A 143,425-nucleotide genomic window follows, 5' to 3' on the forward strand; every position below is an offset into this window, starting at 1 on the left:
GCTAAATTCTACTCAGTCATCTGCCAAATAGTGTCAATGATTGATCAGAATGAGTCTGTTAATGTTTCTGTGAACAATCAATTCCTAGACTTTATTTACATTGCAGTGCGGTGCAACTTTCTAGATATTTGCTTATTTTTTACTGGCTGCTGTGTGGTCTGAAAAGCTATTTGGCATGTACTGTATTTCCTTTTGACTGCTAAATATGTTGTAACTCAGTACTTTGGGAGGGGATTCTTTCTTCTTCTGTACTGTCAAACAGCAATGGCTAGATATTAAAATCAAGATGTCTAAATAGTTACATCTAATAGTCTTTATTTAATCTTACATTTTGTATTATTATAGTATTACCTTTTTTGGTAATTTGCCTTCACATCTGATTAACATTAAGGACAAGCAAATGTCTCAAAATAAAATGCTGTTGTGTGCTGTTGAACTTCCAAAGCTCATAACCAAATAAAAGAACATAACACATGCCTCAGCATTTTCAAGATCCTAAGAATTTATTACATGGGATAACTGGGTTTACTCATTCACCTTGGTAAAACCGATGCACACACATCACTCATTGCAAAAGCAATAAGGGCAACAAAATTGCAGATTACAAGGAAATGAAACGTATTTAATTAGCTTTTGTTGGTCTACAATAATGTCAGCATCAAACAATGAGTAAAAATTCTAATGACATTCACAGGGTAAACTGATTTGATACTAAGTAAATTTAAATTACACTACAATGGACGATCATTTATTTCACACACAACTAAATTCTCAACACAAATTACGGTAACTGTGGAAAATTACCAGAACTGTAAAACTGATAGGACTTGGAGCCAACATCCTGAAGCATCTTCACAAAATCTGAATTAATTAAAATACTGTTGACTCTCAGTTGTGGAATCAGTAGTAAATGCTCATACCTTCTGTGCTTTTTACTGAGGAACTAAAAGCAGCTTGTTAATCAATGATACATCCTTTTCAACTCATCTTCAGGTGCTTTAATTGTTTGCCTAAAAAGTATGATAGCTTGGGGTACTTAACAGAGAAACATAAATGAGAATATACTATAATATGACAGACACCAGGAAGTCCTTAATTCAACCACACAAAACTGTAGCTCACATATTTTTCATAAAATGTCTCCCTCATCTGACCTCTTCTCAAACTATCAGGTCAATACCAACATCTGTATTTAGTATTCATAACAGTAATGTGAATAGTAAATGAAAATGCATTTCCTTGTTTGAAATGCATAAATTATATTTGCCCAAATAACAAAAGCAGACGTTGAAACCCTTCTAATAATGGCCACTTGACTGTTTTGAATAATATTTGACCCTTCTCAATGTTATTCAAAACTCAGGAGTGTTAAATGAAAAGTGACAAACAATACATGTTTAACTACCATGACAACAATGAACACTTCAGTAACTAAGACATGGGTTATGTAAATGATTTGTACATTATTTTGCCAAAGAGCATACCATGGGTCAATCGTTAAGGCAGTTTATGAGTCATAACATCAGAGGGGGTGGTTGATGGATTTTGAAAACAATCCCCACATCTCTCTCTTTGGCTGTTTCAATGAGACATGCACTCGCTGATGTACATAGAAGGCCAAATACACTTATTTCAGTGGACGGCAGAGAACAACTTTATTAAGTAACATACATTTTGAATTTGTATATATTTTATATATTTTTAGTACTTTTTCTCCCCAATTAGTAGTTACAGTCTTGTCCCATCGCTGCAACTCCCGTAAGGACTCAGGAGGCGAAAGGTCGAGAGCCATGCATCCTCCGAAACAAGACCCTGCCAAGCCGGACTGCTCGCTTAACCCGGAAGCCAGCCGCACCGTACAACTGACGATGGAAGTCAGCGTGCATGCGCCTGGCCGGCTGCGACACAGCCTGGTATCGAACCCGGGTCTGTAGTGACGCCTCTAGCACTGTGATGAAGTGCCTTAGACATTTGCGCCACTCGGGAGGCCCTTAAGTAACATACTTAAAGTATAATCTAACTATGTAGAGGTAGAGCAGGGTTAATGAAGTGTGGGAGTTCCGGGGGGATAAACACTGCGACATATTGTCAAACTTGACAGACAGTTCTTTACAAAAGCCACAAACCTGAATGTGAATAATGACAGAAGATAATCCTAGTCACAGACTGACACAGCAGGTCTAAATCATTGTTGTGAATAACATGAACATGAAACCCAATGCGGAGGGCTCCGTATAGCTCCACATTGACATAATTGGTTGACGCTAGGTGGGGGCGGGAGGTCCTGTATATACACAAACTCACTTCCTTCATAACAGCTCTGCTCTACTCCTCTAAGCGCAAAAAGTATAAATGCCCTGACTTCTGCAGTGGCCGTATTGCAATAAATGCAGTATGGCCACTGCAGACGTCGCATTGACCACGCAGATGCTTTTAGTAGTACATTAGTACTGTAGTAGTAGCTAGATGTCTGGTCAATAACCTGATGAGAATGGTTGCTATGTTTGTATTCGTATAGTACAATTGATGTCCCTACAACCCTTGTTTCACTTCCACATCATTAGCTCCATTTTGTCTTTCATTGTCCATTTTGCTGCAGCCTCTCCAATCGCTGTAGCAGGGCATTCCCAAAGGCTTCTCTGTAGCCTGGGCTGAGGGTATCCAGCAGTGAATAAATGGTCTCAAAGTATTGGGTGCTCAAGCTCTCATCCACCTGGTCAAAGACGTAGCCAACCACCTGTAAGGTAAAATAGAGAGTGGTCAATCATATACCAGTAGGCCTACACAGAATAACAGCTGAACAGCACAAATGAAATAATGGCACAAATTAAATAGTGTTGATATCCCTCACCCTTAGTCCAGCTTCATTGAGCTCAAGGCAATAACGATTGCCCTCTCTTGTTTCCACGTTGATGTAGGCCACAGCCAAAGCACTGTCCAAATTTGAGGACACATACATTTCAGCCACGGCGAATAACACATCGTTGACCACTGCCTCTGCTTCCAACCTCATGTCCTTCACATGATCAATACAGTCTTCATCAAATAAGGAGACAGGCGAGTCCTCTGGTTGGTAGTCTATCTCCATCTTCTTCACCAGACACACACAAAAACACCAGACACAACTGTGAGGTTAAAGGTGCAATCAGAAAATGAAGTATAGTAGCTAAATGCTAGCTAAGTACAACTGTTTTAACTACAAGTGTTATCATACAATAATAAATGTGTTTTCGTGGTCATCGGATACATTGTAAACTAAGATGTAAAGCTTCAAACGAACGTTCCTCGCACTATATCCAAGGAGGTAGATGATACAAGCAAGTTCCACCATCATGGAATCCACCTAACGTTAGCTCAAGGGTTTACTTTTTTGGTGGGTGGGCCCAGTCTGTGATTTTTAACAAACATTAGTAGGGCTTTAAAGGCTGGTGTGTTGTGATTGTTTTGAATTCATTCATGAATAATGTGAAAACTTTTGTGATGAGTTAGAGTATGACTAGCGCTAGTATCCAATAACATAGTTATTACTGTTTACCACTTATCATTCAGTGACAAGACAGTCCACCATCATCACCATGTTAGCTTGCTAGCTAGCTTACGGCCAATAGCAGCCAATATCCGTGGCTATGGGTTCTCTTTGTAGTAGGAATTGTTTTGACAATGACATAAACAGAATCATGAATATATGTAAACTTCAACAGTACCAGGAAATATTGTCATTTTTGTCAAATTAGTTTTTCTAGCTGCGTTACTCACCTCCTCCGTGGTTGTTTTTAAGGTACTTCCGGGTGATCAACAAAGATTTCTGTCATGAAGATTTCAATTTCTATTGCTTTATCAGCATGACGTAACAATGTAGATATTTCCAAAGAGTACTTTGGAAATTATTCATTAACAATATCAATAACAAAATCATTTAAAATAATAATAATCAAGATTGTCACAAACAGGACAATCAGTAACGACAGAGCGTAGCAGTGGTGTAAAGAGGGGGTGGGGGCAATGCAAATAGTCTGGGTAGTAACGACTATCAAAATATTCTGATCAATGCCAGTTGTTCTGTTTTAACACCACCGTAGTTAAACATTGTGATAACACCTTCTCTTTCAACATTGCAATTATTCAGAAGTCATGCGAAAAAGTTCAAGTAGAATGGCTTGTGGATGAAAAGGCTTTGCTAGAAGCATATGCGCAGTAAACACTTTTAGTTGATTTACGCAGAAGGGGGGTGGAGTTTGAATGTGTACTTCCGTCTGTCTTTTTACGTACAGCGGAACGTGGAAAGCGTCAACGTTGCGGAGTCATGAAATTGTTTGTAAACAATTCATACAGAACGTGAGAAATTAAAGCTATTCTGTGATTAAATTGCTACATAGAACCCATTATATGACATGTAACATACTGCCTTACCATGTCAGTTGAGCTATATTCAAGATGTTAATGAGGTTCATGCTAGCTCGGTGCTAACTAATAAACAATCCCAGACGAGAAACAATAAATCGATGCTGTGGGGATTTAATTTTATAGCCATTGACATACCCTCCAAGCTTGTCGTACTAACTACATCCTTGATATCAAACTGTAAGATTATTTTGGGGCTAGCAGTATTGTCAAACCATTAACAGAAACCTAGATGTCGGATTTTTTCAGTTAGCGGTATGGACAGGATTATCAAGTGAGCAGACACCCGGCGTTAGCAAGCAATGACGTGATGCCAGAGACAGTTTTGGCTAGCTAGCTGATAATGCCACCCATTCGGTTTAGATTTTAGCCCGAATCTTAGAATTAAGGGTGAGGGTGGTGTACCTAACATGCAGCTACTAACAGTAATGCTGTCTACCTCTCCTAGGAGTGACAATAATATTGCTACTATACATGGTAACTTACTGGTACTGAATAACTTGTCATCTAGTGTGGTGATCAAATGTATAGTTGAGAGTTTCAATGTTATGTTCCATCTCATTGGCAGGTACAGCAAACTGAAGTTGAAATTATTGCCACATATCTCCTCCCTGTGTGTAAAGGATGTTTTCCTGTCTTTTGGAAGTCTTCAGAATGACAAGACTGATACTGCCAATGCTAAATTATTTGAAGAGAAATATATAGTTATCCAACATCCTTTTTCTCCATACAACATATTTGTTGAATACTGAATTCAACAGCCATTTGGAAGCCACCACAATTAATCAGACCAACATGCCGTGGCCATTTTCTGAATCTATAAAGAAGCGGGCATGCAGATACCTTTTGCATCGGTATTTGGGCAATTTCCTACAAGAGAAGCTGAGCTTAGATCAGCTAAGTTTAGACCTCTATCAAGGAACTGGATCACTGGCACAAGTGCCATTGGACAAGTGGGTAAATTCAACCTTTTATGTAGCTAAGCAAATATTAATACCGGTAATGGGATTTGTATTGACATACATACTGACAGTGTACCTTTGCCTGAGAGCTTTTTCTCCCCCCTCAGTCTTTAAATGAGGTCCTTGAGTCAGTGGATGCCCCCTTCGAGGTAATAGAGGGCTTCATCCAGACCATCTCTCTGACCGTACCATGGGCGTCCCTGCTGCAGGAGAACTGTGCCCTGGAGGTCAAGGGGTTGGAGATGGTGTTCAGACCCAGACCACGTATGGGTGAGGGGACACCTCAATCACCTCCATCTCTGTTTGTCTCTTCATCATCATCATTGCATTATGGCTGCTACTTGTGCACACACAGCTAACTAGCTAGCGATTCCACATCGACTACAGATAAATAAACCATGTTGACAATGTTGACCCTTGTGTGCCACTAGCCTCATGTATGGAACCCATGTATTGGTCCAGCTTCATGAAGAGCAGCATGCAGCTTGCCAAAGAGTGTCTGAGCCAGAGACTAACAGATGACTTGGGGGAGAGCTTCCAGCCATAGGAGGGATTGGAGAAGTTTGCAGAGACCATAGAGATGGGTGTGGTAGATCATTACCATACAACAACACTTGAGTGGGCTTTCTTTCCAAGCATCAGAGGATTGATAACAATGTCTTCTTTGTCATTTCTTTAGTTCTGAGAAGGGTCAAGGTTACTTTTTTGGACACTGTTATCAGAATCGAACATTTTCCAGAAAATTCCAAAACAGGAATCAGTCTTGAGTTGCGCATCAACAAGTAAGTTGAGGTTACAAGTAGGGAACTACTTGCACATTTATCTTGAAGTAGTGCCCAATACCTTTAACTTAGGTATTTCTGATTTTATTTAGCATTTTCAATACATTTACACTACATGAGCTCTTACATCCTTATCTGTGTTGTGTTGTTCAGGATTGTTTACTGTGATGAGACTGGTGAGAGCTTCAGCGTAAATGTGCACCAACTCACCACATTTGCACATAAAAACTTGCAGCTGGAGGGAGTCACCGTCTTCTGGGACGAGTTCTCAAAGGCGGCCAGAGCCGGCTTCAAGTCCTCACCCACCCCAACAGTGAGTACATTAAAATAATCCTCTGTGTAGTTTGGAAGCATAGAGAACATATACTAACGCACCCCCTTTTTGCACCCCCCCAGGAGACAGAGGCCAAGCTATCCCCCAGCTGGAACACTAGAATCATCTGTGAGCCACACCCCCAGTTCACAGAGCCTGTTTCCTCAGCAACACTCTTTAAACCCATGCAGATTGGTCACCTTAGTGGCAGAATTGAACTGTCCCGTGTCCTGAAACAGAACCAAACCATGCCTGGAGCAAAGGTTAGTACAGCATCCTCACATGATTGAAATGGCACAGCAACTGTGAAACTTGGACACACTGAAATGCACAAAATGTCTATTATCTTGGGTCTTTACAACAGTATTTTTGTTTTTCAGTTGGATGTTGATGGACAGATAAGCAAAATGATCGTGCTGCTATCTCCACGGCAAGTTCACCTACTCTTGGACATGTTTGGAGTTTTTTCAGGCTCAGGTTGGTTTAATTATGGTAATTGAATGATGATATCTTAAAAGGAGCCACGTCAGACGTTGGTGAGTGAAACACTAAAATCGTCTGCTTTTGTGTGCGAAGCTGGGCCGGATTGGGGGAAGGACAAGAGGAACCGTCCCATGCAGCAGGAGGATGAGTATCGGCTCCATATGGAGCTAAATCGCTGCCTGAAGAAGGAGTCCGACCCTGACCTCTTCGTGAGCCAGACCACCAGAACTGTGTCCAGCCGAGGTTCGGATGAACTGTTACCCGCACCTACTATGTTTAATAACCTGGTGATTTGGATTGAGCTTTTTGTTTTTGTAGGCCCATATCTTGATATCATTAACAATTGTTTGATCTAGCTTCTTTGTTGTTGGCACAGAGGATGTCTTCTTCTCCATGACTGACATGGACATGTCTCATAGCCTGTCATCCCTCCCTTCCCTGGGGGAACCTCCCACTGTGGACTTGGACCTGTCACTCAACAGTAACTACTCCCCCTCCCTAGGAGAGTCTACTGGCAATACCACGGTATGCCTCATAACCTAACCTAATGGTATGGGGATTGTAACATAGAGGACAAAAGAACAAAGAAATGTACTAAGATCCTCTGGAACGATTACCTGGACGTGCCCAGACAGAAGGAGAAGCAGTCCCAGGAAAGCCCATTCCTGACACGGGACTCACCACTCCAACACAAACTGCTGAGACAGACCTGTAATACTGCATTCACACAGGCAGCCCAATTGTGATGTTTTTTTTCACTAATTGCTGTTCTGACCAATCAGATCAGCTCTGAAAAAGAGCTGATGTGAAAGATCTGATGTGATTGGTCAAAAGAAAAATCGGTGGAAAAAAGATCAGAATTGGGCTGCCTGTGTGAACGCAGCCTAAGAACCAGCATCATGCACTCTCACTCACTACCATTTAGAATAAATTGAGCAGACAAATAAACATTATTTTTTAAAGGAAGAAAGCTGTTTGAGTCAGTATTCCTATTCAGTTCTTAAGACAGTAACTTCTTAATCTAACATTGTTTGATGCCGGAGAAAACAGAAATGTCATGGTAGTGTTTATGTTTACAAGTCATTAATTCACACATTTTGTCCTGTGTGTCAGCCCACCCAACCAAAGCCCACAGTGATCAGTCCAGGCCAGAGCTGGTCTTCAGGCTGACACTGGGGAACCTGGCTGTATGTGTTCTCCACATTGACCCCCTGCCGGATGCTGCCCCCAGCCCCGTCCCTCATGGCTGCTGACTTCTTTAGGATGGTCTGTTCTCACCAGCTCCCTGCAGACGGATTCATCCAGTTTAGGGCAGCTTTTGATGAAGCCTGCCCCTACGACCACCTCGGGTGATCTTATTGACATTGTCTGTTAATATTTTTGAATCTCCTTTACCCCCTTAGTAACTTGACTGATTCAACCCCATTTTGCATATGTCAAATCAAATTTTATTAGTCACATGCGCCGAATACAACCGGTGTAGACCTTAGTGAAATGCTTACTTACGAGCCCCTAACCAACAATGCAGTTAAAAAAACAAAAACATTTAAGAATAAGAGATAAAAGTAACAAGTAATTAAAGAGCAGCAGTGAAATAACAATAGCGAGACTATATACAGGGGGGGGGGGGTACCGGTACAGAGTCAATGTGCGGGGGCACCGGTTATTTGAGGTAGTGTGTACATGTAGGTAGAGTTATTAAAGTGACTATGCATAGATGACAACAGAGCGTAGCAGTGGTGTAAAGAGGGGGTGGGGGCAATGCAAATAGTCTGGGTAGCCATTTGACTAGATGTTCAGGAGTCTTATGGCTTGGGGGTAGAAGCTGTTTAGAAGCCTCTTGGACCTAGACTTGGCGCTCCGGTACCGCTTGCCGTGCAGTAGCAGAGAGAACAGTCTATGACTAGGGTGGCTGGAGTCGTTGATCATTTTTAGGGCCTTCCCCTGACACCGCCTGGTATAGAGGTCCTGGATGGCAAGAAGCTTGGCCCCAGTGATGTACTGGGCCGTTCGCACTACCCTCTGTAGTGCCTTGCGGTCGGAGGCCGAGCAGTTGCCATACCAGGTGGTGATGCAGCCCGTCAGGATGCTCTCGATGGTGCAGCCGTAAAACCTTCTGAGGATCTGAGGACCCATGCCAAATCTTTTCAGTCTCCTGAGGGGGAATAGATATTTTGTTGTACCCTCTTCACGACTGTCTTGGTGTGCTTGGACCATGTTAGTTTGTTGGTGATGTGGACACCAAGGAACTTCAAGCAATTTTTTGGGCCTTTCTTTTGATTTTCCCATGATGTCAAGCAAAGAGGCACTGAGTTTGAAGGTAGGCCTTGAAATACATCCACAGGTACACCTCTAATTGACTCAAATTATGTCAATTAGCCTATCAGAAGCTTCTAAAGCCATGACATCATCTTCTGGAATTTTCCAAGCTGTTTAAAGGCACAGTCAACTTAGTGTATGTAAACTTCTGACACACTGGAATTGTGATACAGTGAAATAATCTGACTGTAAACAATTGTTGGAAAAATGACTTGTGCCATGCACAAAGTAGATGTCCTAACCGACTTGCCAAAACTATAGTTTGTTAACAAGAAAGTTGTGGAGTGGTAGAAAAACGAGTTTTAATGACTCCAACCTAAGTGTATGTAAACTTCCGACTTCAACTGTATTTCCTCACTGTTGGTCTGGGTTTCCTCTGCAGGAGTTCCTGATTGCAGTGGGAATGAAAGGGGCCACACTCCAGCACCGAGTGGTTCCCCCCAAACTGGGCTGGTATGACCAGGTAAACTCAACACCTGTTAATCCAAGGTGTTGTTTGTGTACAGTTCAATGCCACAACTTATCTTAATCATATCTTAAGCATCCCTTTGAACAGATGAACCATACTCCTGACTGATCAGTGTTTCTTGGTTGTGTGTAACAGATCGTAGACTTCCTGAATGTGTCTGATGAGCCTGTGTTGGGTTACACCCCCCCCTGCCTCAGTCACCACCCTTCATCTCCACCTGTGGAGCTGCTCACTAGATTACAGGTGCTGTTGACTGACTACAATGCATTCGGAAAGTATTCAGAACCCTTGACTTTTTCCTAATTTTGTTACATTACAGCCATATTTTCTTCCTCAATCTACATAGAGTACCCCATAATGACAAAGCGAAAGTAAAAAAAAGTTGTAAATATATTAAAAATAAAAAGCAGAAATACTTTATTTATATAAGTATTCAGACACTTTGCTTTAAGACTCGAAATTGAGCTCAGGTGCATCCTGTTTCCATTTATCATCCTTGAGATGTTTCTACAACTTGATTGGAGTTCACCTGTGGTAAATTCAATTGATTGGACATGGTTTGAGAAGGCACACACCTGTCTATATAAGGTCCCACAGTTGACAGTGCATGTCAGAGCAAAAACCAAGCCACGAGGTCGAAGGAATTGTCCGCAGAGTTCCAATACAGGATTGTGTCGAGGCACAACTCTGGGGAATGGTACCAAAACATTTCTGCAGCATTGAATGTCCCCAACAACACAGTGGCCTCCGTCATTTTTAAATGTGAGAAGTTTGGAACCACCAAGACTCTTCCAAGAGCTGGCCGCCGGGCCGAACTACGCAATCGGGGGAAAAGGGCCTTGGTCAGGGAAGTGACCAAGAACCCGATGGTCACTCTGACGGAGCTCCAGAGCACAGAGCTTCCTCTGTGGAAATGGTATTACTTTCCAGAAGGACAACCATCTCTGCAGCATTCCACCAATCAGGCCTTTCTCTTCAGTAAAAAGCACATGACAGCCCGCTTGAGTTTGCCAAAAGTCACCTAAAGGACTCTCAGACCATGAGAAACAAGATTCTCTGGTCTGATGAAACCAAGATTAAACCCTTTGGCCTGAATGCCAAGCGTCACGTCTGGAGGAAACCAGGCACCATCCCTACGGTGAAGGATGGTGGTGGCAGCATCATGCTGTGGGGATGTTTGTCAGTGTTAGGGACTGGGACACTAGTCAGGATCGAGGGATAGATGAATGGAGCAAAGTACAGACAGATCCTTAATGAAAACCTGCTCCAGAACACCTTCCAACAGGACAACGACCCTACGCACACAGCCAAGACAATGCAGGAGTGGCTTCGGGACAAGTTTCTGAATGTCCTTGAGTGGCCCAGCCAGAGCCCAGACTTGAACCTGATCGAACATCTCTGGAGAGACCTGAAAATATTTGTGCAGCGACGCTCCCCATCCGATCTGCAGAGAAGAATGGGAGAGACTGCCCAAATACAGGTGTGCCAAGCTTGTAGTGTCATACCCAAGAAGACGAGGCTATAATCACTGCCAAAGGTGCTTCAACAAAGTACTGAGTAAAGGGTCTGAATCCTTATGTAAATGTCATATTTCAGTTTAATATTTCTAATAAATTTGCTAATATTTAAAACAAACCTGTTTTTGCTTTGTCGCTATGGGGTATTGTGTGTAGATTGAGGGGGGAAACTATTTAATTATTTTCAGAATAAGGCTGCAATGTAACAAAATGTGGAAGAAGTCAAGTGGTCTGAAATACTTACCGAATGTACTGTATGTCACGTTCATGACTTAACTCATCTGTATTTTCTATGTATTCAGTGTTTGTATTTTAACATGCTATATTCCCTCTGCAGACCCCTGTATCTCCCACTCAGGTCTCTGATGGTAGTGGAGACATTCAGCATCTCCAGCAGTCTCCTTAGACCACTCATCCTCCTCTCTCAGGTACTGTTGCAGCACTGGTCATGTCATTGAAATAAAATCAGCAGTGGCGTATCACTGGATGTTTCTGTATTTTGTGTTGTTTCTAGGATCATTTTGGATGAAGCAGCTTTGTTCCTCTCTGACAAGAGCAATGCCGTCTCTGTAAATCTATTGCGAGGTGAGACGATTTCTGTTACATTTTCAATTTGATTGTCAAAGATCCTTTAGACGCTCTGACCAGTAACCCATGTGCGTTATCGCCCAGACTGTGCAGGTGGTAGACATGGGAACATTAGAGCTGAGGAGCACTGCGGTCAAACCTGGAGTGGACAGAGAATTGGTAAGAGCTGACAAACTCTGTTGATCTATGATAAACCTATTTCCAACAACAAGACGTCACCGTTGAGCCATTCTTCTCACTGTGTCTTTTGACAGACTGAGCCCAGATTTGAGCTGCGCTGTTCCAGTGATGTCATCCACATCAGAATGTGTTCAGACTCCTGTGCTGCTCTGATGAACCTCATCCAGTACGTGGCCAGCTATGGAGACCTACTGCCCCCTCCTGGGCCAGAGGCCAAGCGCACCAGCTCCAAACAGAGCGCAAAGGTCAGCTTTTATACCCCTCAGATACATTTATGACTCATCATAGCCTTGAGTGATGAGCAGTGAATGGTCAGTGGAGAATTTGTTGTATCTGTATATTGTGAGGCACATTTGACACAACAAAGCCATTACAATTACAGTATATCAAACTCTTTTGAGAGAGTAGAACAGTCTGAACTGTGATTCTAAATACTGTAGTGAGGATATGGACTCTGCTGTCTGCTGAGTTAAAATGTTGTTTATGTCTGGCCAGCCGGAGGCTCCAAGCCGGCCCCCTTCCCAGGCTCCTCTTCTCCCTGAGGCTGAGCAGCAGATGCTGCAGGACCTGATGAGTGAGGCCATGGAGGCAGACAGTCAGCACACCCTGGCACTGCAGCGCAACGGTGAGACTATATACAACCACAACTATTTAACATTCACTTAATGTATAGAAGTTAATTTGACTAGACTCAACTGGTCCCACTCCCTCCTCAACCGCTACAGGAATACACGAGGAGCAGAATCAGGACCTCGACCCGTCTCGCTCTGACCTCTTCCTTTTCCCGGACGAGAGCGGGAATCTGCCGCAGGAGCCGAGCCCCATGTACCTCACGTCCACTCCCCCCTCATCACCGCTGCCCCTAACCTGGCCATAGAGAACGACGACTTCTTTATTCTAGAGACCCCGGGCTCCAGAACAGACGTAAGAGTACGCATCTTATACAGTTACTTACTCAGCATGTTGGATAACTAGTACATTTAGTCTGTCTATTGCATTGGTGTGAAAGGTGTGTTTATTGCCTCAGGATCGGGACGAGGAGCCAGTGGTGAATAAGTTGATCCCAGACTCCATTGAGATCAAAGACAACCACTTTGGCCAGCCCCTGGACAGCAGGGACTCCAGCAGGGGAGCCCTGAAGTTCCCCGTCCCAGAGGTGCGCTACCTCATCAGGGAGATCTCTGTCATCTGGCACCTCTACGGAGGGAAGGACTTTGGGAGCGCCACATTCACCTCCTCTCCTGCTAGAAGTCGGGGGTGAGTGTGTTTGTGCATTGGACTGTTCAACTGTTCTTTATTACAACAACAATACTAGGAGATGTGATTGAACTGAAATTGTGTCAAATGACAAGATGGAAAAAGAAAAAAGGATGTAGAGTAATGGTGAAAAGGTGCAACAGATGATCAAGTGTCCTCTGTTAATGTTTGGGTTATGTTGAAGGTGTACCCCACACAGCTCCCCCTCCCAGACCCCAGTCAGACAGAGCAGGGGTGGAGGACGGGGCAGGAACCTTGACGCCCTGATGGAGATCCAGCTCAGCAAGGTAAGAGGACTTCACAAGCCCTCTCCTGTAACAATACAACATGTAGGCTATGTATGCCAAATGGGATGATAAGTGCATCCTTTAGTATGAAGCTAGAGTTGAGGACCTCTTGCTCTTTTCCCAGGTGCGGTTCCAGCATGAAGTCTACCCCCAGGCCTCAGTGGCCTCAGCCTAAGTCCCGGCAGGTGTTCATCATCCAGGACCTGGAGATCAGAGACAGACTGGCCCCCTCCCAGATGAACAAGTTCCTGTACCTCTACTCCAGCAAGGAGATGCCCCGCACTGCCCACTCCAACATGGTGAGAGACATTATGCATATAGAGAGAATGATTGGCTATGAAAAGCCAACTGACATTTACTCCTGAGGTGCTGACCTGTTGCACCCTCGACAACCACTGTGATTATTATTATTTGACCCTGCTGGTCATCTATGAACATTTGAACATCTTGACCATGTTCTGTTATAATCTCCACCCGGCACAGCCAGAAGAGGACCCCTCATAGCCTGGAACCTCTCTAGGTTTCTTCCTAGGTTCTGGCCTTTTTCCTAGCCACCGTGCTTCTACACCTGCATTGATTGCTGTTTGGGGTGTTAGGCTGGGTTTCTGTACAGCACTTTGTGACATCAGCTGATGTAAGAAGGGCTTTATAAATACATTTGATTGATGTAGAGTAATGTCCATGTGATTGTGGTCACATTAAAGACATGATAGTGGTTAAGGCATGTATGTTTATGCTGAATGTGTTCTCTGTGGTTCTCTGTAGCTCAGTTGGTAGAGCATGGCTACAGCAACGCCAGGATAGTGGGTTTTAATCCCAGAACCACTCATACTTTAAAATGTATGCACACTTGACTAAGTCACTTTGGATAAAAACGTTTGCTAAATATTATATATTTTTGTTTGTTTTCTTGCAGCTAACAGTTCGGGCTCTGCATATGTGTCCAGAGACAGGTCAAGCACCCCTGGAATGCTCTCTGCGAGTCTCACACATGCCCCTTCGTCTCAACATCGACCAGGTGAGCCAGAGATAAACATGCTGGTTTTATCCAGTTAATCATACCTCTTTCTGAGGTTTCCAAAAGATTTCAAGCCATAGAAATGTAATGCTTTCATATGGTCTCATTTAACACATTTTCAGTTATACTATTGATCCCTTTGAAATTACCCCTGGCTTTTTTATTTTCTTGTAGGATGCATTGTTTTTCTTGAAAGACTTCTTTTCCAACCTTGCTGCTGAAGTTGAGATATTTTCTCCACCTGATCAAGAAGGTAAAATATCCTTGGCTAGAGGCTTGTACATTATGAACAATGTAGCATATTGAGTAGATTTTAATCATAGGTTATTTCATGATTTGTATCCGAGCAAAATGTTGACCCTCAATGATGCATTTGTTGGTCTGCAGCCCTGTGCGTTTCAATGAAGAAGCCATCTGCCCCAGAGGTGTCCTGCAGCTTCACTAAGCATGGAGGTGGGAGCCAGGACTCGGCGCCCATCATCTCTGTGCCTGCCCAGAGCCGCATCAACGGCCTCACCTTATCCAGTAACAGCGACACTGGGGAAGCTGAGGCTGCCACTGCATCATCCTTCACTGACCAGCCCATCTTCTTCAGGTAGGTGTCCCTTACTCTGTAGAGGTGGACAGGCACCTGATGTCATTTGGGTTAAGGCATAACTTATCTTCATCTTACTATATGTGTTCTACACACAAATAATTAAGTGTTTGAGTTTTGCTAGCAAATTATGAAATATTTGTTTGATTTCCCTCAGAGTTTTGGTTTACCTCTGAAGTTCCTATTCGTCTGGATTACCATGGAAAACACGTTTCAATGGAGCAAGTATGTTGTTTTAACAATCTCTAAAAACATACTGTATACAAACACATTCAGTTTTGTAATCAGGGATTCCAGTGTTGACAGACTTGACAACTGGTGTTGTGCAGCCAACATACTGTGCAATATTTTGGTTAACAAGCGCCGATGATGTACAGTAGCTCCATTTATGAAGAATGTGCATTTCTTACTCTCACAGTAGTACATGCTCATGTTTCTTGCACTGCTCCTCTGTTTCTGGGAACATTTGCTGGGATTGTGATTGGGTTGACACAGTTGAATTGCTCCGAGCTGAAACTAAGGAGATTATACTACAGACAAGGGTAGGTTTAATCAGTACAGTCCCTTCATATTCGTATGATTTGTTATGACAGGACATACCAACACTTAATTGGGTTATTCCTGGTGTTAAATGATGACACACAATCCATTGTCTAGTATAAAGAATACAGTATGCAGAAACCATAAGAACATTCTTGGTTTTCTTCCAGACTGTTGAGAGTGGATAAGCTCTTTTCCTATGCAATAAATGAGTGGCTGAATGACATCAAAAAGAACCAGCTGCCAGGACTGTTGGGTGGCGTGGGACCTATCCACTCGCTGGTACAGTTGGGTAAGTAGGACATGTGTAAGTTGATAAACTGGTGTTGAAGCACTGTAATGTATTTACCTATTAATCAGACAGTATTTTTCCTGTTCCTGAAATTACTAACTGTTTTTTGTAAGAAGATTCTGTCTAAGCCTCTCAGAACCACACAATATATTATGACTAAGGTCATGCTTGTTTTGGCCAATTGGTCCACAATGGAAATGAGTCTAAGCTTTTGGTTCAACCTAAAGACTATTGTTATACATACACTGAGTGTACAAAACATTAGGAACACCTTCCTGATATTGAGTTGCACCCCCTTTTCCCCTCAGAACAGCCTCAATTTGTTGAGGCATGGACTCTACAAGGTGTTGAAAGTGTTCCACAGGGATGCTGGCCCATGTTGACTCCAATGCTTTCCACAGTTGTCAAGTTGGCTGGTAGCGGATCTCCACTCCGACTTGCTTGTTCTGTCTCATCCCACAGCTCAATTGGATTGAGATCTGATGACTGGGTAGGCCACTGCAGTAAGCTGAATTCACTGTCATGTTCGTGGAACCATTCCTTGACAATCCTAGCATTGTGGCATGGGGCAGTATCCTTCTGAAAAAAATATATTCGCAGGTGGATACACTGCTACCATGAAGGGATGCACCTGATTGGCAATGATGTTCAGATATCCTGTGGCATTCAAACATTGCTCCACTTTTATCAAGGGGCCCAATGTGTGCCATGAAAACAAACCTCACACATCACACCAGCCTGCAATGTTCATTCTCCATACCCTAGTCCTCCCATTAGTGTGAAACAGCAGGAACCAGGATTCATCAGACCAGGCAATGTTTTTCCAATTATCCAGTGTCCAGTGTTTTCGTTCCTTAGCCCACTGCAACTACAGTTTCTTGTTTTTTTGCTGAAAGAAGTGAAACTAAGGTCGTCGGCTGCCATACCCCATTCGTGTCAAGGTATGATGAGTTGTGCATTCTTTTATGGGTCTTTGGGCACCAATGTTGTACTGGCCTGTCAGTTGACTAACTGTAGCCCATCAGTTGCTCTGCACAATTCGTGGGAGTCTCCTTTGTCCTCTTTTGTCAATGACCCATTTTCGACCACTGGTCGAATGTTTTGTACACTCAGTGTATATCGGAGTGTGTTAATGTGTATCTTAATAAACCAAAGTCAAATCAGAAATCCTGATCTAATCTGCCTTTTTTGCATTAACCAAATAATAACACACTTTTCCTTTTCCTCCTCGTGTTCAGTCCAGGGATTTAGGGACCTGGTGTGGCTCCCAATAGAGCAGTACCGGAAGCATGGTCGGGTTGTACGGGGATTGCAGCGTGGTACTGCCTCCTTTGGAACCTCCACAGCTATGGCTGCTCTGGAACTTACCAATCGCATGGTGCGGACTATCCAAGTAAAGAAAACTCACCCCAGTCCAGAAATACATGTATAGGTTGTAAAATGTCCTGCATCTCTTTTCAACTTCTGTGTTACAAGTTTATCCGGCTCCATGTAATGCAAAACAATTTGTTTGATTTGTGCTCTTCAGGCAGCAGCAGAAACAGCCTATGACATGGTATCTCCAGGATCCGATGAGAGGAAGACAAAGAGAATAACACGGTTCTCTCATTACAGATTGTCTCATCAGCCAGTTGATCTCCGGGAAGGTGTAGCCAAAGCTTACAGTGTTGTAAAAGAGGTAACTTGCATGATGCTAACATTTTGCATCTCATCTGCTTGTAGTGCTGCTTAGTGTTACACACTACAAGATTGAATACAGGATGAAGTTACCTGTCAGGACTGTAATAAATCATGCTCAATATTCGTGTTCCCCACAGGGAATCACAGACACTGCTCTGACCATCTATGACACGGCCATACGTGAGCACGAGCAGCGTGGGTTGACCGGGGCAGTGGATGGGGTCCTTCGACAGCTCCCCCCATCTGTGGTCAAGCCTATCGTCATGGCCACCGAGGCCACCTCCAACGTGCTGGGGGGCATGAGGAACCAGATTCACCCAGATGCACGCCAGGAAGAATCCCAGAAATGGCGGCAAGGGGAGGAGTGATGGCCGACGGCTTTCCAATTACTGAACTGATAGTTGTTCAGAATCAGAGGGCCGTGTATTTTCCTTCAAAGAAAACACTCCCTCAACTGTTGCAAGGCCCACTGAGTATTACAAGCTGGAAGGATCTGGCTCTGCAGATGTAATTATTTTGAGGTAAAATGGAGTGTCACTGAAAAGTCAGCGCTGGTGTAAATGAAACACAATTAGACTTGTGGCGGTTAGAGCTAGTGTGAATCAGCTTGTGTTACCTTTTATATCACATTTTCTCTTGCAGTGCCTTCATGGTAATATTATACTGTTGTACTACCATATGTTAGACAGAGGGACTCGTAGGAGCAGCTAGTGTGCAGAGTCAGAGGTCACTGTGCCATACTGTAGATCATAATTGATTACCTTGGCTATAGGATAGGACTGGCTTTTTTTGAATGTTGAGAATCTTTCCATAATGGTAACAGTAGTGCATCATATCCTAACATGGGACAGAGATGAGGAGTGGTGTCAGAAAGAGATGAGTACAGCACGTCTGTAGTTTGTCATATTCAACATTCGCTTATGTTAATTTGTGTCAAATAACACTAATATCTCAACGAGATGCTGTAAGCTATTGAAGTGTATGTCCCCTAACATTTTGTACAGTGTACCATGTATATGTGTGGGCTTCATAACTAACTATTCTATGTAACATTTCTTGCAGACAGAATCCTAAAAGACATTCTCAGTATTGTGTAATGTGTTGTGGTTAAAATATATAGATCTGCATTTTCAGTTACAGTAAAATGGGGGTGTTAGACTTTTTGCTGATTATGGCTGTTTAGTGACTCTGAAATACATTATACGAGCATTGCACTGTTCTGTGGCACAATTGTCTATGAAGCAATTTTTTGGGGGTCATGTTTAAATTGACATTTTATAAATGTAAAATTGAGAAGCAGTCTGTGTAATATAGATGGACACATTTCACATAATTGTCACTATACTTTTCCCTAAATCCGCTTGTGCTGTCTGCTACTTAGTCTTAAATATCATGCCCATGTTTGCAATATTGTTTGTAGGCATCAGGGGAGGCAACAAAAAAAAGGACACACCCACAGGTTGGTTACCATAGAAATAGTTGGGAAGCAACAAACCGGACAGAGTTGGTAAGTTTGTTGCACTCGCATATCGTTCTGTAAATAATGATACAATATTGTAACATTACACTGTCATGTCATACAATGTGTCGAGTAAACACTGAAACATTGATTTTATCCTCCACTCTGCAGAACTTTTCAGATGATGTTCGACTTCACTGTAAATCTTAACAGCCTTGGCTTCGAGTGTGGATTAAGTGAATATGAAAAAGAATTCATATTCCTTCGTGCACGCGCTACTGGATTGACTGTATGTGGATGTGTACATGCAGCATTCTTATGCAAACTTGCGTATTCATTGAGGTATGCTTGGAAACTCACAACATCCCACACAATACAGTACAACACTCTAGGCCAGTGGTCACCAACCTTGTCTGAGTCAAGATCACCTTCGCAGTCAAAAAGCATGCTGAGCTCTACTGCTCAGATTATTATTTATTTTTTTACATTAACCTCACACAAACAGTTTTGTAAGAATGAGGTTTGGGTAGTAGGCCTAATACATTATCACAGCATATTGGCTATATGATTGGCCTGCCAATATTGTTAATCAGACCATATTATATTTCAAAACGGGAGCTTTGATACCAAAATAATTAAGTTTAGCACAGTGAGGCACTGTGAAGCGTGAATTGAAATAATTTGCTTTTTTATTTTACTGGACTTATGGTACCTGCATCTGATGGTCAACGACATCAAATCACGACGTCGGTGATCTTCAGGTCGAAAAGTCGGAGCTCTAGAAAGATGCCCGAGTGTCCGACTTGGAATTCCGAGTTGGATGACCGTTCAAAACGATTTTTCCCAACCGCCTCTCACCGTCCCTGGTCTCTCCTTTCCTCCGGTGAGACTGACCAGAGAGAGAGGACACCGTCTTCCACCTGATGGCGAAACTCGAGTCGCACCGCATCTGCCTCATGCACAAATTAATGTTGTTCCTATGACGAGAGAAAGTTAAATATTCCTTAATATTAAAATCGACACGACGAGCTGCTAATAATAATAAAACGCAGGGCTATCGAAACTTAGCTATTCAATCATTACAGCTGCAGCCCGAGCGGAAGTACGGAGAAGGGCGTTTTGTAACAGTGTTGAATAAAAAAATGAACTCACTCATAAAAACAGCAGCTCTTTGCTGTATTCGTTGACAGTCTCTCTGTGGTCATGGTTTTAAAAGTTATTAAATCTTACGTAGGCTAGTAGCCTATTAAACCTCGCTGTGGTCATGGAACCTCTGTAGCCACGGTGATTTGAGCTATCCGATTGGGCAGAGCATAGATGCACTCAATTTAGTCACAGATTTACCGGTCTGTCGGGTAGGTGGAGTTTGTTTCATGGGAACACTTTTCTACCCGGTGCGCAGGACTTTTGAATCAAGTGCACCTACCATTACAGCGCAACACGATTTTTAAAAAGGAGCGCAAGCCTTTATCGTTCGTTGGCTTTTCTACAGAAATATTTGGTAATTGACTATGAATGCCTTGAAGATCGACCAGTTGGCGACCACTATGTCTAGGCAATCATTTTGTTAGGCCTACTTAAAAAATAATTATATATTATATACACAGTTGAAGTCGGAAGTTTACATACACTTAGGTTGGAGTCATTAAAACTCGTTTTTCAACCACTCTACAGATTTCTTGTTACCAAACTATAGTTTTGGCAAGTCGGTTAGGACATCTACTTTGTGCATGACACAAGTCATTTTTCCAACAATTGTTGACAGACAGATTATTTCGCTTATAATTCACTGTATCACAATTCCAGTGGGTCAGAAGATTACATACACTAAGTTAACTGTGCCTTTAAACAGCTTGTAAATTTCCCGAAAATGATGTCATAGCTTTAGAAGCTTCTGATAGACTAATTGACATCATTTGAGTCAATTGGAGGTGTACCTGTGGATGTATTTCAAGGCCTACCTTCAAACTCAGTGCCTCTTTGCTTGACATCATGGGAAAATCAAAAGAAATCAGCCAAGACCTCAGAAAAAAAATTGTAGACCTCCACAAGTCTGGTTCATCCTTGGGAGCAATTTCCAAACGCATGAAGGTACCACGCTCATCTGTACAAACAATAGTATGCAAATATAAACACCATTGAACCACGCAGCCGTCATACCGCTCAGGAAGGAGACGCGTTCTGTCTCCTAGAGATAAACGTACTTTGGTGTGAAAAGTGCAAATCAATCCCAGAACAACAGCAAAGGAACTTGTGAAGATGCTGGAGGAAACAGGCACAAAAATATCTCTATCATCAGTAAAACGAGTCCTATATCGACATAACCTGAAAGGCCGCACAGCAAGGAAGAAGCCACTGCTCCAAAGCCGCCATAAAAAAAGCCAGACTACGGTTTGCAACTGCACATGGGGACAAAGACCATACTTTTTGGAGAAATATCCTCTGGTCTGATGAAACAAAAATAGAAGTGTTTGGCCATAAAGACCATCGTTATGTTTGGAGGAAAAAGAGGGACGCTTGCAAGCCGAAGAACACCATCCCAACCGTGAAGCACGGGGATGGCAGCATCATGTTGTGGGGGTGCTTTGCTGCAGGAGTGACTGGTGCACTTCACAAAATAGATGGCATCATGAGGATGGAAAATTATGTGGATATATTGAAGCAACATCTCAAGACATCAGTCAGGAAGTTGAAGCTTGGTCCTAAATGGGTTTTCCAAATGGACACTGACCCCAAGCATACTTCCAAAGTTGTGGCAAAATGGCTTAAGGCCAACAAAGTCAAGGTATTGGAGTGGCCATCACAAAGCCCTGATCTCAATCCCATAGAAAATTTGTTGGCAGAACTGAAAAAGCGTGTGCGAGCAAGGCGGCCTACAAACCTGGCTCAGTTACTTTTATTTTATTTATTTCACCTTTATTTAACCAGGTAGGCAAGTTGAGAACAAGTTCTCATTTACAATTGCGACCTGGCCAAGATAAAGCAAAGCAGTTCGACACAAACAACAACACAGAGTTACACATGGAGTAAAACTGTAACGGGTGTCTAGTTCTTCCTCCTCCTCGGACGAGGAGAGGAGAGAAGGATCGGAGGACCAAAATGCAGCGGGTTGTGAATACATAATGATTTAATTACAGACGAAGACGAAACATGAACACTTGAAATGATTACAAAATAACAAAACGAAAACGTAGACAGACCTGAACTATGAGAACTTACATGTAACACGAAGAACGCACGAACAGGTACAGACTACAACGAACGAACGAACAAACCGAAACAGTCCCGTGTGGTGCATAGACACAGACACGGAAGACAATCACCCACAAACAAACAGTGTGAACAGCCAACCTATATATGATTCTCAATCAGAGGAAAAGTCAAACACCTGTCTCTGATTGAGAACCATATAAGGCTAATTACCAACCACCTAAACATAGAAACACAAAACATAGAATGCCCACCCCAACTCACGCCCTGACCAACTAAACACATACAAAAATAACATAAAACAGGTCAGGAACGTGACAGAACCCCCCCCTCAAGGTGCGAACTCCGGACGCACCACCAAAAGTCTAGGGGAGGGTCTGGGTGGGCATCTGTCCATGGTGGTGGCTCAGGCTCTGGGCGTGGTTCCCATCCCACCATAATAAATCCCCGCTTCTTTATCCACCTCACAATGACCACCCTCCAAATAACCCCACCTAAATTAAGGGGCATCACCAGGATAAGGAGCAGCACCGGAATGAGGGGCAACACCGGAATGAGGGGCAACACCAGAATGAGGGGCAACACCAGACTGAGGGGCAACACCAGAATGACTGGCGGATCCTGGCTGGCTGGCTCTGGCGGATCCTGGCTGGCTGGCTCTGGCGGATCCTGGCTGGATGACGGCTCTGGCGGATCCTGGCTGGATGACGGCTCTGGCTGGTCATGGCTGGATGACGGCTCTGGCTGGTCATGGCTGGATGACGGCTCTGGCTGGTCATGGCTGGATGACGGCTCTGGCTGGTCATGGCTGGATGACGGCTCTGGCTGGTCATGGCTGGATGACGGCTCTGGCTGGTCATGGCTGGATGACGGCTCTGGCTGGTCATGGCTGGATGACGGCTCTGGCTGGTCATGGCTGGATGACGGCTCTGGCTGGTCATGGCTGGCTGACGGCTCTGGCTGGTCATGGCTCGCTGACGGCTCTGGCTGGTCATGGCTCGCTGACGGCTCTGGCTGGTCATGGCTCGCTGACGGCTCTGGCTGGTCATGGCTCGCTGACGGCTCTGGCTGGTCATGGCTCGCTGACGGCTCTGGCTGATCCTGTCTGGCGGAAGGCTCTGGCTGATCCTGTCTGGCGGAAGGCTCTGGCTGATCCTGTCTGGCGGAAAGCTCTGGCTGATCCTGTCTGGCGGAAGGCTCTAGCGGCTCCTGTCTGGCGGACGGCTCTGAAGGCTCATGGCAGACGGGCGGCTTTGCAGGCTCAGTACAGACGGGCGGCTTTGAAGGCTCAGTACAGACGGGCAGTTCATGCGGCACTTGGCCGACGGACAGTTCAGACGTCGTTGGGCCGACGGACAGTTCAGACGGCGTTGGGCAGACGGACAGTTCAGACGGCGTTGGGCAGACGGGCAGTTCAGGTGCCGTTGGGCAGACGGGCAGTTCAGGCGCCGTTAGGCAGACGGGCAGTTCAGGCGCCGTTAGGCAGACGGGCAGTTCAGGCGCCGTTGGGCAGACGGGCAGTTCAGGCGCCGTTGGGCAGACGGCAGACTCTGGCCGGCTGAGACGCACTGTAGGCCTGGGGCGTGGTGCCGGAACTGGAGGTACCGGGCTAAAGCTACGCACCTTCAGGCTAGTGCGGGGAACAACAACAGGGCACACTGGACTCTCAAAACGTACTATAGGCCTGGTGCGTGGTACCGGGCTGAGGGCACGCACATCAGGGCGAGTACGGGGAGAAGGAACAGTGCGTACAGGGCTCTGGAGACGCACATGAGGCTTGGTGCGTGGTGCCGGAACTGGTGGTACCGGACTGGAGACACGCACCTCAAGGCTAGTGCGGGGAGCGGGAACAGGACACACTGAGTTCTCAAAGCACACTATAGGACTGGTGCGTGGTACCGGGACTGGTGGTACCGGGCTGAGGGCACGCAGCTCAGAACGAGTGCGGGGAGAAAGATCAGTGCGTACAGGGCTCTGGATACGCACATGAGGCTTGGTGCGTGGTGCCGGAACTGGAGGCACTGGGCTGGATACACACACCACAGGGAGAGTGCGTGGAGGAGGAACTGGTGGTACTGGCCTGGAGCGGGGAGGTGGCGCCGGAAATACCGGACCGTGCAGGCGTACTGGCTCCCTTGAGCACTGAGCCTGCCCAACCTTACCTGGTTGTATGCTCCCCGTCGCCCGACCAGTGCGGGGAGGTGGAATAACCCGCACCGGGCTATGTAGGCGAACCGGGGACACCATGCGCAAGGCTGGTGCCATGTAAGCCGGCCCGAGGAGACGTACTGGTGGCCAGATATGTAGGGCCGGCTTCATGACATCCGGCTCAATACTCAATCTGGCCCGGCCGATACGAGGAGCTGGTATGTACCGCACCGGGCTGTGCACACGTACAGGAGAAACCATGCGCTCTATTGCGTAACATGGTGTCTGCCCGTACTCTCGCTCTCCACGGTAAGTACAGGGAGTGGGCGCAGGTCTCCTACCTGACTTCGCCACTCTCCCTTCTAGCCCCCCCCCAAGAAATTTTTGGGGTTTACTCACAGGCTTTTCGGGCTTCCAGCCACGTCTCCTTGCTGCCTCCTCAAACCACCGCTCCTGGGCTTTAGCTGCCTCCCTCTCTTCCTGAGAGCGGCGATTCTCTCCTGCCTTAGCCCAGGGTCCTTCTCCATTCAATATCTGCTCCCAAGTCCACGAGTCCTGGTTTCGCTGTTGAGCTCTCCCCCGCCGCTTGGTCCTAGGTTGGTGGGTGATTCTGTAACGGGTGTCTAGTTCTTCCTCCTCCTCGGACGAGGAGAGGAGAGAAGGATCGGAGGACCAAAATGCAGCGGGTTGTGAATACATAATGATTTAATTACAGACGAAGACGAAACATGAAGAACACTTGAAATGATTACAAAATAACAAAACGAAAACGTAGACAGACCTGAACTATGAGAACTTACATGTAACACGAAGAACGCACGAACAGGTACAGACTACAACAAACGAACGAACAAACCGAAACAGTCCCGTGTGGTGCATAGACACAGACACGGAAGACAATCACCCACAAACAAACAGTGTGAACAGCCAACCTATATATGATTCTCAATCAGAGGAAAAGTCAAACACCTGTCTCTGATTGAGAACCATATAAGGCTAATTACCAACCACCTAAACATAGAAACACAAAACATAGAATGCCCACCCCAACTCACGCCCTGACCAACTAAACACATACAAAAATAACATAAAACAGGTCAGGAACGTGACAAAAACAAACATACAGTCAATAATACAGTAGAAAAATAAGTCTATATACAATGTGAGCAAATGAGGTGAGATAAGGGAGGTAAAGGCAAAAAAAAAGGCCATGGTGGCGAAGTAAATACAATATAGCAAGTAAAACACTGGAATGGTAGATTTGCAGTGGAACAATGTGCAAAGTAGAGATAGAAATAATGGGGTGCAAAGGAGCAAAATAAATAAATACAGTAGGGGGAGAGGTAGTTGTTTGGGCTACATTATAGATGGGCTATGTACAGGTGCAGTAATCTGTGAGCTGCTCTGACAGCTGGTGCTTAAAGCTAGTTACACCAGCTCTGTCAGAGGGAATATGACAACATTTATCCAACTTACTGTGGGAAGCTTGTGGAAGGCTACTCAAAACGTTTGACCCAAGTTAAACAATTTAAAGGCAATGCTACCAAATACTAATTGAGTGTATGTAAACTTCTGACCCACTGGGAATGTGATGAAAGAAATTAAAGCTGAAAGAAATAATTCTACTATTATTCTGACATCTCACATTCTTAAAATAGTGGTGATCCTAACTGACCTAAGACAGGACATTTTTACTTGGATTACATGTCAGGAATTGTGACAAACTGAGTTTAAATGTATTTGGCTAAGGTGTATGTAAACTTCCGACTTGTGTATATATATATACAGTATATCACAAAAGTGAGTACACCCCTCACATTTTTGTAAATATTTGAGTATATCTTTTCATGTGACAACACTGAAGAAATGACACTTTGCTACACTGTAAAGTAGTGAGTGTACAGCTCGTATAACAGTGTAAATTTGCTGTCCCCTCAAAATAACTCAACACACAGCCATTAATGTCTAAACCGCTGGCAACAAAAGTGAGTACACCCCTAAGTGAAAATGTCCAAATTGGGCCCAAAGTGTCAATATTTTGTGTGGCCACCATCATTTTCCAGCACTGCCTTAACCCTCTTGGGCATGGAGTTCACCAGAGCTTCACAGGTTGCCACTGGAGTCCTCTTCCACTCCTCCATGACGACATCATGGAGCTGGTGGATGTTAGAGACCTTGCACTCCTCCACCTTCCGTTTGAGGATGACCCACAGATGCTCAATAGGGTTTAGGTCTGGAGACATGTTTGGCCAGTCCATCACCTTTACCCTCAGCTTCTTTAGCAAGGCAGTGGTTGTCTTGGAGGTGTGTTTGGGGTCGTTATCATGTTGGAATACTGCCCTGCGGCCCAGTCTCCGAAAGGAGGGGATCATGCTCTGCTTCTGTATGTCACAGTACATGTTGGCATTCATGGTTCCCTCAATGAACTGTAGCTCCCCAGTGCCGGCAGCACTCATGCAGCCCCAGACCATGACACTCCCACCACCATGCTTGACTGTAGGCAAGACACACTTGTCTTTGTACTCCTCACCTGGTTGCCGCCACACACGCTTGACACCATCTGAACCAAATAAGTTTATCTTGGTTTCATCAGACCACAGGACATGGTTCCAGTAATCCATGTCCTTAGTCTGCTTGTCTTCAGCAAACTGTTTGCGGGCTTTCTTGTGCATCATCTTTAGAAGAGGCTTCCTTCTGGGACGACAGCCATGCAGACCAATTTGATGCAGTATACGGTGTATGGTCTGAGCACTGACAGGCTGACCCCCCACCCCTTCAACCTCTGCAGCAATGCTGGCAGCACTCATACGTCTATTTCCCAAAGACAACCTCTGGATATGACGCTGAGCACGTGCACTCAACTTCTTTGGTCGACCATGGCGAGGCCTGTTCTGAGTGGAACCTGTCCAGTTAAACCGCTGTATGGTCTTGGCCACCGTGCTGCAGCTCAGTTTCAGGGTCTTGGCAATCTTCTTATAGCCCAGGCCATCTTTATGTAGAGCAACAATTCTTTTTTTCAGATCCTCAGAGAGTTCTTTGCCATGAGGTGCCATGTTGAACTTCCAGTGACCAGTCAGTATGAGGGAGTGTGAGAGCGATGACACCAAATTTAACACACCTGCTCCCCATTCACACCTGAGACCTTGTAACACTAACAAGTCACATGACACCGGGGAGGGAAAATGGCTAATTGGGCCCAATTTGGACATTTTCACTTAGGGGTGTACTCACTTTTGTTGCCAGCGGTTTAGACATTAATGGCTGTGTGTCGAGTTATTTTGAGGGGACAGCAAATTTACACTGTTATACAAGCTGTACACTCACTACTTTACAGTGTAGCAAAGTGTCATTTCTTCAGTGTTGTCACATGAAAAGATATACTCAAATATTTACAAAAATGTGAGGGGTGTACTCACTTTTGTGATATACTGTATATATACACAGTACCAGTCAAAAGTTTGGACACCTACTCATTCAAGTTTTTTATTTTTATTTAAATGTTAAAAAAAATTCTACATTGTAGAATAATAGTGAACACAAACTATGAAACTATGTAACCAAAAAAGTGTTAAACCAATTAAAATATATTTATATTTGAGATTCTTCAAATAGCCAGCCATTGCCTTGATGACAGCTTTGCACACTCTTGGTGTTCTCAACCAGCTTCATGAGGTAGTCACCTGGAATGCATTTCAATTAACAAGTGTGCCTTGTTAAAAATTCATTTTGTGGAATTTATTTCCTTAATGTGTTTTGAGCCAATCAGTTGTATTGTGACAAGGTAGGTGTGGTATAAAGAAGATAGCCCTATTTGGTAAAAGACCAAGTCCATATTATGGCAAGAACACCTCAAATAAGCAAAGAGAAATGACAGTCCATCATTACTTTAAGACATGAAGGTCAGTCAATCTGGAAAATTTCAAGAACTTTTAAAGTTTCTTCAAGTGCAGTCACAAAAACCATCAAGCGCTATGATGAAACTGGCTCTCATGAAGACTAAAAGAGCCAGTTACCTCTACTGCAGAGGATAAGTTCATTAGAGTTACCAGCCTCAGAAATTGCAGCCCAAATAAATGCTTCACAGAGTTCAAGTAATAGACACATCTCAACATCAACTGTTCAGAGGAGACCGCGTGAATCAGGTCTTCATGGTCGAATGTTGCAAATAAACCACTACTAAAGGACACCAATAATAAGAAGAGACTTGCTTGGGCCAAGAAACACGAGCAATGGACATTAGACCAGTGGAAATCTGTCCTTTGGTCTGATGAGTCCAAATTGGAGATTTTTGATTCCAACCGCTGTGTGTTCGTGAGAGACAGAGTAGGTGAACGGATGATCTCCACATGTGTGGTTCCCACCATAAAGCATAGAGGAAGAGGTGTGATGTTGTGGTGGTGCTTTGTTGGTGACACTGTGATTTATTTAGAATTCAAGGCACACTTAACCAGCATGGCTACCACAGAATTCTGCAGCGATACGCCATCCCATCTGGTTTGCATTTAGTGCCACTATCATTTGTTTTTCAACAGGATAATGACCCAACACACCTCCATGCTATGTAAGGGCTATTTGTCCAAGAAGGAGGGTGATGAGTGCTGCATCAGATGACCTGGCATCCACAATCACCCGACCTCAACCCAATTGAGATGGTTTGGGATGAGTTGGACTGCAGAGTGTAGGAAAAGCAGCCAACAAGTGCTCAGAATATGTGGGAACTCCTTCAAGACTGTTGGAAAAGCATTCTTCATGAAGCTGGTTGAAAGAATGCGAAGAGTTTGTAAAGCTGTCATCAAGACAAAGGGTGGCTACTTTGAAAAATCTCAAATCTAAAATATATTATGATTTGTTTAACACTTTTTTGGTTACTACTTGATTCCATATGTGTAATTTCATAGTTTTGATGTCTTCACTATTATTCTGCAATGTAGAAAATAGTAAAAAATAAAGAAAAACCTTTGAATGAGTAGGTGTGTTCAAACTTTTGTCTGGTACTGTATATATGAGATAGTCTAACAGTAAAATCCATTTTCTTTTTTGTTGAGAAAGCATTGGCCTACCAAGACAGATTGAAGATATAGATATGGTTTTACTGCCATCAAATGTATCTAAAAAAGGAAAAGGTCTGACTGTTGGTGTGCTTGGAGGGGGACACATTGGAAAACAGCTGGTCCAAGTGCTTCTTGAAAAGAATGGCCTAAAACCGTCACAAATCAACATTTCCTCAAGGAGGCCTGAAACTCTAGGTAATTGAAAAATGAAAGGAACAAATGGCATGAACTACAAATATAACAATGTATTGAATGTAATATATTTTCATCTTGTAAATAACAGAGGAATTTGTGAAGAGGGGTATCATGTGTTACTTTGACAACCAGCGATTGGTGGCCTGGGCAGATGTGCTGTTCCTCTGTTGTCTTCCCTCTCACCTACCCAAGGTGTGTGCAGAGCTCCAATTCCACCTACCAAAGCACTGCCTGGTGTACAGCTTCCTCTCTGCCGTACCTTTAAACAGGTAAAAACAAATTTAAAAAATCCCCAAAACCCTTGTGTTATTGGCAAGAAATATTACCTGCTATTCAAATCATTGTCCCCAAAAAATTTCCTCAAAAACTCATATCTTTGTATAACTCCATCAACACCCGCTGGATTTTATATTATGTTGTGTTTTTTAAAGATTGGCACAGCTTCTTGGTCACAGCTTCATTCTCAAACCACAGTATGAGTTTGTGGCTTGTGACTCTGTCAACATGTGGCTTTTCCGAGGTCATGTGACCGCGGCGTTGAAAGACCCAGAAGTAATAGATGCATCCTGTCCTCTTGCCATGAGAGGTAGGTAATTCTTGGTGTGAACACTTACTGCATATTTACTGTACGAAATGTAAATGTCTGATGGTATTTTGAGACATACAAGATAAGATATCTGATACATTTTCATATTTAGGTGGGCTCTGTCTGGATCCAAAGTGGCTGTTTGGGTTGTTGTACAGTCTCTTGAACATGTGCACTGCGGCAAATGTGGGATCCACTGAAGCTCTTGGGCTGATCAATGAGCTGTTCCAGTTAAAAGGTCCAGGCACTGTGGCATTCATCCTGAATAATTTTGTCAATTCCTCCTATGCATCTTCCCTGACACCAGATGAGTGAGTTTTCATTTTGCACACATTTTGTACAAAGGGTTTTTCTTATGAGAAAAGTTAACTTACATATTTAATGTAACCTGTGTTGAAACTCAAACACACAGGAATAGAAAGACAAACATATACTTTTTTTAAACACAAATGAATGATTAGGCTAACTAACCATACTTTTTAATTTGTCTCCCATGTTGTCAAGGTCTTTCCCCTGGATTAATTTAGTTGATGTTCAGTCTAAGGAGACACCATTATCATGCTTCATATCAAGAAATAACAGTATGCAGGGTTGTCTCTCTGCTCTATACAATTCAGTAATGGTGGATCCACTGAAGGGAAAGAAAGAGACTGGAAAACCGAAAGATGGAACTCTGTCTGTCATAACACCAAGTCATTGTAAAAAATCTGATTTTGTGTGATGTTGATTTACTCTCAAACTGTAACAGAATAAAATAAAGGGATTGAGTATATATTTTTTATCAGATCAATTAATGTACCCTTCAAAATGTATAACAATCTCAGGTTATCATCAGGGCATAGGAATAAGGATGGGGACCATCCACATATCTATCTATCCATCCATCATCAACCAACACCAGGGATTAATTTCTCCACTGCTTTATTCAGTGTTCATCATCATAATCATCAAGCAGTAGACCTAGTTGACGTGGCTTGGTCTGGACACGAAATGATTAAGTTTTCCCCTCAACAAAATCTTAGTATTTTCCCTGAGTGTAATTAACATTTTGACTGTCAGTCACGGTAATATTACTGTAGCCGCAGGTGCGATGTTAATCACATGATGTTAATCATGTGATTAACATCGTCAAATTCCGCTAACACTCGTTAAATTACGGAAGTACCAAAATCTGTTATTTTCCCTACGGGGATTTTTCTGCGCAGTCTGAACGGAGTTGACATAACGTTAGCTACATTTCCGGAGAAAACCTTGAAACTAACCAAGCAGGAATCCAACAAATCATTATCACATGATTATCTGAGGTAGGTTTTTTGTTTATTTATTAAAAACTTGTTGACAAGTGACAATGTGTCAAAGAATGTCAGAAGATCATCCGACCAGCTAGCTAGCAATTTTCAAGAAAGCTATACTAGCTAGCTAGCATACGTCCAGCTCAGCAGGGTGCAGACATTGCTCCGCAGCTTGCAACTAGCAACCAAATTGGTTACAAATGTTGAAATTATGTGACCAAACAGATAGCTAGCAATGTAACTTTGTAACCGCGCGCGCATCAGTCGGATTTTGACGTTAGCTAGGCAGCATCGTATTAGTGGAAACCGTTCTCAGGGCAGACCTGGTTGTAGCTATATGTTCCGAGTCGCGTCGGGGACAATTTTAGCTAACGCTTTTCCTAACCTTAACCTAATTATCATAACCTGCTGTGTATGTTATCCTGTTACGAAAAGTCACTTCTGTTGGTCAAAACCGGCAGACACGCCCAGAGAACAGTCTTGGTTTCCAATGCTATACAGCATTTTTTTTGTGTGTTTCATTCTGTATTTGTTTTTCTTTGATGCATGAACTGAATGCCTTCCAGACATTCTCCTCTAATATGATGGTAACCTGCATTTTAGTGCTGAAGACAGGTATGTGCAATAGGGAGGAGGGAATACAGTACGCGATTTAGGGTGCTTTCCTAAATTCTATGTGGAGTGCAAGGGTGGGATCAATGTGCCCTCCGCGTTCGCAAATTAACTGGCTAGCTTGCTAGCTACTTCCAGACACAGATGAGAGAACACATCACTCAGACCATTTTACTCGCCCTAGCAGAGCTGGTTATTCAGAGCGTTGGTGACTGTAACTGCTGCTGGAAACATTTTAATGACGCATTTTTTTTTGCCGATGTTTACTGACACCGGACATATTCAACGGATGTTGAGCGTTTGTAAATTCGTCAGTTATTCTGCGCTCTGGCACACAGACGAGAGCTCTGAAAAGTGAAGATAGCCAGAGTGAATTTACGAACACACCCCTAGAGCGATACTGAAAAGTGTTTATGCATTCATTTTAGCGATGGAGAAATTAGAGGCTACATCGGAGCTTCAATCCAGATTGACAGCGTTGTCCGTTTCCTCTTTCCCTGGGATAACGTCGAAAAACTGGGAGACCAATCCTCTAGACAGGTAACTCACCTGTTGCTGATATACCTACTCTGATATTTAGCTTTTTAGCTACAGTACTTCATTCCTGAAACATGTGACATACCTAAATACAATTTAAATACATTACAAAAATGTTGAATATTTGTAATGCATTTCGAGTCTTTTTTATGTATGCCTCACAAAGCACAATTGTATTGCATGTTGAATTGTGATTAAACGTTTTATTCGAATGGCCATCTGTCTGTGTACAGGCTCCAGAGCACAGATCTCTCAAATAACTCCAACCACCCAATAAGCAACCCTGATATGGATGTAAGAAATGACACAGAGGGGTTCAACCAGCCAGCTGAGGTAAACATCATGTCTGCCTAAAAAATGACATGGCAATGAAATTAATTGGCAATAATGAATATACTGCAAGCACCTACAGACTTGTTGCATGTGTGTGTTTTCAGGTTAATCAGGAGGCTCCTGGTGGGCAGCAGGCCATGGGGGGAGATGTTGAGGAGAACAGCCGAAGTGGGAATAGTCAAAACCCTGGAGAGAGAAAAGGTGACACACTAGTGTTTCACAACTCCTGACACTTAAGATAACTCATATCTTTCATCCATGTTCTGGAGTCTGATGTTTGTATTGCAACTTACTGATAAAATAATAATCATGCTGAAAATGTACATTTGACAAAGCATCTCTAATTGTGTGATACTCCACTATCACACACATTTTGAACACTGCTCAGGTTTGGTTCCCATGTTGTCCTCACATATAGTCTATGGTTGTTGCTCTAGTCCAAATGCCCCCGCTAAAGCCTCCTTCCACGTGGACGTCCATGGCAATGAAGGAGCTTAAGGCCAAGCTGCGACTGGAGAAGGACAGTGTGGTGGCAGTGTACAGAGGAGACATTATGACAGTACATGTGCCAACTGTCCCTGAGGGAAAGCGGGTGTGCTGGGAGTTTGCCACAGATAGCTATGACATAGGCTTTGGAATCTACTTTGACTGGACCCCTGTTACCAGCCGGGCCATCACGGTCCACATCAGCGAATCCAGTGATGATGAAGATGAGGAAGATGAGCTAGAAGGTCAGTAAGCATCTCCTCTTTTGGTTAGAAATTGTTTAGTTACCAACACATTTTTTTATATTTCATAATCTGAAAGTCTTGGCAATGTCTTTTGATGATAACTGATCTCAGATCTGTAATTTATCTAGTTGAGGTTGTTGTCTTGAAGACTATTTGTTGACTCCTGCAGGACCTGTCAACACAGGGGATGTTGAGAAGGGGTCCAAATCATTGGCCAACTCCAACCTAGGGGAAATCTTACCTGTGTATCGTCAGGACAGTCACATGGCAGTGCAAGGTGGCAGTCATGAGTATCCAGGCGAGGGCACTTACCTTCTGAAGTTTGATAACTCCTACTCACTATGGCGAAATAAGACTCTGTACTATAGGGTGTATTACAGTGCCTGAGGATCCAGTCCACTATTGCATATGAATGTATGACTTTGCTTTAAATAATTATGATATCTATTTTTGATTCCATAGAATAATTTAGGGTTAATTATAGGTGCATATATTTTTTATCACAATCAGCTGGTGTTGCTCGCTCTAAGGCTACATTTAAAATCTGAGAGGACCAGAGAATTATGTGTTTTACTTACTTTTTCATGTGTTTTACTGTGTTTATAGAGCAATATTTTATGAAGCTTTTGTGTTTGTGCCATGTTCTGGTGTGTTTAAAAGTTTTGTGCGGTGAGTTAAGGCAAATTGCCCATATTTTCAAGATATATATTCTATATATAGTATAGATTTTATTCAGACACAATTTCAGTGGTGGCAGCAATCAGGGAACACTGATAGAAAGAGGATTTGCTCGGTCAAAAGCATAAACAGGAGAGGTGCTCCATAGAACTGGGAGGTTTTCTTTTTGTGTCTACACATTGTTTGATATCATATAATGTTGGTGTGTACTGTTGGTGTGTACTGTCAATTTTTTGCCAAACATTATTATTTTTTTAAGTCACCTTGAATTGTATAATGATCCCAATGCAGTATCTTAAACAATATTCCTGTACAACAATTCCATTATTTTTCTGCATATTGTGATTGGAATGAGTAATTATGTTAATGAAAGTGTATTGGATGTTTTTCTGAGTCCAATTCTAAAGCAAATGGTTACCGCCTGTCTTATTGACAAAAGGTTATTTTATGTAAAATTGATTCAATATTTACATTGCCAAATCCCTATTTAGTTAGCAGGTTGTCAGGCGATGGGTTGATCTTGGTGGACAATCACATGAGACTATTGTAGATAGAGAAATATTTTGAATGTGTGACTTGGATTGTCCCTTTTTTAGAGTGAAATGTTATGTACCAATCTCTGTAACGGAAGATCATTTTGAGTGTTTCTGTGTTGTGCATATGTGTTGTGTAGCGCTGTATGTACCTAATCATGTTCTAAATTTGATTATAGCCGCCCACACGTAATTTCCAAAAATGTTTGTACCTCATCCGTCTGTGTTGTGCATGTTTCCAAAGATAATGAATTGTGCTGCTAAAATATAAGGCAACTGAAAATAAGTTTCAGCTTTGTATTATACAGTATGTGTTTCTGTTTGTTATAAGTTTTCACAATAAAGAGTCTCATTTGCATTACAGTATGTTACATTTCTACAGCTCTGCCTCATTTGTGTCATGGTACTATGAAGTAGCCAAGTATAGAGAGCTTGGTCTCAGCCAATTAATATATTGATCAAAGCTTTTGGGGTGCGTATGTTTGTTACAGTAATGGCTGGCTTTATGTGAAAGCATTGGTGTATACCTAAGTGCAACAACCCTCTGAACTGAAAGCATATACACTACATGACCAAAAGTATGTGGACACTTCGAACATCTCATTCCAAAATTATCGGCATTAATATGGAGTTGGTCCCCCCCCTTTTGCTGCTATAACAGCCTCCACTCTTCTGTGAAGGCTTTCCACTAGTTGTTGGAACATTGCTGCGGCGACTTGCTTCCATTCAGCCACAAGAGCATTAGTGAGGTTGGGCACTGATTTTGGGTGATTAGGCCTGCTCGCAGTCGGTGTTCCAATTCATCCCAAAGGTGTTCGATTGGGTTGAGTTCATAGCTCTGTGCAGGCCAGTCAAGTTCTTCCATACCAATCTCGCCAAACCATTTCTGTATGGACCTCGCTCCTAAAAACCAATGAGGAGATGGGAGAGGCGGGACTTGTAAGCGCATCAAGCATCACAAATAGAACAAAGTTCTATTTTAGTGCCTGGCTACGCAGATGCTTGTTGACGCGCGTGAGCAGTGTGGGTACAATGATTGAATAACATGTATGTGTACATTTATTTTGCAACGCTCGTGCGAGCGGTGTACATGCTGACCAGACTGTGCGCATGTTGATTTTGTCCACCCACACCAGACACGATAAGGACACGCAGGTTGAAATATCAAAACGAACTCTGAACCAACTATATTAATTTGGGGACAGGTTGAAAAGCATTAAACATTTATGGCAATTTTGCTAGCTAGCTTGCTGCTGCTAGCTAATTTGTCCTGGGATATAAACATTGGGTTGTTATTTTACCTGAAATAAACAAGGTCCTCTACTCTGACAATTAATCCACAGATAATGGTAAACTGAGTGTTTCTAGTAATCTCACTTTCATGCTTCTTCTTTGGACTTTATATGGCGGTTGGCAACTAACTTTGAGGTGCATTACCACTGCCAACTGGAGTGGAGTGTGGACCTAAGTTCATTTTTCAATCACCCACGTGGGTAGAAACTCTTCAAAACCAATGAGGAGATGGGAGAGGCAGGACTTGCAGCGCATCATGTGTCACAAATAGACCCAAGTTCTATTTTAGCGCCTGGCTACCCAGACACTCGTTCAAACGCGCAAGCAGTGGGTGCAATGATTTATGTGTACATTTATTTTGCGACGCGAGCGGTGGTCAGCATGCAGGCATAAGCTACAGACAAACACAATTGCATTTTATCAAAGGCAATTTGAATACACAGAAATACCATGATGAGATCCTGAGGTCCATTCTGAGGCCCATTTTTTTTTTTAAAGGTATCTGTGACCAACGGATGCATATCTGTATTCCCAGTCATGCAAAATCCATAGATTAGGGCCTAATACATTTATTTAAATTGTCTGATTTCCTCATAGGAACTGTGACTCAGTAAAATCTTTCAAATTGTTGCATGTTACTTTTATTTTGTTCAGCATATATTGAAAATGTACAGAATGACAAGCTGGAGACCATACCTCACAAACAGTGAGCAAAATCTTCCCATACACTCCACTCCTCCATTTCTCTGTTGCCTCTTGGACAAGGTCAGCATTCCAATCTCCCTCCCAAGTAATGCACCTTCAAAACAGGCAATATCAATCAATCAATCAAGTTTATTTTATATAGCCCTTCGTACATCAGCTAATATCTCGAAGTGCTGTACAGAAACCCAGCCTAAAACCCCAAACAGCAAGCAATGCAGGTGTAGAAGCAATATAGACCTTATATTCAGTGGCTTGCAAAAGTATTCACCCCCCTTGGAATTTTTCCTATTTTGTTGCCTTACAACCTGGAATTAAAATAGATTTTTGGGGGGTTTGTGTCATTTGATTTACACAATATTTGCAAAATATTTTTTATTGTGAAACAAACAAGGAATAAGACAAAAAAAAACAGAAAACTTGAGCTTGCATAACTCTTCATCGCCCCCAAAGTCAATACTCTGTAGAGCCACCTTTTGCAACAATTACAGCTGCAAGTGTCTTGGGGTATGTCTCTATAAGCTTGGCACATCTAGCCACTGGGATTTTTACCCATTCTTCAAAACTGCTCCAGCTCCTTTAAGTTAAAACTGCTCCAGCTCCTTCAAGTTGGATGGGTTCCAGTGGTGTACAGCTATCTTTAAGTCATACCACAGATTCTCAATTGATTGAGGTCTGGGCTTTGACTAGGCCATTCCAAGACATTTAAATGTTTCCCCTTAAACCATGCTTAGGGTCATTGTCTTGCTGGAAGGTGAACCTCCGTCCCAATCTCAAATCTCTGGAAGACTGAAACAGGTTTCCCTCAAGAATTTCCCTGTATTTAGCGCCATCCATTTCCTTCAATTCTGACCAGTTTCCCAGTCCCTGCTGATGGAAAGCATCGCCACAGCATGATGTTGCCACCACCATACTTCACCTTGGGGATGGTGTTCTCGGGCTGATGAGTTTGTGCCAGACATAACATTTTCCTTGATGATCAAAAAGCTACATTTTAGTCTCATCTGACCAGAGTACCCTCTTCCATATGTTTGGGGGTCTCTGCCTTTTGGGGAACACCAAACTTGTTTGCTTATTTTTTTCTTTAAGCAATGACTTTTTTCTGGCCACTCTTCCGTAAGCACCGCTCTGTGGAGTGTACGGCTTAAAGTGGTCCTATGGACAGATACTCCAATCTCCGCTGTGGAGCTTTGCAGCTCCTTCAGGGTTATCTTTGATCTCTTTGTTTCCTCCCTGATTAATGCCTTCCTTGCCTGGTCCATGAGTTTTGGTGGGCGGCCCTTTCTTGGCAGGTTTGTTGTGGTGCCATATTCTTTACATTTTTTAATAATGGAATTAATGGTGCTCCGTGGGATGTTTAAAGTTTCTGATATTTTTTTATAACCCAACCCTGATCTGTACTTCTCCACAACTTTGTCCCTGACCTGTTTGGAGCACTCCTTGGTCTTCATGGTGCCGCTTGCATGGTGGTGCCCCTTGCTTAGTGGTGTTGCAGACTCTGGGGCCTTTCAGAACAGGTGTATATATACTGAGATCATGTGACACTTAGATTGCTCACAGGTGGACTTTATTTAACTGATTATGTGACTTCTGAAGGTAATTGGTTGCACCAGATCTTATTTAGGGGGTGAATATATATGCACGCACCACTTGCCTGTTTTTTATTTTTTAGAATTTTTTGAAACAAGTTTGTTTTTTCATTTCACTTCACCAATTTGGACTATTTTGTGTATGCCCATTATATGAAATCCACTGTATGGGCATTTTTGCAATTGTTATTAATTAGAATGAATGTAGGTCTAATGTACATTGTTTGGGCAGACAGAGTACCAATCCTCTGTGGCTTCACATCCTGGCTAACCAGAACATCATCTGAGATGGTTGTCTTGTTTGATAAGAACGCCCATTCTTCCAAGACCGAATACCGTGAGTTGTTTGGCAGTGGCAATGGAACATGCGCTAGGTGGCAATGGCGATTGGACCTGCTACAAGAGATACAAATCAAATTTTATTTTATTGGTCACATACACATGATTAGCAGATGTTATTGCGGGTGTGGCGAAGTTCTTGTGCTTCTAGCTCCGACAATGCAGTAATATCTAACAAGTAATATCTAACAAATTACACAACATATACCCAATATACACAAATCTATGTAGGAATGAATTAAGACTATATACACATGGACGAGCGATGTCAGAGCGGAACGGACTAAGATACAGTAGAATAGTATAGAATACAGTATATACATATGAGATGAGTAATGCAAGATATGTAAAGCATTAAGTGAATGAGATACCGTAGAATAGTATAGAAAACAGTATATACATATGAGATGAATAATGCCAGATATGTAAACGTTAAGTGACTAAGATACCGTAGAATAGTATAGAAAACAGTATATACATATGAGATGAGTAATGCAAGATATGCAAACATTATTAAAGTGACTAGTGTTCCATTCCTTAAAGTGGCCAGTTATTTATAGCCTATGCCTATAGGCAGCAGCCTCTAATGTGCTAGTGATGGCTGTTTAACAGTCTGATGGCCTTAATATAGAAGCTGTTTTTCAGTCTATCGGTCCCAGCTTTGATGCACCTGTATTGACGTCGCCTTCTGGATGATAGCAGGGTGAACAGGCAGTGGCTCGGGTGGTTGATGTCCTTGATGATCTTTTTGACCTTCCTGTGACATCGGGTGCTGTAGGTGTCCTGGAGGGCGGGTAGTTTGCTCCCGGTAATGCGTTGCACACTACCCTCTGGAGAGCATTGCGGTTGCGGGCGATGCAGTTGCCGTACCAGGCGGTGATACAGCCCGACAGGATGCTTTCAATTGTGCATCTGGAAAAGTTTGTGAGGGTTTTAAGTGACAAGCCAAATTTCTTTAGCCTCCTGAGGTTGAAGAGGCTCTGTTGCACCTTCTTCACCACACTGTCTGTGTGGGTGGTCCATTTCAGTTTGTCAGTGATGTGTACGCCAAGGAACTTGAAGCTTTCCACCTTCTCCACTGCGGTCCCGTCGATGTAGATTGGGGGGGTGCACCCTCTGCTGTTTCCTGAAGTCCACGATCATCTTCTTTATTTTGTTGACGTTGAGTGAGAGATTGTTTTGCAGGCACCACACTCCCAGAGCCCTCACCTCCTCCCTGTAGGCTGTCTCCTCATCGTTGGTAATCAAGCCTACTACTGTTGTGTCGTCTGCAAACTTGATGATTGAGTTGGAGGCATGCTTGTCCACAAAGTCATGGGTGAACAGGGAGTACAGGAGGGGGCTGAGCACACACCCTTGTGGGGCCTCAGTGTTGAGGATCAGCGGAGTGGAGGTGATGTTTCCTACTTTCACCACCTGGGGGCGGCCCGTCAGGAAGTCCAGGACCCAGTTGCACAGGGCGGGGTTCAGGCCCAGGGCTTCAAGCTTAATGATGATTTTGGAGTGTACTATGGTGTTGAATGCTGGGCTAAAGTCATTAAACAGCGTTCTTACATAGGTATTCCTCTTGTCCAGATGGGATAGCCCAATATAGGACCTCGGATTAATTCAGAGGTCTAATATTGGGTAAGACACCGAAAACATTTCTGCTGTGAACTGCAAGGATAAAGATTGGGAATAATGTTAGCTGAAATTGGGGGTTTGCTGCATGCCCACAAAAAAAATGAAACAACCAAAAACCTGATAGCTACCTGAAAAACTGAAGGGGTGACTCGCAAAAGGACCAGAGGACAAAAAAGGTTTGGCGTCCCATCTTTTATCCACAAAAAAACTCCAGATTGTCCCAATTGCACCAGGCCAAATTCTCTGGCTACAGCTCTGGTGGGCATTCCTGTAGTCAGCATTCCAATTGAATGCTCCCTCAACTTGACACATCTGTGGCATTGTGTTGTGTGACAAAACTGCACATTTTAGAGTGGCCTTTTATTGTCCCCAGCACAAGGTGCACCTGTAATGATCATGCTGTTTAATGCTACACCTGTCAGCTCGATGGATTATCTTGGCAAAGGAGAAATGCTCACTAACAGGGATGTAAACTAATTTGTGCACAACATTTTAGAGAAATAAGCTTTTTGTGCATATGGAACATTTCTGGGATCTTTTCTTTCCGCTCATAAAACATGTTGCATTTATATTTTTGTTCGGTTTTGTTATTGTGACACCCGTCACATTATGAATTAAACACTGACCAGGTACTTCATTCCTCTTGGCAGGTATGTGGAATGATAAAAACAGTACCTACATAATGTACCAGTATCTTCAACTCTTTCCTAAAAAAGAATGAAGCCAGTTTCATCAGCAATACTCAGCTTGTACCAAGAAAACACTCCAGCCCAGTCGAGCACAACAGCCATTTCTCCCATACTCTACTCAACACCTCTGGGAGTCAGAGGGTGAGTTACAGGGGTTCCAAAGGCAGGGGTTTCTACTAGTTTGCTATGGATTTATCTAGACCTGTCACTACTTTTGATTTTCTGTGGCATTTATCCTTATAGGGGTCTACATTGTCAATCAATCAATCAATCAAATGTATTTTTAAAAGCCCTTTTTACATCAGCCGATGTTACAAAGTGCTATACAGAAACCCAGCCTAAAACCTCAAACAGCAAGCAATGCAGATGTAGAAGCACGGTGGCTAGGAAAAACTCCCTAGAAAGGCAGAAACCTAGGAAGAAACCTAGAGAGGAACCAGGCTCTGAGGGGTGGCCAGTCCTCTTCTGGCTGTGCCGGGTGGAGATTATAACAGAACATGGCCAAGATGTTCAAACATTTATAGATGACCAGCAGGGTCAAATGATAATAATCACAGTGGTTGTAGAGGGTGCAACAGGTCAGCACCTCAGGAGTAAATGTCAGTTGGCTTTTCATAGCCGATCATTCAGAGTTGGAGACAGCAGGTGCGGTAGAGAGAGAGAGTCGAAAACAACAGGTCCGGGACAAGGTAGCACATCTGGTGAACAGGTCAGAGTTCAATAGCTGCAGGCAGAACAGTTGAAACTGGAGCAGCAGCACGACCAGGTGGACTGGGGACAGCAAGGAGTCATCAGGTCAGGTAGTCCTGAGGCATGGTCCTAGGGCTCAGGTCCTCCGAGAGAAGAGAGAGCGAGAGAGATTTAGAGGGAGCATACTTAAATTCACACAGGACACCGGATAAGACAGAAGAAATACAGATATAACAGATTGACCCTAGCCCCCCAACACATAAACATAGACCCTAGCCCCCCGACACATAAACTATTGCAGAATAGACAGGAGGGGTCGGCAGACACTGTGGCCCCGTCCGACGATACCCCCGGACAGGGCCAACCAGGCAGGATATAACCCCACCCACTTTGCCAAAGCACAGCCCCCACACCATTAGAGGGATATCTTCAAACCACCAACTTACTACCCTGAGACAAGGCCGAGTATAGCCCACGAAGATCTCCCCCACGGCACGAACCGGAGGGGGGCGTCAACCCGGACAGGAAGATCATGTCAGTGACTCAACCCACTTAAGTGACTCACCCCTCCTAGGGACGGCATGGTAATTAAATGAAACAGGATACTAAAGTGTATGTATGATTCACTCTTTGCAGATTACAACCCCCAACTCCTCACATCAAAGAGACAGCATTTGCTAAGCCTAGCTCAAAGCTGACAAGACAGAAATCAATCTCTTTACCTGAGGGTGCTGCAGCACCCCCTGATAAATCACAATTAAAATATAATTAATATACAGTACCAGTCAAAAGTTTGGACACATCTACTCATTCCAGGGTTTTTCTTTAATTTTACTATTTTCTACATTGTAGAATAATAGTGAAGACATCAAAACTCTGAAATAACACATGGAATCATGTAGTAACCAAAAGTGTTAAAGTGTTAAACAAATCAAAACAAATAAGTGTTAAACAAATCAAAATATATTTTATATTTGAGATTCTTCAAAGTAGCCACCCTTTGCCTTGATGACAGCTTTGCACACTCTTGGCATTCTCTCAACCAGCTTCATGAGGTAGTCACCTGGAATACATTTCAGTAAACCGGTGTGTCTTAAAAGTTAATTTGTGGAATTTCTTTTCTTCTTAATGTGTTTGAGCCAATCCGTTGTGTTGTGACATGGTAGGGGTGGTATACAGAAGATAGCCCTATTTGGTAAAAGAACAAGTCCATATTATGGCAAGAACAGCTCAAATAAGCAAAGAGAAACAACAGTCCATCATTACTTTAGACATTAAGGTCAGTCAATCTGGACAATTTCAAGAACTTTGAAAGTGCAGTCGCAAAAACCATCAAGCGGTATGATGAAACTGGCTCTCATGAGGACCACCACTGGGAGGGAAGACCCAGAGTTACCTCTGCTGCAGAGGATAAGTTCATTAGTTACCAGCCTCTGAAATTGCAGCCCAAATAAATGCTTCACAGAGTTCAAGTAACAGACACATCTCAACATCAACTGTCCAGAGACTGTTTGAATCAGGCCTTCATTGTCAAATTGGTGCAAAGAAACAACTACTAAAGGACACCGATAATAAGAAGAGACTTGCTTGGGCCAAGAAACACGAGCAATGGACATTAGACCGGTGGAAATCTGTTCTTTGGTCTGATGAGTCCAAATTGGAGATTTTTGGTTCCATCCACCGTGTTTTTGTGAGACACAGAGTAGGTGAATGGATGAACTCGACATGTGTGGTTCCCACTGTGATGCATGGAGGAAGAGGTGTGATGGTGTGGGGGTGCTTTGCTGGTGACACTGTCTGATTTATTTAGAATTCAAGGCACACTTAACCAGCATGGCTACCACAGCATTCTGCAGCTATACGCCATCCTATCTGGTTTGCACTTAGTGGGACTATCATTTGTTTTTCAACAGGACGCAGGACACAGGACACATTGGTGAGAAACATCTCTTTTCAACAGCCTCCAGGCTGTGTAAGGGCAATTTGACCAAGAAGGAGAGTGATGGAGTGTTGCATCAGATGACCTGGCCTCCACAATCACCCAACCTCAACCCAATTGAGATGGTTTGGGATGAGTTGGACCACAGAGTGAAGGAAAAGCAGCCAACAAGTGCTCAGCATATGTGGGAACTCCTTCAAGACTGTTGGAAAAGCATTCCAGGTGAAGCTGGTTGAGAGAATGCCAAGAGTGTGCAAAGCTGTCATCATGGCAAAGGGTGGCTACTTTGAAGATTCTAAAATATAAAATATATTTTGATTTGTTTAACACTTTTTGGGTTACTACATGATTCCATATGTGTTATTCTACAGTGTAGAAAATAGTAAAAAATAAAGAAAAACCTGTGAATAAGTAGGTGTCCAATCTTTTGACTAGTACTGTATATAACAAAAAAACAATACAATTAAACAAATCACACCAAATTAGTGCACTAGGCCTTTATTATTCCTGTATGAGTGGAGAAAAATACTAATCAGCAGACTGTCGACAGCACCCAAAACATCTTCCTACGGCCATGAAGTAGGGGAGAGAAATTGCACCTGTACGTTTATCTTCATGGTATTTGAAAAATAAGACCCCCAGACGGATAGTGATTGGGAAGGGGTCGCTTCGGATGGACCCCTGAAGCTGTTATTACCCCTCAGAAGGACACTGCTTAAGCATCTAGTGTCAGGCGGTGGGTGTAGCTGGTGCATGAAGTCAGGCGCAGGAGAACAGCGATGAGTGAACAACGCACTTTACTTAAAAAAATAGCACAAGTAACAGTACCAATGTGCGAACAATAACGGTTGCCACAAAACACGGGTGAAAACAGCACCCAGACAAAACCAGCCTGAAACGTACCGACCTCAACAAATAACAATCACACACAAAGACATGGTGGAAACAGAGGGTTAAATACATGACCAGTAATTGGGAAATGAAAACCAGGTGTGTGTGAAAACGAGACAAAACAAATTGAAAATTAAAAATGGATCGGCGATGGCTAGAAGACCGGCAACGTCGACCCGCAACGCCGAACACCGCCCGAACAAGGAGAGACATCGACTTCGGCAGAAGTCGTGACATCTAGTCCCATGAAAAGGAAACTATCTAGAGAGAACAGTGTTGTGGAGAAGACTGGAATGATGAAGACAAATTGCAGAGCCGGTCAGAATTCTCAATCAAATAAGTAATTTATTTCAAATGCCAGATATTCTATTGTATATAAAACATTAAGGATATTTTATTTTCAGTTTGTCCATCAAAGCGCTGAAGCCATAACATGTGTCTGAGTGATCCCGAGATGGTCATTGTCATTGGAGGAGCGTATGACCAAACCCGCTGTGAGGACTCCCTATGGAAAATGGAAATAGGTGAGATGAGTCGACTGTTTCCTAATATTGATAACTTGTGTAAAACAATTGGGAGAGATTTTGTCCTGTGCCATCTTATTAAAATGCCCTATTTTGTCCTGTGCCATCCAAGCTGCTGTCCTGGAGACAAGGCCTACAGTAACGCTCTGTACATTTTTAACCCAGAGTTTGAGCTCTGGTACCAAACCATTGTGGAGGGATCTGACCTCTACCTAGGATTGGGTCAATGTTCCTTGATTATATTTCTGTAGAGGCATTGGGCTATTACAATACTTTGCTTAATGTATTTAACCATTACAGGACGACAGTGTTTATTTAACAAACACATTTTATGTTTACTTTTTTGTCCAACCGGTTGCTCATTTTTGGTGGCAGGAAGACTGCAACCTACCTGAACAACCTCAACATTTTGCATCTCGGTAAGGCTGTGACAAAGAGTGGTGATTTGGATTACTCTACACAAAGCTAGTTACAACTTAATCTTCAAATGCAATTTTCTTTATTTTAGCAAAAGGCTTTTTGGAGTACACAGCTGTGAAATATGAGATCATGCCATCACTGCCTCGAGGGTGAGAACATATTTATTCAACCTTGTAATATGTAAACGCAATGCCTATCTGATTTTTTTCATCTTTTGGATATCTAGGACATCAACATGTATTTGCTATGAGGAAAAACAATTTCTAAATTGCCACACAGACCAATATTGTGACCATTCTTTTTTAAATGACTGATTTAATTCTATGCCATTTGTTAATCTTATATTTATTACTGTAATCCACACAATGATGTCTGGAATGATGTAGAAATGCCTTTTTACTTTGATAACGTTGCCCTATCTCGTCTGTGTGATCAGATATCATGCAGCACTGCCAGTATCAGACAACAGGATGCTGGTCAGTGGCGGTTCTAGTGCTATTGGTGCCTTGCAGGACATCCATATCTTCAACGTGGGTGAATACACCCTCAACCAGCCCTATCTTGTTTTCAAGAAAGTTAAAATGGTAATCCAGCATCATTCATTTTCAAATTCTATGAATAAAAATCTGTTTTAGGTTATTTTCAGACACCAGTATGTGGAGTTCAGTGGTATCCCCTCTGCTCTGCGCCAAGCCTCGTGCCGGACACAGCATGATCAACCTGGGAGGTTCTGTCCTCCCAGACACTGTCAAACAGAAGCAGGGCGAGCATACCAACACCCACAGCACTCTGCTGGTGTTTGGGGGCTCAGACTGCGCCGGGATTTTCTTCAATGACACAGTGAAGTGCACAGTGGAGATCCCTGGAGATAAGAGACTGGACCTTAAGGAGAGACTATAACAGCCTTATGGGGAATAAGGGGGGAAAATTTGACTTTTTATCCCTGTGTCTGGCTTACAAATTCTGAATGATATGAGTGAATGTATCATGGGCAGAACTAATACAGGGACTGTTGAGTCCTTTGTATTTGCTCTTCTGTGTAATGGCTCTGTTACATTAGGCTTAGATGTAATTAAGTCTTCAGTAACAGTTTTATTGTGGCCACTGAAGGCTGTAGTCTAGCCTGATTTGCTCTTTTCCTGGAGGGGGATTTTGATTGTCAATTATGGTGCAAGTTATGCCTTTTTAATCACACTTGTCAGGTGTCTGACATTACGTTATGGGTTGTTAACTTTTTTATATTGATTTTTTAAGTGTCATTCTCCCCATCTGAGAAATGGTTTAGGCACCAGATCTAACAAACAACATCTCTCCTGTGTTCTAGATATTTTCTCACCAATGTGTGTTGAAAGCAAAGAACTTTCTATTTAATTAAAAAAATTTAAGCATGGGTTAATGAACTTCTGCATGATATTAGTTGAACTTCAGCTATTTTGCTAAACCAATTATTAAACAAAGAGCAGACAGCCATTTCCACTTTCCTCATGTGTATACCAGTGGGCTGGTATTGGGCACTTTCATGTTTTCTATTGTATTTATCTTCACAAATCCACTATGTTCCAGTGTCATGTTGGGCATATGTCAAGATGGGGGAACGTGCTGTATCAGAGGTTAAAATGTACATATTCAAACTCAACTTCTCATCATACAAGTAATACATGGTCTTAACCCAAACATTCTTTATTTTAGTCTTATTTCAAGTCACGAGATTGAAACCAAATGATTCATATCAAAGAATTTTATTGAAGTATTCAATGATGATGGCACTACTGGCTCCTGTAGATGTCAGAGGGGTTCTCATGTACATATGTCAGCAGGTGTGTCTGGTTGGCAAGATGGATGACTCACTTTGAAAGCGTCTACCTTCATTAAGGTTTGGTTTAGCCTTTTGATAGTTGGGAACTGATCAACGTCCACTTTGAACCTGTTTGGCAAATGTAAAAAGTCTCTTCATTTGGGTTGTATGTTCAGTGTAAAATTTGTCTCATGCTGTGGTGTTTTTCTGTTCCAGTTCTGACTGAATGATGGAGGGTGCCTTACCGTTCAGCATTATAGACTTGAGGGACGAGACAGATGTCTGCCATGGAGATCTAAGAGGTAAACATTGTTTAGTTAAATCAAGAATTCCTCAACTTAGTGAGGTCTACTGTAGAACAACGTCACACATCCATACTGACTTTACACACATTCACATACTGTACAATCATCATATACAGTGCCTTTATAAAGTATTCACACCCCTTGACTTTTTCCACATTTTGTTATTAGTCTAAATTTAAAATGGATTAAATTGAGATTGTGTCACTGGCCTACACACAATACCCCATAATATAAAGTGGAATTATGTTTTTAGACATTTTTAGAAATTCATTAAAAGATTAAATGTCTAGTCAATAAGTATTCAACCCCTTTGTTATGGCAAGCCTAAATAAGTTCAGGAGTAAACAATGAATATCCCTTTGAGCATGGTGAAGTTATTAATTATACTTTGGATGGTGTATCAATACACCCAGTCACTACACAGACACAGGTGTGTTTCCTAACTCAGTTGCTGGAGCGGAAGAAAACCGCTCAGGGATTTCACCATGAGGCCATTGGTGATTTTAAAACAGTTACAGAGTTTAATGGCTGTGATGGGAGAACTGAGGATGGATCAACAACATTCTAGTTACTCCACAATACTAAGTGAAAAGGAAGCCTGTACAGAATAAAAATATTCCAAAACATGCACCCTGTTTACAAAAAGGCACTAAAAGTAAAACTGCCCCAAAAAAAGTCTAATGAACTTTATGTACTAAATACAAAGTGTTATGTTTGGGGCAAATACAACACACCCCTCTTCATATTTCAACCATGGTGTTGGCTGCATCATGTTATGGGTATGCTTGTCATCAGCAAGAACAAGGGAGTTTTTTAGGATAAAAAAAACAGAATTGAGTTAAGCACAGGCAAAATCCCTGAGGGAAACCTGGTTGTCTGCTTTCCAACAGACACTGGGAGACAAATGCACCTTTCAGCAGAACAATAACCTAAAACACAAGGCCAAATATACACTGGAGTTGCTTACTAAGACGACATTGAATGTTCCTGAGTTGCCTAGTTACAGTTTTGACTTAAATCAGCTTGAACATCTACGGCAAGACTTGAAAATAGCTATTTAGCAATGATCAAGAACAAACTTTACAAAGCTTGAAGAATAAAAATAAATAAATGTACAAATATTGTACAATCCAGGTTCGCAAAGCTCTTAGACTTAACCAGAAAGACTCACAGCTGTAATCGCTGAGTGATTCTAAAAAAGTGATTCTAACATGTATTGACTTAAGTAAATGAGATATTTCTGTATTTCATTTTCAATAAATTTGCTAAAATGTCTAAACATTTTCATTGTCATTATTTGGTATTGTGTGTACATGGGTGCGAAAAATATCTACTTAATCCATTTTGAATTCAGGCTGTAACAACAAAATGTGGAATAAGTCAAGAGGGTATGAATACTTTCTGAAGGCACTGTATGCTGCTGCTACTCTTGTTTATCATATCCATGATGCCTAGTCACCTTACTCCTATACAAATCTAACCCTATCACTCCAGTATCCCTGCACATTGTAAATATGGTATTGGCACTGACCCTGTATATAGCTTACTTTCTTGTGTTCTTATTTCTATTTCTCGTGTATTTTTGTTCTACTTTTTTTTGTACTACTGATATTGATTACTGCATTGTTGGGAATGAGCAAGCAAGAAAGGCATTTCACTCTACTTGTGCGTGTGAAAATAAAAAACCTAACTTGAGATACTTAGCTTAACACTGCCACTGTGTTTTTATGTGATGAACGAGTGTCCCCTCACCTCGTCCCCTACGCAGTACTTGCTAGCCGTCTCTTTCAGAATTGGCTCCAAGGCTGAGGAGAAACACACAGTGACATGGAGTCAGGCCTGTAATGGCTGTCTGGAGATGAGCTATAGTGGCATGTTGAATGTAAGGCTATTCTAGCCACCTTCAAAACCTCTTTGGATGAAATGCTGCGCCCACTGCAACTTCTCTGCTCCAATCTTCTGTAGCACGTACAAATTCTGAAATACAAAATGATCAGTCATGACTGAGTACCTCTACAGTCATCACCATCATAATTGTTGCAATGGTCATTCAACCATGATGTCAGCATGTCTGAGGTTCTGCCATTTGATTTTGCTTTCCTTCCATACAGTAAACCTAGTTTGTTTTGCAAACAAGGTCAGAGATCTGCAGTGGACTGGTGTGCTTTCAATTTGTTGTATTCTTTTCTCTCGTTTACCCACATTCTTTGTGCTGTAATTCCCTCACCTGCACAGGCTGGATCCCGGAGGCGATGAGGTCAGAGATCATGCGCACCTGGGCACGCTTCTTTGGGTCTGCAGGGAGAAGCCTGGGTCCTGGTCTGGTCTCCTCAATGTACTGGATCACTGCCAGCTGAGTGTGAGTGGATAGGTCTTATCATTATTGTCAGTAGTCAATGTTATATTTTGGGAATATGGAGCTAGATTTGAGGTTCTTTTGACTTTTATCAGTATCTCAAAAGTACATAACTGTTAACAGTGACAAACCAATAACATTATTGGACTCACCGACTGTGACAGGGTGATGCCATCAATTTGGACAGCAGGCACTTGTTGCAAAGGGTTTAATGCCTTGTATTGGTCTGTAAGCTGAAATATACAATAGGTACAGTGTGAGGACATTATATCTAATATACCATTATAGAGGTTAATTACCGCTACCTGATGAAAAAGCATGATGTATGACGAAGTTACCTGCTGACCCCCATCTTTGATAAGATTGACTGGAACTTGGTCAAATGCAATACCTTTCAGAGCAAAAGCTGGAAGAAGCAAAGTAGGTTATTTCTTTCCAGGGTCAAAGCCAGACACTTTTCTAATGCTGTAAAGTAGGCAGAGACGTAGAAGACTACATAGGAACTTACCAATTCGAACCCTCCAAGAACATGAACTCCTGAAATATCCATGAAGTATGGGCTAAAGGGGAGAAAAATAAATCAGTTCACGTGATAACAATACAATATTATCATATAGTACTGAACTTTGCTCATTGATTCACCTTTGTTTGAGTTGCCATAGTATTCAGACAGATCTGGCGTTCAACGATTACAAGTTCCTAACGCTAATAAAAAAAATCTCAGTTTCTAGCGGCCAATAGAATGCTTTCTCAAATACCCCTCCTCCTTGTTTTTTTTGGTCTATGACTAAGCACTCTCCCAGTAACTTTCTGCAAATATTTCCACATTTTAGTATCGCACACGTGTCTACTTGCAAGCAATAATTGATAGAATAGGCATACCTTTGTGAGGCATGCGAGTGAGAGCCGCATTGCAGGTTATAAGTAGGCTAGAGACAATAAACTATTACTGTTGTGCAAATAAACTACTTTGACAATGACATGTCACAGAATCTACTCTGATTCTTCGATCACGGCTGGCAGTTATGCGATTTTGCCTATGCGCAATGATACAAACTGGCAATCGTTTCCTGTATCACGCGTATTATAAATTCCACCGTGTTTCATAAATGTAGCTATATTATAACATTTGGTGATAAACTCTGACAGACATTACGTAAATGAACCAGTTGAGTTGTCAAAAAGACTGATCCGCGTTGTATCCAATGAAATACTTGCTTTGAGATCGTTTTTTCTAATAAAGGCGGTTTATCTTTAATTGTACATAGAGATTGGCTAATACCGTTGTAGTTTCAGCCAATAAGATGTATATTTTTGTGAGCGGTCTTATTCTAAGCCAATAACTGACCAGATATTTCTAGACCCTTCCTTATTTGAAATCCATGTAGGTGAGAGAGTAAGTTTGAAGTGCGTCTCCTGGCCACGGTCCTGCAAGGGGGTTTGGGACATTCTTTTGGGATAAATCAAACAATAAACACATTTTCATCATGGCAACGACTGTAATGAGATCACTGTTGAAGAAAGGGGTAAGAACTCATGTTATAATGCTTTACCCAAGAGTTAATGAAGACACTAACAGCTTTCGAAAGCACAGGAGGCTGCTGAGGGGAGAACAGCTCATAATAATGGCAAGAATGGAAACCATGTGTTTGGTGTATTTGATACTATTCCACCGATTCTGTTCCAGCCATTACCACAACCCCGACCTACCCAATTAAAGTGCCACCAACCTCCTGTGTTCAAAATGTTTCACATTGTTTACAAAGTGATAGATGCCATATGGCTTGGCTCTTGTCTTGTTCTCAACTATTCTCCGGGTCACTAAATTTAAGGAACCATTCCTCCTTAGAATCCTGCTCTTTGTATGTGCTTATCATATGCAGCTGCCTGTCAAGCTTTGTGCAGCTCTATGACTCCCATGTGTGCTCTCCAGCTACATTGTTTAATTGATACATTTTGGGCTTTTAGTAATCCCTCCTACAATCACTGTAAAATTGATCCCCAGGTATACCTTCACGGCCCAGTTGCACTTCAATGATATTTGGGATTGCCATAGTTGTAAATTAATCTTCCGTCCTAACAGAAGGCCTGGTAGTAGGCCTTACCTTCTAATGCTATATAACTGACATTTGATATGATACTATTCATAATAAATGCATGAACTCATGGATTAATGATTCTTTACAGCTAACCACTTGCTTCCTCTCAGCAGGTACCTCTTCAGGTCAGGAACATGTGTTACTCCTCCTCAGTGGTTAGTAATAACAGTTTCATAATAGAGTTTAATTATGGTGGTTGTATATGACTACAAACAGTTTACCACTAGAGGATTAACTGTCACACAGATCTGTATTTCTGATAGAAATTGAACATGTTAAAAATGTCTCCCCGCAGCCCACCACAAAGTTATTTATTAATGGGAAGTTCGTTGAATCCAAGACTTCAGAATGGTTAGATATTCACAATCCGGTAAGTAACTAGGCCTTAAAGAGCTCAAATATAGTCTGCTAAATTCTATTACCCATCGCATTTTATTAGTTGATGCATAGAATAATGCACCAACAACACCTTGGATGGGCATGCACTGCTAAATTAAGGTCTACTTAGCTGGTTAATCAGTTACCTGAGTTTTGACCAGTTTATCCAGTTTCTGCACAAAATTGTCCCAAGTTTTCAGCAATGCCAAGGTTATAGGTCCATTACTATTATGTAAAAGAAAAAGAGCTAGACTTTTATGAGTATACATATACAGTACCAGTCAAAAGTTTGGACACACCTTCAAGGGTTTTTCTTAATTTTTACTATTTTACTATATCTACATTGTAGAATAATAGTGAAGACATCAAAACTATTAAATAACACATATGGAATCATGTAGTAACCAAAAAGTGTTAAACAAATCAAAATATATTTTATATTCTTCAAAGTAGCCACCCTTTGCCTTGATGACAGCTTTGCACACTCTTGGCATTCTCTCAACCAGCTTCATGAGGAATGCTTTTCCAACTGTCTTGAAGAAGTTCCCACATGCTGAACACTTGTTGGCTGCTTTTCCTTCACTCTGCAGTCCAACTCATCCCAAACCATCTCAATTGGGTTGAGGTCGGGTGATTGTGGAGGCCAGGTCATCTAATGCAGCACTCCATCACTCTCCTTCTTGGTCAGATAGCCCTTACACAGCCTGGAGGTGTGTTGGGTCATTGTCCTGTTGAAAAAACAAATGATAGTCCCACTAAGCGCAAACCAGATGGGATGGCGTATCGCTGCAGAATGCTGTGGGAGCCATACTGGTTAAGTGTGCCTTGAATTCTAAATCAATCACAGACAGTGTCACCAGCAAAGCACCCCCACACCATCACACCTCCTCCTCCATGCTTCATGGTGGGAACCACACATGCGGAGATCATCCATTCACCTACTCTGCATCTCACAAAGACACAGCGGTTGGAACCAAAAATCTCACATTTGAACTCATCAGACCAAAGGACAAATTTCCACCGGTCTAATGTCCATTGCTCGTGTTTCTTGGCCCAAGCAAGTCTCTTCTTATTATTGGTGTCCTTTAGTAGTTGTTTCTTTGCAGCAATTCAACCATGAATGCCTGATTCATGCAGTCTCTTAATAGTTGATGTTGAGATGTGTCTGTTACTTCAACTCTGAATTATTTATTTGGGCTGCAATTTCTGAGGTGCAGTTAACTCTAATGAACTTATCCTCTGCAGCAGAGGTAACTTTGGGTCTTCCTTTCCTGTACTGAGAGCCAGTTTCATCATAGCGCCTTGATGGTTTTTGCAACTGCACTTGAATAAACTTTAAAAGTTCTTGAAATTGTCCGGATTGACTGACCTTCATGTCTTAAAGTAATGATGGACTGTCATTTTTCTTTGCTTATTTGAGCTGTACTTGCCATAATGTGGACTTGTTCTTTTACCAAATAGTGCTATCTTCTGTATACCAACCCTACCTTGTCACAACACAACTGATTGGCTCAAACGCATTAAGAAGGAAAGAATTTCCACAAATTAACTTTTAACAAGGCACACCTGTTAATTGAAATGCATTCCAGGTGACTACCTCATGAAGCTGGTTGAGAGAATGCCAAGAGTGTGCAAAGCTGTCATCAAGGCAAAGGGTGGCTACTTTGAAGTCTCAAATAAAAGAAAATCTTATTTACTACATGATTTAACACTTTCTTGATTACTACATGATTCCGTATGTGTTATTCTACAATGTAGAAAATAGTAAAAATAAAGAAAAAACCTTGAATGAGTAGGTGTGTCAAGTTTTGACTGGTACTGTAGGTGTGCAATAAATTGGTGTGCTGTTTTCTTGAGATCTATCTCAAGTTGTTATAATTCTCAAGAATGCTTTTGCATGAAAATTCAAAGGTCAGTTAGCTGGCACTTTGCTCCTTCGGCCTTCCTTTGCTTTCAGTTTACTCATATCATCGGGATTTAGAATGAGATTAATTCTCTCTCAAGAGTCAAAGAAATTGCAATATTTTTGATGAAATGTCCCGATCTGATGGTTTTGTCAGTGTGTGTCAGATCATAATGTGTTGAAGTTATCTGCTCAAGCTGAGCACACTTCATACCAATCAAATATGTTTTTTGATAATCAGGTTACAGTTCACCCACTAATGTGTTCTTCCCTCTGACTGTTACAGGCCACCAACGAGGTGATAGCACACGTCCCCAAGGCTACACAGGAAGAGATGCTGGCTGCTGTGGACTCCTGCTCACAGTCCTACCACTCCTGGTCTGAAACCTCCATCTTGGCACGCCAACAGATCTTTCTGCGCTATCAGCAGCTTATCAAGGACAACATTGTAAGTCTGTAGCAGGGACAATAACTTGTTGTACATACTGTATGGTACAAAACCGCTAGAAGCAAACGTCAAATCTCATAATTCTCCGTTGCACGTTTAACGTCATGCACTTTTGGTTGCACATTGTTTTTCTGTCATGTTTTGGGGTTCAAAGACCGCCTCTGTATGCCATATAATTTTAATATTTTGTACCATACAAATTCAGCATGGATTTGATTAATATGAACCCTACTCTCAATGGCACACTTTTAGGCATGATAGATACTAGTTCCTTAGGTGATAAGAAAGAAGAAACACCACAATGCCTCCATACTATTCCTATGTTGTAAAGAATATTTGTTGGTCTGTGGTGTGTAATGAGGAGCAAACAGACGTTGAACGTGATACATTTATGAAATTGCTTATCCCAGTTACTAATAAGCATGAAGCATGCACCCATTAAGAAAATGACTGTAAAAACTTAAATCCCCATGGATTGATGAGGAATTGAAAAATTGCATGGTTGAGAGAGATGAGGCAAAAGGAATGGCAAATAAGTCTGGCTGCACAACCGATTGGCAAACGTACTATAAATTGAGCAATCATGTGACTAAACTGAATAAAAATAAGAAAAACCTACACTATGAAACAAAGATAAATGACATAAAGAATGATAGTAAAAAGCTTTGGAGCACCTTAAATGAAATTTTGGGAAATAAAGGCAAACTCAGCTCCATCATTCATCAGATGACTCATTCATCACAAAACCAACTGATATTGCCAACTACTTTAATGATTTTTTTCATTGGCAAGATTAGCAAACTTAGGGATGACATGCCAGCAACAAACGCTGACACTACACATCCAAGTATATCGGACCAAATTATGAAAGAAAGGCATTGTCATTTTGAATTCCGTAATGTAATGTTTAACTTCTCTGGGATATGTGGGACGGTAGCGTCCCACTTGGGCAAAAGCCAGAAAAAATCTACTGTGCCAAATTCAAATATATTACTATAAAAATCAATCTTTCATGAAATCACACATGAAAGACACCAAATTAAAGCTACACATGTTGTGAATCCAGCCAACATGTCTGATTTTCAAAAAGGATTTACGGCGAAAGCACACCAAACGATTATGTTAGCTCAGTACATAGCCACAGAAAAACACAGCCATTTTCCCAGCAAAAGATAGTAGTCACAAAAAGCAGAAATAGAGATAAAATTAATCACTAACCTTTGATGTTCTTCATCAGATGACACTCATAGGACATCATGTTACGCAATACATTTATGTTTTGTTCGATAATGTGCATATTTATATCCACAAATCTCAGTTTACATTGGCGCCATGTTCAGAAATGCCTCCAAAATATCCGGAGAAATTGCAAAGAGCCACGTCAAATAACAGAAATACTCATCATAAACTTTGATGAAAGATACATGTTTTACATATAATTAAAGATACACTTGTTCTTAATGCAACCGCTGTGTCAGATTTAAAAAAAACTTTACGTAAAAAGCACAATAATCTGAGACGGCGCTCAAAAATAACAAAATTTCTCCGCCATGTTGGAGTCAACAGAAATACAAAATTACATCATAAATATTCCCTTACCTTTGATCATCTTCATCAGAATGCACTCCCAGGAATCCTAGTTCCACAATAAATTGTTGTTTTGTTCGATAATGTCCATTACTTATGTCTAAGTAGCTACTTTTGCTAGCATGTTTAGTGCACATGTCCAAACGCTCGCGCAGATGCAGGCGAAATCGGACGAAAACTTCAAAAAGTTATATAACAGGTCGAATAAACTGGTCAAACTAAGTAGCGAATCAATCTTCAGGATGTTCTTATCATATATATCCAATAACGTTCCAACCGGAGCATTCCTTCATGTCTGTAGAAGTTATGGAACGCAAGGCGATATCATGAGGAAAGCGGGTAACCAGGAACTGGTATTCTGCCAGACCAATGACTGAAACACCTCCCATCCGGCCCCACATCACACTAGAGGCTTCATTCCACGTTCTACAGACTGTTGACATCTAGTGGAAGGCGTAGGAAGTACAAATAGATCCATATCTTACAGGGAATTGAATAGGCGATGAGTTGAACATTGACCAGTCTCAGAATTCTCACTTCCTGTTTGGATTTTTTCTCAGGTTTTTGCCTGCCTTATGAGTTCTGTTATACTCACAGACATCATTCAAACAGTTTTAGAAACTTCAGAGTGTTTTATATCCAATAGTAATAATAATATGCATATATTAGCATCTGGGACAGAGTAGGAGGCAGTTCACTATGGGCACGCAATTCATCCAAAAGTGAAAATGCTGCCCCCTATCATAAAGAAGTTAATGGAAAAGGTGAAAAAATGATTGTTGTCAATCAACAATGACAAGCCACCGGGGTCTGACAACTTGGATGGAAAATTACTGAGGATAATAGTGTACGATATTGCCACTCCTATTTGCCATATCTTCAATTTAAGCCTGCTAGAAAGTGTGTGCCCTCAGGTCTGGAGGGGAGGGAAAGTCATTCCGCTACCTAAGAATAGAAAAGCTCCCTTTACTGACTCATATAGCTGACCAATCAGTCAGTTACCAACCCTTAGTAAAGTTTAGGAAAAAATGGTGTTTGACCAGATACAATGCTATTTTACAGTAAACAAATTGACAACAGACTTTCAGCATACTTATAGGGAAGGACATTCAACAAGCACAGCACTTACACAAATAACTGATGATAGGCTGAGAGAAATTGATAATAAAAAGATTGGGGCCTGTTTTGTTAGACTTCAGTGCAGCTCTTTTTGACATTATCGATCATAGTCTGCTTCTGGAAAAACGTATGTGTTATGGCTTTACACCCCCTGCTATATTGTGGATAAAGAGTTACCTGTCTAACAGAACACAGAGGGTGTTCTTTAATGGATGCTTCTCCAACATAATCCAGGTAGAATCAGGAATTCCCCAGGGCAGCTGTCTAGGCCCTTAACTTTTTTCAATCTTTACAAATGATATGTCACTGGCTTTAAGTAAAGCTCTCTATATATAAGGATGACTCAACACTATACACGTCATCTACTACAGCGACTGAAATGACTGCAACACTTAACAAAGAGCTGCAGTTAGTTTCAGAATGGGTGGCAAGGAATAAGTTAGTACTAAATATTTCAAAAACTAAAAGCATTATATTTGGGACAAATCATTCACTAAACCCTAAACCTTAACTAAATCATGTAATAAATAATGTGGAAATTGAGCAAATCATTCACTAAACCCTAAACATCAACTAAATCTTGTAATAAATAATGTGGAAATTGAGCAAGTTCAGGTGACTAAACTGCTAGGATTAACCCTGGATTGTAAACAGTTATAGGCAAAACATATTGATACGGGGCCTCCCGAGTGGCACAGCGGTCTAAGGCACTGCATCGCAGTGCTAGAGGCGTCAGTACAGATCTGGGTTCGATCACGGGCTGTGTCACAGCTTGCCGCGACCGGGAGACCCATGAGGCGGCACACAATTGGCCCAGCATCGTTCGGGGAAGGTTTGGCCGGCTTGGATGTCCTTGTCCCATCGCGCTCCATTGACTCCTTGTGACGGCCGGGCGCATGCACGCTGACTTCGGTTGCCAGCTGTACAGTGTTTTCTCCAAAACACTGGTGTGGCTGGCTTCCGGGTTAAGTAGTGTGTCAAGAACCAGTGCGGATTGGCAGGGTCGTGTGTCGGAGAATGCATGGGGAAGGTTTTGCCGGCTGGGATGTCCTTGTCCGATCGCGCTCCATTGACTCCTTGTGACGGCCGGGCGCATGCACGCTGACTTCGGTTGCCAGCTGTACAGTGTTTTCTCTAAAACATTGGTGTGGCTGGCTTCCGGGTTAAGTAGTGTGTCAAGAAGCAGTGCGGATTGGCAGGATCGTGTTTCGGAGGATGCAAGTCCTCTCCCGGGTCCGTACGGGAGTTACAGCTATGGGACAAGACTGTAACTACCAATTGGGGAGAAAAAGGGGTGAAAAGAACAACAAAAAAAGTAGTTAAGATTGGGAGAAGTCCGTCCATCTGCCTTCTTAACAACACTATCAACAAGGCAGGTCCTACAGACTCTAGTTTTGGCACAACTGGACTACTGTTCAGTTGTGAACAGTAGTCCAGAACAGTAGAACAGTAGTCCCACAAAATTGCAATTGGCACAGAACAAGGCAGCATGGATGTACACAGAGGGCAAACATTAATAATATGCATGTCAATCTCTCCTGGCTCAAAGTGGAGGAGAGATTGACTTCATCACTACTTGTATTTGTGACATGTTGAAAGCACAGAGCTGTCTGTTTTAAATGACTAGCACACAGCTCAGACACCCATGCATACCCCACAAGACATGCCACCAGAGATCTCTTCACAGTCCTTAAGTCCAGAACAGACTATGGGAAAAGTCTGTCAGATTTAAATAACAGATAAAACTACACTTTATTTAACAGTGAGGACTGTTAAGCAACACAAACATAGGCGCAGACACATGCGTACACACACACGATAACATACGCACTATACATTCACATGGATTTTGTGTTGTTGATATGTGGTAGTGGAGTAGGGGACTGAGGCCACACACTTAGTGTATTGTGAAATCTGTTATGAATGTATTGTAATGTTTTTTAAATTGTATAACTGCCTTAATTTTGCCGGACCCCAGGAAGAGTAGGGGATGGGGATCCATAATAAATACAAATGCAAATAAATACAAAGTACTATTTGTTTACAGCAGCTGTTGCTTAGTTTGAGTTACTCATTTTAAATTAAACTGATTTGAAGTGTGTGTTGGCTCATGGTGTGTGTGTCTTGTGTTCCAGAAAGAGCTTGCCAGGAGCATTACTCTGGAGCAGGGCAAGACCCTGGCAGATGCAGAGGGGGATGTGTTCAGAGGATTGCGTAAGTCTCACGTGCACTGGCTTTTCCAAAGGGCAATATTTAGAGAGATGTTTTATTAGCCTCTGTTAATACTTGTTGCAGCCAAGGAAATGGTTAATCAGAGCATTATTTCAGTGTCTAGGTCACTAGTATAAAGAGCTCTTTGGTCTGTCACTTATGTGAGTCAGTCTCCATATGAGGGATAGTCACACACATTCTGTGAATGACCCAGTGTTCTCTGTACTTGAATGACACCTACTGTCTCCTCTCCAGAGGTGGTGGAGCACACATGCAGCATCACCTCCCTGATGCTGGGGGAGACTCTGCCCTCCATCACAAAAGACATGGACATCTACACCTACCGCCTGCCCATCGGGGTGTGTGCCGGCATCGCCCCCTTCAACTTCCCCGCCATGATCCCTCTGTGGATGTTCCCCATGGGCATGGTGTGTGGCAACACCTACCTGCTGAAGCCCTCAGAGCGGGTGCCAGCCTGCACCATGCTGTTGGCCAAGATGCTGCAGGATGCTGGGATGCCAGACGGGACCCTGAACATCATCCATGGCCAGCACGACGGTAAGATAAAAGCTAAATGTCCCATCACCTGCTGATCTCTAAGCTATATCTGGAGACATTGGTGCTGTGATGTGAATCATTGAATTATCATTGTGTCTCTATGCTATGATTCACATTCATTTACAGTGTGATGAGATAATGGAGAGATTATGGCTGGCCTGTCAGTGCTCTATGCAAAATGAATCCCTGCCCCGCTCTTTCCCAGCTGTCAACTTCATCTGTGATCATCCGGCCATCAAGGCTATCAGCTTTGTGGGCTCTAACCAAGCCGGAGAGTACATCTATGAGAGGGGATCTAAAAATGGCAAGAGAGTACAGTCCAACATGGTGAGTTTGTGCCATTAATGAACAGAGGGTGGCAGTGTTGGCTTAAAAACTATTGTTGAACGTTATCCTCTTTGTTTCTCTTTTCTACCTTGGCTGATTAGCTGTACAGATGAAACAGGGATTCAGATCCAGAGCCCAGACACTTTGTGGAAAATATCGAGTGGAAATTTGTAATTTATCTTATTTGACACATACCCACAATAATGATCTACAAATTAAGTGCATTGACGTAATATAAAGCACTTAAAATATTGTACTTTTATTGTTTGTTCACTAAAGTTCTTTAAGAGGATGAACTTTCGAGACCATCTCTGATCTAATTTGCATGCAACCACATTGAAGGCATGGTGTAAAGCCTCGATCAGACCGACAGCGTCGTTGCATCAATGCTGCGTAATACATTTTGCGGTCAAACTTTTTCCATTATGTAATCATTTTAATTGGATATGTGTGCAACAAAAAAATGTTCACCTTTTGCTACTATTTCTGTCAAGTCTATGCATACAATTTTATGCATACGTTGGATATATCCAACTGCCTCTGCAATGCAGCGTTCCATTGGAAATTAATGTACTTTGGTGTACCAAAACACAATGAAATTGTCGGTTTGATTGAGACATAATGTGAATTGGATCACTTTTCCCTGGTATTCAGATCATGGGTATTCGGATCAAGGGACAGAAGGCTAAACGATTCCCACCCTTATGCTCTGCTGTAGGGAGCAAAGAACCATGGTGTGGTGATGCCTGATGCAAATAAGGAGACCACTCTGAACCAGCTGGTGGGTGCAGCTTTCGGGGCAGCAGGGCAGCGCTGCATGGCCCTCTCCACGGCCATCCTGGTGGGCGAGGCCCGCAGCTGGCTGCCTGAACTGGTGGAACGTGCAAAAGCTCTGCGAGTTAATGCAGGTATCTCAACCTCTCACCCCGCCCGCACCTCCCGCCCTATCCATTCCTAAGGAGCCCTCTGCTCACTCTCTTGAGGCCACCCACGAGCCCTAACCACACTTCTCGCCTCTTGCTGTACCATAACTTCAGATGGGGCTGAACTGGGAGAGAGGGCTTGTTGAGTCACTCTTGCTGCAAATTTGCGGCAACATTTACGGCCAAAGCTTAAGAGTAGCTCACAGCATCAAGTCTTTGAGAAGGGAAGTTGATGGGGAGGAGAAGAATGAATGATTCCCCTTATTTGCAGTCATAAACACTCTAATTTGTGTGGCTGCACAGGAAACACCTAAACAGCCATTTTAGAGGGAGTGCCTTTGGGGGCCCCTCGCCATTGCTGGGCTTTTGAGTTGTCTGTGTCTGCGGGTGAAGGGGTATTTGTGTGTACATGTGTGTTTGTGTGTGTGGCTGTGAGGGAGAATTCTCAATGCAGGTTGTTTTTTGGGAACCCTCTCAGGGGACCAGGCAGGTGTGGACGTGGGGCCCCTGATCTCCCCTCAGGCCAAGGAAAGGGTCAACAGCCTGATTCAGAGTGGGGTGGACGAGGGAGCTCAGCTGCTGCTCGACGGCAGGAACGTCAAAGTCCAGGGCTATGAGAATGGAAACTTTGTGGGGCCCACCATCATTGGCAATGTCACAGTAAGTGTGTTCATGCAGGTGACAAATCTTCTAGTTGTACTGCCCAAAAGTATGCTGATCTTATTTTCTGACCATATCCTGAAATTATGTAATTTCCTTTTTGTCTCCTAGCCCCAGATGAAGTGCTATACTGAGGAGATCTTTGGGCCTGTTCTGGTTGTACTGGAGGCTGAATCCTTGGATGACGCCATCAGCCTTGTTAACAATAACCCTTATGGCAACGGCACAGCTATCTTCACCACCAACGGAGCCACAGCACGCAAATACACTCACAAGGTGGATGTAGGCCAGGTGAGATTCTGTGGACCAATGTGTGTGTCCCTATTTCCTGGGAGAATGGAGGCATTCATACCCTCTACCATGTCTATACCTTAAACAAGGAGGACATTGCACCTCTATTCTAAAACATGCACTCAACAACCATTATTTTCCATGGCAAGTATAGCCTTATTTGCTTCTGCTCTAAACCGAACACTTCTGCCCCCCTCTTCCCTTCACCACCCAGCCCCGTGTGGACTTTAAATAGCAAATAGCAAATATGTGCCTTTTTTTATCAAAACAGGGGGACATAGAAATACATTTTCCTAGTAGGATTACAGTAGGGGAAATCTTAAATTAAATGCAAAAGGGATTCCTTTGGATCTGTTAAATGTTTTAAAGCTTAAATACAGTGCCTTCAGAAAGTTTTCATACCCATTGACTTATTCCACATTTTGTTGTGACAGCCTGAATTCAAAATGTTTTTAAAATTCACCTGTTTACAAACAATACCCCATAATGACAATGTGAAAACATGTTTTTAGAAATGTTTGCAAATGTATTAAATTAAATACAGAAATATCTCATTTACATAAGTATTTACACCCCCGAGTCAATACTTGTTAGAATCACCTTTGGCAGCAATTCTGGGTAAGTCTCTAAGAGCTTTGCACATCTGGATTGCACAATCTTTGCACATTATTTAAAAATGATTCAAGCTCTGTCAAGTTGGTTGTTGATCATTGATAGACAGCCATTTTCAAGTCTTGCCATAGATTTTTAAGCCAATTTAGGTCAAAACTGTAACTAGGCCACTCCGGAACATTCAATGTCATCTTAGTAGGCAACTCCAGTGTGTATTTGACCTTGTGTTTTAGGTTATTGTCCTGCTGAAAGGTGCATTTGTCTCCCAGTGTCTGTTGGAAAGCAGACTGAACCAGATTTTCCTCTAGGTTTTTGCCTGTGCTATGCTCTGTTCCATGTATTTGTGTCCTAAAAAAACTCCCTATCCTTGCCGATGACAAGCATACCCATAACATGATGCAGCCACCACCATGCTTGAAAATAAGAAGAGTGGTACTCAGTGACGTGTTGGATTTGCCCCTAACATAACGTTTCGTATTCAGGACATACATTTATTTTATTTTTTATTTAACCTTTTTTTAACTAGGCAAATTCTTATTTACAATGACAACCTATAAAGTAAATTTCTTTGCCACATTTTTTGCAGTATTACTCTAGTGGCTCATTGTAAACAGCATGTTTTGAAGTATTTTTATTCTGTACAGGCTTCCTTCTTTTCACTCTGTCATTTAAGTTAGTATTGTGAAGTAACTACTTTGTTGTTGATCCATCCTCAGTTTTCTCCTATCACAGCCATTAAACTCTGTAACTGTTTTAAAGTCACCATTGGACTCATGGTGAAATCCCTGAGTGGTTTCATTCCTCTTTGACATTATGGGGTATTGTGTGTAGGCCAGTGACACATATCTCAGTTTATTCCATTTTGAATTGAGGCTGTAACACAACAAAATGTGGATAAAGTCAAGAGGGTGTGAATACTTTACCTTGTCTGCGTGCCTCCGCTATGCCCTGTGTTTGCTGTTTTTTCCATCCCTCAGCCAAAAGGCTTGACTCCCGTGTCCAAAATTACTCCTGCATTTTCAAACATTCTCAACCAACCATGAGTTTCCACTGGACTTAAAAACAAACAAAAGTGGCCTCAAAAACAAAATGTTTTGTTTAGTTCTTCTGTCCCTCTTGCATGCAATGCTTTCAACACTGTGAACACAAGCAATGGTTTTCGGTTTGTTGTGACTCATTTTTCATGCATTGTTTGTTCTTCGAACTAGCATTTAGTACACCTTCTTCTCCCAGAGTTACTCATTCAGTTGCTCTGAAGGGGTATTTGTTTCCAATGCGGTAATGGAAGTTTGTGTTTTGTAGATTGGGGTGAACGTTCCCATCCCTGTTCCTCTGCCCATGTTCTCCTTCACTGGCTCACGAGGCTCCTTCAGAGGAGACACCAACTTCTACGGCAAACAAGTGAGTATCAGTTGACATAAGGTAACAAGGTGTTTGAAGACATACAGTAGTTAGTATGACTGGTCCTAATAAGGGGTTGTACTGCTGGGTAAAGTCCACATGAAGGTTGGGACCTCTACACAGTGAGTTTGTGGCTGACTGACGATGTAAAACACTCAGTCCTCTTAACTAGTGATGGCTGATCAAAGCCAATTGTCTCGAGTCCAGATTTTAAGCTTAATTTCATGTTATGTAATACGGTCATGATGCCATAGTTACAGAGCATCCTATTATAGATGTCTTCTCTGCTTTCTAAAGGGCATCCAGTTTTACACACAGATCAAAACTGTTACTTCACAATGGAAGGCCGAAGACTCAACCGTGAAAACTCCTGCAGTTTCCATGCCAACCATGGGACGTTAAAGGGTCTGGAGAAAGAACGTTCCCACTTCCCCATGTCTTTTGTGAAGCAAAATGTTAAAACTACTGTGCAGTCCTGTCGCCATGAGTTGATAATTACCCATAGTCATTTTACAAGCCTTAATGTAGAATTTGTACCCAAGATGTGATTTATTTTTTCAATGGTATCTCAATCACTCACTGTGGATCAATAGTTTGGCTTCATCATTGAATGACAGTTCCTTTGTTATATGAACGTTTCTACTAATTATGTGTCTGTGTATCTATGTTACGATTTTGGAAACAATGCAAATAACTGTGGAGCAGTTAAAACAGTGTAAAGTACTCGCATATCTTTTCTTTGTATGCAACATCTGTGTTCAAAATATACTGCCTCACCAGCATTATGATGTTGATGAATGTGTAGCTGCCAAATGTGATGCCACTATTAATCATACATTCAGTGCATCTGAATATTTGAGATGTGTTTTATGCACACTTGCTGTGGTGCAGTTATTCATGTATTTAATTTAGACATGAACAGGTTGCATTTGAATAAAAAGCCATCAGTTTAAATTGAACCCTTTATCGTCCATCTGTCTCTGTCTCCTGTTTGTACCCTGTCTATCTAAGTTCAAGTAAGCCTTCAATTCATGACAATGAGAAAATACCATAGAAACATTTTTCACATAACCATCCACATAATTCTGGAGACACTTCATTTGGACCAGCACATTTCTCAGACCGACTAACACTGCAGGGATAGGTCATGTGGTCTGGATATCCGGCAGGGCGCTGGGGTTCGGGGGCAGGTTGCACACAGGCGCCTGGGTGATGAAGGTCACATGGGACGGCTCCTCTGTAATTCTGCAAGACATGTCATTATGTAACAACAAAAAAATCAACAAGGTCTGATAAATCACAATCAGGAATCTTTTTGTCTTACCCGGGATCAATGTCGTTCTGGTTCCTCTCTGGGGACGCAGACAACGCCAAAGGTTGACTCAGTTTCCTGCTAAATAAGTTGCTGAGTTGCATTGAAATGCTGTACATTTAAAAAAGGCATGTTTTACCATACTGTGGCACCTGTTCTCTCTAGCTGTTGACTGCAGAAAGGCCTTGTAAGGGTTACATAAGGTCATGATTCATACTCTACTGGGTTGCTGTAAATTCATCCTACGTTGCCAAATGATGTATGTTTGCAAGGCTAGATGCCAGGGTAATGTTGACATTGCCATGAATGTACATCTCTGCCCTCCAATACCCCCTTATACATTCAGATCCCCTGCCCTCAACTTGAAAATCATGTTGCCGGCGGTTCCCTGACCACAGGCGTTCAAAAACGAAATAAACCCCTTGTGCGCGTGAAGTGGGGCCAAGAGCCTGGAGGCAAATCTGCGTGGCCAGATGTTTGTTTTCAAGCACACGACTCTGTGGCCGGCCCTATTTTTACTATTGTGCCCAGACTCTTTCTTCATTCTTTTTAAGCCGCTGGACGGAAAAGAAAATTGGTTTAAACCTAACTGATGTTTTATGGTATCCTCTTTTGCTGAGAAAAGAGCTGTTTAAGACATTAAAAAGGAGTCACAAATAAAGGCCCTCTCCCAGACTGCAGCACAGCTCATGCTTCTTATGGTGTCACTGTGTTTTGTTCTCAACACTTTATTGTGCTAGGGGTTTCGTTTTCATGTTTAATGATTCCAATTTGATGGTATCATTCTAAACAGAACACAGTATAAATAGAAATGAGATAATAGGGAAGCTAACAATGAGCATGTCTGCTGGCAGACAACACAGGACCCACACAATGTAGTAGCTAGATGTTACCTTGCTTTCTGTCCGTTCATTTTGGCAAACAGCAGTCTAAGCACTTTCTCCTTCTGCTCCCATGTGAGTTCAGAGATGTCAACCTTGTTGCTCTGGAGATTATTCCTGAAACACAAGTGTAGTGGAAAAATACATTTCCAAGTAGGAACAGTTTCTACCATAGCAATGGGGAAATGTACGGTAAGTGGTGGTAAAGACCGCATGCAGGCCTTACCACTTCTCTGCCTCTTCCAGGTCGGTATAGACACTGTTGCTGCTGTGAGGGGTTTTGTGGAAGGTGCGGATACGGGGATACTCCTGCTTGCCTGACCGAGCCTCACTCATCCTCCTGCGGTAGGCCTCCAGGGCCTCCTGCCTGTACTGCAAACGGCTGGCCTGGATCTCTTGCTTCACCTGGCCCAAAGCCTCCTGAAAGAAGCACTCCAGCTCTGTGCGCTGCTCCACGATGCTGCGTGCCAGCCGCTTCACTCGCCCCATCTCCTTCTCCCTCATGGCCAGCACCTTCTGCAGCTTATCCAGCTCCACCTGGCCGGCCTGGGTGCTGACCAGGGCTCGGTTCTGCGTCTCCTCCTTGTCTCTCTCAAACTCCCCCACCATGAGCCCCAGGGCCTGCTCCAAGGTCCCCACCTTCCCCCTAAGCTCTGCTATCTCCTCCTTCTGGGCCCTTACCTGGGACACATTCTCCTTCATCATCAGCTCACTGGTCTCCTAGGGGTGGAAAATATAGGAAGGATTGAGGGGTTAGTCTTAAAATAGGGTTGAGATTATAATGAAAATATACATAAGGCATTCTCCAAAGTAACGTAATTCATTAAAGACACTAAATGGCATGTTGATAAATGGATCATGTTTTGCGGGGCTTAACTGTCAAATGGAAGAATGATTGCCGAATGGAAGAATGATTGGAAGAAATACTGAGCTGGGGTGACTTCATAGTATCCTTGCTTTATCGATATAGTCAGGGATGAGATTATGGTATACTGTATTTATTTGCCTTAGAGAAACAGTGCAAAAAATGCTTAGGGGGGAAGCCAATGACTTGGAACCCAGAAGCCAGTGGAAACTCACCACACCTACCACGAGATACTGGCTCGTACTGTGGAGGTGAGGGGAAAGAGGGGCCGCAAGCAAAACAAACACGGGGTCATCAAAAATAAATAAAACAGGGGAAATACCATCTAAAATACTGTATGTCCATTGGAGATCTGCCACATAAATAAATACAATTTATTGGTTTTGTCCAGGCGCTGCCAGTGCATGAAAATGCCCACTGCTCTGTTTGACGTGCCATGGTACCAGTGTACCTTATGCAGTGCCAGGGAGGTGTTTTCCTCAGCCAATGACACAGTCATCTTCCTCAGGTCATCTACCTCCTTCATATGGCAGCTGAGCGCCTCGCTGAGACGAACGTTCTCCTTGAACACTGAGCGTGACGCATCATCCAACTGACTGTTAGTTTAGGAAACAAGGAATGCACAGTTTTTCATATTAGGTGCCAAACTGAGGTATAACTGGCACTTCCACCTCTTTTATCTGTCAGTCTAAAGTAACTTCGACAACATAAAGGTGGTGCATTGGGTTTGGTGGCGGGATAGGGAGCGGTCTGGTGATGTAGTAAACTAGAGAAAATTATAAGTGACATTAAATTCCAAGCTTATAATGCTGGGAAGGATCTGGTTTTAATTTTCCTTTGAGTCACTCTCTCTTAGTCACCAAATTGAGACAAACTGGGTCAATGTCAGCTCTGTCTGAAAACAAAGGTTACGTGCATTTCAACTTTATACATGGCCAAGGATTTAGGTCTACAATTGGCAACGTAATCGATGATAAATGCCATATTCAGTGTCAATGTTGAAGAGAGTTTATAGACCATAAAAGAACACAGAATTCAAAGTATATCCCTAGTCTGTCCTCATATGGCTTTAGAACTAAACTCAGCAAAAAAAGAAACATCCTCTCACTGTCAACTGCGTTTATTTTCAGCATACTTAACATGTGCAAATATTTGTATGAAAATAAACTGAACAAGTTCCACAGACATGTGACTAACAGAAATGGAATAATGTGTCCCTCAACAAAGGGGGGTCAAAATCAAAAGTAACAGTCAGTATCTGGTGTGGCCACCAGCTGCATTAAGTACTGCAGTGCATCTCCTCCTCGTGGACTGCACCAGATTTGCCAGTTCTTGCTGTGAGATGTTAACCCACTCTTCCACCAAGGCACCTGCAAGTTCCCGGACATTTCTGGGGGGAATGGCCCTAGCCCTCACCCTCCGATCCAACAGGTCCCAGACGTGCTCAATGGGATTGAGATCCGGGCTCTTCGCTGGCCATAGCAGAACACTAACATTCCTGTTTTGCAGGAAATCATGCACAGAACGAGCAGTATGGCTGGTGGCATTGTCATGCTGGAGGGTCATGTAAGGATGAGCCTGCAGGAAGTGTTTACACATGAGGGAGGAGGGTGTCTTCCCTGTAACGCACAGCGTTGAGATTGCCTGCAATGACAACAAGCTCAGTCTGATGATGCTGTGACACACCTCCCCAGACCATGACAGACCCTCCACCTCCAAATCGGTCCCGCTCCAGAGTACAGGCCTCGGTGTAACGCTCATTCCTTCGACGATAAACGCAAATCCGACCATCACCCCTGGTGAGACAAAACCGCGACTCATCAGTGAAGAGCACTTTTTGCCAGTCCTGTCTGGTCCAGCGACGGTGGGTTTGTTCCCATAGGCAACGTTGTTGCCGGTGATATCTGGTGAGGACCTGCCTTACAACAGGCCTACAAGCCCTCAGTCCAGCCTCTCTCAGCCTATTGCGGACAGTCTGAGCACTGATGGAGGGATTGTGCGCTCCTGGTGTAACTCGGGCAGTTGTTGTTGCCATCCTGTACCTGTCCCGCATGTGTGATGTTCGGATGTACCGATCCTGTGCAGGTGTTTTTACACGTGGTGTGTCACTGTGAGGACGATCAGCTGTCCGTCCTGTCTCCCTGTAGCACTGTCTTAGGCGTCTCACAGTACGGACATTGCAATTTATTGCAGTCCTCATGCCTCATTGCAGCATGCCTAAGGCACGTTCACGCAGATGAGCAGGGACCCTGGGCATCTTTCTTTTGGTGTTTTTCAGAGTCAGTAGAAAAGCTTCTTTAGTGTCCTAAGCTTTCATAACTGTGACCTTAACTGCCTACCGTCTATAAGCTGTTAGTGTCTTAACGACCGTTCCACAGGTGCATGTTCATTAGTTGTTTATGGTTCCTTGAACAAGCATGGGAAACAGTGTTTAAACCCTTTACAATGATTATCTTTGAAAGACAGGATCCTGAAAAAGGGGCGTTTCTTTTTTTGCTGAGTTTATATAGCACAGAGGTCTTCCCCACACTTTGTTTCAAACCAGAACACCCTTCCTGCAAGGCATTCTGGAACTGCTGGGGATGTCATCATTGGCTTAGGTGATATACACTACTATCTTGAAGAAGACAAACTGGTGTGGTCAAGATAATAATCTTGTTTTTCCTCACAAATTATGTATTTTGCCTCTTTTTTCCTTGACCTGAAGGTGCAGTTTGAAGAATAAAATTAGCATGTAATTGGTCAGCGGAGACACTCACACAATGGCTTCATTGTGGGCCCTCTCAGCCAGCTGGGCGATCCTCTGCTCGGCCTCTTTCTCTAGGCGAACCTGCAAGGGAACACACAGTACTCACTGTTTCTCTCCCGCCTCTCTATTGATCAGTTAGGCCTTTGATACCTGAACATCTTTACCCATTTAATCCAATACTTTTTGATTAGCGCAATCCTAGTTTTCCCCAAGTTTATTTTACACCTCCTTGGAACTGTAAGTGCATGTACAAAATAATGTGTCAATTTGGAGCTATCATCATACCTTTTCACTGAAGAATTTGTGCTCCATTCTAGCTAGGCTCTCCTTGTGCTCTCTGTCTGCAATGTACATGCTTTCTTTAATCTAGAAAGTAGAGAGTTGATGATCATTGATAGAACTGTGAACTCTTACACAATCAAGAGTGGTACTTCAGGGTGTCAAGCAAGATTTCTGTCCATGTTGTTCTCACACTATTGAGCTCCTGCTCCATCTGGGCTTTCTTTTTCCGAAACTCCTTGATAGTCTTCAGTTCACCCTGGATCATCCTGAACTCATTGGATCTCTTCTCAAACTTCTCCTCCAGCTCATTGATTTTAAGAGTGTATTCTGCAACCTGCAACAACCAATCATATACATTTGAAGTCGGAAGTTTCCATACACCTTGGCCAAATACAGTTACTCAGTCTTCCCTGTTTTAGGTCAGTTAGGATCACCACTTTATTTTAAGAATGTGAAATGTCAGAATAATAGTAGAGAGAATGATTTATTTCAGCTTTTATTTCTTTCATCACATTCCCAGTTGGTCAGAAGTTTACATACACTCAGTTAGTATTTGGTAGCATTGCCTTTAAATTGTTTAACTTGGGTCAAATGTTTCCTGAAGCCTTCCACAACCTTCCCACAATAAATTGGGTGAATTTTGGCCCATTCCTCCATGACAGAGCTGGTGTAACTGAGTCAGGGTTGTAGGCCTCCTTGCTCGCACACGCTTTTTCAGTTCTGCCCACAAACTTTCTATAGGATTAAGGTCAGGGCTTTGTGATGGCCACTCCAATACCTTGACTTTGTCGTCCTTAAGTCATTTTGACACAACTTTGGAAGTATGCTTGGGGTCATTGTCCATTTGGAAGACCCGTTTGCGACCAAGCTTTAACTTCCTGACTGATGTCTTGAGATGTTGCTTCAATATATCCACAAAACTTTCCTACCTCATGATGCCATCTATTTTGGGAAGTGCACCACCCCCTCCTGCAGCAAAGCACCCCCACAACATGATGCTGTCACCCCCGTGCTTCACGGTTGGGATGGTGTTCTTTGGCTTGCAAGCCTCCCCCTCTTTCCTCCAAACATAATGATGGTCATTATGGCCAAACAGTTCTATTTTTGTTTCATCAGACCAGAGGACATTTCTCCAAAAAGTACGATCTTTGTCCCCATGTGCAGTTGCAAACCATAGTCTGGCTTTTTTTATGGCAGTTTTGGAGCAGTGGCTTCTTCCTTGCTGAACGGCCTTTCAGGTTATGTCGATATAAGACTCGTTTTACTGTGGATATAGAGACTTTTGTACCTGTTTCCTCCAGCATCTTCACAAGGTCCTTTGCTGTTGTTCTGGGATTGATTTGCACTTTTCGCACCAAAGTACGTTCATCTCTAGGAGACAGAATGCATCTCCTTCCTGAGCGGTATGATGGATGCGTGGTCCCATGGTGTTTATACTTGCATACTATTGTTTGTACAGATGAACGTGGTACCTTCAGGCGTTTGGAAATTGCTCCCAAGGATGAACCAGATATGTGGAGGTCTACAATTCTATTTCTGAGGTCTTGGCTGATTTCTTTTGATTTTCCCGTGATGTCAAGCAAAGAGGCACCGAGTTTGAAGGTAGGCCTTGAAATACATCCACAGGTAGACCTCCAATTGACTCAAATGATGTCAATTAGCCTATCAGAAGTTTCTAAAGCCATGACATAATTTTCGGAAAATTTCCAAGCTGTTTAAAGGCACATTCAACTTAGTGTATGTAAACTTCTGACCCACTGGAATTGTGATACAGTGAATTATAAGTGAAATAATCTGTCTGTAAACAATTGTTGGAAAAATGACTTGTGTCATGCACAAAGTAGATGTCCTAACTGACTTGCCAAAACTATAGTTTGTTAACAAGAAATTAGTGGAGTGGTTGAAAAACAAGTTTTAATGACGCCAACCCAAGTGTATGTAAACTTCCGATTTCAACTGTAGTTACATATCTTGGATTTTGGAGACATAGAAAATAATGTAACTCTATACAGCAGGTGTAAATAGTGTATACACCAATATTGTTAGCTACGTATACAATGAACATTTTGAGAATGTACACCATCTAAGTGTGTATCCACTTCATATTTGTACATGACATGGCAGTTGCCATTTCAGAAATAGAATCGAATTCAGATTTTCTGAAAAAAATTACCATAGCTTCCAGAAATAGGAGGAAAACAACCACTTATAATAGTTGGGAAGAAAATCAAAAAGTTCAGATGAAGTATGGCCTTTGCAACCCAACCCAACTTCAGGAACAGATCAGTCAGAGAGGCTGAAATCAGAGTTTAAGTGCTGCTATGTAACTGCTGCTATGTACACAAGTTATTGAAGGCAAGCAAAACATGCACCCACAATCATGTATATAATGGCACAATTATAGGTTACCAACCATTTAATTATAATGTTATGCCTAATTGATATTCTTTAGATATCTCTATAAATGCCATTCTATACAATTACGACAGGGATAAATTAAATGATCAATAGCTTTCTTTAGAAAGCTCCCATTCCATCATCAAATGGCCAGATTTGTGCTTAAGTTTTGCTTATGGATGCATCTCTCTTTTCTTTGCCTAATGCAGTGTTTAAATTGCAATGAAAATATGGCACTGGTCCAGTGAAACTCTTGTTGATATACACTGAATGTACAAAACATTAAGAACACCTTCCTAATATTGACGGTGCACCCCCCCTTTTGCCCTCAGAACAGCCTCAATTCGTCAGGGCATGGACTACAAGGTGTTGAAAGCATTCCACATGGATGCTGGTCCATGTTGACTCCAATGCTTCCTTCCCACAGTTGCGACAAGTTGTCTGGATGTCCTTTGGGTGGTGGACTACTCTTGATACACATGGGAAACTGATGCGCATGAAAAACCCAGCAGCATTGCAGTTCTTGACACAAACTGTTGCGCCTGGCACCTCCTACAAAACCCCGTTCAAAGGCACTTAAATCACCCTACGAATGGCACACATACACAGTCCATGTTTCAATTGTCTCAAGGCTTAAAAATCCTTCTTTATGCTGTCTCCCCCATTCACCTACACTGATTGAAGTGGATTTAAAAAGTGACATCATTAAGGGATCATAGATTTCACCTGGAATCACCTGGTCAGTCTGTGTCATGGAAATAGCAGGTGTCCTTAATGTCTTGTACACTCAGTGTAGTTGTTTGGTTGGCTGACTTTTTCCAACATTCAGAGTCACATGTCAGACTACTTTGAGACAAAAGCCACTGCGCTCATGTTCTTTGAGTGCTTTTAATGCAATGGTTTCCATTAGCTAAGTCAATTTTCAAGATGAACCATTTTATCACTTCACAATGAGCAAAGGGAGTTGAGGGGCATGTCTTGAAATCACGTCTTTAGCTCAACCACAACAATATTTATATCCAGAATTAGTACTACATAGGCATATGTGACAGTACCATGCAAAATAAGGATTTTTTTAGTTGGTCCAGACCGAGATTCTTTTATTTCTCAAAAGCTTATTGGGTCCTATTTTTACCACAGTGAAGTAAGAAATGGAGATGGAAAACAGCTGTTAGCCAAAGCGGCACATTTCTGCACATTTCCTTGTTGTTAAACCACTGCAACAGATATTTTTATGATCTTTACTCCAATCAATGTGATGTATTTTTGTTTGTAGAGATCAACTGTCAAAATTAACACGTAAATAAAGTTGCACACCACCACAAACAATCCATATGACACATGAGGGATGGATAACTTAAGCTACAGTATATCAAAACTAGTTTGTATGTTCGAGACCATGCACATTTTAATTATGCTTTTTTCTGTAGCTGCATGGCATTACCATATACCATAATTTTAGACTATATGGCTGGAAATGTAGGGGTTTGTTTCTTAGTTTGTTTTCTTTTTTCTATAAATTAGCATAGGGACTGCCTGATTAAAAACAACACTGTTGTTCAGACACAACACAGCACATTTTTTTAGATGCTGTACATGACATCAGACAAACAATGTATACCCTTGAGGCTTGCAGGACAATGAATATGATTTAGATAGACTACAATGCTGGGCAGGGATGTCAGCATGTTTAGTAAAACACGCTAATGTTCCTGGTCCATTTCTGACCTGTTTTTGTAAACTGTCTAGTCACTCCCTGTTCTTTGAAATGATGGAAGACTTACTTGGAAGCTCCTTCACAAAGACTAAATACTTACCAGTTGTTCATTTTCTTCAAGGGCTTGTTTTTTTTTACTTTTAAGTTGTCCCTCTAGCCTTGTAATCTGTAAAAAAAAACAATGTTAGTAAACCCCCAAAAGAAAATAAATCATGGATATTATAAATATCTGGGGATAAAAGTTAACCTTTTCTTCTTTCTCAGCATCTTTCCTCTTCAAGAAGGCAATTATGTCAACTGTGTCCTTCTCTGCACGATACTGCTGGTTAGTGAGCTCTTCGTTGGCTCGTGCCAACCTGCGGGTAGCTTCACGGTACTCCACGCGCGAGTGTTCAGTGACATCCAGCCTGGCTTCCCAAAGAGCAGCATTGGCCTTTGCCTTCTCAATGTCAGACTCTTTATCGGCTTTTGACTCATGTTTGCCTTCTTTCTTTCCTTTTCTAGACATACAATTTGGACAAAGAATTGTAGTAAATTAGATAGCTACACAAACAGTGCGTAAAACTAGCTACAGGTAGCTAACATGGCTAACGTTAGCCAATTCAAGCGATAACGACGCAAAGAAAAAATTGTCTTACCCTTTACTTTTCTTTACATTTTTTCCTTTCTTCTTGGGCATTGTTTCGAATACTACAATTTAACTGTTAAGAAGGAATGGGATACGTATAGGCTAGCTAGGTTAGCTTCACTTCAAGGCACTGGGGAAATCGTGTTTACAACTTTGTTACCATAGAAACGCTGTCATATGGCACTGGCTGTGTGTGGACATGCTCACAGCCTACGTCAAAATCACCTGCAACAGGTCTGTAATGTTATATGCAACAACAAAAAACAAGTAATGTAATTTGTGCACTGTATACACAACTATTCTAGCTAAATTTGACTGAGCATGCAATCACACTAAAACATATCCGAATTCAGTGCGTTCAAGACAACTGGGAACTCGGGAAGAAAATGAGCTCCGACTGGGAAAAATAGTTTTTAAGATCACTGACGGCATGATTTGGCTTCGTATTTTCCCAAGTTCCCAGTTGTCTTGAACGCACCATATATATAGAGCACTAGTAAGGTTTTTTGATAAATGCTGAAAAGAAGTCATGAGGTAAACACAGGCGTAGGAGCTCTAATGCTTTTGTTCTATGCGATAATCTTTATCAGCTAACATAACTTTTTGTGAATTTTGAAGCATTTATGTAATCAGAAAACGCACTTTTATTTAACTAGGCTAGCCGGTTAAGAACAAATTCTTATTTTCAATGACGGAACAGTGGGTTAACTGCCTTGTTCAGGGGCAGAACGACAGATTTTTACCTTGTCAGCTCGGCGATTCGATCTTGCAACTTTTCGGGTACAAGTCCAACGCTCTAACCGGCTACCTGCCGCACATAGCCTAAATCACCTGAAGGCTTCATAATTCATAAAGGTCATGTTAACTGACTGATGTTATCTCATAGAACATAGAACGTGTAAGATCTCCTAAACCTGTGTTAACCTCGGACCTTTTTTTGGTGTTTATCCCAAATCCCTATCTTTCACTATTCATTTTCTGCATAGGAATGGCTGAACCAACCAGAGGTAACTCATTTCTGTTTTTGAGGACTACAAACTGGCGAGCTTTACAATGGACTAACTAAAGGGAGCCTAACGTTACTCCTTATAGTCCAAGGGCCTTGTTCCGTTTAAAGGCGAATTGGTTCTGGAAGCCAAAACAGCCAAATTCTCCATCTAATCGTGAATTGATTCTCAATTGCGCTATGGTTCTAGAAACATAAATCCCTCTAATTTCATATCACATCAAAATAATTTAACAAATGTAAAATACACACTGTTTTAACTGGTTTAAACACAGTTGCAGCCAACTGTATTTTTGTGGCATCTGTCTTCCGTTTACACACAGATGTTTGGAGAAGCAGATAGTTAATTAGCACAGGTGGTCCACTCTGTCTTCTGTCTGTTTTCCGTGAACAAGCACTGCAACATGGAGATATGGAAACCCTAACCCACAAAAGGGCTTCTTTACTGACAGAAATACTCCTCAGTTTCATCAGCTGTCCGGGTGGCTGGTCTTAGACGATCCCGTGAAGAAGCCGGAAGTGGAGGTCCTAGACTGGTTACACGTGGTCTGCGGTTGTGAGGCCAGTTGGACATACTGCCAAATTCTTTAAAATGACGTTGGAGGTGGCTTATGGTAGAGAAATTAGCATTCAGTACTCTGGCAACAGCTTTGGTGGACATTTCTGCAGTCAGCATGCCAATTGCATGCTCCCTCAAAACTTGAGACATCTATGGCATTGCGTTGTGTGACAAAACTGCACATTTTAGAGTGGCATTTTATTATCCCCAGCACAAGGTGCACCTGTGTAATGATCATGCTGTTCAATCAGCTTCTTGATATGCCAAACCTGTCAGGTGGATGGATTATCTTGGCTAAGGAGAAATGCTCACAAACAGCAGAGTAAACAGAGAAGTAAAGATCTGGGATCTTTTATTTCAGCTTATGAAACATGGGACAAAAACTTTACATGTTGAGTTTATATTTTTTTCAGTGTATATTATGTTATTCTATGGTTTGTAACCTAGCCCTTAATTATGACTCTCAGTTCAATTAGATTACACATAAATCATTGGACAATGTCACGTTCCTGACCTGTTTTCTGTTAGTTTTGTATGTGTTAGTTGGTCAGGACGTGAGTTTGGGTGGGCAGTCTATGTTTTCTGTTTCTATGTTGGTTTAAAGGGTGACCTGATATGGCTCTCAATTAGAGGCAGGTGGTTTTCATTTCCTCTGATTGAGAGTCATATTAAGGTAGGTGTTTTCACACTGTTTGTTGGGGGTGGTTGTCTCCTGTGTTAGTGTCTGTCTATGTTGCACCATACGGGACTGTTTCGGTTTGTTTGTTCATTTTGTTCGTTCGGTTTTTATGTAGTCATTTCCCTGTTCGTGCGTTCTTTGTGTTACATGTAAGTTCTTACGTCCAGGTTTGTCTACATTCGTTTTGTTATTTTGTTAGTTAATTCAAGTATAGTTCGTTTTTTGTCTTTGTTGTTTTGTCGTGTCTAAATAAATATCATGTCTAAGTATCACGCTGCGTCTTGGTTCAATCCATGCTCCTCCTCTTCGGATGAAGAGGAAGAGGAGAACCGTTACAGACAAAGGCGTTTTTTTATAAGGGGGTGTTTTGTTAAGAGCTGACGCTCAGTTTAACATTAACACGCTTGCAGTATGGTTTTCGAACCATAAGAACCTTATCTTTCACATCAGCGAAAAATGAAAAAACAAAAGGTTAAATTCACACACAATAGTGGCTGCTGTGGGGAGAACGGCACATAATAATGGCTGAAACGGAGCAAATGGAATGGCATCAAACACCTGGAAACCATGTGTTTGACGTATTTGATACCACTCCACTCCAGTCATTACCACGGGCCCGTTCTCCCCAATTAAGGTGCCACCAACCTGCTGTGATACACACCTTTATAGGGGGAAAACTCATTCTGATTGGCTGGGCCTAGCTACCCAGTGGGTGGGCCTGGCTCCCAAGTAGGTGGGGCTATGCCCTCCCAGGCCAACCCATGGCTGCCCCTGCCCAGTCATGTGAAATCCATAGATTAGGGCCTAATGAATTTATGATGCATGCATAAACATCCCATCAACAGACCTTTGCATGATTATCAAGAAAGACATGATCATTTTCTGCTTCTGGGAATATGTCCAATATACAGTGCATTCAGAAAGTATTCAGACCCCTTGACTTTCCACATTTTGTTACATTACAGCCTTATTCTAAAATTGATTACATTAAACATGTTCCTCATCAATCTACACACAATACCCCAATAATGACAAAGCGAAAACAGGTTTTTAGAAATAGAAGCCTTTGCTATGAGACTCGAAATTGAGCTCAGGTACATCCTGTTTCCATTGATCATCCTTGAGACGTTTCTACAACTTGATTGGAGTCCACCTGCGGTAAATTCAATTGATTGGACATGGTTTGGAAAGGCACACATCTGTCTATATAAGGTCCCACACTTAACAGCACATGTCAGAGCAAAAACCAAGCCATGAGGTCGAAGGAACTGTCCGTAGAGCTCCGAGACAGGATTGTGTTGAGGCACAGATCTGGGAAAGGGTACCAAAACATTTATGCAGCATTGAAGGTCCCAAAGAACACAGTTGCCTCCATCATTCTTAAATGGAAGAAGTTTGGAACCACCAAGGCTCTTCCTAGAGCTGGCCGACCGGCCAAACTGAGCAATCGGGGGAGAAGGGCCTTGGTCAGGGAGGTGACCAAGAACCCGATGGTAACGCTGACAGAGCTCCAGAATTCATCTGTGGAGATGGAAGAATCTTCCAGAAGGACAACCATCTCTGCAGCACTCCACCAATCAGGCCTTTATATTAGAGTGGCCAGACGGAAGCCACTCCTCAGTAAAAGGCAAATTATAGCCCGCTAGGAGTTTGCCAAAATGCACCTAAAGGACTCAGACCATGAGAAACAAGATTATCTGGTCTGATGAAACCAAGATTGAACTCTTTGGCCTGAATGCCAGGCGTCACTTCTGGAGGAAACCTGGTCCCATCCTACGGTGAAGCATGGTGGTGGCAGCATCATGCTGTTGGGATGTTTTTCAGCGGCAGGAACTGGGAGACTAGTCAGGATTGAGGGAAAGATGAACGGAGCAAAGTACAGAGAGATCCTTGATGAAAACCTGCTCCATAGCGCTCAGGACCTTGGACTGGGGGCGAAAGTTCACCTTCCAACAGGACAACGACCCTAAGCACATAGCCAAGACAACGCAGGAGTGGCTTCGCGACAAGTCTCTGAGTGGCCAAGCCAGAGCCCAGACTTGAACCCGATCGAACATCTCTGAAGAGACCTGAAAATAGCTGTGCAGCGACTCTCCCCATCCAACCTGACAGAGCTTGAGAGGATCTGCAGATAAGAATGGGAGAAACTCCCCAAATACAGGTGTGCCAAGCTTGTAGCATCATCCCAAGAAGACTCAAGGGTGTAATTGCTTCCAAAGGTGTTTCAACAAAGTAGTGAGTAAAATGTCAGAATACTTATGTAAATGTGATATTTCTGTTTTTTTTATTTTTTATACATGTGCAACATTTTCTAAACCTGTTTTTGCTTTGTCATTATGGGGTATTCCACAAAATGTGGAAAAAGTCAAGCGGTCTGAATACTTTCCGAATGACACAAGGATCTGTTCATAGGTCTATGTTTAATGAGGTGCACCCCCTGGTATGGAATGACATTTGCACCCCTTCTAAGAGGATATTTGTTCTGTGTGTCCTGGGAAGAGCCTTGGACCTCTGACAGGTTACACAGCCATCAGGATCACACAGCTGTTTTGTTGGATTACATAAATTGCGGAGAATCCACAAAAATTCAACAAATTGCAGTTGACTTTGCAGATTTTGAGAACCTCAACCAACTGAAATAAACAATGTAAAGTTATTGCAGGTCATTTGAATCCAAAGCCCACATTGCTGAACTGGCTTCCAAATTCTGCTTTTTGGAGAAACTGGAGGGTGCCCAAGGAACAATATTTAACTAAACATTGAACAAAAAAGTATATCATAAAATCTCAGGGTGTAGTTACTGTAAATTTTAGAATATATCTTTTTTGCACTGGCATCATGCACAGAGTTTGAGGACTAAATTTAAAGCTAATTGCTATGACAGGGAGTAGAGAACTGAAATAACCCTGAGCATTTCGAAGCTGTCATTATCATTGGAATTGTAATGACAAGGTTTAGGTCTCTTCAATCGAGTTTTGGTGTAGGACACCCACAAACATGAAATTCCTGAGGGTAACATTGCGGTATATTAATAATAGATTGCAAGGCTTGGATTACAAAGCCCGGGTCACCTCTCATGCTTTAAAGCATTTGTTTAAGTTGCAACAAAACATCAAAAGTTGTATTTAAGATAGGCCACCACTGAGGATTTCTTATTGGACCTTTGACTAGTATGTGCTGTGTCATACTGCCGCCTCATTTCTGTAGGTCTATGCCTCCCTCCCTAAAGCCATATAGGCTAACGAAACTTCTCATATAGATTTTTATATTATTTACCAATTACCTTGCTTTACAAGTTACTGTTTTTCTCAACAATTTCAACAACAGCAAAAAATGAACAGATGTCAATGAAACAAAATATAATTTTTATCATGGTTTTCAACCACAACCACTGAACAGTTCTAGTTTTGCTTTTTGCAGCTCAGGTCACATTAGTCATTTGACCTCCATTGGTCAGAACTCGTCAGACCATGGCTGTCCTCTGAAATCATTGTAATTGGATCATGTAGGTATGGCGTATGTTTTGACTCATGCTGTAAACACAGTGTGTAATAAGTACAAGTAGTAAGCTCCCAAGTGTCAGATCCATCAAAACACTGCAAATTATCAAAATACTGTACATAATTTTCTATAGTAGTACTTACTGTTGGTTACTGTATGTCTGAATGCCAAACTTAATTATAAAGTAGAATACTTTTGTCTTTGTCAGGGCAAGATTCGTCTTCCCATAAAGGACTTTGGAGATGGCAGCATGGGGGGACAGCAGACACGCGTCATGGCTTTCGTAAGGACTGGAGTTAGTAACTCTAATATGACATCTTGTGTTTTTGAGTGTGAGCAGCCAGCAACCTGTTAAATTGGCTCATAAAGCATTACAATGTTGTCATGGCATGCCAGATCAGAATATTCTTAAATTGACACAAAGTTAATGAGAGGTCCAGCACATGCATGCTTTGATAGGGGGAACGGACCATATTGGTGAGCCACAGGATTGGAAAAAAGAACCCACAGTATTTAGAAAAAAAGGAAGGAGAAAAGTGCAATATTTTTAGTCCAAATTACAATGTTAGAACAGTGCATTGCACAGCGGAGTGTCCCGGGATTGGAATGTCCTCTCTGTGGACCTCCTATCTGCCCTCAAGTCCTGCTGCAGGACCACTGGCCGCCCCCATTCCCGCTCAATTTCACCCTGCCAGCTGAGCTAGCTGACGCATGCCTCCACAGTTTGTGCTTCACTCACCCTCTGTTTGACTGGGTGGTGAACCAGTTTCATTAGTAGCAGAAGCAGAGTTGGGTGAGACCAGTTCAGCAAGCCTGCATCTAGAAATATACAAATTCTACATGTTTCAGCCCAGTCTTTGTTCACTGTTGCTGCAGCTTCTTGTGGGGACTGAGTGAAGGAAATCTCACACTGGTGCAAAGCTCAGTTCATATGAGGTCTCTGAGTTAGAAGGGCCTCTTTGCTGAGCTGCAGTAGCACATCGTTATTGCCTCTCTCCCACCTGGAAACTTTGAACAGTACATTAGAATACTTTTGCTGATAGACTGGTTAAAGACGCCTGCCAACCAGGCAACCACACACCTAAAACTGAGAGCAGCCACTCATGCTTTTCATGGTCTCTCCTGTGAAACTTGCTTTAAATTTCTTTCCTAGGAAAGCTTGTGGTTAGCACAGGGATGAGTAGGAGTGAGATTATTGCTTACATTCTTTCAGCATTTATGCAAGTTGGAGTGCAAGTTGCATCTGCACATCTCTTGTGAAAGGTTGGTTGGGGTTTAAAGGGCTGCAGCATATGTTTTAATGTGGTCATTTTCACATGTCATGATAGGTTTGGAATGTAATACATACAAAAAATGACTTGTGCATATCCAGAGAAAATTCTTGCCTGTCGCAACTTTGATTGTCAGGTAGAAATGCACAATCCATCTTGCAACTCCTCTACCCCGCAATGACTAATATTTTCTGTCTGAATTTCAAAATTCTGCTAAAGCATTTGGGGTTTCCTAATTTTAATGATTTTAATGACATTTTATATCCTCACCATAAAGTCCCAAAGTATATTAGATTATATCTACTTTTCTTTATACCCTTTTTTCAAACTAAGACTAGAAAAACAAACATTTTAATCAGTTATGAAATAACTATTATATTTCTATTTAGTTTAAAGTTGTTTCAAAATACTAATGAGTGCAAGCAACATGAGTTTAAAATAAGTAATCTACTCTAAAATAACTTATTTCTGACATCATGCTAATTAAGCAAATTCAGGCAAATTTAAGTAACTGAAGTGTGCATGTAAAAGTCAAGATCAAGGAAAGAAATTTTTGTAATCGGCAAGTTTGCATGTAAGTCTTAATTAAATACACCAATAAAATGTATTTTAAGAACATTGCTGCAAGTTTCTGCAAGCCAGTCGTTTTGATGTCTTGATATATCCTCTTCTTTTAGGGGGATTTTTGGCTCCAGTTTGCACACTAAAGATTAAGAAAAGAAATGGTTTAGTGTTACCCAGTTCAGGAATAAAATCTTCTGATAAGCAGGTATTCAGTATCCAGCAAGGGGGACTCTTGAAGGAACTGAGATGGAACGCAACAGGATTGGTCGATGGCCTGTGATGGTGTGGCCCCACACCAAGCCCTTATGTCTTTATATACTGTAAACAGATGACCAGACAGTCCTGAGTGTGCATTGCTACCCACTCTGCCTCTGCCTCTCCGGTTGCCTCCCTCTCATCACCTCTGCAAGCTGCTGCCACTGCATTTTGTTCTGCTCCTCTGAAGAAGATTAACTTGAAAAAGGCACTGTAACGTGTTTTGCTTAGCTTTTACAAAAACATCAGTGTTTCTTCGGGTGTTAAACGATGTCTCTTCAGATGCTAATCCTTACAGTAATGTGTATGTGGGTTCTGGCTTGGAACTTCCAAGCGGAGGCAACCTACTATCACCGCCAGACAGTCTACCACGAACACTCTGCTAACATGGAAAACCTCCTGCCTGAAAACCTCCTGCCCGAAAACCTCCTGCCTGAAGTTGTGCCTGAAGTCTTGCCTGAGGTCTCCCAACCTATCAACAGCCGCACTTTCTATGGGATCATGTTCGATGCTGGGAGCACAGGCACCCGTATCCACATCTACAAGTTTATTCAGAAAGACCCTGGTGAGTGCTTTCTCTCTCTTTCTGTGTATCTCATTCACTCTGCCTCAGGAGCCAATAGGGCGTTACACTCAGCGGTCTCCCAGAGAGTCTGTTTGCTGTTGGGTCATTCGCTCAGTGGTGTAAACACAAGCATGTGCCGTCAGCATGGGGAGAGAGCAAGCATGGGCAAAACGGAACCCAGAGGCAGCTGAGTTGTAGTTAGTGTGACTGAAATACCTAAAAACAGACCTCCAATGGACTCTAGAAGGGAATTTGTTGTTTTTGTATTTACTGTCTAAACATCAGCGATTGTAATTAAGTGATTGAAGCAACAAAGCTAATTTAAAAGCAGACATAAATGTAACAGAGTTCTATTATTTCACATGTTCATATCTTGTTTGACATTTGAATGCATCCACTGTTTCTTTTTTTAGTTGAGCTACCAGTTCTGGACAATGAGATGTATCATGCAGTGAAGCCTGGTCTGTCTGCCTATAAAGATAAGCCTGAAGAGGTATGTATCATGTCTATCATTTTCTCATTTAGGGATTGGGGGAATTAGAAGGTTTGTCCACAGTCCACATTACAGTCTGCAATGTGATGTAGACCGTATAATTACATGAACTGATTCTGCTGATGCTATCACTATGTCTGATCTTTACTTTCTTGATCTACATTTTACAAACCTGATGATGTGAACAGCATATGTGGACAAACATATCAACCCTTTAATCAACTGAATATGTTAATGCCGTTATATACTTAATTCACTGTTGAAATATCCATATCAGCCTAGTTTGGTCACGGATATGCTGAGTGTTCCAGTGGCGACCATGCTCATCTGTTAATGCCTGTTATCCCATTCAGGGTGGGGACACGATCAGAGCGCTGCTGAAGGTGGCCAAGAAGACGGTGCCAGAGCATGAGTGGAAGCAGACCCCGGTGGTCCTGAAAGCCACAGCCGGGCTCCGCCTCCTACCCGAGGAGAAGGCTAACGCTCTGCTGGATGAGGTATGCACGTTTTCTCTCCCCTCAGACAGTTTGGCACAGGGATGACCCGTCCCGCCAAGGATAGGGACGAGAAACCGCTAAGTGCTTCCAAGTGTCCTTGAAAGAACGGGGAAAAGTCTTCCGACTTTTTGGTCGCCATCACTGTGCAAAATGTAGTGGAATATGTCATTTGAATTATTAAATTAATGCGGCTACTCTAGCTATGCTTGTGGTTTTTGAATTCCGTCATTCTCAGACTAATGTGCCTCAGAATGATTCCTGAGTCTAGATATAAGAGATATAATGGCATTTTAGCTTCATGTTTTGTTCTTATTGTCTTTATTCAGGATGTTCTTTGTTAATATGCACTGTCATCATAAATTGTCTATGTAGGTTCGGGAAGTCTTTGGCGAGTCCCCCTTCTTTGTACCAAACAACAGTGTCTCCATAATGAATGGAACAAATGAAGGTATGCCATTTTGTTGGTATGTCACCAACATCTCTCTAATTTTATTTTACGCTACTGTGGTATTTTTGTTATGTTGGTAAAGAGTGAAACTCATTCAATCATTTAATTGCAGACATTGGTTAGATTAGCAAAACACTGCAGTATTGTCAAACCAGGTGGTTAGTATATACCAACTCTGTCCTCATAACATGTTTTTATAAGAGCTCTATTGCTACCTCATAGAGCAACTAAATAACCTTGTCTAAGTTCCCTTCCCACGCCCAATATTAAGTGATCCTCCACATCACTCATTAAGACACCCGTACTAACTCCTGTTTCATCAGATGTGCAATTCATTAGACTCACTTTATGAGAGCCATAACATGAGATCTGAGACAGTAGCAATTACCTGGGTTGGTCTATCCATGTCAGACAAATATTACTAATGTAGCACAGCTGCTAAATTATATTAAAAACACTCCAATCTCTGAACTGACAGTTCAGTCTGTCCTCTATGTATGTGTTCAAATGGCAATATGTATGGTAACTTCCAACTACAAGACTACAAAGGCAACAATTGCACATGATTTTGTTCAAGTGAATGTTTTTACTCTCTCCATCTACTCTCTCTCGTAGGAGTCCTGGCCTGGGTAACGGTGAACTTTTTGACAGGTAAGGCATTGCTCATGTTTTGCTAAGGTGGTGTTAATGGTCAGGGGGATCATTTCTGAGGTTTACACTGTCCACAGTTGCCGGGCAGTGAAAGACTCCTGTCTTTGTCTGACTGTCTTGTATTGAGTCATGTTGGCCACCATCTGGTCACGATGGGATGTAAAATTCCCTCAATTTTTACGCAGTGTTTGTGTAATAAGAGGAGATTTCTTTTCAAACCTATCCTATGGCCCAAACAATAGCCTTCTTCCTCTCGGTGGCCACAGACCTACAGTGCATTCAGAAAGTATTCAGATCCCCTCCCTTTTTCCACATTTTGTTACGTTACAACCTTATTCTAAAATGGATGAAATACATATTTTACCCCATCAATCTACACAATACCCCACAATGACAAAGTAAAAACAGGTTTTTAGAAATTTTTGCAAATGTATTGAAAATAAAAAACAAAGTACCTTATTTACATAAGCTACATAAGGTATTCAGACCCTTTGCTATGTTACTCGAAATTGAGCTCAGGTGCTTCCTGTTTCCATTGATCATCTTTGAGATGTTTCTACAACTTGATTGGAGTCCACCCGTGGTAAATTCAATTAATTGGACATGATTTGGAAAAGCACACACCTGTTTGGTCCCACAGTTGACAGTGAATGTCAGGGCAAAAACAAAGCCATGAGGTCAAAGGAATTGTCTGCAGAGCTCTGTAACCGGGTTGTGTTGAGGCACAGATCTGGGGCAGGGTACCAAAAAATGTCTGCAGCATTGAAGGTCCCCAATAACACAGTGGCCTCAATCATTTTTAAATGGTAGAAGTTTGGAACTACCAGGACTCTTCCTAGAGCTGGTCGCCCGGCCAAACTGAGCAATCGGGGGAGAAGGGCCTTGGTCATGGAGGTGACAATAAACCCGATGGTCACTCTGACAGAGCTCCAAAGTTCCTCTGTGGAGATCGGATAACTTTCCAGAAGGACAACCATCTCTGCAGCACTCCACCAATCAGGTCTTTATAGTAGAGTGGCCAGACGGAAGCCACTCCTCAGTAAAAGGCACATGACAGCCTGCTTGAAGTTTGCCAAAAGGCACCTAAAGGACTCTCAGACCATGAGAAACAAGATTATCTGGTCTGATGAAACCAAGATTGAACTCTTTGGCCTGAATGCCAAGCGTCACGTCTGGAGGAAACCTGGCCCCATCCTACGGTGAAGCATGGTGGCAGCATCATGCTGTTTGGATGTTTTTCAGATGCAGGGACTGGGAGACTAGTCAGGATCAAGAGAAAGATGAAGGGAGCAAAGTACAGAGAGATCCTTGATGAAAACCTGCTCTCAGACTGGGGGCGAAGGTTCACCTTCCAACAGGGCAACCACCCTGAGCACACAGCCAAGACAACACAGGAGTGGTTTCGGGACAAGTCTCTGAATGTCCTTGAGTGGCCCAGCCAGAGCCCAGACTTGAACCTGATCGAACATCTCTGGAGAGACCTGAAAATAGCTGTGCAGTGACGCTCCCCATCCAACCTGACAGAGCTTGAGAGCATCTGCAGAGAAGAATGAGAGAAAATCCCCAAATACAGGTGTGCCAAGCTTGTAGCGTCATACTCAAGAAGACTGCTACTCTAACTTCCGCAATGCATATAAGGCCCTCCCCCGCCCTCCTTTCGGCAAATCTGACCATGACTCCATTTTGCTTCCCCCTTCCTATAGGCAGAAACTCAAACAGGATGTACCCGTGATAAGGACTATTCATGCTGATTCAAGGAGTGAGTTTATAAGGAAGTGCATAGGCGATGTTGTACCCATTGTGACTATTAAAACCTACCCTAACCAGAAACTGTGGATAGATGGCGGCATTCATGCAAAACTGAAAGCGCAGACCACCGCATATAAATATGGAAAGGTGACTGATATGGCCAAATACAAACAATGTAGTTATTCCCTCCGCAAGGCAATCAAACAAGTGAAATGTCAATACAGGGACAAAGTGGAGTCGCAATTCAACGGCTCAGACACGAGACGTATGTGGCAGGGTCTACAGACAATCAGACTACAAAAAGAAAATCAGCCACGTCACGGACACCGAAATCTTGCTTCTAGACAAACTAAACACCTTCTTTGCCCACTTTGAGGATAATACAGTGCTACCGACGTGGCCCGCTACCAAGGACTGTGGGCTCACCTTCTCCGTGGCTGACATGAGTAAGGCATTTAAACATTCTCAGAGCATGCGCAGTCACGTTCTCAGAGCATGCGCAGACCAGCTGGCTGGTGTGTTTACGGACATATTCAATCTCCCCCTATCCCAGTCTGCTGTCCCCACATGCTTCAAGAAAGCCAGCATTGTTCCTGTACCCAAGAAGGCAAAGGTAACTGAACTGAATGACTATCGCTCCATAGCACTTCTGTCATCATGAAGTGCTTTGAGAGACTAGTCAAGGATCATATCACCTCCACCTTACCTGTCACCCCACTTCAATTTGTGTACCGCCCCAATAGGTCGCCATCACACTGCCCTATCCTACCTGGACAAGAGGAATACCTATGTAGGCATGCTGTTCATTGCCTACAGTTCAGCATTCAACACCATAGTACCCTCCAAGCTCATCATTAAGCTTGAGGCCCTGGGTCTCAACCCTGCCGTGTGCAATTGGGTCCTAGACTTCCTGACGGGCCGCCCCCAGGTGGTGAAGGTAGGAAACAACATCTCCACTTTGCTGAATCTCAGCACTGGTGCCCCACAAGGGTGCATGCTCAGCCCCATCCTGTACTCCCTGTTCATCCATGATTGCGTGGCCAAGCACGCCTCCAACTCAATCATCAAGTTTGCAGACGACCCAACAGTAGTAGGCTTGATTACCAACAATGACGAGACAGCCTATAGGGAGGAGGTGAGTGCACTCAGAGTGTGGTGTCAGGAAAACAACCTCTCACGCAACGTCAACAAAACAAAGGAGATGATCGTGGACCTCAGGAAACCGCAGAGGGACCACCCCCCTATCCACATCGACGGGACAGCAGTGGAGAAGGTGGAAAGTTATAAGTTCCTCTGCGTACACATCACGGACAAACTGAAATGGTCCCCCCACAGACTGTGTGGTGAAGGCGCAACAGCACCTCTTCAACCTCAGGAGGCTGAAGAAATTTGGCTTGTCACCTAAAACCCTCACACTTTTACAGATGCACAACTCAGAGCATCCTGTCCGGCTGTATCACTGCCTGGTACGGCAACGGCACTGCCCACAACCGCAGTGCTCTCCAGAGGGTGGTACGGTCTGTACAACGCATCACCGGGGGCAAACTACCTGCCCTCCAGGTCACCTACATCACCCGATGTCACAGCAAGGCCAAAAAGATCATCAAGGACAACAACCACTTGAGCCACTGCCTGTTCACCCCGCTACCATCCAGAAGGCGAGGTCAGTACAGGTGCATTAAATCTGGGACTGAGAGACTGACTAATAGCTTCTAAAGGCTATCAGACTGTTAAACAGTCATCACTAACACAGAGAGGCTGCTGCCTAAATACTTGAAATCATTGGCCACTTTAATAAATGCATCACTAGTCACTTTAATGCCACTTTAATAATGTTTACATATCTTGCATTACTCATCTCATATGTATATACTGTATTTTATACCATCTATTGCAACTTGCCTATGCCGCTCGGTCAATGCTCATCCATGTATATATTCTTATTCCATTCCTTTACTTAGATTTGTGTGTATTAGGTAGTTGTTGTGGAATTGTTAGATATTGCTGCACTGTCGGAACTAGAAGCACAAGCATTTCGCTACACTCGCAATAACATCTGCTAACCATGTGTATGTGACCAATAAAATTTGATTTGAAGACTCAAGGCTGTAATCGCTGCGTAAAAAGGTGCTTCAACAAAGTACTGAGTAAAAGATCTGAATACTTATGTAAATGTGATATTTCAGTTTTTTATTTTTAATACATTTGCATTGTCAATATGGGCTATTGTGTGTAGATTGATGTAGAAAAAAACGATTTAATCCATTTTGGAACAAGGTTGTAATGTAACAAAATGTGGAAAAAGGGAGGGGATCTGAATGCCCTGTATATCTGTTAGAATGCCAGTCTTTGTCTCAGGCGGGTGGTTGGAATATGAATGAATGCAGTATGTGGTCAATGTACAGTACGTGTATGTTCTACTTTCTGTTTATAATGTTGATGATGGATAGCATCCTGTCTATAATTTTCAATTCTGTGTGTTTGACTTTCCGTCTATTTGCTTTAGGTCACTTGTATGCCAAGACCAGGAAGACAGTGGGTATCCTGGACTTGGGTGGAGGATCTACACAGATCACTTTCCTTCCAAAATCAAAGGTAAATGTTCAACTGAACTCCACTGTTAGTGACGTTTTGCAAAGATTGAGAGAACTATTGCTATTTAATGACATATTACTGAACACCTCTCTCTGTTCCCATAGAAAACAGTGTTCACCGCCCCAGCCAGTTACATTGCCAACATCAACATGTTCAATAACACTCTACAGCTCTACACTCACAGGTGAGTAATCAACCATTGGTACAGCAGTTACTTTATATGGCATACAATGCAAAACAGTATACTCACATTACTTTGGCATTGTCATGAATGTATTCTGAATTTCTGTCCTCATTCAGCTACCTTGGAAATGGACTTGTAGCTGCTCGATTGGCAACTCTTGGGGCTTTGGGAGCTGATGGTAATTTAAAATGGGCATATTTACTTAGATATGCAAGCTTAACTGCACAGTCATTCATCTGTTCATGACAAATTAATAGATTTGTATAATGCTACAAGACACACTAAAGATTTCTATAAATCAGACACACTATTTAAATGTCATCCTCGGGGGGACAATGGACAATCCTATAACCAATTTGGTTTATTCTTTCAGGTCTGGAGTGGAAAGTTTTCACAAGCTCCTGTCTACCCAAGAAGTTCAGAGAGGACTGGACTTTTGGTGGAATCACTTACAAAGTTAGTGGAATTCCTGATGGTAAGCGCAAAATAAAACATACCATTTCGATAACATAATTTTTTTCTTATAATCCTCTAATCTAGAAATCAATTATTCTGTCTAGATAGCTCAATGTAAGAGTTTAGTTGAGTAAGAGTTGGGAACATTTTTCCACTGGAGCCAGCTGCACTGTGGTGCAAAATGCATGTTCTGTCATTCTTTCTCTCTGCACTCAGACTTTCAACAGTTATAATACAGCAAACCTTGTATTTAAATGAGAGGAAAATTGTCAGTTAACTCCGCAAATAATGCAACACTCCCATACCACAGTCATGTAGCCAAAAGATACTGGGTTAGTCCCAGAGACGTTATTTCTCTGTGTAACGAAAGGCTTGATGTTGACCGCTCACAATTATGTGGTAAAAATAGATCACCCAACAGGCCTATGCTAAGTGCTACTCTTGTCAGCACTTGGTTTCCCTGGTTGTAACCAACCAATCCCAGGGTGCTGTGAGTGTACTTTTAGGGTTTTTCGAGTGTCGCGCTCTTGAGAGCCCATAGCCTCAACCCCATTTTGACATCATAAAGAGGCTCCAGGGTCTCCCAGTGCATTCCACCACAAGCATGCAGCAAACTCAGTTAATTTACTCTCATATGAAAATAAATATTTTATTGTTGGTGCTGATTTTGAATTATTCTTGTTAACAATTGAATTGGGTGTTTTGTTGTCATAAAGCTGACATAACGCTGTAATCTAAATATGATACCTACCTTGAAGATTGCGTACAGCTTGTGTTAGATACTAATGATGAGATCTCTCTCCAGGCTATGCAGGGTACAAGTTGTGTTACTATGAGGTGATGAGGGTGGTGAAAGGCATCGTGCACCAGCCGTTCGAGATAAAGGGCAGCAGCATCTTCTACGCCTTCTCCTACTACTTCGACAGAGCTGTGGAATCAGGCCTCATTGGTGAGAAGACACACAGAGCATGACAGCAGCAAAATCCCCATTCAGTCTGCATCCAGTAAAACTTCAATGATATGAAGTGTTTAAATAAAAATAATGGTTTAATTGTTTTCTATTCAAATACATTTACTGCATTTTTCATGATTATGCTTGGAAAACTGAAATGACAACTGTTGTAGCAGATCACTAAAAGTAGGCTAGTCTTGTTTTGGTTTTCCAGATGGCAGTCGGGGTGGTATGGTAGAAGTCAGGGACTTCAAGAAGAGAGCCAAAGAAGGTGAGAGAGTCCTAGGCTTTTCTCTTAGACACATGTTGACTATATTGATACAGTACACAGTGTACAATCCAGAAATGTTGGTGTTTATTTTAGACTCCAACAATCTCACAAGGCCTCAAAAAATATCAGTTCCTTACCCCACAAAGTTTGCCTGCAAAAATACACGCTGTTTGAACTCACACAAATATTCAACCTTGTTTGTGGCCAAACTTCTTCTTGACACAGCTAACCTAACATTGGCACATTTTTCTGCCATTTCCAATACAACCAAGGACCATTAGATGAAATGTCTGATTCTTAACTGTTCTTGGAGCATACACAAATACATTAATATTCTATATACACTTGGACATTTACACATAATTGACTGTAATGTGATGTGAAAAGTGTCCTGACACGTTAGATGGACATATAGCCTTGGTTAATCCATTAGAGTATGTGGCAAAATAAATGCCCGTGTTGTGCTAGATTTACAGCTAGCAGGAGTGAGTTGGTGTGTTATGTAAAGTCTATTTGCATTGTGAGAACACTTTCACATGGTCTCAATGAACACGTCTGGCATTGGGCAGGTTGGCAGGCAGTTGACCTGGGCAGCTCTGAGCTCTGTCTCTTGTACCTGACAGCCACACAACACCCAACCCGACCCGGGGGCTGAGACTGAGAAAGACACGCTGTGTACAGCTAGTCTGTTTGGCTCGGCCTCCCACCCCCAGATTCACCAACATGTGTAGACCCTTGACTCTTCTCACACCCCCTTGCTCAGTCAGCTAAACAAACTAAATAAACAAAACAAGATGACCAGCTTTCTATAATGTGGCATACAGGTTAGAGGTTGTCTGCTGCTTGACCCCACTTTGAACATGACACAAGATATCTCTAAATACACCCACCCGTGCTCTCTGCTTTCTGTCAGTGGTATGTGAGTTGTTGTTAATGTAGTGCCGTCTTGTTTTTGTTTAAGTGTGCAACAAGATGACCAAGTACCGTCCCATCAGCCCCTTCCTCTGCATGGATATGACATATATCACATGTCTGTTGAAGGAGGGCTTTGGCTTCAAGGACAACACAGTGCTGCAGGTGAGACAGTCAGGAACAGGTCACTGGGCACACAGGGAGGGGACAAGCAACAAGAGGTTAATAGGTCAAAACTTAACATGATGGTTTATTTTGTATGTTTTTTTTCTTGTTCTGATCCACAGCTCGCCAAGAAGGTGAACAATGTTGAGACAAGTTGGGCCTTGGGAGCCACATTCGATCACTTCAACAACCTCAACATCCACTAAGGGCAGCTATTCTACCTGCCTGCAGGCACTGGGAGGGACAGCCTGTTAATGGGGGCACCCCCCCTCCCACCTGCTCAGCAGCACTGCCAAGCTTCTCCAACCAACCCCTCCCCTCTGTTCCCAGCACCCTCCTGCAAATAATCCAAGAACTGTTGACAAAGAAATCACTATATTTTTTATAATGAAGGACAGCTATTTCTACTGTATGTTTCATCCATAATTAGTGAGTTGACTTTATTTTTGTAAAGCAAGCGTTTATATATACGCTTTCTTCGGGGTGTCTGACCTGAAATGCAGTCTTATTTGGCTACCTTTGAGCATGTAGAGTAGTTAGAAGCACTGCAACTAGTCAGGTATTTAGAGAACTTTGGTGCTTACTGTGGTCCTGGAGTGCACTGTAAAGTACAGTGGAATATTTGGAGAGAAAATAAGTTGCAGGAATGCAACCTTCAGTCATAGCTCTGAATGCCTGCAACTCATTCTATCTGGAAATATATTTCCAGTACATCATACTGTAGGACAGGTGAACAAGATATTTCCCTCACAAGACTTAAGCAATATATCATTGAAGTTAAGTAAACAGAAACTTTCCCCCTCATACTTTGCACATAACACTTTAACTGCCGATGCTGTAGCTGAGAACTGTTGCTTGGATGTTGTCTACAGAGTTGTACATATTCATCAATGTTAAAGGAGGTGACCAATTTGCCACAACTCAGGGGGCAAGTAAAGCACAGAGGGTGAGATGGTAGTGTTCTCACTGAGTATGTCTTGCATTTGATATATGAATACTATTGTATGTATGACGTTGATGCCTATGTTTTGAAAGTGCAGCCTTAGTAGATGTGGCCTTGTGTAGAAGGGCCAGTTGAATTGAATCAAAGTGAGTGCTTTGTGTTTCTGACTGTTGGTAAAGTCTGTGTTATTTATGTCGTCTACAGTGGAGCACTAAATGGTCATTGTTCAATCAACCGTGGCAAGACTACATGACCCTCTCCAAATTAAAATGTAGCTTTGGCTTGTTGCTGTATTCAGCAACCAGTCATCATTTCAATATCCCTCTAGTACTATATCATCCACAGACTGATACATACAGCCTAAGAAGCATGTCAGGTATATCAAAGACCTTAAACCCATAACTCTTTCAGTTGTGCGGATATAGCTCTAGGTCCAAGGCACACACATAATGCTTATTAATACTGTTTGGAATTTTCTTGTGAACTGTACAAATATTTAAATCTCAGATCCTGATTATTTTGAATGCTGGTGCAATTTGTACAAAATGAACTTCGCTGTATAACTGCTCTAATGCAATGCATTAGCCTATTCAACAATAGCCGCTATATGTTCAGTAGCAAATATGTACAATAACTACTGCTGTATATAATACTACAAAGTAAACCTGTATAAGTAAAATACTTACCAGACTGTAACTGCTTTGACTTTGCAAAAGATAACTTTATTTCTGCTGCATAATGCTCACAAAATTAAGGTGAACTGCTTGATAACTGATCATGTAAATCACATTTTATGAAAACCTGGTGCAAGTAAAATGCATGTATACATTATACATGTATGTTTCAATAAAATATTAAAAGTGTACTTGGTGTACAGGTACAGTGCCTTAAAGTATTCATACCTTGAATTATTCCACGTTACAGCCCGAGTAAAAATAAATAAAAATCTCACCTATCTACACACGAAAGGCTGAAACATGAAGACTTATTTTTAGAAATGTTAGCAAATTTATTGAAAATGAAATACAGACATATCTAATTTAAACAAGTATTCACACCCCTTTGCTATGAGCTCCAAATTGGAGTCAGGTGCATCCAATTTCCTTTGATCATCCGTGAGATGTCGCAACAACTTGATTGGGTTCTTGGTCACCTGTCTGTGTATTTTCTTTCTACCCAGAGCTGGCATTCAGACCAAACAGACAAGTAAGACCTTGGTCAGGTAGGTGACCAAGAACCCAATGAACACTGACCAAACTACAGAGTTCCTTAGCTGAGATGGGAGAACCTGCCAGAAGGACAATATCTACAGCACTTCACCAATCTGGGCTTTAAGGGAGAGAGCCAGATAGAAGCCACTCTTGAAAAAAAGAGCACATGACAGCATGTCTGGAGTTTGCAAAAAGGCACATGAAAGACAGATAAGGCAAAAGATTCTGTGGTCTGATGAGAGAAAAATGTTACCATTTGGCCTGGATGCAAAGCGCTATGTCTGGAGAAAACCAGGCAGTTCATCCCCCGACTAACACCTTTCCTACCGTGAAACATGGTGGCAGCATCATGCTATAGGGATGCTTTTCAGTGGCAGGGACTGGCAGACTGGTAAGGATAGAGGGAACAATGAATGGAGCCAAATACAAGCAAATCCTTGATGAGAACCTGCTTGAGAGTGCAAACAGACTGGGGGTGAAGACTTACATTCCAACAGGACAATGACGCCAAGGCAACGCTGGAATGGCTTCTGAACAAGAAAGTGAAAGTCCTTGAGTGGCCCAGCCAAAGCTCAGACTTGAATCCCATTGAAAATCTGTGGAAAGACTTGAAGATTGCTGTTCACCGCCCCTCCCCATCTAACAGAACTTGAGAAAATTAGCAAGAATGGAAGAAAAATCCCCAAAACTGCAAAGTTGATACAGACATATCCAAGACGACTCAAAGATGTAATCAAAGTATTGACTCAGGGGTGTGAATATTTAAGTAAATTAAATATTTATGCATTTCATTCTCAATACATTTGCAAAAAAATGTAAATGCATGTATTCTGAAACAAATTCTGTCAAATATTCCAATAGATTGTGAAACTGTGTTACAGAATGATGCTTGGAAGTTCCCAAAATCATCAACACACAAAGACAGACATGCAGGTATAGCAATGTTCATGTAATAACAGAGCATAATATATAACTTTATTAATTTACACTTTTACATTCCATTCACAAAGTCAGTGGCATATCATCTTTGGAGTCCCGTCAAACTGCCACTGCAGGACCAGTGTACGTGTCACTCGCTTGCAAACGCCATGATCTGCTCCTGGAGAGACAAAGAACGAGATCAACAGATCAACTCACAAATCTAAAACATCCATTTCCATCCATCCATCCATACTTATCCATCTGCGTATAGCACTAGCAAGTGTTACTAAATCCAATGACTAGCATCTTTCCTGTCTGCATAAAAAGTGGCACAACAAACCTCTGTATCTGTAAACTGGGAAACTGAACATTTAACATGGAAAAATGTCAAGCATAACTTTGGGTCTCCAGGGGGGAAATGCCTTTACAACCAGTTACGGTTGCTTTGGTCTGAATCACTTAGTATGAAATAAAGCCATTTCACATGAGCGGTCTGTAATAAAAGGGGTGTGAAAACACAAGTCAATACCGCCGTAACGCAGCCCCGGGGCCAGCCCTGCACCCCACCCACACACTTTCGGTAACGCTAAATTTGGGGCTAAACTTAGCTGCCGTAGTAGTAGGTTCTCGACCATGGAAATTATAGGCAGTGCTGAAGTAAAAAGCCATGTAATCAGAAGAGGGTGGGGTGGGGTCATGGGCAAAGCCAAGGTTGGGATTACTGCTGAGAGATGACCCAACCTTGGGGGTTCAAGAAGAGATCAATTCTACTTGAACAAGTGTTGTGTGATTGAAGAGTTGGGGGTTCACTTTAGTAAAGAGAAAGCATACTTTTATGGCTGGTAGTGTGTTGGTGGCTTGCAGACCGAAGGTGCGTAAGAGAACCACATGGGCAGCGTTAGTTGAGTAGAGTCGTTTCATCAGGTCGATGGCGGCCATCATGGGCAGGTTGTGTCGCTGCCGTTCCGCCTCATATTCCAACAGATGCTGCATGGCCCCTGCACAACGCAACACAGAGTAGAGCAAAACACCAGGGGTTACATGGCCCCTGCACAACACAACACAGCGTAGAGCAAAACACCAGGGGTTACATGGCCCCTGCACAACGCAACACAGAGTAGAGCAAAACACCAGGGGTTACATGGCCCCTGCACAACGCAACACAGAGTAGAGCAAAACACCAGGGGTTACATGGCCCCTGCACAACGCAACACAGAGTAGAGCAAAACACCAGGGGTTACATGGCCCCTGCACAACACAACACAGAGTAGAGCAAAACACCATGGGTTACATGGCCCCTGCACAATGCAGCACAGAGTAGAGCAAAACACCATGGGTTACATGGCCCCTGCACAACGCAGCACAGAGTAAAGCAAAACACCAGGGGTTACATATCATGGAGTAAAGAGTTTCATATTCTGGACCTGTGAACATTTTATTTAAATTTTTGTTGCATTCAGTCAATACATTGGAGCTATTCTGACTTCAAAATAAAACAAATAAAAGATTCACATAACAGGATTTCCATTTCTATGAAAAAGCAATGTACATACAGTCCTTGGCAGAATGGGAGATAAAAAAAAAAAAATAAACTTGAGGAAAGCCGGTTCTTTTTATAATCAAGAACAGCAAGCGTCCTAGCCTGGGTTATGGGAAAAAGCTTATGAGAAACCACTGGCTATGTCTGCTGTGTTTTGTGTCCGTTTAGTATAGTCACTAACCCAGATCCTTCCCGTTAAAGGCCGCCTGGCTCAGGACCTGAGTGAGACAGGCCACATCCCCAAAGCCCAGGTTGGCTCCTTGGCCAGCTAGAGGGTGGACGCGGTGTGCTGCATCCCTGCAAAGAAAACTAAAGACCCCCGCCATGTAAACCTAGTCACTACATCTACAGGGTAGGACCTAGTCCCTACGTCTCCGGGGTAGGACCTAGTCCCTACGTCTCCGGGGTAGGACCTAGTCCCTACGTCTCCGGGGTAGGACCTAGTCCCTACGTTTCCGGGGTAGGACCTAGTCCCTACGTTTCCGGGGTAGGACCTAGTCACTACGTCTACGGGGTAGGACCAGAGCAAGCATTCCCTTCAAATAGACAGAAATACCAATGATTGAGTTGAGGAATTAACCAACAATTATTTTAGATGCAGTCGATAATGATTTTTTTAATGACCCTTTTATACCTTTACAGAATAAGGGCATATAAACCTTCCATTTACAAGATTCCAAGTGAAATATAAGTCACGGTTTTCCAAGGCTGTGAAGGATGTGAAGTTCAATAACTCAATGTCCCACAGGGATGAGTGTTGACTTACCCGATGAGGGCCACCCCGTGCCTGATGTACTCTGATGCGTGGCCCATGCCCAGGAGGAACATGACCCGGCTTTTTGGGCCGATCCGTGCCACTCCACTGGCAGACAGAGACGACACAGATAGAGGGAGACAGAGAGAGACACGAAGACACAAAGGGAGAGAGGAAGAGAGAGGGAGAGAGAAATGGAGGGAGAGATCAAGGCAGAAAGGAAGAGGCAGAGAAAGACAGAGGCAGAAACAGAGGGTAGAGGAATAGACCGACAGAGAAGGGGGCGGTACAGAAAAGATAGAGAGGGGTGTGGTAGACAATTAGAGAGAAGAAGTTAACAAAGATGCAAACTAGAGCAGAAATGCAGAGTGGGTGTACTTTTCCTTTCTAACAAAATGGTTTGGCGGCATTACAGGAGCCTTGCTAATTAAAAGAAGAAGCTGGTCAGGCCATGCAGTTGAATTAGCTTAGTTTGAAAACCATTCCATGCAGTAATGACCAACACCGGCAGACCACAGGTTTAATTAGCGAACCAGGCCTGAAAGCAAGCATGACTGAACCGTGGTGACCCCATTGGCAGGACCAGTAAAAATAGCCGGCTTGGGAAAGCAACTTTAGGCCGGCAACGTTGGCATTGTCTACATGTATGATGTAGCGTAGACAAAGAACAGTGACAAGTGCACCCATTGGTATTGGCTAACTGGTTCATTGGTGCACTTACAGTGTGCATATGTTGGTATTTTAACAAGAGCATTTCCATTCATAAATGTTCTTTTCATATCACATATGGATGTATCAGATATCCATTTCTTTCTCTGCTGTATTTTGGCACTTGTTCCTCATTGTCATTAGCTGATTTGGTGGGGTCAGGCCTGACTCACAAAGGCAGAGTTGATGGTGTCCACAAAGCTCTTCTCATCTAGCTGCAGTAGCTCCTTAGCAAGGCGGTGGCTGGTCGACCACACCAAAGAGCTCTCTGTGTCCGACAACTACAGCCAAAGGAGAGAAGGGGGATGTCAGATTAAAAGAAGGAACAGCAAAAAGCTAATTTGCATTTTGAACATACACACTTACCGGTAACATTGCTATGGGTCCTGTTGGAAGGAACCTCTGCCACGCAACATTGTTCTCTGTTGGCTGTATAAGAAGGGCATATGATCGGCTATGAAAAGCAAACTGACATTTACTCCTGAGGTGCTGACCTGTTGCACCCTCGACATCCACTGTGATTATTATTATTTGACCCTGCTGGTCACTTATGAACATCTTGGCCATGTTCTGTTATAATCTCCACCCGGCACAGCCAGAAGAGGATTGGCCACCCCTCATAGCCTGGTTCCTCTCTCGGTTTCTTCCTAGGTTCTGGCCTTTCTAGGGAGTTTTTCCTAACCGCCGTGCTTCTACACCTGCATTGCTTGCTGTTTGGGGTTTTAGGCTGGGTTTCTGTACAGCACTTTGAGATATCAGCTGATGTAAGAAGGGCTTTATAAATACATTTGATAAATACTGTAAAACATGAAAATAATGAGTATCTCCTCTAGGTGTTATTATATGGTAAAACAGGGTGTGTTGGTGAAATTGACAGGTTGTAAGATGTACATCTCACTTCGGACAGATGCAGGACAGCCACAACAGCTGATTGGTCGTAATTCCACTTGACCGTGGGTATCCCCTCCTCACCATCGAATTTGGCCCATCTGCTCCAATCTGAAAAACAGCCAATCACAGTGGTTATAGCCTAGAGCATCATGGTCAAATGCTAAAAAACAATAACATTCACAATATTCATAAAATAAAAGAGTTACTACTCAGCTGTTGGACTGACCAGTAGTTTGGTTTGAAACGTCTGTCCATTGGCCAGGGTGACCTGAACCCAGGGGATGGATTCAGCTACCTGGTGGGACTTGGGCCAAGTGTACATCACCACCTTGGTTTTGTACTGGACCTTCACCTGATCTGACAGACAAAACACAGAGAAAAAGCTGGTCAAAAGCAGAGCCTGGGTTCGCCACAGAGAATTGTTTTAGGTCAAATGCGTACCCCTATTTTCATGAAACAAGAAAGGGACCAGCATTGGTCACACTAATTAAGGCTTTGCTACTTGTTTCCTCCAAAAAGGAAAAAAGAGAGTAAGGTTTGGCTGTAAGTGACTAAAGCGGTGCAGGATCTACAAACCACCTCGTAAAACACCACTGGTTTCCCTCTCTGGCAGGGACCAGTTGCCGAGGCTCACATTGACAATCTTCTAAATGGTCTTGGCTTGCCGCATAGGATTGACTAATAGTGTTTATCTACAAGCAGACCATGCCACACTTTCCGCTTGCTGCCAGCATGCTGGGGTTGCACTAAAAACTCCTACTTTCTTGGAATATCAGTAGCCAGTCACCCCGAACAAGAAAGGATCTGGAATTACACTTGGCTTTGCCCCCTTGAAGAGGTTCCCATCCGCAGATTGACTACTAGTCTTGAACACGAGTGACAAATATTGGCTTGCAGTGATTGGAGAGCAGAGTTACTACAAACCAGCTGGCCCAGTGCATGCTTTTCATGTACTTCCTCAGAAGCAGAGAAACATCATGAACAAAGGAAGAAAAAAGAAAGTAGAGGACCAACGTGATGCACGTAAGGAAAATCTGTTTAGTGCAAAATGTTAAAAAGGCTGTTTATAAATATGTAGTTTTACAGTCGATCACACGGCAGTGCTCAAGTTTCATTTGTGAACCTCAAAAAAGTCAGCAACAATACAACGTCAGCACTTTAGCATCCTCATGGTGTGGAAGCACATGTCAATATTAAATAGGTCACTGGACCACTGCACGTTGCACGTGTCTTCCCATGGCACTGGGTCTATGGAGTGCTTTAACTGGCACACAGGGAATATGGCACTTGATTGAAATAGCAGGAAAAACCTGGATGTGTCCAAGAGCTGCACTGGTCTTTAAAAACAGACACTGGGGAAAGTACAAATAAATAAAACACAGGGACAGGATGGAACAAATGTGGTGACATTACATGAGCTGCCAGACCCAGTGCTCATTAACAGGATGTCAATGGAATCAAGAGGTCTTCTAAGGAGAGAGTCACATCACTGCTGGTGCATAGAGAGGGTTTCATGTGAAAATCATCAATGCAACTGGACTGTACATGAAGCTGCTTTTCTTACCAGAGAGATTCTCCAGCTGTTTTGTTAGGGCTGCCACAATGATGTCGTTCTCCACAATGTATGCCATCTCGTCCTGCAGGTTCTCCTTATCGAATGTAATCAGGGCATCTGAGCAGGCATCCCAAACCTAAATGAGAGACCAATTATCCCTGTGGTCTACAACTCTATCTTTAAATGCAACCCCTTTCCCTATATTTAGCCGGCCAAAGAAGCACAGCCTCATTGAACTGAACACATCAAAGTTGTTCATCTGCAGCCAGAACTTGGCAGCCACTACTTCAAGTACCAAACTAAGTTTTAGGAAGGTCACCAACACCCTTCTGGTTCTATGGTTGACTTGGTTCTATGGAAGTTTACTGAAGCACGATGAAAGGTCATTAGTGATGTCGATTTATGGCAATATTTTTGGCCCAACAAATAAGTAGGCTACAGTAACACATTAGTTAACATTACTGAGCAAGTAAATATTTGTTCATGTATCCCAAAACAGTTGAGTCAGAACGAAAACATAATTGTGGCTCATATCGAGTTTGAGACTGTCTGAGATGGTTTCTGAAACGGTTCATGCAACGCAAAAAAGTGATTATGCTTATGTTGGACTGATGGCTTGCTACCAAGGTGACAGACCTTATCTTTCAGAAGTAACACAGCTCAACTACTTTTTTCCAACATAAAGTAGTGGGTTTTACTCTACAGAAAACCACTAATGGTGGTGGGTTTGCAACTTGTGACAAGTGGTTGGCTGCTTGAAAGATTTAATGAAACCAAACCGCAAGTAGTTTTTAAGTTGGAGAAAAATAATACTTCTGTTGATAAGAAATTTGTTGCTATGTACTTATTGTCCTCTTTGCTAGGAGAAATCCCCAAACGGGAGCTTTAAAACCTGTTTATCTTTCCATCCTAACACTCAGACAAGGGAGAGACCATTGGAAATGGCTTACTAATGACTCATAGGGAAACCTTTCCTTGCTCAAAACCCTATTTCAGGTTATATTTCCTTTTTAAGGCAGTAGTTAACTTTTTGGGATAGTGAAGATCTTTTTTTAGGTTAACCTCAACGCACTGCTCCTCTATCCTTGTAATATGCATCAGCAAACAAACAAGCAGAAAAAGGAGCAGAGCAGTTAAGGTATTATGGGAGAGGTATATCACCACAATCACCATATGGCATTTTATGATGACATCCTTGGCCATGAGTGAAACCCTGTGGTTTGGTCTTTGATACAAACTGACCACATCTTACAGAAGGGACTCAGCCTGTGCCCAAAGCTGTAAAACAGGGTCACTTTGCTGCTGACATCCATACATCCCGTCATCTTTCATCTCCTGGCTCCTGTTTGTCACATGAATCTTTATAATTAGTAGACACAGAGAATGAGTGCCTAGTCAAAGCTGCCAAATAGATTTATTCTTCCTATTAAATGTGCTCCTAATAAATAAACACTCTGCCACTGTGGCCAGAAGAAAAACCAAACCTTTCACCAAGCCAGGGAGTTTTGGTCATCTTTTTAAATGTACCTCCTCCTGTCTTTTGGGTTTGCGAGTACCCTTGCATTTGCATGGCCTATGAGGATGTATAAATTAGGCAGAGGAATGAACGAAATGCGTGTTTTAAACCACTATTGGGTTTGCCTTTTTGTTGTGAACAACTACATTCCTGAGGAAAATGGCATTGTACAGCACGTTCAGCAAAGTACATGATTGAGTGGAGGTTAAATGGCAGTGGAGATGACATTTTCCTGAAATTCTATAGCCAAACAAGTTACTGACGCAAGGAGAAGGAAAATAAGTATATAGTGGTGTAACTAACGATCTACATAAAAGGGTTTTTCAAAAAAAAAAAAAATACCTTTAGTGCTTGTGGTAGAGTGGAGTTTCCAAAAACTGACCTGCATCTTCTGATAGGGCTTACATCTCATGTTCATAATGTGATCCCATGCTCCAACACCTGAAAGGCACACACACACTCTTTTATATAATACAAGATGCTCATCTATAAAATGTAGGAATGTTATGTATGAGGCATACAAGCCCCATAATGACTTGTTAAAGGAATTTGATCAAATGAGATATGAAGTGGGCAAAGTCAATTTAACTGGGCATGACATAGCGATGGGTATCCAAATCACTACTTTCACTTCCTTATTGACATGCAGTTCATCATTAGTGAGTCAAGTAAAACCCAAGGAGACATGAATAATAGTTTAGAGGATCCCATCAATGACTGATGTAGACTAAAGGCCAGATATGATCCCTGCTAAGCATGTGTGACTAGACAGAATGGGACTGATCCCTAACCGACTTCCTGACAACCTTTTCTACTGAGCCACACTACAAATAGGCTTAATCAGACAGCAAGCTGGCCACCTAAACAAGAGCTCTGTTGTCATTGGATAAGATATGCTGTCCATTTTAACTGGATAAACCAACCCTGAAAATAATATTGACTACCAAACTGGATATAAACAACTATTAACTCCTACTGTTCTTTATGAACCTCATACTATTGTAGCCATGTGTATCTGCTGGCAGAGAGGTTTCCTCAATTTTTCTGATGCTATTAGCTGCCAATGGAAAACAGAGCTGCTAATGCCATTAGAGAGATTACTTTCTCAGGGAACATGATAATAGTGTTTTGTAATATGGTTGTGTACCACTGAGGAGGGTGGCAGAGCCCGGGCTGATGGAGCTGACTCTGGTACTGTAGGCGTCTGGGACCTTGTCCATCACTTTTTTTTTGCCTGCCTCAAGCAGCAGAATCTTCTTCCCCTCCAAGTTTGGATCCGTGCCTGTCAAAAATAATGAGGATCTATGAAATTGATTGATGCTGCGTCCAAAATGATAAACAGACAGAATATCTAATGATATGATGTTCAGAGCAGTGAAGCATTGTTATAGCCTACATTTTGGCACCACTTGTGGTTTTAAAGAGAACAAGAAATTAAAAAGTTCCTCTCCATGTTTGTTTTAATTATACCTTACTTAAGCAACATAGAACTAAAACAAATACTGTATGCTGTAAATCAGCATCAAAATGATGGCTCCTCCTTTAAAGGGGTTTCCACTAAATTCTATAGCCACAAAATCCGATTACACAGCCACAAAATCCGATTACTCTGCCACAAAATCAGATGACACAGCCACAAAATCAGATGACACTGCGACAAAGTTAAAAATTGGCAAAAAAATGTGCTTCATCAAAGGTTAGGGTTCGGTTTAAGGTTAGCAGTGTGGTTAAGATTTAGTTTAAAACGGTATTTTATGTAGATAAATTGTAGACATGGGCGGGGTTTATGATGTTGTGGCTATAGAAAGAAGTTTAGAGGGGGCAACTATAGGGGCAGATTGGACTGCGTCTCTTGGCAGCTTCAGGAGATCACCTCGACTCACCTAAAGACCAAGCCATAGCGGTCCCAACCATTCCTCCTCCAGATATGACATCATAAAGCTCATTTTCATGTTCCCCATGCTCTGCTGCACACGCGAGTCCCCTGCAAATGATTCTTGCTCCTGAAAAACGAATCACAGCAACACACCGCCGCCCAATTCCATTTACAGCCAGCGTTGCTTTAGTGAGACTATGCATCTTTAAAACAACGTAACGTGGGACTCGTCTAACCCTGAAACAACTCCAACTGTATTGTCGGGATGTTCTTAATCAGGACTAAACTCGCCTTGCATATGTCCTAATCGCAGCGGTGGCCATTCTATAATCCAGCCATGTTGTATATTTATATATATGTAACAGAGGCAGGTACTTCCTGTACTGCTTAACCAATCACAACAAGGAACCGCACTAGTTTTATTCACAAGTTATCTGCACTTTGGTGCTATTCATATTAAAACATAATTCAAAACCGAATTCAGAAGGACAATGTACAAGAGATACAGTTAACACGCCGCTTGAATTAAAAATGTGTTCCTAAAATGTATGAACGTGATTCCTCAAGCGTTTACTTCAGCCAATCAAACGTTAGAGGGCTGCAGGGGGTGGAGTCAAATGTCTTGGTTTTGCTAAACATTATCCAGTAATTCTAAATTTATAACATTGTAACAGTGTGTGTGGATATATGACGTCAATATATAACTGTCTTTACTGTGAAGCAGGAAGAGGGGGATAAGAATGTTGCGCTGGAATACATCTGCGGTAGTTCTATCGTGCACGAGCATCAGGTTATTTTCTAATATCTATTTTTCAACATTCCACTATATTTTCATCTCATAATTGATTGTAGTTATGCATTGTGAAACAATACTATTTTTCTGCCCTAAAACAGTAGTTTAGCATGTACTATTTTAACACCATAGACATAAGAATACATTTGCTAATGTTAGGAGAAGCAGTTTGGTTGCTAGGGCAACCCTTGCGCAGGCTCACATCATGTGCTGCTGGAGTTTTGATAACTTTTCCTGATATTTGTCAGTTCTGTGGAAAATAAAAATAGCTGGGTTTTTCTCACTGTGAGAGGTGTTTCTTGAAGAGGTGTTTTTGGAATATAATCAAAATGTCTTCCTTTTTCTTCTTTCCATAGCTGTCTGGTGAGTGTTGGGTTCAGGAGGACACACTGCTGCTAGGATGCAGGAGCAGAGGAACATTGTAGATCATCAGGCTTTCCTGGAGGATGGCCTGAGATCAGAGGTGCTGCTCCAACACCAGCAGCAAGCAATGAAGGAGGCCCACAAGCAGCAGCTGCAGGAGACATAGAGGAGACAGAGAGAGGGCCTGGAGAGAAGGATCCAGCAGAACTCTATGCTGTCAGCAGGCGTCGACAGGTGGTCTAGTACTCCAGGACCTCTCAACAGGTCAGACAATCGTAGAGGTCTATCAAATCCTCTGCAGCCTGGGCATCCGTCACAACTGTTACACAGAGAGGATCACAGCAACTTCAGCATCAAGGCCAACAGAAACAGAGCAGCACCAACTAAGTAAAGAGGAGAAAGAGGAGGCGGAGTGTCAGAGGAAGTTCCGTGCTGTTCCTGTGCTTGTCCATGTGTTTTTGCACCTCTATGATGAGATGATGCAGGTGCGACAGAGGGAGAGGAAGGAAGGCCATGAACAGAGGAAGGACTTCCTGCTCTCCATGCAGATGCCCTTCAGCTTCCTGGAGAGAGATGAGAAGAAGAGAGAGAAGCTGATGGAAATGATAAGCACGGTGACACAGACTCAAAAACCCAAGGCCACCAATGTCAGGAAACCAATACCTAAAGCAATCAAAGACCCTGTAGTCTCTGAGCATTTGAAAGGTGAGTTGCCTAAAAAAATATCTCTTGAGATGTTGCTAAGGTACAGGAAATGGTGTTATAAATGTATTATTATCCTCTCTAAATCTAGTTTTTTTTCTCACTGAATTCTGCAGAGGAGCTGCGCAGGACGATATGCATCCAGCCGAGGGCCCAGGAGAACTTGAGGAAGTCCACAGCACCTATAGAGAACCAAACTCATACTGAGAACCCTGAACCTCACAGCTCCCAGCACACTAAGAAGGAGGTCCTGGCCTTCCTGGATCAGACCACCTCCCAGGTCCCTGACCTTGATAGGCTGCACAAGGCTTTCCACAGGGAAGCCTTGAGGAGGGCCAAGAGGAAAGATGTGACCTTCCACCTGCGGACATCAACCCTGCCCTCAAGAACAAGCAGGAGCAGCTCTGAAAAAGAACAAGTGAGCTTACTGTAGCACTCTGCAAATATAACTTAGTTCAGTATAGAAATGATATGTTTGTTGCTTTGGTTTGTTTCCTCGTGTTATTTTTGTTCTCAGGAATCCACAGTCAGTGCCTTTTTGAAGAGAAGCAATTATTTTGGTGGTTTAACATCGCTGTCTACAGATACGCTTCCCACCTACATTACAGATGCAGCAAGGAAACGCTGTATGGCAATTAGGTAAGAGGGAACTGTGAACTTCACTATCAGATGTGTCTCTTTCATTCGCACAGATCACAGTAAAGATGAGTATTACTCTCTCTGTCCTATGGTCCATCAGAAGGTCTGTGGAGCAGAGGGAGAGCACGGAGCAGGAGAGTGCAGAGTTTATGAGGAAACACAGGATGAGGTCTCAGGCCATGAAGAAGACAGTGGCTGTCCGTGCCAAGGTCATGGACCCTCACAGCAGCCTGAAAGAGGTGTACCATGAGAAGCTGAAACAGCACCGGTGAGTACATGGAAATTCCTTAGATGAATACTAAAAAGAACAGACTGATTAAAGAGTTGTACTGTATTTATTTACCTAATGTGTCTGTGGCTCTGTACTTGTAGGGAGTCTGAGCAACAAAGGATGAAAGAGTATAAGAAGGAGCTACAGGATATGAAGACCAGAGTCACTGACCGTCCTTACCTGTTTGAACAGGTGTCACAGGTAAACTTATGGGCTTGCAATGACCTGGAAACTACATTTATGGAATTGCAAACACTTGAGAAGAGCCTTTGAACTGTTAACTGCCCCTTTTCTATTCCATTGCTTTTGATGTAATTGCTCTAGAAAAACGCCAAGGCTGACGCAGATGCAGAGGGAAGCTGGTTTGAATGAGAGTTTGAAATGACACCGATCTTTAAATCTGATGACGATTGTGATGACCGAAGTATTGAGAGTAACATGGAGAAAAGGTACCTACAATGACAACAAGGGTGTGTAGCAGAGTGTCTACCCACTAACTGTTAGTTGTATTCATACAATATGTAATACCACTAGGAATACCACTGCAGCTGGAACTCCAAGGACGCCATGTGGTTTGGTAATTTATACAATGTTGCATTACATAATACAGGGAGACTGTCATAAAGTATTTAGTGAAGAGATGACAAATACTGCAGCCAAGCAAAACGTTGATGTAATTACAATATAGACATTTTCTAACCCGACATGTCTGATTTAGGGATGGAAACATAGACGTCTGGGAGAAAATTGAAGAGGTAGAGGAAGAGAGCGTGAAAACCAGAGTGGAAATAAATGTATGATCAAAAAGGTCGACCCGGCATGGAACTCCATATAGCCATTTTGTTTCAAAGAGCACTATGTTCTAAAATAATTCTAGTCTAATTTAACTATGTTGACCCAGTCTTTGACTGTCTGTCATGTTTGTTATGGATTATGACCTTTCTAAACAGGGACATGTGGCCTCTGGAGCTTTTAAATTGATATTAGCTGGAGCAAATGTGAGAAAATGAATAAAGGTTTATATAACTATATATTTATAAGTAATTTTGAATTTTACAATGGCAGGGTATTATGGAATATTAATATTTCAACCTTATTAAAACTGACTATCAAAGGCTTATTTGGTTTTATACAATTTTGCCGGGATACGCGTGGCATTACAAAGGAGAACAGATACTTAGTAACCAGATGGAAAAAAAGAGTTTAAAAACAAAACATAGGCCTACAGTACAATACTACAGATTCTGAATGGTCCTGGTGTAGTTAGTATGTCATCCCTCACTGATAAATCAAAGTGCTGACAGTGATCTAAGGGATATTATAGTACGATATTAAATCTGTCATGCAAGGCCATAAATATTTTGCCAATGGACAGGTCCTATAAGGACAGGAAACGTCAGAAATTGACATTTCTCTGATGCTTTGGTTAAGGTCTCTGGCTATTTCAAGAGCCACAGTGCCAGTTAAGTATATAGGTCTAGACATTCATCTGCCATCACAAAAGTTATGTCAGTGCACTTTCCACGTCAAATGGGGTTTAATACTGGCCTCCACTGTGAGCTGAAGCAGTTTACAGCCAAGTATTTATGGGATTTTGCTAACCAGATGGAAATATCTGAATATGTATGTACATTACTGGATATCATTTTTTAAGTTGGCTGATGAAAAACACTCAAAGAAGCTGACAGCAGATCCCTACACACTGTAGCTGGCAGCCGGCCACCATTCCAAAGGCTAACAGCTATCCGGAATCCTAGGGACAACTCTACCCTAAACCCTAACCAAAACCTTAATCCCTACCCTAACCTTGACCCTTACCATAACCATTTTACATTGCAACTTCAATGGGGTAGTGACGTCCCAAGGATCCCGGATAGCAAGGACCCATTCCAGAGCCATACCTTGTTGTCTCCATGGAGACCAGCTTATATGGTCATTTGGAGGGTTTCATCACAGAACCGTGATGTGAAGTCCCACCTCAAATGTTTGGCTGTATTCGGATTAAGATGGCTATGGAAGTCATTGAGTGACCTTAAATGGTCTTTTACACTGTACAGTAGGCCTGAAATCCCATCAATCAAACCAGCTGTAATCCCATCAATCAGCTGAAATCCCATCAATCAAACCAGGTTCACATCGGTTGGAGATGCTTGAATGACAGATACAGTCACCTCCAAGAGAGCTCAAGCATCACATGACAGAGGTTCAAGGGCTCCAGTGAGGTTGTCATGGAAACCATGTTTCCCCTCTTTACACCCCCCAGTGGTCCAGCAGGAGACTGCTTTGTACCATCTTGGGTATTCCATACAGAAGTTACTATAAACACAGAGAATGCCATGGCGAACAGCATAAGATCATATGGAATACAACACTATCACCTCTCTAGCCCAGAGAATAGTAGGGCAAGGCTGTTTAATTACATCCTAACTTTAAAGGTGTGGGCAAAAACCTATGTAATGAAACGGTTGAGCAAGCATTCCAATAAAACAGGCAATAGCATGGCTGAGAAAAAACCCATCTCTTATGTGGGGTAATGACATGCTGTAAGTTTGGCCACCAGACTTGGTCATCTGAGTGTCTGAGAAGACGCCTCTCCAAGCAGTTAAACAATAACCATGTACTTTTGCAAAGGTGGAGCCCTCAAGTCTGTTATTACTTCAGCTACAATATAAAAATTCCCACACATTTCATTATTCAAGTGCTCCAGATTAAGTGTTTGTGGTTGAAGCACTACAGAGTTTCATTCAGTGTAGTTTTGGGGCATAAAACTATCTGATGTTAGAAAGATTCATAGCAAGGTTAAAGAACAACTCTAAAATGTTAATTTTGGCCCCCAATTGGGGTCTGACATTCCCCATTATGCAACATCATGCTTATGATTAACTGTTTACTTATCCTGCATTAGTTCATTGCCCTCTAACCTTATATGAGGTGAACAGTGGGAGGAGCTATAGGAGGGTGGGCTCATTGCAATGGCTGGAATGGAATGAATGTAATGGTATCAATCACATCAAACATATGGAAACCACATGTTTGACTCCATTCCATGCCACTACAATGAGCCTGTCCTCCTATAGCTCCTCTCACCCTCCTCTGGAGGTGACAGTGCAAGTCAAGGTGTGCCCTATATGTGTTTGTTTATTTATGGGGAGGTTGATGTTTTTGACAGCCCTTGGTTCACCTGCAGGAGGAGCTGTAGCTCATCACATACTCAACAGATAAAAAGAGAGAAATCTTTCCTTCTTTAGTGGGGTGAACAAATCCACAGCGCTGGAGAGAGAGCATAGCGGTAGAGAGAAAGGGGGAGGGACAGAGACAGCAGTCAGTGTGACAGATAAGAGCGGCGGATGACTTGTCTCTCTCTGAATGCACCGTGAGCAAGAGAGCAAGTAAGTGCACAAGGGTGCCTGCCAAAGCAGCTCTGCACACACACACACAAATACACACACACACACAGACTCCACAGCCTGGCACAGACAGGTAGCGTGTGAGGAGAAAAGAGTCTCACAACGAAGGTATGCTGGGATATACAACGATCATAAGTTCCTCTTTCTATTGTTTTGGTTTTTCTATGTTATGTCTTCCCTCTTGTACTTACACTTAGTTTCCAGGTGGGTCGTCAGAGGTTTCCCAAGCCGAGTCTACAACAGTGTAATGGGTTGCCCAGACCGGAGGCTTTTCCTCTGATCCTGCAAAGAGGTTGGCGTATTCCTGCAACGAGAACTAGTCCTCACATTGAGCGACCCTGGGCATGGAGAAGCTGACAGAGAAAGAGAAGGAGCTGATCCGAGTCAGCTGGGAGAGTCTTGGCAAGAACAAAGTTCCACACGGAGTCATCATGTTCTCCAGGTACAGTTCTGACCTAAAGCTTTTTATTTGAGCAGTTAGGAATGGAGGGAATAAAGGAGTTAGGAGAAGTTGCATGTGTTCCTCCATGAAGATTTCATGGTGATTCGTATATCAGCCTTTACTGTATGTGTACCTAAACAGAGTGTTTGTTGATATCTGCAGCATTTTGTTTTGTAAGAAAGTTTACTGAAATCTAACCATTCACTACAATTTGCAGTTGTATACACTGAAAATATCCCGGCATAGTGCAAACATAGTGTAAATAATATAGTCACCATAGTAAACAGTACTTGGAGAGAGAAATACACTTAACCAACACAGATACTGCATCGTACACTCCCTATACCGGGACTGGAGGCTTGACTTGTTGCTTGGCGACTGGCTGCAATAGTCTTTATTTTGGAACTGCTGCTACTAAAACAAATGCTAGAGAAGAACTGTTGCCGACAGTCCTATTTCCTTACACCAGACATTAAAATCATAACTATTGTGTGACTTACGACTACGTGTATCTACAGTATCTGCACCTACAGTACTGCATTGTGTTTTGTGTCTGTGCAGACTGTTTGAACTAGAGCCTGCACTCCTCAACCTCTTCCACTACAACACAAACTGTGGCACCACACAAGACTGCCTCTCCAGCCCTGAGTTCCTGGACCATGTCACAAAGGTAACTTTGCACAGCCCATCACTGTTAAAACTGACAGTTAAATGGCTAATTCATGGAAACAAATCCACGGAAATGTCTAACTTCTTGCTGCATGTTGGTGTATGTTCACGTTTCTTTGTTTTGTGTGTGTTTGTGTGTATGTGCGTACATTCTTGTGCGTGCTTGTGTGTGTGTGTGCTTGTGTGTCCAGGTAATGTTGGTGATCGATGCAGCAGTCAGTCACCTGGACAACCTCCATACCTTGGAGGATTTTCTGCTCAACCTGGGGAAGAAGCACCAGGCAGTCGGGGTTAACACCCAGTCCTTCGCTGTAGGACTACTGTCACTCTGATCACTCACTCTAATACATTACTGTCATACTGTGTGTACTGTACACTTTACAACTTTTAAGAAACACAACTTGCAACAATTTATCAATCTATGCCAATATTCAGAATATTTGCATGCATGTGTGTGTATGTTGCAGGTGGTGGGGGAGTCCCTTCTCTACATGTTGCAGTGCAGTCTGGGTCAGGGGTACACAGCCCCGCTGCGTCAGGCCTGGCTCAACATGTACACCATTGTAGTGGCGGCCATGAGCAGAGGATGGGCCAAGAACGGAGAACACAAGACTGACTGAAACATACGCTTGGGGTCTGCTACCAGTTGCTGTCTTATCACCCTCATGGTTGCTATGGAGTAAGGTTGTATAACTCACAGCATAAAGGTTTGATTGCTGTATATGGTGAACGAATGGCGTTATCACACTTGACACAACAAATAATGGTCGAATCACCTGGTGTTCAGAGTTAACTGTTTTTGCTGTGGATGTTGTAGCTGCCAGAGTGCTGCTATAACGTTGTGGGGATGTTATGGGTCAACCATCTTTGGTCTGCAGTTTGAGTTCCTCATATTAGAGGAAGCATAGGGTTAAATTAAGGTAATAACTGAAATTGCTTTGTAAATAATGCCTTGATGTATCTACTCAAGTAATTACAATGATTGTGGTGGTTTTTGTGATGTATCTTAGAGTCACACAATTGTCAAACACTGGCTATATTGGCTGTATTACTTGGCTGGAATGGGCAGCTACGATATGGGCCCTCTCCCAAATCAAACCAGTGATATAGAAACATTGATCACAAAAGTACAGTATGTCCAAGATTATTGTTTAGAGTGATTGTCATGATTCTATCTTTATATCTTTGAGTTAAGCTAGGTACCTGATAATGGCACATACTAATGATCTCCTTTCTCTGTGTGTGTCCATGACCTGGAGTGTAACAATCCTTAGAGGTCATCTTGATTCTTAAAGCCATTGGTATTATTAACAAACACATTACTTTTGATGATGCTCAATAGAAAATGACAAGAACTGTTCATGTATTCTAAAGCTTTTCTATGTGATCTCTATGACTGTTAGGGTGTCCATGTGCACCTTTGTCTGAAATGTGTATGTGGCACTCTCCTCTCCTCTGACAGTAGAGGTTGTAAAGCCCACGTTGCCATAAGCGTATTACCATAATATTTCAATAGGCTTCAACTGACTGTTACTTATTCTAAAATAAATGGTTATTCTCCTCTCTTGAGTTCTAGCTAATTGATGTAATGGAACTCAACAGTAGATTATTTGCTTGAGGGTCTTTGGGCTTGACTTAGTTTAGGCTCATTCAGTTTTCACTAATTGTAAATGTAAAGTGGTGTTGAACCACATACTGTATCTATATATTGTAAATACTGCTATCATATGTTGTAAACAGGCCAGAAATATAGTAGTAATCTATTTTGGCTTTTTGGACCCAGTAGGTAATTGACAAAGCCAGGATTTATTCATACATTTTTTCTTTCCCTATTTAGCTCATAGTACTGCAAAGTTAAGAGCTTTTGGAGCTTGGAGTATCTTTCTGTGGACGACCGTAAAGCATTTATTGATAAACAAATTTCACTACATCCTACCTGAAATAGTAAGCAATGATAGTTAGAGATGACAGTTAGAGATGATAGAGATGATACTTAGAGATGTGTACGTCCTTTTTGCTGCTATGAACACATTTACCTATATGTTTCTATACAGTGTGTATCAGTCGTTATCTTCCTGTACATTGAAAGTCACAATGCCAAGTTAGCTATAATACACCAAGTATTTAATAATAACACTACACTACTGTATATCCAATCTGTTGATATGTGGTGAATATTGCTTCAGTCTGAGATGACTTTTATACAATGTATTTTTGTATTTCAAGTGTTTTACGTATGTGAATGACTATATGCCATTGCGAACACAGTTTTTTCAAACTGTTACGTTAACCACAACATTTATGTAAAATCCATATATTTTTCTTTTAATTTGCAGCACAAGGCTGTTAAGCGTTTTAAGTATTGATGAGTGAGCTTTTATCCTTAAGTCATGATAAATGTAAGAGAGACATTTCTCCTCAATCAGTATAATTGCCATATTATCAATGTGTGATCCCTAAAAGGATGTCTGTTGGCATTGAATACACAACCATTTCATTACCATTTCTAAAGGAGATCTCACTTGATCTTTCCTTTCAATCACCTGTGAGCTTTATTTTCAGGCCATGGCAGCACTACTAATTCAGATTTGTTCCTCTCTCCCACTTTCCAACTAGCATAATGAGTTTCCCTTACCAGATTAACCCTTCTCCGAATCAAAAAGCATTATCAATAGAGAATCTACATTGAACGTGCTTTTTAGTTCAAGAATAAGCTTCATCTGAGTCTAGGAAACCAGACCTATGAGTTGAACACATTTTCTAATATGTCTATACATGGCACTAGGCAGATTGCTGTGTGTATTGTCTCTATTTCAAAGATCTGAGAGTAGGCCTGTTTTGTGTGTGTGTGTGAATTGCATTGGTACATTTAAATAACATGATATTCTGTTTATGAGTGTCTCAATGTCTACCTCATCAACTCAGCTGCGAACAGCAATGATTTCAACTATCCTTTAACCAAAAACACGTGACACTTAATGCAAATACATACTCCCTCAACCAAACAGCTCGTAAAATGGACCCCATCCTATACTTATGTAATGTGTTGTGTGCTTACTCAATTAATAGTAAATAAAGGTGATCTTTTGTGGACATACTACTGAAAAAAGATGACAATGTTTATTGTTTTTCTTCCACTATGTTGGTTTGTTTGTCAGTGCGATGGTAGTAATGCTGAGTTCAGGGTTTGTAATCAATCACACTATGCACAATTTCTCTCGCTCCGGTTGGCTATTCCTTGGGATTATGTAACATCAGTGTACTGGCTGGCCCCTTCCCTGTGGCTATAGAGATGAGAGGGACTTCATCTGAAAACCAGAGAGCAGAGTGAATATCATCCCACTTAATCATGCAAATGTCACATACATCACATCTCCAGGATTCCAAGAACTCTTAGCTGCTACATTGCTAATGTGCTTTCTTGCCCTTAAAATGCAGACGTATACATTTTTTTGAGTATTAAGAGAAGCTTTGTGTGTTTGTGTGTGTGCGTGAGGGAACGGGAGAGAGATGAGAGACAGAGCGATGGGGACTAAGTTGTTATGTACTGTATCAGATTGCCCGAACTCCATTCAACACATTAGGTTAATTTATCCCACAAAGCATTCGCATATTCAATTTGCTTGCATCATTGTAAAAGTCACATCCATGAGCTGGCTGTCTGCTCTGGTGATAAAGCAGTAATTGACATGTCCCAAATCTGTCTCTCTGCAGCGCTCTCCATCTTCTCTGTCTGAGATTTTGGTTGATTGATGCTAGTCACTGCCTGTCCTACTGTGACTCAAAGGGAGTAACACTTAGGCTGGGGTGTAAATTCAGGGGATTGAGCTGAGAAAAACATTTAGTTTAACACATGATTCATCACATCACATAACATGGAGATGATCTGCTGTGCTGAGGATTGCTATGGCACATTCACCTCCACTAGGGATATAAAGGTCTTGTGAGGCAGCAGCTGTACAACCCAGTGGCATATGTAGGGATATAGAGACGGTTTAGCCACTTGCCATAGGTAAAGTGTACACAAGAGATGGGTGGATACAGAATAATTGAGGTAAGTATCTGTACTCCAGAGTGATCAACAGTTGTCCTATGAGGCCACTTGAGGACATTGTACAGTACCATACCTGACAGCTGCTGGAGGATCAGTCCTGAGACTTTGAGGGAGAAAAGCAGGCAGAAAAGACAACAGACACTCAATGTGTTTTGGAATGAAGGGGGATTGGATGTTGTCATGGAAACTGTTAAGCAAAGGTCCAAAGTGGAAGGAAGACAGACACTCTCCTCAAGTGGTGCTGGCTGGCGGGCGGCTGATATATGATACAGAGGAGAAGGGGCTGTAGAGAGATGGAGGGGGCTAGCAGACTGGGGCTAATCAGGTTAGCACTCTAAGATCATCCAGCCTGGAGGCAGCTGAGCACTGATGGCTCCACCACTGCTGCACAGCAACACTTACCTTAGCAACCAGAGGAAAAGCACTTCTCTGTCTGCTGTTTCATGACAGTTTTATTACAGTGTTGTTAACATGTCATAAACAGGTGAAGATTTTCAGTTGAAAGCTTAGAAAGCTTAACTTCCCAGTTAACTTGAGGTGTCTCAATTGGCATATAGTGCTTGTTATGTTATTCTGTTAGTAGACTGCTCCACTAAAAAGTACAGGCAGGGATACAGAACATTGTTCCAGTAAGGTAGTATCTCTCTTTCTTGACTGACTTGCAGTCTAAACATTAGAAAGGTTATATTCTAATTGAAGTATGAAGCCATGGTAACACTCAGATGAAGCCACCCTCTAATGGCACTGTTCTCCTGCATTAGATAACAGGTCTTGACACCTCTTCTGGGAGATGGAGACAGTGGCATTTCATGAGGACGACGTTCCTTTAATGAGCTCCACCTTCTGTGACACGCTGCCTGCCAAGACCTTCACAGCTCCACACTGGATCTCACATCAATCTCCTCCAAGATCTGAGAGCAAGACACTGTCCCCCCCTGTCTGGCCTTCAAAGCCCTGCCTGGCCTGGAACACACTGATCATCTGTCTGAGTACACTCACAACTATAGCCTGCGTCTACAATTCTACTGTAAACTTATGCAATCTGGGGGTGAAAAACAAAGCACAGCTTATATTTTCTTTACATAATTTTTAACTAAAGATATGTAAATATAAAACAGCAGCAACTGATTAAGCGGAATTTGCATGTGGAAATAAGGAGGCCGCATAAGCCGTGGGGGAAATGACAATATGGTGGGCTGCAGGAGGTAGAGACATTCTATTCTGAGCATCTGAGATGAGGGGAAAAGCTCTGTGCCACACACCCAAAGGAATTCACCTTTCACTAAGAAGCGTGCTCCAAGCAGTTGCCTGTGGTGACAGGGGAAAATGTCAGGCGTTTTATATCTCTCGCTCGCTCGCCCTCCCTCTCTCTCTCGATGAGGGTCATAATGGCAGTGATTTATCACACACAAAAACATCAGAATAATAGGTTTTATCTTCCCCATATTAAAGTCTCTGTAAATGAATTATTATTGATAGCGCACTAAGCGCAGATTTTAGGGATGCTGATGGACATTTGTCCTAAACAGCACTAAGGGCGATGTTATTCAGTGGTATTGGAGACTCAGCTTTCCTCCTCTACCCTGCTCTGGCGACAGGCAGCCTCATTCAATGAGTTGCTCCCATTCGACCTACAATCCCCACATGAAGCTTACAGGACCAATGAGGTCTCCAGTATGCACACAGGCTTGTCCCATGGCTAGTTTGTATGCAGAAGCACTTCTCCAAACAGTGGGTCATCAGGGAGGTGAGCACCTGCATGCATTAAACCTGTCTCTACAGCTCTGACCGGGGTGCAGTCTTTCCTATTAACAATGGGACATAGTGCTGCCAGGCAAATTCATGGTCATTGTGAACAAATCTGATCAGCAGAGAAACTCATTCCCCACACAACCTTGATTCAGCACCAATAGGCTGACCATTAAAATGCATTTTTGACAAAACTGGGGATTTTGAAAAGTGTAAAATATAATTTTTGATGCAATTTTTTTTAGTATGGCACATACATTACAAATCAGAACATTTGAGGACAATAGTTTGAGAACAATACCCGTTTATGAAAATGTTTCTAAATGATGGCAAATTGACCAATGTACTATAGATTAACCTTCTCTTGGACCCTGTGTGAGAAACTTGCACTCATTGCTGAATATCCAAACATGCTTGGACAACGAGCCTCTGTCAATTGTAGGCTACATTTTGTCATGGCCAGCATGAGAAACCACACCATATAAAAAAACACTATAAAAGCCTGGTCAACTCTCAGCAGGTCCCCCTTGGCTTTTTCCTTGACCGGAAGCGCCGTGCCTTCTGCTGAACTTGTGACTCTGTCCCCTTCCCTGCAGACCACAGGAGACAGAGGAGAAAAGGGAGCCTGTTCCCTGTAGCACAAGATGTGGGGCACTAGCGGCCATGGATTCAACTTGAATTGCACTCACAGCACTTCAAAGACATTTGACACAGAACAGCTCAGGCCTGTCCGGTTGGAGGTCAGTGCTACACACTCTCCCACTGTTCCTCAACCTCAGGTTAAAAAGAAAAACAAGCCACAAATTTACATCAAGATGACAGAATGTTTGTTTTACTTTATTTCCCTGCAAAAGTAAATGATTCAGAGAAATCTATAAGTAGTACTTCAGTAAGGACACACCAGTTTCCTGTAAAGGATGAAAATAAGAGCTTGGCCTAAGTAGAAAACCACTGTATCCCCAAAATAGAGCTGGGGCACCCATGTGAAGAGCATCTGATGTATGAGCACAAATGACAGAGGTACAACAGAGCTCATTTGGAATCAAATATCAGTGAGTTTTACACGTACATTCCCCCACTCATTGTTATTGGAACATAAAGAACCAAGCTTTCTTTTTGATGTTTACTCAACCGTTGTGACCACCATAAAAAATAAATTGATTAACATGTTTTAATAGGTAGCGACAATTTATGCTTGATCTGAAAATGTGGTAGGACGCACCGTATGGATGATGTGACGCAATTGCGGAGCCTACGGAGCAATGCAGAGGCCAAAATGAGCTCTGTACTGCATCGCCGTAGCCTCTCAAATTCTGTAACAATGGAGAGCTCCATATAGCTCCGCATTTACATGATTGTTTGACGGTAGATGGTGAGGGCGGGAGGTCCTGTATAAACACAAGCTCACTTCCTTGACAACAGCTCTGCGCTGCTCCACGAAGCGCAAGAAGTATGAATGCCCTGACTTCTGAAGAGGCCGTACCGCTGTAAATGCTGCACGGCCAATGCAGACGTCGGATTGACCAAGTAGCGCCTACATATGAACTTCATGGCCTGTGAAACGACATGCTAAAGCTGAAATCCAGAGCACACATTTGGTGAGCTTAGGCACTTTTTTGTTTAGGGTTTCTGTGATGTGCTGTTCAAACTGGTAGCGTAGGCCTACACTGTGAACATAACACAGTGACTCGTTTTGGGATGATCACTTTCTGTTTTTATGCTGGACATTTGTTCATAAAAATAATAATATTTCCCCCTGAAATTAAACAAATAACTTAGATTTTATAAAGACACTAGATTTATCCTATAATATTCTGTCCGTTTCACAAAACCACTTCTAACAAACACTATTTATAATAATAATAACAAAAATTATACAAAATACAGACATCAGGGTATATCAAGAATATACTTCAATGACTATAAAATGACAACCTTCCCAGGGATGCACTAAAAAGTACAATGGACCTGTATCTTTGGGTGACATTTCTTAGGCGAACAATTTTACAGTTCTAATTTTGGAGTATTATTCTATATATTCTGTAGCTTTCTTTGGGTTCAGGAAAAACCAGGAACCACAATTTCTGCATGATGACAAACATAACATAATAACTTATCATAACATTGTAGGAAGGGCCAAGACACCAGAGAAACAAGTTTCAAATTCATCTACAAAGAGCTTGGCTATATGATCACAGAATACAGCAGTTAGAAACTGCAAAGACAGAGAGAATGACACCCACAACAAGGCACCTTAAGCCACAATCCAAATGATTCCATTGGAAAAACAACAACATTCTAAGACATCTGAGACAAGCAAATCCAGTCAGCACATAATGAGTCAACATCATTAGCTCAGTGGTCTGTGGAGCACACTGCTTGTCAGATCTGGGTATTTCAATTACTTTCAAATACACTTTGAAGTAGGTATTTAGATGTTTTTGTTATGGAAATACAAGCAGTTGAATATTAGAATGTATTTTGGAAATACATTTATTAAGTATTTGAAAATAGTCAAATGCAGACAATTGTATTTTCAAATACAAATATTTTAATACCATGCATTTGAACCTGGTCCTAGAGGTATTATTTTAATTTGACATTTTTAATAGTTTAAAATGAAAAGCAATTTATAGGAAATTATTTAAATACTTGAAATAGAACTTTGGCCTGACTTGAAATAGAACTTTGGCCTGAACTGACTTTGGCCACATTATTTGAAAATACTCAAATTACACAGAAAATAAGTATTTTGCATAATACCTAAATACTTATTTAAACCCTGCTTGTTTATTGGCTGAGGGAACTATTCATAGGAAGATGGCTGCTCACACAAATGATGGGAATAAGATTATAGCTGGTTATGGGTAGCGTTTGATAGAACTATGGCCATACGCTACTCTATGTGTGTTTGTTAATTTAAATCTGTCTCCATCTTTTCCCTGGTTTTTAGTTCAGTCCATGCAGCATATTTCAGGCCATGCTGGATTGCTAGACGAAAGGGCGATTTTCTTCAAGGCACAGCAAGAGAGCACAATTACTAACCACAATCAGTTTACATTCAGTTTCGCAAGGAAACCTCTCCTTCGAGCAGCAAAACACTCGCATTACAACACTAGCATAGGTTACTGTATGACTGTGTCAGCTGAGTCTTATGCAGCATTAGAGAAAGCTGTTTAGTTTGTTATACTCCATGTCCACCCTCAATGTACAGACAAATCCTTTCTCTTATACAGCATTCTCAACATGCAGTGGAGAGGACTGGTTTGGACTACTGAAACCACGATGCAATAGAGTAAGATTAGTATTTTTTCTTTACTATTTTTTGCTGCCGGACATTTATGCAAAACATAAAACCAAAGTAAATTGGAGATCATGTTTTGAAATGGTTGACTACCTGGACTTGTCCAACAAGAAGACACCTTTTTCACAGTAATAATTATAAACAATAATAAACAATAAAGGGATGGCACCATAAATACATTGTTAAACAATAAACAGCCTGCCCCTCACCCTTCAGCACAATAATATCACATACAACGGGCAACTACAGAATAGCAAAAATAACAACCTTGACAAAAAAATACAATAGTATCAGGTCCCATTGGGTTCCTTGTGCCTTCTACTCCATAGGGAGTGTTAGAGCTCTGAGATCTACTCTGCCCTCCATCCGTCTGTCCTGTTCTCTCACTGCAGATGGCTTGATTACAACCCTAACCCTCTGCCTCACGGAGCTCTACCACACCAGAGCCAAGACCACTCTGTCTAGTAGGGTCAGTCGGTTAAAACCCACTGAGTTGGTGAAATTCACCCCTACTCCTGTCCCAGTGTCCTTCCTCGCTAGTTAATTCATTCCATGCAACTTATAGAGGGAAGAAAGGGAGAAAATTATGAAGCAGTAAGTCAGAAAATGACAGCACTTTTGTTTGAAGTATCCTCCGTATGGTTCATTTATGATGACAGCTTTGAGAGATGTTGTGGTGTGGTCACTTTGACTTCTGTACACCGAGGGAGAGAAGGCCACTTGCATCCTTTCTCCACATCCCCGCCACAGGGCTGAGGAAGAAATTATTTCAGCCTTGGGTTCCAAAGAACCGCCAAAGACACAATCCAAATGGTCTCACAAACATGGTCCAGTCAGAGGGGCTGAGGCAGTTGGATGTGATTCTGAGGTTAAAAGGTAAATATGCAGCATTGTGGCAGGTTTATATCACAGGCGTAGGCATGGAGGTGGAGGGGGGGGGGGGGGGGGTCACTGGTTACCCACTGGGCTGTCCATGGCATAGTAGGGGTCTGGGGGCTCTTGGAGCTCTGTCTCAACGGTTTCAGCGTGGTCCTCCTCCTCCTCCTCCTCCTCCTCCTCCTCCTCCTCCTCTCGGTCCTGGGAGCTGGCCATGGTCCCGTAGCTCTGGTGAGCTGGGGAGGGCATCGGGGTCAGGCCTAGCTCCGGCTCCAGCAACACAGATGCCACAAACAGCTGAGGAGAGGGACACAGAGACAAGTTACTAATGACTACAACTGAGATTTTACCCATACAGATCTTCTTGTTATGAGAATATTGTACAACTCTGTGAGGAATTGAGAGAGTGGTGTGATTGAAGGGAGGCAGGTACATTAGATGGGGTGGTGGAGGGGGTGGAGCTTCTCTCTGCATTAGCGAAGGCCCCTTCTGCTGGCTGGTCAGCAGACACCTGGTCTGACATCTGAAACACATTGGCACAGAAGTCATTTAGCCTTTGAGGGCCTGTGCTCTACACCCACCAGAAGTCCAGGAGGGGTCAAGAATAATCTCTCACTTAAATAATGATAGGGATTCAATCTCACCAGCACAGCCACAGCAGATGCTTAAACATCACTTCACATAAAGACATTGCATATGGTTTAGGCCTAATCAATGACGTTAGAGTTAATCGTAAAAAACTATTAAGGCTCTGCTAGCCTAGAGGGTAAAGACGTCACTACAGACCCTGGTTAGATTCCTAGCTGTATCACAACCGGCCGTGATTGGGAGTCCCATAGGGCTGCGCACAATTGGCCCAGCGTCGTCCGGGTTTGGCCATCATTGTAAATAAGAATTTGTTCTTAACTGACTTGCCTAGTTAAATAAAGGTAAAATAAAATGTAAATTAAAAACTCCACTATGTCCCATTGTTAATACTGTAGCTGACCTGGTAGCTTGATGACTTGTCAGGCTGTTTCCTAAGGCATAGGCCAAGGAGGGAGAAGGCAAGGCAGGAGAGCAGGGACACAAAGGTGAAGAGGGTGATGGGATGCACTGGGCCTGGAGCACAAAGGAAAGAGAAGAACCACAATCAAGACCTCACCACCATATGACCACTCTAGCAGCCACTAAGCTATATCTGATTAACAGTGGCTAGCCCAAATGTATTGGTCCGTTTGATAGACTACGGTAACAGGAACCAGGAAGTACGCACCCAGTCTGAGCACGGAGAAGAACAGAAGCCAGAACATGCAGAGGATGGGCGCCACGATGACCTGGCTGATGGCTGCAGTGTGGATGCGCTGGTTGAGCTTGGTGGGCACGTAGGCATAATAGATGTTGTAGCGGTCCACCATGTGTTTCAGGATCAGGTAGAGCAGCCCTGAGAGAGAGACATTACAGAGCTGACTGATGAGGACATATGCAGCCAATCACCTATTATAATATGGTTAACTTCTGTCTAAAGCATAGTTGAGGTCAATTCAACTCCCATTCCTGTCAGTTGACTTCGGAATTTACTGGAATTTAGATGGAACTGACCCCAACTCTGGGCTACAGAGTGAATCACAGGTTAAAGACAGCATGCAGTTGAGCCCAGGACTGATACAATGTGGAAGGCATGCGTCAAGGCCTGGAGAGTAGTAGTAAATAAAGGATTGTTGCGGCTCTGGGCAGAGACAGGAGTAAAGTGGGCGTCTGGCTCCCAGCTCGCTGTGTCTGAGTGTCTGGGACTACAGCACATTCACTTCACACAGTCTGCACCAGGCTGGCAGCAGAGGTGACCAACATTACAGTAGCAGGAGAGAGGCTTCCACTCCACACTGAGCGGACAAACACACAGGGAGGAGGCGGCACGCACAAACACACACTCACCAAAGGGCATGATGATGGGACAGGTGATACTGTAGGTTATGCTAACAGCATAGATGCACATGGTCCAGGCATACTGCAGACCAAACTGGAACTCATAGGCCTGGCTCTGGAGAGACCGACAAAACACACACTTGAAAAGAAAAGTTACATCAATAATTCACACAAATAATACAGTCAAATACTGCTCCTCTCACCCGTTTGACGTGGATGCGCTCGGCCCCGGGCTTGGCCAAGCAGAGACGCAGAGCATACACCATCAGAGCTGGGATACGCAGCAGCTCCATGGCCGTGCCGATCAGGCTGGACGTAATCACGTAGTTCACAAAGAACGCTCCGTTATCAGGCAGGAACACACACCTGCACACAGAGGAGAGGAAGCAAAGCCTAGGTGCATGTGCGCTGTATATGGCAGTTATGCCAGCTAAGCATGGTACCATGGCATTAGAGGGCAGAAAAATTAAACATACTCAAATTTTATATTCTTGTCTTCCAGGAAATTGACATCAAACAGCCACCTGAAGAACAGGTCCAGACTAGAGATGAAAGAACCACAGGTCCATTGGAGTATAAGTATAGGATCATGTGTAATCTCTGTAACGATCATAGCAGGAAACTATAAATGATCTGTTAGGTCAGCATGTATGTTTCTATATCCATACCTGGAGAGACCCAGCGAGGGCAGGATGATCACCATGAACACCAACAGTACAAAGCACTTGTGCATTGTGATCTGGTTCTCACTGGATCTGAGGACCCCACAACATGGACCACATTACAACAGAGGACATGTAGTTACAAAACACATGTTTGAAACATGCAGTATATGTTAGAATTGCACTCCCTCACATTCAATAAGCAACATTAACATATTTTATTACTCTATTTCAAATGTAAAGGACTTCATAGTGGGCTCATTACCACGAGCAGAGCTTTTCACACCAATAACTGTAAACATTTGATTTGCATTAAGTCGTTCACACACCACGCCTTCACAACACATGGGTGGGTGGTGGGGGCGGTTATGTAAAGAGACGGTGCTCATAGGTGCCGTGTGAGGTTGTCTCCTCCGGATGCAGAGTTATTCTGCTCCTCAGTGCATAGTGACCATTGTGCATATCATTATCTCCACAGAGATCACTATGACAACCTGACTAGAGAAGTAGTGCAGGCAGACAGACAGAGAACGCAGAGAGAGAGAGCAAGAGCGAGAGAGAGAGAGAGCAAGAGCGAGAGAGCAAGAGCGAGAGACAGAGAGACGGAGAGAACTGTTGAAGAAAGTGTTTTCAGGGACAGAACTAGGCCATATAGGTTGAGTGTCAGACAGTGTCTGCTGGGGCCTGCAGCAGTCCAGTACTCTACCTGGTCCAGTGAGACTCGAAGAAGGCCGAGTAGTAGACTATGAAGGGTAACAGGACAGAGAACGCCCAGAGCAGGAGGGTAGGGAAGAACTGAGTGATGATCGGGCTCTATGGGGAGAAACCAAAACATCATGAGTTCATTTTAATATAGTTCATTCTGGAGTTTATTTGCTTTGGTACAGCACCACAAACACTGTAATTCTGAAATGAATTCTGACCCTCAGGCTGTCAACAGGCCGGGTGACATTGAGTTTGTCCATGGTGTTGACGATGATGGCGGGCGTGGTGAGGAAGAAGAGGAGGAGGAAGAGGAGGATGTTGAGCAGGACAAAGCGCAGCCACCAGCGGGAGCCACACACCGACAGGTTCTCCCTGGAGACAGAGAAGTAAACAAGAAGTCAGATACTCATCTATCCAAAAGCCTTCACATCATATCGCCACTAATATGTACTACTGTGTAAACCCACAAAGTATGAATACAACAAAAGCAACCCCTAACGTGAGAGGGAGTATGCTGCAGCGCACTGACTACTCTGGAGTGGATAACAGGTTGGACACATCACACTCCTTTTTTAAAGAAGGGAAACAGTCGGTTACCCAGAGCGACATGCAGAGGCAATGTGTCACAGCCGGCCGTGACCGGGAGCCACACAATTGTCTAGACTACCTGCACCAGGAAGCAGTACTACTCCCTCCACACAAACACACACTGCTATACACACAGCCAAGGAGGCATGAAACACAAACAGCGAGCGACGTGTGGCGGGGATACCTCATCGGCTAATCCCACCATACATATGTAACACTCACATTATGTAACCTCAGAGGGGCTGATGGTTACCATGTAACCTCAGAGAGGCTGATGGTTACCATGTAACCTCAGAGAGGCTGATGGTTACCATGTAACCTCAGAGAGGCTGATGGTTACCATGTAACCTCAGAAAGGCTGATGGTTACCATGTAACCTCAGAAAGGCTGATGGTTACCATCTAAATAAACCCTTCATTTTATAACTGATCTCAAATACACTAAACTACCAACGAACAATTTCATTGTAAAAAAATAAAACACACCATCTAAGATAACCCACACAAATATAATTCTAAAATCCATCTAATTAAGATGGTTAAATGGTTGAGTGGAACGGCCACATGGCAGTGACTAGAGACGGCGCTCTTGTAAGAGAAAGTAACAGATTAACGACCTCTGCAAACAGCTTTAAAAGTCTGTGGCAGGGCACAGCTCGTTAATATGCGTCAGGTTGAATTCCGGCCTCAGTACAGATAGATAACCAAATGGGAGGGAATTTCTAGCCTTGATCTGCTATCAGATAACCTCCTCACTCACCAGATGATGTCGCTTGGAGCTGGGGCATAGCCTACACCCCACCTGTGAGACTGAACTACCGTGGTGATGCTAGACTGCTTGGGTCTCCGACGGCAACGGAGCCGGCTGTAGTCCTTGACAATACTGTAGGGAGAAACACAACACACAAAGTCATCACACAAAACAGGCAGAGACACACTCATGAACACATTCAATCAAACCCTGTAACATATAATTATATTGGTGTGCCATGCATGCACTGCGGGAGACTGCAGAACAGTGCGTTAACATGTCAGAGGTCAGGGGTCATAGTTCACTCACACAGCAGTCATCCTCTCATCCCGAAAAGTCACGAAGGCGATGCCCAGCCTCTTGAGCGAGATGCGATGCTTCTCTGCATTAAACTCATCCGTCAGTTTCTCCTCGAACTCACTGTAGTACTGCTCTGCATCCACCTGCAAAGAGTTGAAAATATAGATTAGCGACATACCAGTATTATTCATCAAGTCTAGTCATGTCCCTTACTGAATTTCTATTCAGACAGTCGAAACTACACATTGCCGCTCAAATCAAATGTAGTTTTTTAGTGCCATCCAGTGGCAAAGCACAATCAATGCAACATAATTACTATGACCAAGGTTCACTAACGTTTCTGTTACAAAAGTACCTGCTCAAAGCCGCACACGTCACAGCAGAATATGGTAGCACAGGGGTGGGTCTTAATCATGATCTTCCCCTCCTTCTGGGACATAGTGGCGAAATACAGCCTTCCTTTCATCGCCTTCCGTCTGAAACACAACAATTAAAATCTGCAGAGGTAAAAAAACAACAAAACAATGATTGTATTGGATTACTGATTAATTTCTCTATATTGTCATAGTTACTGTACCGCTCAGAGTCCAGCATCATCAGTTTGTGTACATTGAAGCAGAAGCGGACGTCAGTGACAGTACAGCTGGGGTAAGCCTCACTAGAGTGGAGGGAAGAGGGACTAGATTTATTACTAATCAGCATTATTTTGAGTGTGTAAAGAAGTGAGAAGTAAACATAATATTACTGGAAGTGTTTTGTGATGAGGCCTGGGTCTGAGATCTCTCTGGGGATGCAGGTGATCATGAGAGTCCTGGCCACCTGACAAAAAACAACAATACGTTTGCCAATAATAAAAGTAAGATGGTAACCATGCATTACACACATCAAAAGGTGTCTCTTTCAGTTTTCAGAGACAGTAACCTGACCATGTTACCTAGTAATCATTACACATTTGGCCAGTGGTGGAAAAAGTGCCCAATTGTCATACTTGAGTGAAAGTAAAGATACCTTAATAGAAAATGACTCAAGTAAAAGTGAATGTCACCCAGTAAAATACTACTTGAATAAAAGTCTAAAAGGTATGTGGTTTTAAATAACCTTAAGTATCAGAAGTAAAAGTATAAATCATTTCAAATTCCTTATGTTAAGCAAACCAGATGGCACCATTTCCTTGATTCTTTTAGTTACAGATAGTGTTGGAGTGTGCCCCTGGCTAAGACATAATTTACAAACGAAGCATGTGTGTTTATTGAGTCCACCAGATCAGAGGCAGTAGGGATGACCAGGGATGTTCTCTGGATAAGTGAGTGAATTGGACCATTTTCCTGTCCTGCTAAGCATTAGAAATATAATGAGTACTTTTAGGTGTCAGGGAAAACATATGGAGTAAAAAGTACATTATTTTCTTTAGGAATGTAGCGAAGTAAAAGTTGTCAAACATATAAATAGTAAAGTATAGATACCCCAAAAACTACTTAAGAAAAAATACTTTAAACCACTGCATTTGGCCAGGTTTGAGGAGCCCTCACACACCTTCTCGTCCTCTCTGTACTCCAGGCGTGAGGAGTGGTGGGCCATACACAGCACTGTGATGATGAAGTAGAGCAGAGCAAAGATACTGTGGAGCCACAGGAAGCTGTCCCTAAGAGAAGATAAAGAAAAGGCATTTCACATGACTCTTGAATAACCATGGTGGTCTCAAGATATTCATGAACATTTCTTGAAGTTGTCAAAAATAGAAGACCCAGCCCTTTGACCTACTTTGCAGGAAGATTAGCCACAGTCGTTCTTCCAAAATTTTCAGGATTATCCCCTACAGAAAAGAAAACATATGACAGTTATGTGTAACAGTCATTTTTTTTGGAAGAAAGAGACTTCAAACTTTAAATGGACTTTAAGAGGAATACCCTCATCTTTATATGGTTAAGATGGCAATAGGATCAAACAGAGGATTGTCTCATCCAATTTAGTAAAAACTCAGTGAAAAGTTTAAGACAGAATTGCGAGATTAGTCACGTCTCCACCCTCTATTTTAGTTTCGCTCCATTTATGTACTGTTTCTATGGTGACCGATATAAGGGTGTTGGTTAATTTAACGACGGGGTGACACAATGGTCCATATAGATGACAGCCAACAGTAATAAAGTGGCTATGGAGAACCCTGGTCCCCCCAGACGTGTTTGCTTTACATTCTATATGGGAGCTTACTCAACATTTAACTGCCAACTGTCATTTATTCTACTATCCATTACAGCTAACAACCTCTGACACCAAAGTGTATGTCGGGAGGAAATTAAAGTTTTCATATTCATACTCTTTTTCTTGGGGAAGGTCTAAGTTAAATACCACTAATGTAACTCAATTGAGCACTAAGTCAAATTGCAGACAATGTCCGTCTGTGTTTGTATCTGTGGTGTGTGTGTGTGTGTGTGTGTGTGTGCGCGTTTGACTGTGTGGCCTACGTTTCGGATATCCCTGGGCAGACTGTCAGTTTGTGTTTATAACTGTGGTGTATATGTGTGTGTGTGAGTGCAAGCCCACCCACGTGTGTGTGTGTGTGTGTGTATGCGTGCATCTGTGTGTTTGCATATGCATGTGTGGCCTGGTCTCTCCTTGCGAGGTGCCCCTCTACCTCCCCTGCCATTTAGGATATCCCTGGGCCTCCCAATACGGGCCAAGGCCTCCCTCTAAATTACCTAGGAGGTTCCCGGAAAAGTTGACAGGCAGGATGATGGCCAAAGACAGCAGGCAGACCACGGTCATGAGCAGGATGATGTGGCGCTGGAAGGACAGGTAGGTCGTAGCGTCGATGCCACATTTACTCCTGATCTCATCATCCCTGGAGAGACAACACAGAGAGAGAGGATCCAAAACTGGGGAGGGAGGGAGAGAGAGGATCTTCCCAGGGTGGCAGACTCAGTAGGCTGGGATTTAAACTCACCCTAAAGAGACAAAACCCAAAGTTAGAAAGAAGCAGTTTGTTGTTGAGAAGGGGACTACAGGGGACAGCATGTACTTGCTGCCAAACATACCCCCGTCAAACTGACGATACTACCGATCCTTGACTTCGGCGATGTCATTTACAAAATAGCCTCCAACACTCAGCAAATTGGATACTCTCATTGGCTGGCCCTCGCTTCATATTCGTCGCCAAACCCACTGGCTCCAGGTCATCTATAAGTCTTTGCTAGGTAAAGCCCCGCCTTATCTCAGCTCACTGGTTACCATAGCAGCACCCACCCCTAGCACGCGCTCCAGCAGGTATATTTCACTGGTCACCCCCAAAGCCAACACCTCGTTGGCCGCCTTTCCTTCTAGTTCTCTGCTGCCAATGACCGGAACGAATTGCAAAAATCACTGAAGCTGGAGACTTATATCTCCCTCATTTAGCATCAGCGGTCAGAGCAGCTCACAAATCATTGCACCTGTACATAGCCCATCTGTAAATAGCCATCCAACTACCTCATCCCCATATTATTATTATTTTTGCTCCTTTGCACCCCAGTATCTCTACTCACACATTCATCTTCTGCACATCTATCACTCCAGTGTTTAATGGCTAAATTGTAATTACTTCGCCACTACGGCCATTTATTGCCTTACCTCCCTAATCTTACCTCATTTGCACACACTGCATATAGATTTTTTATATTATTGACTGTACGTTTGTTTATTCCATATGTAACTCTGTGTTGTTGTTTGTGTCGCACTGCTTTGCTTTATCTTGGCCAGGTCGCAGTTGTGAATGAGAACTTGTTCTCAACTGGCCTACCTGGTTAAATAAAGGTGAAATAAAAAAATTAAATAAAAAAACACACTTTGAAAAAAGGGTTCCAAAAGGGTTATTCGGCTGTCCCCATAAGATAACCCTTTTTGGTTATACCTGGAACCCAAAAGGGTTCTTCAAAAGGTTATCCTACAGGGACAGCCGAAGAACCCTTTTAGGTTCTAGATAGCACCTTTTTTCTTAAGAGTGTGGGATTGTGGAGGGAAGGGTAGAATCGTCTTCCGTGCCGAGACGGATTCAGAGGTACTCCACGGTAGTGATATTATGGGGCCTGCTCCTCATGCCTCAGTGTAACTATGCCACTACACTCCTGCCAAACCTGTGGTGGCTAAGGGGAGCCCAAGCGGGAGGGTCTGAAAACCCACTTGTCTCTGAAATAACAGGAGGTGCCTGCTGGTCCCACGGCAGGGAGGCAGGCTAGGCCACACAGAGCTATCAGGGTGGGTTAGCACTTTTCCAGGGATCCCAGGGTGAGGTATACAGTCAGCTACTAACACAAGGACTAAAAACAGCACCCAGATGCACCCAAACTCCACCATAATACTTTGGAAACCATGGACACAGAGGAAGTCACTGTTTTACGGGCCTAAATTTGTTGAGTGAAAGTGAGTCAGACTCGAGTAAGTGCAAATACTCTATGGTAAATCATGGCACAAATGATCCCATGAGCACACACCCGTTTGTTTTCGCTGCTTAATGAGATATACATATCAACATTGAAGAGAAGAGCAATAAAACATGATAGAAGCGAGGATGGGGTTGAGTGTTAAAGGGTCAAGAGTTTTACACTTACTTCATATGATAGATTGTTGTAAGCCAAGAGCAGAAGCCCTAGAGATGGAGCAAAGACATAAAACATTCAGTGGCTCGCTTATTAAATACAAATCGATGACAGACTATGTGGTAGGCATTGTACAGCACGCCTGACTCGCCACGCATCTGTCATCTGCATAACATTAAGGCCTACGAGCTGAAAGGGTAATGGGGCTTTAATAGGTCTAGTCTGAGGCATAAACGACTTTACTGCTGTCAAACTCTTGGAGAAGACCTCATGTCTGAGTCAGTCCTACTCCATCATAAACATGGTGTGTCACATCGATGGTGGTGGTGACCCTAAACAGTCACGCAGGTGTCTATGAAGTCATTGTCTGAACAGTCCGCCTTTTCATATTTTGTTTTTGTTTGTGCAGTTGGACGTTTTATCAACTCAATTAAGGACAAGTGCTTTGGTCAGTGTCAGAAAAAGGTGTGCCCCACTTTTATTCACACTCAAAAAGGTCACCCTTCATAAGCTATACCCCTAGACCCATCCTGCGGTCTGGAGTTGGATCCATAATAACAGTTGGACTCACCAAGTCCTTGGTCTCGGAGTCTGACGGGCTGGACTCTGACGGGGACTTCTCCTTCTCACTCTGCTCTCCGTAGAACAACGACGTGAGGCTGAGAAACAGAAGAAATACCAGGATTATCACATTGATGGACAATGTGTTCCTTCCTACAGAATAGGAGGGAAGGAAGCTTATCATGTAGATTGCCATCCCATGAGGGAAGATACTGTATGAGCAACAAGTCGGCGCAATATGAGACTACAGCCATTAAACACATTCTTGGAAGGATGGTTTCTAGACAGTCACATGGACAGCGTTGAGTGACTGTGGGAAGTTAATATCCTTTCCTTCCCACAGACAGGTGGGCACAGAGCCTGCAGACAGCATGAGTGCTAATAGTGTTGGCTGGGTCTAATAGCTTTTCCATGCAGGCCCCTGTACACCTCTTAGAACTCAAGTCAAACTGAAACAGAGGATTCTCCAGCACAGCTGAGATCATATCAATGATAGGAGGGGAAATAAAGGGGCTAGACAGTGTTCCTGGAATCCAATGAAGCATTGTGATGATTAAGTTTGGTGACGTTTCCCTCGTTGCGACGTCGCAGATAGCTCTACAGCGAGACACTTTAAGCGGCATAATTGAATTAGCGCGACGGCAGCCCGCTCGGCAGATGTCGCTGACTCGGGGGTGGCAGAGAGCCGCTGCTGGTCAGGCAGAACTAATCAACCCCACGCTCACTGGAGAGTGGCTCCAGGTCAGAAGTAAGCTGTTGCAGTGCCTCAATCTGCAGACCCACACAGACTACTGACTGGACCTCAGACCACTTCGAAAGCAAAAAAGGTCCTAAAAGTCAGAAAAATCAGAATCCTCCTACAGAGCTACTGTGTGTGTGTGTGTGTGTGTGTGTGTGTGTGTGTGTCTGCCTGTGCCATGAATGTTTTATGAATATTATGGTATCAACATTGGAGATCTTGGAACAAAAATAGAGATACTCACAGATTGTGATGTGTGTAAAAAGTGATTAAAAACGAATTATAGTAAAGCAATGCAATACTGTAACAGCTCATTCAAAGCAAGAAAGCCAGGGAAAACAAAGTATTTTGTGAGTATTTTGTATTTATTATGGATCCCCGGCAGCAGCGACTCTTCCTGGGGTCCGGCAAAATTAAGGCAGTTAATACAATTTTAAAAACATTACAATACATTCATAGATTTCACAACACACTGTGTGCCCTCAGGCCCCTACTTCACCAATACCACATATCTACAGTACTAAATCCATGTGTATGTATAGTGCGCATGTTATCGTGTGTGTGTGTGTATGCATGTGTCGGTGCCAATGTTTGTGTTGCTTCACAGTCCCCGCTGTTCCATAATGTGCTTATCTGTTTGTTTTAATCTAATTTTACTGCTTGCGTCTGTTACCTGATGTGGAATAGAGTTCCATGTAGTGATGGCTCTATGTAGTACTGTGTGCCTCCCGTAGTCTGTTCTGGACTTGAGGCATGTCTTGTGGGGTATGCATGGGTGTCCGAGCTGTGTGCCAGTAGTTTAGACAGAGAGCTCGGTGCATTCAACATGTCAATACCTCTCATAAATAAAAGTAGTGATGAAGTCAATCTCTCCTCCATTTTCAGCCAGGAGAGATTGACATGCATATTATTAATATTAGCTCTCTGTGTACATCCAAGGGCCGTGCTGCCCTGTTCTGAGCTAATTGCCATTTGCATTTTTCCCCCGCAATTTTCCTGTCCTTTTTTGTGGCACCTGACCACACGACTGAACAGTAGTCAAGGTGCGACAAAACTAGGGCCTGTAGGACCTGCCTTGTTGATAGTGTTGTTAAGGCAGAGCATCGCTTTATTATAGACAAACTTCTCCTCATCTTAGCTACTACTGCATCAACATGTTTTGACCATGACAGTTTACAATCTAGGGTTACTCCAAGCAGTTTAGTCATCTCAACTTGTTTAATTTCCACATTATTTGTTACAAGATTTAGCTGAGGTTTAGGGTTTAGTGAGTGTTTTGTTCCAAATACAATGCTTTAAGTTTTAGAAATATTTAGAGCTAACTTATTCCTTGCCACCCACTCTGAAACTAACAGCAGCTCTTTGTTGAGTGTTGCAGTCATTTCAGTCGCTGTAGTAGCTGACGTGTATAGTGTTGAGTCATCCGTATACATAGACACTCTGGCTTTACTCAAAGTCAGTGGCATGTCGTTAGTAAAAAAAAAATTAAAAGCAAGGGGCCTAAACAGCTACCCTGGGGAATTCCTGATTCTAACTGGATTATATTTGAGAGGCTTCCATTAAAGAACACCCTCTGAGTTGTTAGACAAGTAACTCTTTATCCACATTATAGCAGGGGGTGTAAATCCATAACACATACGTTTTTCCAGCAGCAGACTATGATCGATAATGTTAAAAGCGGCACTGAAGTCTAACAAGACAGCCCCCACAATCATTGTATCATCAATTTCTCTCAGCCAATCATCAGTCATTTGTGTAAGTGCTGTGCTTGTTGAGTGTCCTTCCCTATAATCATGCTGAAATTCTGTTGTCAACCTGTTTACTATGAAATAGCATTGTATTTGGTCAAACACAATTTTTCCCAGAAGTTTACTAAGGGTTGGTAACAGGCTGATTGGTCGGCTATTTGAGCCAGTAAAGGGGACTTTACTATTCTTGGGTAGCGGAATGACTTTAGCTTCCCTCCAGGCCTGAGGGCACACACTTTCTAGCAGGCTTAAATTGAAGATATGGCAAATAGGAGTGGCAATATTGTCTGCTATTATCCTCAGTCATTTTCCATCCAGATTGTCAGACCCCAGTGGCTTGTCATTGTTGAAAAACAACAAATTTTTCACCTCTTCCACACTGACTTTGCGGAATTCAAAAGTACAATTCTTTCATAATTTGGTCCGATATACTTGGATGTGTAGTGTCAGCGTTTGTTGCTGGCATGTCATCCCTAAATTTGCTAATCTTGCCAATATCAGTGGGCTTTGTGATGAATGAGCTATCTGATTCAATGAATGAAGGAACCAAAAATGTCCTAAAATTTCATTTAAGGTGCTCCAAAGCTTTTTACTATCATTCATCTTTGTTTCAGAGTATATTTTCTATTTCTTTTTAGTTCAGTCACATGATTTCTTAATTTGCAGTACGTTTGCCAAATCAGTTGGGCTGCCAGATTTAATTGCCATACCTTTTGCCTCATCCCTCTCAACCATACAATTCCTCATCAATCCAAGGGGATTTATCAGTTTTTAGAGTCATTTTCTTAATGGGTGCGTGCTTATTAGTAACTGGAATAAGTAGTTTCATAAATGCATCAAGCGCAGCGTCTGGTTGTTCCTCATTACACACTGCAGACCAGCAAATATTATTTACATCATCAACATATGAATCACTACAAAACTTCTTGTATGACCTCATATACACTATATTAGGCCCAGCCTTTAGAACTTTGGTTTTCCTAGATATGACTATTTGCAGATATGGCTATTATTAGTATGAGAATGCCTGAGCAGTACCATGCCTTCTCAGGAGGGGGAGCTAATATCAAGGAGCATTGTCAAGTGGTCATGAATTATGCTTTCAATATATTCAGTATATTATAGGTCTGGTATGGAGATCTTGAGTGTTGCCTCAACTCATATACCAAACCTATAACATACTGAGTATGAATGGAGGATGAGAGCAAAGGCTTTACTGTACCTGTCATTCTCCATCAATAGAGCCAGACGGCCATAGTCCCAAGCAGCCTTCCTCAAACAGGAGAAGATCAGCAAAAGAAACTGCAATATAAAGAATGAGTTATAGGACATAGGGAGCTCCTCAGAACACTCACCCATCTCTCTTTTAAGTCTTAAACATAAAAATATATATTTTGACTTGCATGTACATCATGGATTTGCAGATGGAATAAATCTCATGAGGAATGCACAAATAATATTCAACAGCAATAACAATATATTTTCCAAAGAGTTGTATGTGGTTGGTTGTCTTGGAAACTACCAAGGAGAGGTCAGCATGTATACTCAGGCTAGTGTAGTCAATAGCAGGGGCGTTTCTACGATTTGAAGACATTGGGAGCTTAGTATGGAATTTCAACAGCAAAATGCATGAATTTGGTGCACTTTGAGATGAACATTGAGAGATTAGATATTTTTCAGATAACTTGTACCTTCCCACAGCAGACACTGGAAGTACTCAATTAGTTGCTATTGTGGGTCTCTGTACTCTGGAACACATACATCTATAGTGTATTGCCAAAAACTACTCGACAATTTCAAATATAGGTCTCTGAATGAAGGAACTGTCTCTTTACTGTCTAAGCTCCCAATGTCTTCAAATCGTAGAAACGCCCCTGCTATTGACTACACTAGCCTGAGCGGTCTGTGTTGTCTGGGGTTTTTCTCCAGCACCTATTCTTCTGTTGCTGTCTCTGTGTCTTGTCTGGTGTGTCTAGTTTGAAAGGGCAAATGCACTTTGTCCTCGTTTTAAATTTGATTCATTAAGAAATACTGGCGGTCACACGACTGAATTCAAACGCGAGTAAGTTTCGGGGTGTGGCTTGATGTGGGTGTCTCGTGTGTTCGCAGGTGGGAAGAGTTAGCCAAATTATTTCGCCTGATAGCGTCAGCCGGCTGGTGTGCGACCTGACTGACTTTGGATAGCCTATCTCCAGGGCTAGTTAGAGATGGTGAATAACTTACAATGGAAATGAGACAATATGTTCATGTTGCACACCTTTAAGTTTGATGATTACTTGTGTGCTGCCAGCTGTGGGCAGGATTGAAACAAAACCAACCTTAATTTACATTGTGATGCAGTCATGACCACAAGTCTCACAAAACTCAGTTTGACCAAAATGATCCTGACTCATATCGAAGCCATCATGCTGTTTTTTAAAGGAGAAGTTGATTTTTAGGGCCAGTTGCTCTTTAAAGTTACTGTATACTGACATGACCAGAGCATCTCAACTGTAAAGACAAATTCAAGTATCCGCATAACACAACTCTGAACATGACAGATAAGCAACAACATAGCACCTAGGCTATATGAATACAAAGAAACATAAGCCCCTGAAAAATGTACCTGTAGAATGGATAAGTTATAAGACCTCGTCAGTTCTACCAGCTAGTGTGAGATTTTCAAATGACACAACATCTGAGGTCACATAACTTAAGGGCCTATGTATTTTCAATATTCTGTTCACATACAATCTAACACACTAAAATGGCCATCTTTTCTCCTCTTTCTGGCTGCCCTCCCCATCCCTTCAAAGTTCAAGTTTGTTTATTTTTCATATACACATGAAATACTCACTGCAATGAAATGCTTACTTGCAGGTTAACCTCTCGACAATGCAACACTAGAAAAAGTAAATAACTAAGTGAATAAAATAGGAACAAAAATAAATGCTCAATTAAATAATTTCACCAATTTAATAAAGATCTTTTTTTTTTCTACAAATAGTTACATAGCCTATATGGAAATAACAGACATGAGCCATGCATGTTTACCTGTAGAATGGAATAGGTTACAAGACCTCTATGATTCACTTCATTTAGCCAGTTCTACCACCTCAACATTGCTAATTTTAAAAACAGGGTTAAATATGTTGTAGTAAAGTTCTGCTTCAGTCCACAGGAGGGCACTGTGTCACTGTCAAAATATATACTTCAGTTAGAAAAACGTTCTCGTCTCTTCGTCTCTTCCGTCTCAGCTAGCCAACCAGTCAGTAGGTCACTACAGAGGCTTCTTGCGGTGCCTGCTACTGACTAGCGCAGCACATTGTATTGTTTATTTTTGTCATTAAAATGTGTGAGTAAAATATTTTCTTTTCATATCAGACAAAACATTAAAAAAAATAAAGGTTTGGGGCTGGAACAAAAACATCTGGGCTCACTGGTCAATAGCAAGACAACTGAATAGACCCCTGTCCCCTACTCTCAAAACACACAGGAAGTGAGAACCAGGGAATCATTACGAAGGAGAGAGAGAATGTGTTGGAGAGCACATATTACACTGTATGGGAAAAAACATGATCATCTCTCATTTTACAAAATATCCTGTGAAATAGATCTATAAAATGAATAGCGTATTCAGACCCGTTGACCTTATCCACATTTTGTTACACTGTAGGTCACAGCCTTATTCTAAAATGTATTAAATCATTTTTTCCCCTCCGTCAATCTACACACAATACCCCATAATGACAAAGCAAAAACCAGTAAAAAAAATAATATGGTCTGATGAAACCAAGATTGAACACTTTGGCCTGAATGCCAAGCGTCACATCTGGAGGAAACCTTTCTGGCTTGTGATACATTTCTAAAAACCTGTTTTTGCTTTGTCATTATGGCGTAATGTGTGTAGATTGACGGAGGGTAAAAAACGATTTAATACATTTTAGAATAAGGCTTTATTTAACGTAACAAAATGTGGAAAAAGTCAAGAGGTCTGAATACTTTCTGAATGCACTGTAAATCATCTGCTGGCTAGATGAGATATTGGGTACTGGGTAAGGATGAGTATAATGTTGTTAGAAGAAAAGCAAGATCTCTCATTAAAGAGGTTGAACAATACATTTCCTAATGGTCTAAAGCCATGCATGGGTAATCAGGACAATGTTTAACAAGGTATTGGACTAAACTGTGATGAGATTAATAATAAATTCTGCTTTTACTTTCATAGCCAAATGCAATTCGCAAGCTCTCTGCATAGATGATATCCCTTTGTTTCTCTCCGCCTCTCTCTACTGTCTTCTATTTCTTGTCCCTGCGTGGGTGTCCATGTTCTGCTGATGCCCCACAGATTATTATTCTGTGTGAAGTTCTAATTGGTGCAGAGGCATGCTGCCGTCACATGAGGGTAATCAAGTTGACTTCATTTGGACCCGTCGTTAAGACACTGCTATTAACCTTCTGTGTTGTCCTGACAACCAGGGAACAATCACAGTGAGTCAATTAAACAGGGCTGGTAGAGAGACTGATAAACGGAGAGGAAATCTAGTTTGACAAGAACTGACAGTGGAACAGAGGTGTCCATTCACAAATGTTATATCTATTATTATCCTGGAGTGGGGAGGGTAATTTATAAACAGTATGAGCATGGCGACATACTGTGCTAGAGAGAGGAGAATGAGTACAGTCTATGCATCATGTGCATACGAATGTGAAGGCTTGTAGGTAGAGTAAGTGGAGTTGTCAAGATAGAGGCGTAGCTTTTTATTGGCTTTCTTTTCATATGATACCACTTCCCCTATCTGGGAAGGATAAGAAAGTGTACTAAAACGTGATACTAAACAATGTTTACTATCATGGCATCAGAGTTCAAATTAAAGGTTGAGATTGTCGTAGCACTGTAGTGTGTGTGCGCAAACATACATGTATCCGTGTGTGTGTGTGCATATCTCTCTGTCAGCAACATACCATCCACATGACAACATTAATGGCGAGGACCGTGGGCACCCCTCCAAAGGGCAGGCCTTGCAGGACACTGCTGCGGGAGTGGGAGCGGTAGCACCTCTCTGCTGCAGTGATGTTGTCCTCCCCCAGAGAGTCCAGGAAGCCCAGCACATCCAGCTCCATATCCCTCTCATCCAGAGGGGGCGCCCCCGTCACAAACAGCTTAGAGTCCGCCATGAGTGAGTCTCGGCCTACGTCTCAGGGGCTGAAGTCATACAACCACAACTGAGAAGAGAGAAACAGTAAAGTGATTAGTATTGAAAAGGTATGCAATTTTAAAGAAGGAAACAACAAATAAGCATTTAGCTTGACGGTGAACACCATGTGTATCCTGTACATACAACTAATAAAAATACTAATAAAATAGGACAACAGTGTGGATTCCCTAAGGGCCACTCTCAGCCTTTGTCTGTACATGCACAAAGAGGATCCCTCCAATGCCTTCAGGCCCAAGTGACATGGCATTGACCTTGGTCTGTGTGCCTACACACAACACATTTTATCTGGAGGTCACAAAGGACCCGGTGAAAACTAATAGCTTCCATTAATCCAATGAGATAATGTTTGGCATGTGCTTCCTTCATGTCGCCATAGTAGTTTGTCCTTTCCATTCACCCCAATACAAAGGCCTATTTGTTAGTCTGATTCCAGAGCACCCCCCCCCCCCCCCCCCACACACACATTAAACAAGAAGTGACTCCTGAAACTGTAACCCAACACCCTCTGTAGAGTCATTTCTATCCTTGGGGATATTGCAGTAAGTGTGCATATCCAATAGCCTGGATGTCTTACTAAACAGCACAGCCATCATCTGAAGTATCTTCCCAGTGATAAAAACAGACAACCTGTCAAAAGGCCGTAGGCTGTCATCATACCGAGGCTTATTATTGTTCCTCTCTCAGAGAAAAACTAAGCCGAAAATCAAACATTCTGGTTATAGTTGATCTTAAAAACTAGGATAGGTTTAACGTGTGCCTCCGCTATTTTTCACCCCATCAACAGTCAATCATGACATTTATGACTGGTGAAGCACCCACCGAGTGGTAATCAAGCAATAATGATATTCCCTGGTCTTGTCAGCAAGCCATGGCGGAGTGATGCCAGTCCTAGTATCACAAGCGTGTGGCTTTCACCATGAGCTGAGTATGAGGAAGTCATGAAGGTCTATTAAAAAGCCATGGATGGCCTCTATAAAGCCGTGTGAATGCAGAGCAGCAGTGGACTGGAGCGCCATGTGGAGATAACGAGCGGCCGTCAATCTTCACTGGCCCACAGACAGACAGGAAGTGGACAGGTCACATAGCCTGGCTGCTGTGAACAATTCAGTGGGGTAGCCTACAGATACAGCTTCATTCTCAGCAGACAGACTTGTTAAAGAACCGCAAATCATGAGCAGGAGATGAATAGTTTGACCACAGGAGCAGGAAAATATTGATTAGAGTATGCACCACAACACTGCTTCCAATAAATGCAGTGAAGTACACTAAATTGGTATTATAAAAATGAAGCAATTCATGATACTACGTAGCTTAGAGGCTTTTCACTGTGTACTCAACTGATCCATGAGCAGCTTGCTGAGGTACAGAGTTTATTGACGGTATCTGTGGATTTCCCCGGGTATGGATGAGAACACAGATAAGCACATCACTCACGCTGCTGTGGCCTCGGTCAGGGTCTGAGCAAGCTAACTGCAGCTACGTACACTCCCAAGCTCTCTGACCAATCAATACAAGACCAATCTCTTAGCTCTACAGTATTTGTATACACTTTTCACCATACAAATGGCCACAGTAAAGTCAATATCATCATCTGAGCCCCATCTGAACCTTGCTGTACTGCAAACTAATACTTAGACATGAGTAGGAGACATGTTTAACAAGGTTATGCTTTAATTTTGAGGTTCCTCAGACCTCGAGTCAGTTATTTGCAGCAGTAAAAAGGCAGAGAGAGCGAGAAAACGCTATTAGGCATCCAAACTGTCAAAACATTAATGGACTGCACTTTGGTGTGATTTGACTGCGTCAATGACGTCACTTCCTGTGAATCCCGGGCACTTTACGGTATGTGATGTCAGAGTACACCATGGGGCGCTCGCTGTGCAGATGGAGAGCTGGAGCAACAAGCAGATATTTCCTGCAAGCATCAGTGGGCGAGCTGATGAACTGCTAGCAGATGCAAAAATCAGACTGGGACATGGCTACATGAATGGAGATTTGAAAATTACATTAAAAGCTATAAGACCACTAGGCATATACTTCACACTGGGCGCACTCATGTAGAGAGCTATCTGTGAAGAGATTGGTTTCAGATCATTGTGCAGCATGTCTGCCACCCAGAGCATCTGGGTTTCTCTGAGGACAACACTGGGAGGGAAGTTCCCATGGATACAGGACCAAATCAGACCCAACACGGTGTCTCTGAGGAGATGCGTTTCTACACTAGTCATCGAGTTTGCCCTCCTCACTGTCCCAGCATGTCATTTTCATTATCTGTTAAATGAGTGTTCACTTCCAATAAGAGTTCTAACCACTTAACTACAGTACAGCCGTGCACAGTAAAAAATAAGCCTCCCACAGACTTGAAGCAAAAGCTCTCTTCCAACAAGCAATACTGCCAGAGACACAGTAATGTGATATCAGAAAGGGCTATCCAACAATGAACACTGCTGTTTATGCAAACACAAACAAGATGATGGAATAACACACAAATGCCCAACTGTGGCCCAACCTATCAGTAACCAAAAGCACAAGAGAGAATTGCATGACATGTATTAAAATTATATTTTCTATTACTTTAGTGTATAATGGTGATGCTCTATCATACTAGTTATAGATGAAATAATAAGGATCGAGAGGATGGTGAATATTACATAAATTAAATATAACCAATAAGCATAACCAATAAGCATTCCCTAAAGACAGTAGCTGTGACTGCATCACTTGGTGAGCAAGTGCAGACCACAAAACTGAATGCTCGTGCACAGGGAGAGATATACAATAGAGGTATACAATACACAGGGAAACAGCCCGACAATCTAAGGTAGAGATACTCACTCTTCAACAAATAAGAGCTTAACATACTGTAGTTCAGACAGACCTGCATCGGCTCACTGAGATGTCCCTCCCCTTCCTCCATAGCCACTCCTTGCTAGCTATAGCATCCCTCCTGAGTCTTTCATCATCAGAGGGCTGGATCCTGCTCCTGATGTGAAGTGTGACTCCTTTACTGTACTGTACAGAAGCGCCACACTGCAGGGCAGGATGCTGCGGGCTACCCACTGTGTCAGGTCATGGGTCACTCAGCAGAATACGCTACACTGTTTTGTACAGTACTACACCCCACCCCTCACAAAGTCTCTCTATGTCACACACACATTTCCTCACAAATTAACAAACACCCACACACTCACTT

At 42.5% G+C, this 143,425-nt stretch overlaps 9 protein-coding genes and 2 pseudogenes across 13 annotated transcripts; 6 read left to right on the forward strand and 5 right to left on the reverse strand.

The window, feature by feature from the left end:
• Positions 1–1,891: 1,891 nt before the first annotated feature.
• LOC120059884 (gsk3b interacting protein) lies at positions 1,892–3,980 on the reverse strand. 3 transcript variants are annotated; one of them, XM_039008950.1, is made up of 3 exons: positions 3,757–3,980; positions 2,852–3,088; positions 1,892–2,737 (listed from the first exon to the last, which is right to left on the reverse strand). In XM_039008950.1, the coding sequence occupies exons 2-3, from the start codon at positions 3,086–3,088 to the stop codon at positions 2,579–2,581; spliced, it is 396 nt and encodes a 131-aa protein (XP_038864878.1). In that variant the 5' UTR covers positions 3,757–3,980; the 3' UTR covers positions 1,892–2,578. The 3 variants fall into 3 exon arrangements, with proteins under 3 accessions (XP_038864878.1, XP_038864877.1, XP_038864879.1); XM_039008949.1 differs by having other exon boundaries at positions 2,852–3,091; XM_039008951.1 differs by lacking the exon at positions 3,757–3,980 and having other exon boundaries at positions 2,852–3,112.
• A 273-nt stretch (positions 3,981–4,253) lies between these two features.
• On the forward strand, positions 4,254–18,897 carry LOC120059994 (annotated as a pseudogene).
• Positions 18,898–19,015: 118 nt separating this feature from the next.
• Positions 19,016–31,086, forward strand: noxred1 (NADP-dependent oxidoreductase domain containing 1). Of its 2 annotated transcripts, XM_039009508.1 has the most exons (7): positions 19,016–19,190; positions 19,314–19,484; positions 29,550–29,746; positions 29,835–30,015; positions 30,178–30,332; positions 30,445–30,643; positions 30,837–31,086. In XM_039009508.1, exons 2-7 carry the CDS (start codon positions 19,324–19,326, stop codon positions 31,051–31,053), a joined length of 1,110 nt encoding a protein of 369 aa, XP_038865436.1. In that variant the 5' UTR covers positions 19,016–19,190; positions 19,314–19,323; the 3' UTR covers positions 31,054–31,086. The 2 variants fall into 2 exon arrangements, with proteins under 2 accessions (XP_038865436.1, XP_038865438.1); XM_039009510.1 differs by lacking the exons at positions 19,016–19,190; positions 19,314–19,484 and having other exon boundaries at positions 29,446–29,746.
• A 418-nt stretch (positions 31,087–31,504) lies between these two features.
• On the forward strand, positions 31,505–35,414 carry LOC120060310 (protein TMED8-like). Its single transcript, XM_039009511.1, has 6 exons — positions 31,505–31,636; positions 32,665–32,776; positions 33,007–33,106; positions 33,211–33,307; positions 33,544–33,837; positions 34,007–35,414. Exons 2-6 carry the CDS (start codon positions 32,667–32,669, stop codon positions 34,222–34,224), a joined length of 819 nt encoding a protein of 272 aa, XP_038865439.1. The 5' UTR covers positions 31,505–31,636; positions 32,665–32,666; the 3' UTR covers positions 34,225–35,414.
• Positions 35,415–47,470: 12,056 nt separating this feature from the next.
• On the reverse strand, positions 47,471–50,977 carry LOC120060311 (maleylacetoacetate isomerase-like). The gene is made up of 9 exons (XM_039009512.1): positions 50,846–50,977; positions 50,712–50,763; positions 50,542–50,609; positions 50,356–50,436; positions 50,075–50,200; positions 49,749–49,824; positions 49,600–49,652; positions 47,788–47,837; positions 47,471–47,671 (listed from the first exon to the last, which is right to left on the reverse strand). The coding sequence occupies exons 1-9, from the start codon at positions 50,861–50,863 to the stop codon at positions 47,545–47,547; spliced, it is 651 nt and encodes a 216-aa protein (XP_038865440.1). The 5' UTR covers positions 50,864–50,977; the 3' UTR covers positions 47,471–47,544.
• A 612-nt stretch (positions 50,978–51,589) lies between these two features.
• Positions 51,590–65,691, forward strand: LOC120060312 (methylmalonate-semialdehyde dehydrogenase [acylating], mitochondrial-like). Of its 2 annotated transcripts, none has more exons than XM_039009513.1 (12): positions 51,590–51,729; positions 52,413–52,457; positions 52,598–52,672; positions 54,870–55,031; positions 59,873–59,951; positions 60,204–60,506; positions 60,712–60,833; positions 61,552–61,741; positions 62,235–62,416; positions 62,528–62,707; positions 64,622–64,720; positions 65,018–65,691. In XM_039009513.1, the coding sequence occupies exons 1-12, from the start codon at positions 51,691–51,693 to the stop codon at positions 65,120–65,122; spliced, it is 1,581 nt and encodes a 526-aa protein (XP_038865441.1). In that variant the 5' UTR covers positions 51,590–51,690; the 3' UTR covers positions 65,123–65,691. The 2 variants fall into 2 exon arrangements, with proteins under 2 accessions (XP_038865441.1, XP_038865442.1); XM_039009514.1 differs by having other exon boundaries at positions 52,416–52,457.
• A 1,175-nt stretch (positions 65,692–66,866) lies between these two features.
• On the reverse strand, positions 66,867–75,602 carry LOC120059885 (basal body-orientation factor 1-like). The gene is made up of 9 exons (XM_039008953.1): positions 75,562–75,602; positions 75,171–75,423; positions 75,024–75,089; positions 71,000–71,143; positions 70,813–70,893; positions 70,538–70,608; positions 68,230–68,374; positions 67,140–67,633; positions 66,867–67,030 (listed from the first exon to the last, which is right to left on the reverse strand). Exons 1-9 carry the CDS (start codon positions 75,600–75,602, stop codon positions 66,922–66,924), a joined length of 1,404 nt encoding a protein of 467 aa, XP_038864881.1. The 3' UTR covers positions 66,867–66,921.
• Positions 75,603–84,251: 8,649 nt separating this feature from the next.
• LOC120059995 (ectonucleoside triphosphate diphosphohydrolase 5-like) lies at positions 84,252–93,530 on the forward strand. Its single transcript, XM_039009072.1, has 12 exons — positions 84,252–84,444; positions 84,798–84,941; positions 85,314–85,389; positions 86,005–86,040; positions 90,296–90,384; positions 90,489–90,568; positions 90,685–90,746; positions 90,942–91,043; positions 91,830–91,973; positions 92,191–92,247; positions 93,209–93,324; positions 93,447–93,530. The coding sequence occupies exons 1-12, from the start codon at positions 84,340–84,342 to the stop codon at positions 93,528–93,530; spliced, it is 1,095 nt and encodes a 364-aa protein (XP_038865000.1). The 5' UTR covers positions 84,252–84,339.
• A 1,443-nt stretch (positions 93,531–94,973) lies between these two features.
• Positions 94,974–105,568, reverse strand: LOC120060313 (annotated as a pseudogene).
• Positions 105,569–111,264: 5,696 nt separating this feature from the next.
• On the forward strand, positions 111,265–115,634 carry LOC120059886 (neuroglobin-1). Its single transcript, XM_039008954.1, has 5 exons — positions 111,265–111,522; positions 111,619–111,856; positions 112,418–112,526; positions 112,717–112,836; positions 112,993–115,634. Exons 2-5 carry the CDS (start codon positions 111,759–111,761, stop codon positions 113,143–113,145), a joined length of 480 nt encoding a protein of 159 aa, XP_038864882.1. The 5' UTR covers positions 111,265–111,522; positions 111,619–111,758; the 3' UTR covers positions 113,146–115,634.
• A 7,051-nt stretch (positions 115,635–122,685) lies between these two features.
• On the reverse strand, positions 122,686–132,515 carry LOC120059996 (calcium permeable stress-gated cation channel 1-like; the record flags this gene model as incomplete). The annotated part of the gene is made up of 20 exons (XM_039009073.1): positions 132,504–132,515; positions 131,999–132,036; positions 130,115–130,257; positions 129,180–129,231; positions 128,952–129,060; positions 128,164–128,237; positions 127,996–128,076; positions 127,774–127,894; positions 127,428–127,561; positions 127,128–127,250; positions 125,999–126,152; positions 125,782–125,888; positions 125,082–125,168; positions 124,890–124,955; positions 124,617–124,779; positions 124,423–124,528; positions 123,764–123,931; positions 123,497–123,609; positions 122,942–123,031; positions 122,686–122,805 (listed from the first exon to the last, which is right to left on the reverse strand). Coding segments are annotated over exons 1-20 (2,061 nt in total), but the record flags the coding sequence as incomplete, so codon positions are not given.
• Positions 132,516–143,425: the final 10,910 nt, after the last annotated feature.

Source organism: Salvelinus namaycush, chromosome 15, assembly GCF_016432855.1.
Source record: "Salvelinus namaycush isolate Seneca chromosome 15, SaNama_1.0, whole genome shotgun sequence".
Lineage (NCBI taxonomy): Eukaryota > Metazoa > Chordata > Actinopteri > Salmoniformes > Salmonidae > Salvelinus > Salvelinus namaycush.

Bases quoted from the DNA above. Each gene is read 5' to 3' on its own strand.
- LOC120059884 (XM_039008950.1), bottom strand. From the start codon at position 3,088: ATGGAGATAGACTACCAACCAGAGGACTCGCCTGTCTCCTTATTTGAT. The intron at 2,738-2,851 runs GTGAGGGATATC...TTTACCTTACAG, and splicing joins TCAATGAAGCTGGACTAAGG to GTGGTTGGCTACGTCTTTGA.
- noxred1 (XM_039009508.1), top strand. From the start codon at position 19,324: ATGATGTTCGACTTCACTGTAAATCTTAACAGCCTTGGCTTCGAGTGT. The intron at 19,485-29,549 runs GTATGCTTGGAA...TTGTTGAGAAAG, and splicing joins AAACTTGCGTATTCATTGAG to CATTGGCCTACCAAGACAGA. The intron at 30,644-30,836 runs GTGAGTTTTCAT...CATGTTGTCAAG, and splicing joins TCTTCCCTGACACCAGATGA to GTCTTTCCCCTGGATTAATT.
- LOC120060310 (XM_039009511.1), top strand. From the start codon at position 32,667: ATGGAGAAATTAGAGGCTACATCGGAGCTTCAATCCAGATTGACAGCG. The intron at 33,107-33,210 runs GTAAACATCATG...GTGTGTTTTCAG, and splicing joins GGTTCAACCAGCCAGCTGAG to GTTAATCAGGAGGCTCCTGG. The intron at 33,308-33,543 runs GTGACACACTAG...TTGTTGCTCTAG, and splicing joins AAACCCTGGAGAGAGAAAAG to TCCAAATGCCCCCGCTAAAG.
- LOC120060311 (XM_039009512.1), bottom strand. The intron at 50,201-50,355 runs GTGAGTCCAATA...ACTCACACTCAG, and splicing joins GCATCACCCTGTCACAGTCG to CTGGCAGTGATCCAGTACAT. The intron at 49,825-50,074 runs GTGAGGGAATTA...TTTGTATTTCAG, and splicing joins CCGGGATCCAGCCTGTGCAG to AATTTGTACGTGCTACAGAA.
- LOC120060312 (XM_039009513.1), top strand. From the start codon at position 51,691: ATGGCAACGACTGTAATGAGATCACTGTTGAAGAAAGGG. The intron at 52,458-52,597 runs GTTAGTAATAAC...GTCTCCCCGCAG, and splicing joins TGTGTTACTCCTCCTCAGTG to CCCACCACAAAGTTATTTAT. The intron at 62,708-64,621 runs GTGAGATTCTGT...TGTGTTTTGTAG, and splicing joins ACAAGGTGGATGTAGGCCAG to ATTGGGGTGAACGTTCCCAT.
- LOC120059885 (XM_039008953.1), bottom strand. From the start codon at position 75,602: ATGCCCAAGAAGAAAGGAAAAAATGTAAAGAAAAGTAAAGG. The intron at 75,424-75,561 runs GTAAGACAATTT...TTGTATGTCTAG, and splicing joins AATGTAAAGAAAAGTAAAGG to AAAAGGAAAGAAAGAAGGCA. The intron at 70,609-70,812 runs GTATGATGATAG...GTTCCCTTGCAG, and splicing joins ACAAATTCTTCAGTGAAAAG to GTTCGCCTAGAGAAAGAGGC.
- LOC120059995 (XM_039009072.1), top strand. From the start codon at position 84,340: ATGCATCCACTGTTTCTTTTTTTAGTTGAGCTACCAGTTCTGGACAAT. The intron at 86,041-90,295 runs GTAAGGCATTGC...TATTTGCTTTAG, and splicing joins AACGGTGAACTTTTTGACAG to GTCACTTGTATGCCAAGACC. The intron at 90,747-90,941 runs GTAATTTAAAAT...TTATTCTTTCAG, and splicing joins TGGGGCTTTGGGAGCTGATG to GTCTGGAGTGGAAAGTTTTC.
- LOC120059886 (XM_039008954.1), top strand. From the start codon at position 111,759: ATGGAGAAGCTGACAGAGAAAGAGAAGGAGCTGATCCGAGTCAGCTGG. The intron at 111,857-112,417 runs GTACAGTTCTGA...GTGTCTGTGCAG, and splicing joins GGAGTCATCATGTTCTCCAG to ACTGTTTGAACTAGAGCCTG. The intron at 112,527-112,716 runs GTAACTTTGCAC...TTGTGTGTCCAG, and splicing joins TCCTGGACCATGTCACAAAG to GTAATGTTGGTGATCGATGC.